The following is a 131427-nucleotide window of genomic DNA, read 5'->3' on the forward strand; positions in this document are numbered from 1 at the left end:
TTTACAAACTTAACAAAATTTAAGGTTTCTGGTATGTCTTTTTGTGCAGATGTTTATAAGTCGAGGTGTGAGTGACACAAGTCAAATGCAGTCTTAAAGCAGGGCCCAGATACCTATAACATAAATAGAGATTATTAACCGAGTGTGTTTCCATATCATTAATATCATACCTATAACATAATGAAGTGATATCATATATTGTATAGCAATCTTTAGAGGCTCATTGTGTCACCATTTGAACGTGATGGTTCAACATGCGGTAACCCGGTCACGTTTTCATATTTGCTTAAACCTTATTTCCCTGATCATTGCTTTTGTATCTCTATGCTTCATTGTGTCATCTAGTGAATATAGAAAAAAAATATTGCATGTTTTAGATGGATCTCAAAATCCCAACTCCTGTTCAGGAGTAGGTAAGTAAGGTCCTTCTGTAAGGGTAAGGGGGGTAACTGTGTGTGCTGGTGATTAGGTGCCTGCCTCTGAGGGTGTTGGTTCAAATTCCAGATGGGACTCAACCCAACAAAAGCAGTAGAATCTGTACTTTACTGAGAAAGTGTAATCCCAAATGTAACATATGTTACATTTGACCACTTTCTAAATGGCATTGTGTAATCATCGTCCAAGTGCCATTTTCATCGCTTTTTCATCAGGTACTGGAACAGTACAGCATACATGTACATAATGTGCGTGCATAATGGACAAATGATACTGACTTCTAAATATCTTGCTAAATATCAGTCCAAAATCTGAAATCATTTTCGCAGTTATATGATATGTATATGTTATAGTAGATACATGGTAGAAATTTAAATAACTTTAGTCGATTCATCATATACATGGAATGTTTTTAGTTTGAAATCGTTCAGAAACATTCTTACGTCAAAGCTTGATTGCATAGAAAAAAAAGAAAACACACATACATGCTTCAGACATCTTGCCACGGCGACTAAACTGACTTGCTGACTTTGTTGCTCGTGTGCCATCATGCTCCGAGGCCTTGATCGTCACTGTTTTTTCTGGTCCAGATAATTGTACTGCCTTCTCTAAACGGGATGGGTTGTTATGCTGTTACGTCGATGTGCTGGTGCACCGACGCCAAAAGGAAAACTTGGCGTTTACTTATAATGTGCATTTGCTGAGTAGATATTGCGTGACACTAGCGTGATTTGTTAGAAATCACTGCGGCAAATATAACAAATATATGTTGCTAGGTCATTTATGAGATGCCCTAGGATTGTCACTGGTGTGTCTGGTCCACATCTGATAATTTACTACCTTCTGTAAACGAGATGTGCTTTAATGCTGTTGTGTCGATGTGCCGGTGCATTGGCGCACGGAGGGAAATTTGGTGTTATATTCTAGCAAGTGCCATTTGCAGAGTAGATATAGTGTGTGACTAGTCACAGCGACAAATGTATGGTTTCTAGTTCATTTAAGAAATGCCAAAGTTTTCAAAAGCATATTCCACCGTGTTGTAAATTTTACATATTATAATTGTCAAACAATACACAATATTTCAGAACGAGTTTCAACGTTCATGTTGCAAACGGGGCTGGTTCACAGATTCAGCATCGTATACAAAATCACATAAACGAAAGCGTAGGGTAATAAGAATCTTATTTCTATTTACGACATATAATGTTTTAAATGAATGCAGAACACGAAGCAGTTTTCGTCAAGTAGTACTGACACGTACCTTAGTTTGACAAACAATGATGCTTGAACAGTGAAGAGCTTGACTCACAAATGATAGGAAATTAAGTAAAAATGCTTTAAATTCGATATATTGTATCTGTTAAAGGTCTTTTAAAACATGTTTTTGTACTCAATTTGTCTCTGAAGGTGATCCAGCATTTGGTAGCCCAAGCGATGTGGCTACGATAAGTAGCTCTGACGGGGATGTTGTTGTGGCTCCAACTGGGTTAGCTTCCAGCGGAATCTATGAAGATGTCCTGTACTACATCAATGGCAGAACAGATGACGAAAACTTGAACACAGTATATGCCATAAACGCCGATTCAGGGGAGGTAGTTGGAGGTATCAACATCACAGACGCAGTCAATATTGACTGGCAGGGTTTGGCTGTCCAAGCGTGCCCAGGGGCAATGAATGGGTCCTGTATATTTGTCCATGATGTTGAAAGTAATACAGTCTACATCGTACAAGAAGAATCTAATCCGGCTTCTTTCGTCAGCAAAACAGCTGATAAGACGATCATGTATACCTTCAAGTGAGTATTCAATGCGTTGACCATAGAACTTGTTTGTATTCTTGTAGATTCTTGACATCTCAATATTTCCTAGTTCATAAAATCTATGCTTCAAGATGTGTGCAACTGTATTGGTTATTTTACATATGATATTTGTCTGACAATATTCAATATTTTACAAGGGCTGAAGACCCAGCACCACGTAACAGCAGAAGCCTCTTCGTGGACTGTCAGGGTGGCATCTACTTTTTTAATGATGTTGATCAAGGACGTGGCGTGCGACTTTACCAAATTATTCAAAATGACACCTACACTGCAACCCCTAAACTTCAGCTCAACATCCCAACGGCAACGTTTGGTCCCACGGCTGCTAGTCTGTCTCATGACTGTTGTGAGCTGGTTGTGAAGACGGAAGATAAGATTTACTATTACCCCTGGGTCGACATGATGCCCCAAAAGGAACATGCACGTCTTCTGCCTGCTGCAATCAACCCGTATGGTCAATCCATTGCTTGGGCGGTGAACGGGAGTGGATTTTTTACAGCCTTGGAATCTACGCCTTTGACTCTTTCCTTCAGCCCAAGAAACAAGAATGTACCAGGTGGGAAAAATTAAATGTCCTTTATTTTATTACATAACAAAAATTGTTAATGGTCTCCAATATTATACTCACTGAAACACTTATCATAATCAAAACATCAGACCAACTCTGTGATTTGTTTGCAGAATTTATGTCCTAAAAATAACAAAAGGGGTTTAACAAAGGATCATTAAAATTTGACACAGTTCAGTTCATGTTTACTAGTTTGCGGGTTAGATTGCAATACATCGGTCCGCTTTTGAGCCAAACGGACTATAACACTGACTAAGTGTACAAATTAATACAGATCACTACAAAGGTCTTTCAGCAGCAATACAAGTTCAAGGACACTATAATATAAAAGCAGTGGTTATAGGAATAAAGACGGAGATATTGACCTCATTGCAACAGTGGTTAAGTTTCCAAATTAGGCCAAAGCTGAATATCCAGGTTAAGAATGATTTGTGTGATCTCCACACAATTGCTTGTCTTCTTGTAACTTGAGATGCAGTGTGACATGAAAAGCAAGCTCTACCTCCCGTATATGTGACTTAAAAACTTGGTCAATTATAGAATAACAATTGTTAATTACAGCACACAGCTTTGTTGTTTCTTGGTTTCAGAACCCGGGGATTCCGGTTAAGATATTAGTTTCAACTTTGAATTCTACACATAAGAATATAGTATTACAGAAAATTGCTTTGACAAATATTATGTTGTGTTTGCATCAATCAAAATGCCCTGTCCTAGAGAACATGTGTGAGTACTTAGATTAGTATATTATTACACGTGCCGATCTGATTACAACATTCAATTGTGTTGTGTCGATGTGCTGGTGCATTGGCGTCCGGTGGGAAATTTGGTGTTATATTCTAGCAAGTGCCATTTGCAGAGTAGATATAGTGTGTGACTAGTCACTGCGACAAACGTATGGTTTGTAGTTCATTTAAGAAACGCCAAAGTGTTTAAAAGCATATTCCACCGTGTAAATTTTACATATTATAATTGTACAATACACAATATTTCAGAAGGGAGGGTTACAACATTCTTGGTGCAAACGGGATTGGTCCCCTTTTTCCGGATCTGTGTCTTTATGCATATGAACCAGATATCTGCTTGGGTTGGCAAAATCAAAACAATGTAACATGTCGAAATACATGTTTAGGGATTTAGGCCGCTGCAGATGTATGGAGGAGAATTGCACGACATGGCAGATGAGATCATTACGACCGATGATGAGAATAACAGAAATGAAGCGCCAGATACTCCAAGTATATCAGAAGGAGTAACATTGTTCTTTACCGTGTCTGCCTGCCGAACCCCTTTGTTAATATACCTACGATATTAATACTTGGTGAACCACCACCTTTAATGATATGAATTGACATCCAAAGAAAAATTTACCAGCGCTTTTAGCATGCATGCGGGATGGACTATAGTGCTATATAAATACCCATATAATAATAATATACACCAGTGCGTTGTCATTCATACATTTATGATTACTCTTTCATGCTAACACTATACAACTACACCCCATTCCTGACAGTTATGGGTTTGGTGTTTTTCTGGGCATATCTGATGATCTTAAGTCACTCTACAGAACGACGGAGGGGCACACATGCGGTACATTCCTTTCTCTACTTTCTAGGATGCAAACATTTGCGTTATTACTCGTGCAGATTTAGTAAAATTATCTTTTTGTCACTGTTATTTTTTCTCTATTCACTATTCCCTTATGTTTTTTAAAATGTCTTTTGAACATTCTGGCCTTTCAGTGAAACCATGGAAATAATGACAGACACTGTGGGCGCAGTTCCTATTGAACATTGACAATGCTCTGAACATTATCAACTTTATTGATCCTAATCTATATATCATTCTAATCAGTTACACAAAGTGGCATTTCAAGGCTTGCAATATTACCCAAAAAAACCCCCCAAAACCCCAAACAAACAAAAAAACGTCATCAGATTATAATTGAATAGTAGTCCACTTCTTTCATGCTTTCAAAGACTACAAGTTTTCATCAAACGTTTGGACGAAGATTAGTCAATTGACGTGTGATACAGAATGTACGGTTTTTTGCGGATGACTGCTTTGAAATAAATTAAGCAAAGTTCAAGCACTGATTTTCATCAAATATCTAGTAAGATCGCATAGCGTATTAACTTAGAGGACATTTGTCAAGTGGCTCAGCTGATGAGAGCTTCCTATACAAGTTGTCTCCTTTGTCTCTTTGTGGCAATAAGAAGCATTTTGTGATGTATATCTGAGCCTGAACCATAGTTTTGTCAGTAATATGTCGTAGTGAAATCTCGTTTTATTATTATTAAAGATGTGATTCGTAAAATATTTACTTTGGTGGGTTGTTCAGGAAAACAGTATCGCTAAGGACGCCCGTATGTAATTTGGGAAGTCGCTTAATTGATTCCATAAAACTACTACCCCAACACCAGCATGGATGAATGATGGAAATATAAACCTGTAGCACATTTCTATCATTTTACATAAATGACTTGGTATTGTTGCAGAATCCGAATTCACCCTTGGTAAGGTGATTGGAGCCGTTGGCATGCCCCCATTTAGGGAACTAGCAGGTGTTGCTGCAAGCAGGAAGCATCCAGGCATCCTCTACATGATCTCGGACGAGACAACCACTGACGTCCTGGTTGTGCAGATGTGTGGGGTAAACAGTAAATGAGTGAGTGAGTTGCTTTTTACGCCGCTTTTAGCAATATTCCAGCAATATCACGGCGGGGGACACCAGAAATGGTATGAGGTATGTTATTTACTAGTACGTTTTTTAGATTACATCGTTTAACAGACAAACAATAATTTCATAGTCTAGTGATTATATGGTAATGTGTATTACGGCAGGTATTTTGTGTAACATAACAATTTTATTCAAACCTCGTGAAAAGTCAGAGAGCCTTTTCATAATCATAATAATATATGTGCTACAAAACCATTTATATAACAATAAGAAATTTTTTTCAATGAAAAACATACGGTTCTTGTAGATATGTGTAGATATTCAATGGTTGTCTGTTTTACAATTTTGAAAGATCAGAGCAGTTACATTAAATCTCTTGCAAACCTTCAGTGTTTCTATTTTGCCTATCAAAGGTCTTTATGCATAAGCAAAGAGAAACAGATGAGCAAGGAGAGAACATGGGAAATACCAAAAAGGGAAGTCCAGTCAGGGAAAGAGAGAAAGGTATACTGAATACTGAAACTGGGTCGACCAGTCTTTGTTATATCTATTTGATGACAGGCGGTAGCCAAGGAAATATCAAATGCCTTATGGACCAAAATGGACCACACTCCAAGCAGACATAGGATCAACTGGACCATGTAGGAGGTTTCGACATGAAGGGACACTTTTGTCATGCAGTCATGTGTTTACTGTATTGCCATTTTATGCATAGATCTTTATATGAAACATTCATTTCTAGTTTAGGTAGGGTACACGATGGAAGGGATTTGTCTATATGATAATTTGGAACGATTAAATCATCCATACTACTGAAACTTAAGTTAACCTTCAAGGTTTGATTTTGTGTAACAGAAGTTTGTATTTCCATTAGCAAAGCGAAACAGATTAGCAGGGAGAGTTTATGAGAAATACCAGAAGGGAAGCCCAGGTTAAGGCAGTAAAACGCAATAGCAAAAGCAGGATCGATGACAACCTGTCACGTTCCAAACATATACATACACTGTGTCAACGTACTTTTGAATAACATAGATTTCGTATTAACATTGGAATATAAGCAGTGAGGAACTGGACCTAAATATACTGAACGGCAAAAATAAACTTGCATCATATTACAATGACTGTAGTTAAAGAACTAAAATCAGCAAACGTTTCTGTTGAAGTATATTTAATAAATCGACAATTTCATTATATATTCACAAACTGAAAACTGGCGTACGACAGTGAAATATTGCACCATCGACACTTGGGGTATAAATATCCGCTGCTTACACTTTCATCACAATTCATTCAAACCCAGAAAGTGGTTCCAGTCACAACATTTGATATTAAATACCGTGTGTGGCCACCCGTGCCCCCAAACATGCATGAACTCTTCGTCGAACCGAAAACATCAAACATCTTATGATTGTCGGGAAGATGTTGTCGAGGTCTAACTCGCCAGATGTTCCAGAGATGCTCTATCGGTGACAAACATGCCGGTCACGGTAAGACGTCGTCATTGTTTACTTCAAGGAAGTCCTCGGGGCTGTTGCTGGCGGTAGGGTAGCTCTACAGGTAAAAGGATGTCAATAGTCATCCCTATAACATTGAGCATTGTGGTTTCCATCAATGACTACTAGTGGTCTCCATAGATTCCCCCCATGTCATGGCGCCACCTAAAACCGTAAGGATCGACTTCTAAAACACATGTTTGTACATTTACCTCTGCAAGGCTAAACACGCTGTCTGCCATCAGCCCAAACGAAGCAGACACTGCTTTCAGCCGTAAAGACCACGCGTTTCCAGTCCCGACGTTTCCATCGTCGTACTATATGGACCAATCGTAGTCTCATGCGTCGATGTCCAGCGGTCAATATCTGTCCTCTGAACGGTCTGCAATACCTGATACCTGCTGACCGGAATCGTCTGGTAACAGACAGTATGTTAATCCACCGACCAAACGCATGCGCTGCCGATGACGTCACTGGAGGGAAACAGTTACGGAGGTGCAACGTAAGCAGATACCCGTCTTCCTGTGATGTGGTGACCGTGGTTTCCCTGTTGGAGACCTGTCCAGTGTCCGGACAGTCTGCTCCACTGGCAGTGTCCAGCGGCAACACTGTAAAAGCCAAGGGTTCTTGCAACGTGGGTATGCCTTGCCTCTATATGTATCATTCTAATGGCTCACCCATGTTGTTCATGTAGTACATGCTACTGTACACACTATGTTTACCCTTTGGCACGTGCATTTCCACCGCTACTGAGTTCACGTGATTTCCATTTTTATAGAATTTTCTCAGGAACACATGCACAGTCCCGGCAAAACAAATCACGTACAGAAACATTGCGTTTTGCTATGTGTTTGTGGCTATTTGGGTTTAAATCAATACTTTTAATCCCTGTAATATTATTTTCAAATATGCAAGGTTTATAGCCGTTCGGTTTATGTAGTGACAAAGGGGTAAACTTTGTGGAGGCTATTCATGTCATGTGTTTTATCAATAATTAACATTGACACTACTCTTGTAAGCAGTATATCCCTTAAGTATGTAATGATCAAATTATAGTATGTGTACCCGTATGTTTTTCAGGGGAAAGCTATCTCAAGATACAGCAACATCGATGATAAAGTCTTCACCAATGTAGACTGGGAGGACATTGCTGTTGGACCAAGTTTCGAAGGGATGCCTGGCACGAGCAGCATCTACATTAATGATGGCGGTAGAGATGATGGTGGTCCTGAGAACATCATCCATATTATTCCCGAGACTGATGACCCCTATGTTGACATCGAATTTTATACGTGCCTGCATATACATTACAGGTATTGGAGAACATTGTACAAAAAGTGAGAAACGTGGTTAAACAGTTTCATAAATCATGTGAAAGATAACCGCATCAGAACGATATTGAGATGTACCGATCGATTAGATTGGAATCAGGAATACTCATATATTATGTCTGTACATGGTGACAGCACTGCCTTAGGTCCGGTGTCTTCTCGCACATGTTAGTTGAACCATACATGATATTCACTGTAAAACCATTTTTTGTTCTTGCTAATTCAAGCCTTGAGATAATTAGGGTACAACTATAGATCAAGGTATTTTGTGTTTGTCGTAAAAGGTGACAGGATGGTGGTTATCCTCTCTGGCAACCTGCCATTTTTCGCATGGATCCATGAGCTTATGGTCAATCAATGGTCCAAACGCTTCCATAATATGGTTGTTGGAATATCAAACAACAAAGAGTTTGAAGCACATGCGTTCCTCTGGTTTTCTCTGTAGTTTTAGATATTTTGAATGAATTTACATCACATGGGAATTCCTCTTTTTGGCAGCTATCTCGGAGGCTATTTCGAATCGCACGCTGTGATGGTAGGGTGCGATGGAGAAATCTACGTGTTTGATTATGCAAGCAACTTCGGTGATCCCGTCAATGTCTTCCGACTGATAAACATAAATGACCACGACTACGCTGCCGTTGTAATTGCTACTTTCCCAAATCCGTCGCTGTTACCTGGACCAAAAGCAGCTGACATCTCCCCATGTTGCGACGAGATTCTCGTGAAGTTCAGTGATGGCGTTTACAAATACAGTTTGGAAAACAACGACGTTGCACGTGCCTTCCTTAATGATGCGACCAGTTTACCCTACATCCCAGAGTTAAATGGGGCTTCAGTTGCCATCACCGCCGACTGCAACGCATACGTCACCACTGAAGACCAGGGAAGTACTTTCCCAGTTCCTCTGAAGAAGTACGAGAGGATTTCTTGCTGCAAGAATGAAACTGCCTACTAAATAATCAATAAAGCTGATGATCTGCTGGTAAAATCGTGTTATCACTTACTGTTTGTTCGGGATGAACCTTATTACATTCTGATTGAAGATAATCTGCTAGCCAACTCTGTCTCCCCGTGAAGGCATATTTAGAACCCATAAATGGCAACCAATAGTTTGTTGGAGTTCGGTTTAACGCTGTACACAACAATATTCCAGCTTTACGACGGCATCCTATAGTCCGTTTGTCTCCAAATGAGAACGACGAATTGCAAAATAATTCAAAATCGGGAATAGTGCCAAAACTGTAGATGGTAATGAATACCCTGTGCTCATCAGTATCTTTTCTTGTAACAGAAACCATTCTTCCGTGATATATTTGTGTGGTATATGCACAAAATTGACACCTGCTTCATTCGTTATGTAGCTGGAATACTGGTGAGTATGACTGTCACAACAAGCGAATCGTTTTCAACCGTTGCAATATATACGACATATTATACACAGTATCTATTTGTTCAATTGTCGGAAGCCTAATAAAATTGAACTAACTAGTCAAACACATTCAGTTATTTTGAGAGATGTGTTTTTGAAACCATGTCTATCTTTGACCGACTGAATCGACAGCTGGATACGACTTATCATACCCCCTGAAGATTGAACAATTTACCTAAAATCCTAAAGTCCACATGGAAGTCTATGGAATGCAGTCCTCTCCCAGAAGGACATGGGTGACACCTATCAATTTAACAACTAAATTATAGTTTTAACTATTCCATGAACATGGTTCATCTGTTTATATAGTCCGCCTTATACCGTATTTCCTCTAATAAGCGCCCTGGCGCTTATTTTTTCAACGGACCTCCATACCCGGCGCTTATTAGAAGCTCGGCGCTTATTAAAATACCCTAAGGAGTACATGAAGTTATGATTTGAGGGACCATTCCTTAATATATTTATTTTTAGACCAAGGGAGAATACATTTGCGAAAAAAAGCAAAGGTCTATACCCGGCGCTTATTAGAGGCCCGGCGCTTATTTCTTAAAGCACTGCTTTATCCCCGACGGTTATTAGAGGTCCGGCGCTTAATAGAGGAAATACGGTAGCTGGACTATTGCCGAGTGCGATGCTTCATCTCTTGCATTAATGGCCTCAACCTTACAATGACAGCCTCGCCCATATCTGGTTCACCCTTACAATGACAACCTCGCCCATATCTGGTTCACCCTTACAATGACAATCTCACCCCTATCTGGTCAGTAATACGTGGCAACTCGGAGGAATTGTATTGATTATATTGGATGACGAATAAGTGACGAGTTAAATCCACGTAGTGGTATGTATCGGCAGTGTATGAAATAAGGCCTGTCCAACCGCCCGAGACGGGCTAGATTTCTGCCGGACGGTCTAATTTTACAGCTTGCCAGCCCGATGGACGGGTGAAAACAAAGTTCAGATAACCTGTCCACTTGCACTGTCTAGTTAGTATTTAAGAAGGACTGGTTAAATCTCTGTTGGGTTGGTAAGGTTTTGAAGTTACCAGTCCAGATGTCCGGCTGGGTTTTTGGCTTATTTCATACACTGCTATCGGGTCTTGTCCTACCCGTCTTGTCGACATAAGGCTTCATGCGGGCTACATGCGTGCTCAATTTGCTAACACCCTCAGGCTGTCTGCTTATAACATTCATGCGGGCAATATTGTTGAACCACCATTTAATTAGTATACATAACTACATGTATCAGAAAATACGTAGCAACGTAGGATTTGGAAATTTGGAAATATTTACACCCCCAAATGAGAATATAATTATCAAAGATAAGACACGACAAACCTAAGTAACTTTACTCAAGCATACCCCTCAAGGCAGATAGGCAACTAGATAATCATTATCTTTCCAGACGAGTGAGCTTTTAACCAGTAACGAAACATTAAATAAACTCTTTCTCTCAAAAAAGTATAATGAGGGTTGAGAGTGCAATGTGAGACACAAAAATATTTTATTGCGAGTGCGCTAGAAATCCGAGTAGACAAGTAAAGTTTTTTCATCACTTGACCCAGACTTGCCTGAACATAACCCCAGAGTGGAAGTCTGTATGAGAAACGTGGTTCATGATTGCTGGTGTCATGGTGGCCCAAATGACTTGTTTGGTATCAGATGGCTTAGATTGACTGTTGACCTGCTGACTGGAACGATTGTGCTGAATGAAATGGTGACCTGAAGAAATCATCGATTAGTGTTGGTCCACATCAGATCGTCCCTCAACATCGACTCTCACCATCATCGATTAGTGTTGGTCCACATCAGATCGTTCCCTCAACATCGACTCTCACCATCATCGATTAGTGTTGGTCCACATCAGATCGTTCCCTCAACACCGACTCTCACCATCATCGATTAGTGTTGGTCCACACCAGATCGTTCCCTCAACATCGACTCTCAACATCATCGATTAGTGTTGGGCCACACCAGATAGTTCCCTCAACACCGACTCTCACCATCATCGATTAGTGTTGGGCCACACCTGATCGTTCCCCAACATCGACTCTCAACATCATTGATTAGTGTTGGGCCACATCAGATCGTTCCCCCAACATCGACTCTCAACATCAGCGATTAGTGTTGGTCCACATCAGATCGTTCCCTCAACATCGACTCTCAACATCATCGATTAGTGTTGGCCCACACCAGATCGTTCCCCCAACATCATCGATTAGTGCTGGGCCACACCAGATCGTTCCCTCAACATCGATTCTCAACATCATCGATTAGTGTTGGTCCACACGAGATCGTTCCCTCAACATCGACTCTCAACATCATCGATTAGTGTTGGTCCACACCTGATCGTTCCCCCAACATCGACTCTCAACATCGATTAGTGTTGGGCCACACTAGATCGTTCCCTCAACATCGACTCTCAACATCATCGATTAGTGTTGGTCCACATCAGATCGTTCCCTCAACATCGAATCTCAACATCATCGATTAGTGTTGGTCCACACCAGATCGTTCCCTCAACATCGACTCTCAACATCATCGATTAGTGTTGGTCCACATCAGATCGTTCCCTCAACATCGACTCTCAACATCATCGATTAGTGTTGGTCCACATCAGATGGTTCCCTCAACATCGACTCTCAACATCATCGATTAGTGTTGGGCCACATCAGATTGTTCCCCCAACATCAACTCTCATCAATGATTAGTGTTGGGCCACATCAGATCGTTCCCTCAACATCATCGATTAGCGTTGGTCCACATCAGATCGTTCCCTCAACATCGACTCTCAACATCATCGATTAGTGTTGGTCCACATCAGATCGTTCCCCAAACATCAACTCTCATCATCGATTAGTGTTGGTCCACATCAGATCGTTCCCTCAACATCGACTCTCAACATCATCGATTAGTGTTGGTCCACATCAGATCGTTCCCTCAACATCGACTCTCAACATCATTGATTAGTGTTGGTCCACATCACATCGTTCCCTCAACATCGACTCTCAACATCATCGGTTAGTGTTGGTCTACATCAGATTGTTCCCCCAACAAATACTCTCAACATCATTGATTAGTATTGGATGATATCAGATCAGACTTTTTTTCATAGAGGCTGATTGACTGATCTTTTGTGTGAAGGTATGAAATGGTTCAGACTGATTCTTGATCTGACTGTCCAGAGCATGATGACAGCAGATGATTCAAACTGTTGCCCTGGCCGTCTGATTCAGACTGACAGTTAAAATGGGTGCATAACTGATTATTCTAGTGTAAGTGCGTTTGTGTCTGTGAGGAGTGTTCCATTCTCAGTCAGTATTGTCAGTATGACATATATGTCCTCTGCTTGCTGGACTGTTTGCTGCAGCCTATGAACCTCCTTAGTCTGTCATACAGACCCTTAAGTAAATATATCCACGCAAGTCTAGAAAATGTGGCAAGTCAAGATTTCCACAGAAAATTAAGAAAGCCTCAGGGCTCCTTTCCAGTATATTTCATTTTTTTACTATGAACTTGTTCTTCTGTAAAATATGTTCATTTAAGAGACTAGTTGTTAGTCTAGAACCTCCTTTCAATTTAGCCTGTAGTGCTATAAGTATCTACTGCTATCTCACAGTGGTCCTGCGAGGGTGACTACTTTGAAGTGAGACTTACTGAAAGCTTTTACATTTGAATACTGAAACCTGCTTGGAAGTTGCGGTTCGATGATGCGGGTTTGAGCAAATGAGTCAGTTTAGTTTTACGCCACTTTTAGTAATATTCCGGCAATATCAGGGCGGAGGAGACCAGAAATGGGCTTCCCACATTGTACCCATGTGGGGAATTGAACCAGGTCTTTGGCATGATGAGCAAAATGCTTGAACCACTTGGCTATCAATATGCACATGTTGCCTTAGGCAGGTTAAAACATAACTTATTTCCTAAATGAAGTCCATGATGTATACCAAACAAGCAACTTCCCACATCATATAGTAACCCACTGTTTTCCTACTGAGCCACCTAAAGTGATTACAGATTGTTCAGTCTTACATGTCATGACTTCAGTGGTCTGATAGCTCCATGTTTTCATAGAATTTGTTTAAAACCGCGACTGCTGTATTTTTTTCACTAGAAAGTACATTATCTTTTTCTTTCTGGTATTTCTTGCATATAGATGGTTTATGAATTAGTTGAAACATCCATCAGTTCAGATTGAAAATTCAAAACCTATGGATACGGAAAAGCTCTTTGGAGTCTGGTCCTTGGAGGTTTTTTTCCTCCATGTTTCACTCACTCAACCAAAACATTCAAGGTTCAACTAAACCTTATTATTTCATGACCGGAACATCTATATATATGTGTTTATAGCAACACCAGATCCTTCAGATACATGGATTAAAACATTTAATTTTTCAAATATTTGCTGCAAATAATGAAAAACATGGCACAGTTGCAAACCTTTAACCTTTATTCACTAACCAATGACTTTCTTATACATTCCAAAACCCACTGAACATGTGAACGTGATACCACACTCTCAGTTTCAGAACTGGCCTTGGTGATCAAAGCTTGAAAAGGGGGAGATAACTCTTGTTTGTTCAAGCGCTTATTAGTCAACTCAAGAAGGTATTGTTCAAGATGATTGTGATCAATAACTGCTGCTCCTTCTCCTCTTGTGAGATTCATGTTGATCTTGTGAATTTTACCTTTAACTATATCAATATTGAGGTCAAGATCAACCTTTCCACCATCAATCACTTTAGTGTAGGACTTGATGATGGAGAATGGAGGTGTTTTTGCAAAAATAAAATCCCATTTCTTTAATTCTTTGATTTTTGTGGAAACACCTGGAAAATCTGCATCTGTGATTGTACTGATGTACTGTATTGAACACTTTCCCTGAAAGAAAATACAAGAACTTGAGAACAATGACTCAGAAACTATTTAGAATACAAAGTATAGGTAGGAGAGGAGGAGAATTATGTAGGGTTTTGTTTCTTAACACAGAAAGGTTTTACCCTGTAATTCATTTTTCATATAAACTTTAAGTTACAATTAATACATTAATTCTGCCTATGGGTAGACTTAGACTTCGGAGGGTAGACACAGACTGCTTGTGGGTAGACCCAGACTGACTGAGGGTAGACCCTGCTGTTTGTGGGTACACCCAGACTGCCTGAGGTAGACCCTGCTGTTTGTGGGTACACCCAGACTGCTTGTGGGTAGACCCTGCTGTTTGTGGGTACACCCTGCTGCCTGTGGGTAGACCCAGACTGCTTGTGGGTAGACCCAGACTACCTGTGGGTAAATTCAGACTGTTTGTTGGTAGACCCCTGTAGACCCTGCTGCCTAGACTGTTTTATGGGTAGACCCAGACTGTTTGTTGGTAGACCCTGCTGCCTGTGGGTAGACCCAGTCTACCTGTGGGTAGATGCAGACTACCTGTGGGTAGGCCCTGCTGTTTGTGGGTAGATCCAGACTACCTGTGGGTAGACCCAGACTGCCTGTGGGTAGACCCAGACTGCATGTGGGTAGATCCAGACTACCTGTGGGTAGACCCATATTGCCTGTTGGTAGACCCAGACTGCCTGTGGGTAGACCCGGACTGCTTGTGGGTAGATCCAGATTGCTTGTGAGTACACAAGAATAAAGCTTCAGTATGAACACTAGGGTTCTGATATCTTGGACAGAAACTGCTGATGTTATGTTATATTACCTGAGGTATGTTCTGATGGAGAAACTTGTCCCCAATACACTGTACGATTGAAGGGATGTCCATAGAGGGTGCTGACTCAACCATGTTGCGTACATTTGCAGGAACACTCTCTGTTGATTTGCTTTTTACACCAATCTGGTCCAAAACACAACATAAAGTATATTGAGCAGAAAATACACAATGCCATTTAGAAAGTGATCAAATGTAACATGTTATATTTGGGATTACACTTTCTTATCAAAGTACAGATTCTAGTACTCACGGAACCTTGTGTGCTGGCGATTAGGTGCCGGACTCTGAGGGTGTGGGTTCGAATCCCATATGGGATTCAACCCAAAACAAAGTACTAGAATCTGTACATTACTAAGAAAGTGTAATCCCAAATATTCTTCCCATCAAAAGTTTAAAACACTCACTATATGTCATGTATATATATATGGTTACACAGAATATTGATTTCTCCACTAACTTGGGTTAACCAACTGCAAACCTTATGCAGATGAATTGCATGAGGATCATGCATCAAATTGCTGAAAAGCTTGTGCAAATATCGTGCACGTGAACAGCTGCGGTTGGATGTGAAGTGCTGTTAAGAATTTGCCAATTTTCACTGATTTCTATCATTTATTGAACTCATGACAATAATCTTTTCAACGTTACAAATTTGTTTTACAATACATCAGTTCATGTGTAAACAGTACCTTTAAACAGTATGGAATATTTTGCAAAATTTAGTTTAGAACAGTTGACTGAAGTAAGTGGTGGCTATATTTACACTAGTGAGTTTGAACTTTTGATAGGAAGTATATAACATATGTTATATTGAGCAGGTCCTTTCCAACAACAGAACATGAACTGGATCTGGTATATTCCAGAGGCCAAGATAAGCTGCGTATCCGGGTAAAATATGCATAGAAAATTTCCAATTACGCATTGAAAAATAATTGTTGGGTACTAATTACGCATTAAAATGTTAGATACGCAAAAAGTTTAAAACTAAATGTGTACAAAATATATTTATAAAAATTGCTTGCGTAATGAAAAAGACATTGACTGCTATCAAGCTGTACTGTTAGTATAGGACTAGTGTTGTACTGTCAGTATAGGATGAGTGATTTTTTTATGAAATCATTTCCATTATATTTAAATTGGTTTTGATTAGGTATGACATAAGGCAGGACATACCTGCTCAGTAAACTTACTCAATGACATAATACTTAGGTGAGTAAAATGACTGAAATATGCACATATTTGAAAGTAGTGGGTAACGGGAAATATAATACCCACTCAACATTCATAATACCCACTCCAAATAAATACAGTGGGTACAGTACCCACATGAGCTAAATCTTATCTGGAGCTCTGTATTCAGCCCTCAACAACACATCTGACACCTGTTAGGCTGATATTTGGGATTACACTTTCTCCATAAAGTAGAGTTGCTTTTACTTGTTTGGGTGGAACACCTAATCACCAGCACACAAAATAAGTGATCTAACCCACAAACAGCCATGGCAGCTTCCACAAAAATGGAAGTCTGAGAAATGGTCGTCTTGACCATGTAAATTGTGTACCCCTCTGACAATTTCATTTCATTTCATTCTAATTGTTCATAATGTAACCGAATTCATGAAAAGCAGTAAATATTCTCTGTTTTGGGACTAGATTTTAACCCTATATGTTATAACCATTCAGGACAGAACTGATCCTGCATACCAACCATTGGTGACTGCAGCAAGGTAGTGAGTCGCTCCACGTCAACATCAACTAGGAGAGTAAAATGGTGGTACGTCCGATGGCCTCCCAACTTGGCTGCTGTACCAGACACCTGGAACATTATCTGACACTGATGAAAACAAACCTGGAAATATGCTTCACCAGTGTATTATTCCAAGAAAACTATGATGTATCAGACAGGGTGTTATCCCACAGATTACATACTTTACTGTGTTAGCTTGCTCACAGGGTAACCCTCATTTTGGTAATCTGTGAAAGGTTTTGACCTGTGACAGTCAGGTGCTTGTGGGTTTCGTCTAAGTGGTAAATGTGTGATATCTACAACACTCAAGGCTTTCCTCTCACATAACGATGACATATAACTTGAATAATGTTCAACAGCAGTGTAATCATTCACTCACTCTGATGATCAGAACAGAATGTCTGTGAGTCACGTGAGGTGATACAAACAACAGATCTTTCCAGCTGCCCTATGCATATCACTAAAGACATTTACCCCGTGAGCAGGATGAGGATGTGTCTTCTGGGATGACTCCACCCCCTGCTAAATTCTCCCAGTCAATATAGAGCATGTTCCGAGCTGTTACTAACAATGATAATGTAGCAGGGCGTAGAGTCATCCCACAGATGACATCCTTACCTTGTCAGCTTGCTGATGGGGTTTACCTCTTTGGTCATGTAGACAAGGCGCCCGACTTCAAATCAGAAGGTCTGTGGTTCGAATCCCAGCACGGGACTCGGACATTTCATGGCCGCTACATAGGCGCCCAACGTTGTGCTGAGCACGTTCATATTAAATTTGTGCAAAATAAGTCTCAGTAATCTGCTATGCCACTCGGGACGTGCCTTCTGTTGACGGGGGAGTAGCAGGGCATGGAGTCATCCCACAGATGACATCCTTACCTTGTCAGCTTGCTGACGGGGTTAACCTCTTTGGTCAGCACAGAACTCGGACATATTATAGCCGCTACAATAACAAAGCAGTTACCTTTACGGATACCAACACTGATTTTGCTCAAAATCTGACATAAATGTGCTCAGATCCACGGAGTACCCATGCAACAGACGTAAAAGTTCTGAGTCCTGTGATGGGATTCGAACCGCAGATCTGATCTGAGGTCAGATGGCCTGTCCACATGACCAAAGAAGTTAACCCTATCGCCAAATATAGAGTCAAAATTAATCAAACCTTTTCATTTACATAAGTTATGTAAGTATGGTAACCTCATACTGGGTTTGAACACTAACCTTAAAAAAGCCATCTAGAATTAGGTCCTCCCTGCAGTTGATTGTAAGGTCAACATCCCAATTGTGTGCTAGTGCCCTCTTGACTAACTCCAAGTTTTCTTTCCTGTTGTACCTCGGTCGACTCTTGATAAAGCTGACGTTGAGGTTCCCTTCATCATGATATACCGTTCCCCCACCACTCTTCCGCCGAGCCAGATCAACATTCTCTGCCAGGATTCTATCCACATTACACTCCATCCATGGATTCTGGTGCAGACCTACCACAACCGCAGGCCCATTACTCCACATCAACAAGTAGTTCTTATTTTCTAAATCTCCATTTTGATAAATCCAATCCTCCAAGGCAAGATTTTCAAAAATATTTTTTGATCTTGAAACATAAACCACATGTTCTGGAGCTGCTGTGGTGTACTGTTTTGGGTAATGTTCACTGATACGGGACAGTTCACGTTTATTTGCCTGAGTCCACTTTTTCAAAACAGAGCGTAGAAATAGTCCTGAGTGTTTACAACAAAATAACTTTTGGATCAACATTTCAATGAGACTGCCAACAGGATCCTTTGCAACTTTAACCTGAAACAAAAAGTTTACAATTGTTCAATCAGTTTGCAGTAAAAGCATTGCACTGTTGTGGATGCTTAAATTAAAACAAAATAATTATGCTACAGACGAGGGAAAATAAAAATTATCTTGGCTCGTAATTTACACTGGAATTATTTTGTTGAAAATAATTAGGATCCTAGTTCTCATTAATAACGTATCAAGTCTCGATACAAGATCCCAGCCTGGTCGAGCAGAGATAATATTTGCGACGAAAACTGGTGAATTATAAAATACTGGTCAGGACAACGTATGTTTCCCCATTGTTTGGTTATGGAAATAGTTATGGTACTTGGCCATAGCCTTAGAATGGCATCTTGTCAGCCAATGAGAATACAGAGCAACTTTCACAGCACACACTACTGACAAATAGCGAGTCTGATGCCGACATGCGTAATTGGACAAAATGGAAAACAATGAAAGCAACAAGTACTTCATGATTTGCCGTTGCATTCGGCAATGTTTCGGGTTGACTGCGTCATTTAGGGCTCCAAACCGAAAAGAACGTTATAGTGAAACATTTTCAAGATCATGTGAAATCTCTTATTGATTTTGAAAATATGGCCTATATCTCATGTATACCAGTCGAACTGCCCCAGCTACAAAATGCCCCAGCAAATTTGGTCATTCATTCTAATTTGTTCAAATTTATTTATAATAATTGAATATATGTTTTAAATGCATAGTTTTTGTCAATCTTATTATGATATTATGTTCTTTCATATAAAAGTTATTAGAAGTAATATTTCTGATAAATGTTTCATCAGTAAACTCATAACTATGTATATACTTATATATGAAGAACATAATATCAAAGTTGACAAAACTATGCATTTATGGCCTATATTTATTCATTTTAAATTAATTGGGGCTTTTTGACAACCCCAGTGGGGCAATTTGACCAAATTTGCTGGGTCATTTTGTAGCGGGGCAATTCCGACTGGCAATCGGACTTGATTTATTTTATGTTAAAATACCACTGACAGTAAGTTGTTACAGGGAATGATGGAGTATAAATGAATCTCAGGGGTACTTTTTCCATGAATTTGGATGATACTAAACATACAGTCACACCTGGATATACCGGCATGAGTTGCCAGAACGGATTTCCTCTCTCTATAATTCCCTTGATATAACCCCGAACTGGATATACTGCCACTGCCAAGCTTCTTGAGAACAAATGTTCCAATTCCCTGGATATAATGCCAAGTTTGATCACCAAATCCATTGCTTGTTGGTGTAATGCAACAGTTAATCCTTTTCTTTTGGAGACAGAATAAACCTCTTACTATCAAAACAGCTTTGTTTAAGCAAAAGGGAAGTTAATTGCTTTATTCATTGCCAAGTTGACTTGCTAATTGACTGTATAGACAGCAATCAGACGCCTAATCTACTCCTGAGTGATTATGTCACTGATTATGCCTATACATGTCCACCCTGGATATACTGCCACCCTGGATATACCACCACCCTGGATATACCGCCACCCTGGAAATACTGCCACCCTGGATATACCGCCAACCTGGATATACCGTCACCCTGGATATACCACCACCCTGGATATACCACCACCCTGGATATACTGCCACCCTGGATATACCGCCACCCTGGATATACCACCACCCTGGATAGCCACCCTGGATATACCACCACCCTGGATATACCGCCACCCTGGATATACCGCCACCCTGGATATACTGCCCAAATATGTCTGGACGGATGGTGTCGGTATATCCAGGTTTAACTGTACCTTATTTGCATTTCAAATACTCTCAAACGCTCCCTTATCAACTAGTACATTCCTCACAGTTGTTACCAGCAATATCTTGGCACCAGTATCATCCATTAGTATCTTCTTTGAAAGGCATAAGTTTAGAAGTTGGAGCAGTAAGGATAACAATATATGGATGAACAGCTTCTTTATTACAGTGAGAGAGATGTTATGCTCCTCTGTCCTCATTCGGTTCATCACTTGCTTGATAACGGTGTTAGAACCTACATCGAAATGTCACTCTCACTGTATTAAAGAAATTGTCCATCCATGTATTGATATCCTTCCTAACATCCAGTTTAGGCTGTGCTACTTTGTGGGATCCCCCAATGTAATAATTGTGATTAATGCTAATCAGCATAAAATTGAAAGAAGATGTAAGAACAGGTTCCAGCCCATGGATAGCAGGAGAGTTTTAACAAATACATCAGTCCACAAGTAATTTTTTTTGTATTAATATTGATTTTTTAGTTGGAGTTCTTGAGTCTGCAAGATGAACATTCAATACTTGAATCCTGGAAGTCACAAACATTGATTGTGCACAAGCAACTGGCTTTATGGCGTTGATTAACACACTGACAACCACCACAACAACATTTTCATATGTCGCAGAACTGACATGTCGTAGCAACTGACGCACTCCCTATTTCGATTCTTTTATGTGCGCTTCTTTGGATTTTGTTTTTAGGGGAGATCAGTCCAGCTCAAATTGTTAACCGTGCATCAAACTACAGGTACAACGGTTCCTTCTGGGAGTAAAAATAAACATATAAATAAATGTCTTTGACAAACACATGTCTGTTATACCTAGTGAACTACAAAATGACCTCAAATCCAAATATAGTTGGAACAACTTCGACCTGCTCGCAACCGCAATCCACGAAAGAGGTTAACTTGAAATTCGGAATATCTTTTGAGCAACGTTGTACTTATTTTAGATATTGTGCACTTAACAAATGCAAGTACGACATTCCATTGTGATCAATAAGTAGATGCTTTTTTCCTTTTAATTACACTGGTAATGACTGAGTCTACGTATTTTATCATTAGTAACAATGTCATCCTAATATTTCGCTTTTGAGTTCCACATTTACATTCATTCAAAATGGCAGCCTCCGTAAGTCCATACGAGGAGTGGTTGTCACAGAAATTGATTTCTTTGAACCCAGATGTGGATGGAGAAGTATTTGTAACCTATATTTCCGGAATCTTAGACACAGATACATCGAATGAAGAGAAGAAAGAGAGCTTGGAAGGAATAATTGCAGAAGTAGTGGTCAGTATAAAAATTCTGAGAATTTGTTCGGTTTTCGATCATTGAACATGATGCAAGTTTTGAAATAACTGTAACCCTACAGTTATTCCTGACCCCAGGAACCTATAAGGCCCTCAGGACCCGTGTTTCTCGCAGTAATATAATCAGTCAGACTAGATCTAGCATACCGTTAACGTTAACAGAGATTACATTGACTCTTCCAGCTGTACTCAGGTGGTACTACTGGTGTGTCTGGTCCAGACATGCAGACTTTTGTCTGACTTTCCTGAATCCAGAACAATCTCAATATCAGCTACATGACTCAGAGGTGGAAACGGGTAGACACCACTCACTATGTCCATCATGTCCACAGCTGTGCTTGATCACAGGGATTCATAAATTAAAATCTTTCAAGTATGTTCAAGTGTACGTTATGAAGTTTGATTAATTTCATCAAATTTTGGTCACCCAGGTGATTAGGTATGGATGGGTTATTCAAATTATGTGAATGAGTCTGCCAAAGTATGTTTGGTATGGATGATTTGATAGAGTCTATCCCTTGATTAACTCTTCATAATCTGATGGTAAGTTGTTGTTTCAGTGTTTCGTGGAAATGTATCATATGAACTATTTAAATAGTACAGTACAGTTATTTACAGTTTTTAATCCTTTACTGTATATTGGGTTCACTACTTGTGCTGTTTGTTATTCTTACTGTCCGCCTGGAGAGCGGAAGGTCGCGGGTTCGATCCCCGACCGCGTCATACCAAAAGACGTTAAACTATGGTACTTGTTGATCCCTGCGTGTGCTCTGCATTAATGGGTACAACAAGGACTGGTCGGCTCGGAGTCAGTATAATGTGTCTGAGTGGGGTATTCATGCTTCACTGCGGCATGGTATCTCAGTGGGCTAGCACTATAAAACCAGCTTAAGTTTGGGCTAGTACAAGCAGCCGCACATACACATACACACGCATGCACGTCGTCATATGAGCGAAATATTCTCAAGCACACCGTAAAACCCAATTTCACCTCACCTCACCTAATTCTTACTGTCTAGCCTCATCCAATTACATGCTACTCTTAATTAATTACCTGTTATTTATGTTAATCTCCTGCTTGTCACAACATACTATATATATCTGTCATCAGTAGGACTCCATGGTATTACCAGTATACCGCAATACGCTTTTCAAGCAATACATATTGTAATATGTTTTCTAAGAACCGGTATATTGAGTAAAGAACAAATATGAAGATTTTGTGATTATCTTTTTTGGTTTAAATTAAAATCGACACAGACTTTCATTCACAACAGATGTTTTACTTTATTATTCAATAACAAAACAGCATACCGTAAAACTATAAATACATAAAAAAGAAAATAGAACCTCTGACTATTAGTGCTGGTTTTGGCATACAACCTGCGATACGATACATCACGATGCTAAAATTTTAGTCACGACGATATATTGCCAAAGTATCATGCACTGAAGCTGTGATACGTTACGAATCCCGATATAAGGGTGACGATACGATACGTATCATGATACTTAAATATTTAATTCAAACACCTTCTATAAAACACCTGAATGTCAACACAAAACCATTTTAAAGTATTTCGACAAATTCCGCCAGCGCTTTTCAATGTTCATTCGGAAACGAGATAATTAAGTTTATAAACAGACTTTGGGAATGATAATAACATGTGAGCGCTATGTCGAACAAAGTTCTTGACCCAAGAATTTCCGAGAAAACGTTTACTTATGAAAGGAAAATAAGTAAGCAAATATTTTAATCATCCAACAAAAGGGAGTCTTTTTTCTTAACAGATATGTATCGTTGCCCATTTGCAGTATCGTATCGGGATATACGACAATGTAAAACTTTTTATCGAATCACTGTATCGGCAGCCCATGGATCGATGTATCGATGCGTATCGATGAATCGTCTCACCATTACTGACAATGCAACCTAAGTTTGAGATTGCTGTTATCAGAACCATGACATATATTTTAGGGACATTTGTTTACTTATAATGCAGGAAATTGGATCGACATGGGCAATTAGTGTCACCTACTGTGAAACACCCAAGTTCCCAATTTATCACAATGCGTATCGCAATACAGGTACCTGAATCGCAATATATTGCAGTAAAGTTTATTTGCCAATACACAGCCCCAGTCATCAGTCAGTTGTTCCATCATAACAGTGTGGGATTTCAACATAAAATGTCACTGTATGCAATAAACAAGAAGTTTTATCATTAAACATGTTAAAGCTGTACGCCTCATTATTTGCTCATTAGCATCTAGAATGCTTGGTTCCAAGAAACATGACAATGTGTCCTGACTTAATCAGGCATTTGCTATGTGTTTAAGTTATGTGTAGAACATTAAATATGTTAAACGGACAAAACTGGATCAGGGGTGGAAATAACCCATTGCCCGACGTCCGAGTCCAGTGTTTCTTTCTGTCGGGCAAGCAAATTTGTATATAACACTGTACCCGTGTCCACTTGACTTTCCAATGTTAATTATGTTGTTTATTTAAAAAATCAACCAGAAGACAGCCAGTATAGTGGAAAAATTATCAGGGCAAGTGATTTTACATGTGCCACTGTACCGAGTACACTAGCAATTTTAAAGTTATTTCCACCCCTGTGGATGTAATTACCCTTGTCTTCTCAATATTCAGATGCATCAATTTTGTATTTTGAACATCCTATATATCTTAAAATATTCCATTTTTGATTCACATTCAGCTGGGCACTTGTACACAAGCAGTTTAGGGGAGGCAACTAGTGCCTGACTATTTTGTTGTGTATGACTAAATCACTTGCTGAAAGGGAAAAACTGCTTTCCTCAAAATATAAAGATAACCTTTGAAGAAGCTATATTATTTTGTCACAACCTGCTTTGAGAATGCAGTTTTCTTTAATAAAGAAAAGGGTAAAAAACGTCAAATTTTGGAAGTAGTTTCTAGTAAACTTATTCTTGGAATGCTAGTCTTGTAATGTCTGAGACACGCTTAGAAGGACTTTGTTTGAAATCTGTCAACATGCAGTGAGATGTATTTCCAGAGTGAGGGTACGGAGGCTGTTTGTGAAGAACTGATTGGGAAATGGGAAGAAATTAATGGCCAGCAGAATTCAGGAGCAGACGGTAAATGTAAGTGTACAGGTCTGATGATACAATTTTCTCTGTGTACCTTGGTCAGAGCTATGTTATAGGATTATTTAGGTTGTTTGTGAGCTACATATAGCTGTAATAGTGGAAGATGCGAAACCAATCTTCAAACCTTTCTCCTATATGGAGAATCAAAACTGTCTCTCCAGCATTATGATGAAGTGAGATCTCTATCTCTACGTGAGACACAGGGTGGAAGCGCTGACCATACGAAATGTGGAGTTGCCCCAAAAGCAACTCCATTTCCTCGCTGGACAGTGAAAGAAGAACATGTGGCTCAAGAGTTATGGTAGGTTTTCCCTCGCATTTGCATTATTTTATAAGTATATCAGGTTTTGCCATTTGACAGAAGGATCTAGAAAGTTACAGATCTTTCTGTAATAGCTTGACACCCTGATGGATGTTGCTTTGGGGCAACTCCACATTTCGTATGGACAGCGCTTCCACCCTGTGTGAGAGGCCATAACTGGATGAGCATAATGAGATGGTCAGTCCCCAGACTTGGTTGATGCATATTAACATTGCCAAAATGTGTAAGTCGATGCTAATGCAAATCACTGGATTATTTGATCCAAAGTCAGTGATGTAAAGACTGCTGTCATGTAAATGTTCTTATATGTACAGCTCTTTTTGTTGTTGTCACAGAGATGTGTACATGTTTGTTTTCTTGTTTCTGATGACATTTAGGTAGCGTTGAAGATCAGCTCTCGGAAGATCTTGAGCACCCAGAAGTTGACTGTGACCAAAGGGAGAGAACTCACAGCAGAGGAGAAAGCGAGAAAGGCTGCTATACTGGCACAGTACAGCCAGGTGTCAGAAGGAAAGTATCCTTTCAAGTATAAACACTGTAGACTGGATTTGATGCATAATTGATCTGCGACCGCCTCCGTGGTGTAGTGGTTAGAGCGTCCGCCCGGAGAGCGGAAGGTCGCAGGTTCGATCCCCGACCGCGTCATACCAAAAGATGTTAAAATATGGTACTTGTTGGTCCCTGCCTGGTGCTCGGCATTAATGGGTACAACAAGGACTGGTCGGCTCGGAGTCAGTATAATGTGTCTGAGTGGGGTATTCATGCTTCACTGCGGCATGGTATCTCAGTGGGCTGGCACTATAAAACCAGCTTAAATCTGGGCTAGTACAAGCAGCCACACATACACACATGTACATCGTCATATGAGCGAAATATTCTCAAGCACGACGTTAAACCCAATTTCACCTCACCTCACCTCAGATTGATCTGTAACTGAAAACATGGTCAGTATTCTGCTGTGTTTCTTTTCATTTACCAGGTTAGTTTTATTTAGATGTTTACAGACATATTGATAATAAATCATCACATAAATTGCTGGAATATTGCTAACTGTGGCATCTAACTACAAACATCAAAATATGTTTATTACTCACCCATTGAAAATATCACTGTTTGATAACTCTACAATGTTATTACACGTATGAGACAATACTTTGTTGCCTGGAACTATTTTCCTGACCACTACCTAGCGATGACTCGGACTCGGATGACGACCCTGGGGGAGCTACAGGTGATGCTGACTGTATCCTTGCACTGGTTTCGCATGGGCTCAAACTTTTGGTTTTTGTTATTTTTTATTAATATTTCTAATTTCTGGGACCCTGTTGTATTGCTGTACAGTCGAGCCCCGTTTACACGGACTCCGAAATTCCGGAAATCCCACCTTTTGCACAAGCTTTTCGTGAAACGAAACTTTTCTTCTTTAAATGTACTCACAAACTCCATGCTTCCGGACACGGATGATGATTTTTCAATCCATTCCCCTTTACTTCCACTGAGAGTTGACCCGATTACCCGGAAGGCTTACTTACTGACAGGAAGGCGTATGAGTTACTACTTACCGGACAACTGATTATTGTGCATACGCTGTGACATGTTACCTAACATTGTTTCCACATGATGGCTGTGTGCTTGTAGAACCATAGAGCCAGAGTTTCTTTTACCATCCTACTTTTGTCATTAATCATGATAAGCCATTCTTGGTTTATGAATATGCTGTGAAATTATGAATGTGGATACAGACTTATTCCAAATGAAAAATACCCGTGAAGATCCGGGTTAGAATATTGATCTTCAGTAACCCATGCTTGTCATAAAAGGCGACTATCGGGATCGGGTGGTCAGGCTCACTGACTTGGTTGACACATGTCATAGGTTCCCAATTATGCAGATCGATGCTCATGCTGTTGATCACTGGATTGTCTGATCCAGACTTGATTATTTACAGACCGCCACCATACAGCTGAAATATTGCTGAGTGCGGCGTTAAACAACAAACCAACCAAATGAAAAAAAGCCAGATAACCACACTCTCCCACACCAGTTTGGTAGAGCAGGTGTTCTGATTAACTGTTCTTTAAGAACTAACACCATGTAAACATTTGTCAGTGACACATAAATTGTTAATCATCATGGTAAGAGATGACTGGTGTAGACATTCTTGCTATTGTTTCTGTATTGAATTCCTAGACAATATGGTGGTTAAACTTTTCACATATTCACAACATGGTCATACACTTAAGATTCTCTCTTGATAACACCTACTGATGTTGGTGGAATATTGTCAAAAGTAACCCCAAACTCCAACTCACTTACTCTTTGTCTGAGCTATGGCCCTTGACAGCCGCAGACCTGATGTGCCGGAACACCAACAAGGCAGACGTGGACAAAACAGAGCGTGAGAAGCGAGATAAAGCTAAGAAGGAATCGGACGAGAAGCGAGAGAAGGACAAGCAGGACCGCGAGGCCCAGAAGGCTAAGGCCCAAGATAGGAAGGACACGGAGAAGAAGCGCACTCAAAAGGGGGAGAGGAGGCGGTAACGCTGGCTGGCTTTAGGGAATTCCATATTTTTGTACGCATCATCTGACTTGGATTATGCATATGAAAGAACACGTTTCAAGATCAATGGAACATCTGAATAAGACTGCAGTTGTTACCATAGTAACAGACAAATAGTCCTGAAGCTGCAAAAAATTAAATCCATGTGTTCTAGGGCAATGACTTTTGAAATGCTAATAACTCATATGTCTATATCGATCTATTTTTCTGAAGTGTGAAAACATGCTGCCCTTGGTGCTGATTTGATATTGGTCTGAGAGTAAGAATGAATTGCAATCATGCTGGACATTGTTGCCATGGTTACTGATGAACTGTTTCATGAGAACCATGCAGGAATGGTATTAAATGTAATGATAAGTCAAATACTTAAGAAGTCATTTTAGTATGTGTATTTTGAATGATTTTGACCAAGGTGTGACAACTTTAATCTGACTGATTCCTCTCGGTGTTTACCATCAAGAGCAAGGTCTGAGTGTGCCAAAGACATATTGCTCAGGTTGTGGAATAGCATTTTAATTTCGCATGAAAAGTTTAACAACTCTTGCTGGTCACACATCCCTGACATGATTAAGTGACCAAATATTTCTTGCCTTCAAAGAAAGGAGAGTAATTTGTGGACTTGATTGCTTGCTATCTTGTATTCTGGGTTTTAGATATTGCCCAGTCAGCCTGTGCATGTCATTTGAAGAGATTAATACAATCTGTGTCACCTTATCCCAATTGCGTGGAATGTTACTTATACAATCACAGGATTGTCTGGTCCAGATTTGACTATTTATTGATGGTTTTCATTTAGCTGGAATATTACAGGCAAACAATCTGCACATGCAGACACATGTACACACATGCATGCATGCTCAAGCATGCACACAACAAACCACACACACACGGATATATTGGTTCCTGTCATCTGTAGATCGTGTATATTTAGGGCATGTGCTGATCAGTGCTATATAATTACCAATAACCATAATTAGATGGGCATTACAGTCTTGTGTGTTTTGGAGACAAATCTGAAGGGATGTGAAACATTGACAGATGTGGACAAAATAGTAAAATCATTTTCCCACATAGTGACATTCTGGCTGTCTTGACAGAATCGATTCACAAACCTGCTTCTGTGGCAGACAGAACAGGGCGCGTTGTTTAGCCGATACGCTGTGCAGCGCTGCGCTTCTATTGGCTGAACAACGCCTCGCTGCATGCATCGCAGCGCTTCGGCGTGCAGCGACTGAGAGAGGTGCTTCCTGCGTAAGCGAGAGACATTCAAAATGGCGTCACGGCATGTCATTCTGCAAGGTAACAGAGAAAACTTGTCTGCTCTTCTGTGACCAATAGGGACAAGTTTTTAATGTTGCGCATACAATTAAAAATCATTGCATGGAATATCTTCTACAGCTTCGTGTGCCAAAAGTGTGGCTAGTATCGGTGATGTGTTTATATTGGACGACGCCATATTGAATGAAGCGCTCACACAGCAGTCCGTTGCACGGGAAAGCAGGCAGCGTAGCGCAGCGAAGCTTGCAAACTTTTGCTGAACAACGCGCCCCAGAGTAGCAACAGTTAAGGTCAGGGTAGAGTCAGGCTGAATAGGATCACTGCAGCCGAGGTTGTGGTTCTGTCAGACTGAATAGGATCGCTGCAGCTGAGTTGGTTCTGTCAGACTGAATAGGATCACTGCAGCCGAGGTTGTGGTTCTGTCAGACTGAGCAGGATCACTGCAGCTGAGTTGGTTCTGTCAGACTGAACAGGATCTTTTTGTTGAATACTGTGTTTATTGTACGTTAGAGGTATTCATTACCTGCTTGGAAATGCACTGTTCTATTTACAGAAGACAAAGAACACCTGATGGTATGACAGGTTATCTGATGTGTTATGAAAATATTAGTTCTTTAACTTCTAGTAAATGTTGACCTTGCTCATTACAAAGAAACTTTCTTTTTGATCACTTTGTTAATTTATTTCCATTTCTCATGGTAAAGGGTCAAATGAATAATGCTCATGCTATGGTTATTAGATATTTTTCAATTTCTCAATTTTTCAGTTGTATATTATAAGAATATCTTTTTCAGTTTTTGCAGCCAGTATTTTCTTTTCATTAAACATTTATGCTTTCAAAAGAACGTCTCGTGTTTCCCCCATTTTCATTTCATTGTTGGCATTTGATATAGATGCCACGTGTCCCAGGTTTGGAAATTGTGATCACTCTGTCTCTCTACCTTGTTTCATTTTGGGTTATTATCACTGTAGAAAGATACTGCATCTGTAGAGAATGAGTGAGTGAAAAGGCATGTACACATGAGTTTTGAGGATGCATTATTGTTTTAAATGTGTGTGACCTTTATCACTCAAGTTATTTAAACTATCAGGGATAGATACAATGAGTATATTCAACTAGTTCTCAGCTCATTTAGGTTTGCATTCGGAGAGGAAAACCATTCTGGGTTTCCATTAGTCTTGGGACAAGTCTAACAGGCTGAATATAATGATCATGCTTGTCTTCAGTCATCTCACCCAATGAATGGACAATAGCAACAGAAGCACATCTACTTCAAAATGTTTATTTGCTGAAGTAATCTTCAAAAGTAACAGACTTATTAGATTGCTGGGAACATGCAGAGAATATGGTGTTGAGGAACATAAAGATGAAGGGTTTATTGGTGCCAGAAGGCATTTACTATGTACATGTTTGAAGGTCATCTCCATTTTGTTGATTTAATTTATTTTGACCTTAGTAATGATAAGTTTTGGATTTGGATTTGTTCCCAATACAAAACTTATCATTACTAAGGTCAAAATAATTATATTCCTCCATGAAACACCGGGCCAAGGTTGAACTCGAAGTGTATACTATCCATGCAATTCCTCCCATTGTTAATGATCGTAGTGCTCCGACTCTTGCATGTTTTTAGCCCCTTGGTTGGAATGGCTATCTTGCAATCCCTTATTCAATGTGTAATCCTCAACGGCAATTATATGTGGGACGTTTGAAATATTTACTGGATTGTTTGTGGTATGTGCATAAAGAATGTATAAAACATCATCCATGTTTTGTTTTTTCCTTAAGGAACTAGTTTCCTTTTGAGATTGGGTATTCAAATAAATAAAGTTGTGTTGGGCAGACCTTTATATACGCCCACTAAGAAAATTTATCATCCCAAACTGTGTTCTACAGGAAATATTGCTTGTGTGAGATTCTCTAAATATCTCCTAGCAGATATCGTTTTTTCGACAGTAGATTTTGTACAATGCCCTCATATCATCAAATTACATGACTCACAATACCATGACGTCCAAAAGCTGATGACGTCACAGTGCTATGATATCGCTGCACTACAAGTCTAATGGGAGTACCCTGTTCAGAGATGTACATTTTTCACTGAAAACTAATGAGTGATTTTTGATGATAAATAGAATCACACCCTCATGTCTTCTGATATCAAATATATAAATACACATTGATAAAATTTAAAATACCCCCAACAAGCCTCGGATATTTGTAACTTTATCAACTCGTGGTGATATATTTAATATCAAAAGACGCTCGGGTGATCTGGGGCGGTGGGGTAGCCTAGTGGTTAAAGCGTTCACTCTGCACGCGGAAGACCCTGGTTCTATTCCTCACATGGGTACAATGTGTGAAGCCCATTTCTGGTGTCCCCCGCCGCGATGTTGCTGGAATATTGCTAAAAGCGGCGTAAAACTGACCTCAATCACTCACAATATATTTCTATGATGAAACAGCCGAACGGCTACTATTTTGTGATGATGCATTTTTGTGACTGGAGTGTGATCTCGTTCACAATAAACAGGTTTGACCATTCAGCTCAGATATGGCAATTTAACTGATCATTTAAAATACAATATCGGGTTGGGGTTGGGTTCGAGCCTACTTACACCATGACCAACATTCAAGGATCCATAGCGCCTAAATGTTTAAAAACAACATTGTTTTGATATCTGTCAGTCAGTCAGTCTAGATTTCTGACGACGGTCTAAATTTACAGCAAGCCAGCCCGATGGTCTGGTAAAACTTTTAAATGTTCCATACATCTGAGTAAATGCACCATACATGTATTTGGTCTGGTTAAATCCATTTTGGGCTGGTAACATTTTGAAGTTACCAGCCCTGATGTCTGGTTGGATTTTTGGCTTATTTCACACAGTTATCTGTGTAAAATGATATTGAAGAATTCAGTGCTAACTGGCACCCATTTTCCCACCAGATAAAGAATACCCAATGTCCTAACCAAGGTCACCTCTTTGGTGATTCTGGTTATGAAATGCACATCTTGACTCATTTATGCAATTCTAACCACAATTTCAAATTGTCAAATTATGATCGTTAAATCATAAAGAAATCTCCATTTTTTTCTAAAATAATTTGACAGATCTAAATGAAGTGTTATTTGATTGGATGTTTGATAGAACCTCAAGAACGTGCAATAAATCAACAATTATTGTGTTCAATTTCTTTTATTCGGGGGGCGGTGGGGTAGCCTAATGGTTAAAGCGTGGGCTCGCCACGCCCGAAGACCCAGGTTCGAATCCCCACATGGTCACAATGTGTGAAGCCCATTTCTGGTGTCCCCCGCCGTGATGTTGCCGGAATATTGCTAAAAGCGGCGTAAAACCAAACTCAGTCGGTCGGTCTTTTATTCAGGGTACTGAAGAGGCCGCAGGCCTATATTTCAATACAAGTGTGTACAGTTACATGGTATTTAAAACAAATTTTCTACTGTTGAACCCATGATAGATGTACATTGATAGATTTTTAACAATTTGTAGATTTGTTGCTTTCAACAATAACCTTAATTTATATTCACAGTGATTGATGCGGTAAAATGGGGGTATATATAACATTCTTAAATTGTGAAAATGCGGACAGACTAATATAAAATGATACTCATCTTCTATCACCCCTAAATCACATAACATGCACAGTCTATTTTCTCGTGGAACATTATGATATCTGCCCTTTTCTATATTTAATTCATGGGATGTACATCTTAGTCGTGCAATTGCTGTCCCAAACTTTTTAATGTTAATATCAAGGAGGTAATGCTCTGCTATAAGATCTGATTTAAAGGTGCTATATAATGAGGTTTGGGGTGATAGAGCTAGCGAGGCAGTCCAGAGTTGCAAGTACATATCTTTTAACCTTTGTGTTACAGATTTAATGAAAACATTTGGGAAGCTAATACAATCAAGTTTAAAAGCATATCCGAATCCACATGTTTCAAGCATATTTCTCACATTTGTTACCCAATTTATTTTACTATTTCTATCATACATACACATCATATTGTAACATTTTTTGGGATAACGTGACTGCGGCATATTTACTGACCTTATCCAATATCTTAAAATGTGCTTATATGCTTCAATATATAAAGGGTAACGTCCACATTCTCCATAAACCATGCAATTAGCGAACAGTTTCATATCTATTTCATGACCACATTGGCACAAAACTCACGTTTGTTTTTACCGCATATCAGCTGCCATTATGACCCGGATGTTGAATATGTTACATATGTTGAATATGTTTTGGCCTCAGATAGCTTGAAGCATCGGAATCAGTCGTAGAGACGCTCAACCACTAAGCAGACTGCTTCAGGATGTCAGATACGGTTGATCGTCCAGTCTTCATATCAAACTTCTGCTCAGCAAGGGGTCGCTTAGCAGGTGGTGTACTCGTGACAAACATCTTGTGATGAAAACTCATGTCGGTTGTAAATATTTTATACAGCTCGCTCTACTGTTATTTCTTGATTAAATCGTCTCAATTAATTATCCTGTGTTCCTAATTAACAAGTGTGATGTTCACTGACGCTGGTGTCAAGCAGCCAGTAAGGCACACGCTAATTACCACTCACGTGTGATTGTTTGTATACGGTCGGATCATCCGACCGGCTGTGTTGATTGTCGGATTAACGAATGTTTTTTACAATGTATTTACAATAATCAGCTGCTAGATTGGTGTGTCGGAGTCGGAATGCGAGAATGTCGGATTAACGAGAGTAATTATCACTGTTTTAAATGGTTCCCTAATTTTTTGTCGGATTAACGTGATTGTCGGATTAATGAGTGTCGGATTAACGAGAGCTGACTGTACTGACCTTAACACCTAAAAATCTTGCATAAAGATGAACCCTTTCTAAAACATTAAAACCCAAACCTCTGAGCCATATAACAGAGTAGGTTTAATTTTGGAGTCAAATATTTTAAAGAATGTATTATAATTTACTTCACCAGCCTTCTTCAAATTATGAAATATTACCATAAGTATTTTCTTACCCTGTAGGGTTGCATTATTTACATGTATGTTCCATAATAAAGTTTTTGAAAAATATACACCTAAATATTTATAACCCTTGGCTACTTCTAAATAATGTCATTAAATGTCCATTTCTCAAACTTGGATAATTTTCCGCCACAACAATTATTGACTAAGCCACAGAAGAAATGAAACAGACCCGGAACTGCTGTCCATTAAACGAAAGTTTGATTAGTTGTTGTTTAACGCCACACTCAGCAATATTCCAGCTAAATGGCGGTGGTCTGAAAATAATCGAGTCTGGACCAGACAATCTAGTGATCAACAGCATGCGCAAAGATGTACACAATTGGGATACGATGAGGTGTCAACCAAGTCAGCGAGCCTGACCACCCAATCCCGTTAGTCTCCTCTTACGACAAGCATGGGTTACCGAAGACGAATTCTAGCCCGGATCTTCAGGAGTTTAAACGAGAGAAGTTAGGTTTACCAAAGAAGATACTTCGATAATAGGTGATACTTTCTCCTAAGCAGATGAAAGTATCTTCTACGTAGATAATGAAAGTGTTGGATACCGTGGTACTAATACACTTGCATAAATTGTTTTACACGCCACATCTGTCTTTTATTTGATCTTGTTTCAGCAAAAAAGGACACACTGAGTTGACACGTTTGCAATATTTTACAAAGCATTTTAATTACAACAAAAAACAATCAGGCACAACGTCTCTCCTCACGGACAACCGAGACTTTGAATTGTGATTCTATAATTACAACGGGCAGATACTTTCATCCCGTTTCCACAGCTGACGGTCTCATTACAAATGATTTGCTTTGAAGATTAAAATATATATGGCATTGGCCCTGGTGTCCGAACATAGTGTATTTCCACGATGTACAATTTGAAGTCCTTGGCAAAGATTATCCATTATGTTTCTGGTGTACTCTTAATATCACCGGTAAGAGATACTCTAAAACCTGAGACTCATTAACTCTAAAACCTTCCTGTCCTAATACTAATGTTACAATCTGTTCTAACTAGATGAACCATCAAATGCCATTAGACACTGGAGAGGTTGTAACGCCGTTCTAATGTTAAAAGTATCGAATAACACATTTAATACATCACAAATACCACCGTTCATGAAAGGTAATCAACGATATAAGAATCTATACCGAAACGTCACATCTTGATATAATAAAGAAGTTGTCATCCAAAAAGTATCATACCTTTCTTGTCATACATCAACTTAAAAAATGCCAATCACACACACTAGACTTTGCTCATGTTTATGACGGGTGCCACCGGTGGGGCAGGATATGCTCACCTTTTTGTGAACACTTGGTATCATCACTATTTCTTAGTGATCCATAAACCCATGCTCTGTCATCGTGTCGCATGGTGACAGTAGTTGAATTCATTGGTCGTGAAAAGAAAGAGAAAACAGAACATTTATTAGTCTTTTGTGTAAACATATGGTAGATAAAATAATAATACCTCACTGTTATAATGGCTTGTCTGAAGTTGTTGTGTGTTCAATATATTGTTTGTGTTACATGTTATTGCTGAACTGCCAAATGGGGTTGTCAGGCATAGCGGTAATACAAAAGATATTCTCAACTAGAATTGTATGTGTGTGTATGAAAAACAACAAAACACACATAACAAAAAACCCCAAGGTTCTATTCTGGGCTTCAGTGAGAGCACCTTGGAGGATCCCATGACATGTTTACCTGTTTCGCGGATGCCGATGTCTCAACGTTAAAACATGTTTTTCAGTTATTATTTTCATGTAGAGTGGCAAAACGGTGAAATATTAAGTTCGAGGCTGCATGCATTATCTGTGAAATCGTCTGATTTACCTTCACCAACTGTTAACACAAATCCCACGTGGGTACAATGTGTGAAGCCAATTTCTGGTGTCCCCCGCCGTGATATTGCTAAAAGCGGCGTAAAACCAAACTCAGTCAGTCAGTCAGTGTTAACACAAATATGATTCACGATATATCAAACTGGATGTCGAGACTAAGGGGCCGTTCATAATTAATGGCTTGGGGCTGATGATCATTTTAAGGGGGGGCACCCATATTGTTCTGGGGAGGTAGTGTGTGGTGGTGGGGAAAGGGTCATCAAATTTGTACACATGTACTGGGGGGCAGCATTTTGTACATATAAATATATAAAAATCATGGTTATAAAATTATGGGAGGGGGGAGTCATTGATTTTGTACATGACATGTAGGGGGTCACTTACTTTGTACATAAGTTATGGGGGGGAGGGGCATTCACATTGTACATGGTTCTTCATTAAAATAATCATCACCTGCCTAGCCATAAATTATGAAAGGTCCCTAATTAAGGTTAAGGCGGATACCAAGAGAGTGGGGATCAGCACCTTCAATACGTTGTTGTGTAACTGTGTGACGTTGTCTAGTGCGATAACGCAGGGCATTGCCCGGCATCTACTGATCGATATGAGAACTGTATGAGCGGATACTGACAACAGTTGATGCTGGAGACTGACCACAGAGCAGCATCACGACCACAGATAAGGGCTGGACGTGAGTATGGTCTCTGTTTCTTCATTTATATTGTTTGGATAATATACTCTGCATCATTACTGAAAGAGATATGTTGAGTGTCAAACACACCATCAAGCGTCACTGGGTCTGTATATGCTGACAATGTGATTCATTCAAGAACATGTTTATGCCTTTCAAAAGTGCGAGATTGGAAATGATTTAAAGGAGAATCCGAAACGCCTGAAAGCAACAAGTGGTTTCTTTGATTTAGAAGCTGGAGTCCTAGGATTATGAAAACATATGGATGAACATGGTCTTATTTCAGTAGTCTCCTATTGTAATAAGAATTGTTCATGCACATATGCTTATCATTATTGCTTTAGCCCTTACACGCTACAAGTAGGGAAAAAAGTTTCATTACAGATGCAACTAAACTGGAACCTTGGAATTTGAAAATTGAACCTTTTCTATACTTCTATCCCTATTCGCTGCATGGCACCCCAATAATGAGCACATGAGTGAGTTTGCTGATCTGAGTGATTTTAGATTTTAGAAGTTGGTGAGTAATAAGAAAGTAAGATAGTATCTGGACGACAGCTTTTGTATCTCGGTTATAACAGGGCCCGTCTGCTGAATGTGTGTGTGTGTTTTGGGGGAAGTGTGTGTTGGGGGAGTGTGTGTGTGTGTGTGTGTGTGTGTGTGTGGGGGGGTGGGGTTGGGGGGTTAGCCTAGTGGTTAAAGCGTTCGCTCGTCACACCGAAGACCCGGGTTCGATTTCCTACATGGGTACAATGTGTCAATTTCTGGTGTCCCCCGCCGTGATATTGCTGGAATAGTGTTAAAATCGGCGTAAAACCATACTTACTCACTAACTGTGGGAGGAGAGCCGGACATGATGCAGGTCTCAGAGGTTCATGACGTTGGGGAAACCACGAGCACGATACAGTGCTGACAAACTAAGAGTGAGTGAGTGAGTTTAGTTTTACGCCGCTTTTAGCAATATTCCAGCAATATCGCGGCGGGGACACCAGAAATGGGCTTCACTCATTGTACCCTGACAAACCAAGAAACCGGAATGCGAACAACCAATACACAGCTGCTTTAATGACTGGGCAACTTGTATTTCACATGTAGCCAAGGCAGCATTGCTCAACACTATATTTCCAAATATCGGATGAAGACAGTAACACTACATACCTGATTTGAAAAGGAGAGTCACCTGTTATTTTGACACAGAACATTGTGGCACAGCGGTCTTTGTTTATCTGATATCTAAACACCGTCAAACATGAAATTCCGTTTTGTGGAGAATCCATAATCCATAACGTATTGCTATACCAACATAGATGTTAATTGCACCTGGCGAATGGTACTAATGAAGAAAGGTGATACTCGACGGCATCATCACGGCCTTAATGAAACACCTAGGTTCAGATATAATGCGCCCAGGTGACACCTAGTGACAGTAAAGCTACGGTTGTGCGCTCTGTTCAGCTCCTCCTGGTTACTGCAAAAGGTCAACATCTTTAATGACCACGAGGACAAAGTTAGGATACCAGTAGCAACAAATAAGCCGTTGCAAACCTACGTACTTAGGCACCAACAATACATATACTCCCCATCAAAAGTCTGGACTCACCAGTGTAAATGTAGCCATTTACTAAAGTCAACTGTTCTAAAATAAATTTTGCAAAACTTTCCATAGTGTTTAAAGGTACTGTTTACACATGAACTGTTGTATTGTAAAACACATTTGTAACGTTGAAAAGATTATTGTCACGAGTTCAATAATGATGAAACTCAGTGAAAATTGACGAATTCGTTACAAAACTTTACACTAAAACGCAGCTGTTCACATGCATGATATTTGCACATGTTTTACAGAAATTTGATGCAATTCATCTGCATAAGGTTTTCATTTGGTTTTCCCAAGTTATTTATCTTCGATGTAACATACATATATACATAATATATAGTGAGAGCTTTAAGTGAGTCTAAACTTTTGATGGGTAGTATATATTAGTGGTCTGGAGACAAAACAGTTGGAACAGATCGCGTAAACGCACCATGCTTCGCGGCTCACCGTGCTCACGTGCTCTTGACCACGTGCTCTTGACCACGTAGAAAACGGTCTAATCGGTCAGTTGTGTACAGGTTATGCTTGGGTTAAGACCTAATTGAGTTTAGAAGTCAGTTGAGTTCAGGTTTCCCTTGAGTTCGGTTGTTTCTTGAGTTGGGTGACAGCTCGTCAAAATAGGATTTAGATAGACTGATATAAAGAATGTATTAGTGCATCGAAATAGATGTTCCATATAGCTAGCTGCTATAGAGCTAGATACTGTAGATAGTAGACTTACGCTGCAATAGAGCTAGATAGTGTAGATAATAGAATTTAAGGTATCACATTAAGTTTCTTGCCTCATTAGCATTTGTTATAAGAGATTGACGTTTAGTTCCCCATTTGTATTGTTTGAATTATTTCATCAGTTTAATCAAGAGAGTCACGTTTAGTTCCCCAAATAGCATATTTCGATACTTTAATTTTAGTTAGTTTAGTTTTCAATTCCACTGGGCAAAAATTAATGAGGGGCGTATTCAGTTCAATTCAAAAAGCAGATATTATTTATTAAAACTAATAGCCTAAACTTTAAAGAATAAAAGACAAATTGAAAATGCTTTTTTTCGTGACAGGCAGTGCACCTCCCAACAGTATAGTTACTTTTTCAAGCATATTTCTGGGACAATGTCTTTTGTTTGATGAATACTCTTCAACAAGTAGGGGATATTCGGAAATAACTTAAAATTCCAAACTTATAAGAGTAGTTTCCAGTAATACTTTAGTGACAATACCAAAATCAATGGAAACACATAACAGAGAGAAGTCAGGCAGGACGTACATGCCATTGCCGCCAGCAACCCTTTGATTGTTTTTATCTATTTGTCAAACATTCCCTCATCTGTCCCAATTACTTGCAACACCTTGCAATGTAGACGTCAGCCTATAACGTTAACGGCGTGATCACTGTGTCCATTATTGGCTGTGGTATCATGTGGATGTAATCAATGTAATCAAGTAAATCACACTGTATGGCGGGCAGAATCAATACAGCTGACTAAAATAATGTACCACATAGATTTATACACCTTCCTTGAAAGTGCCCAAACCAGGAATCACTCCTCCGAAACATGTCCTATGTACTATAGGATGTTGTTCTTGTTTGTGTTAGATTTTCCAGACATAAAGGTTCACGTATGGGGGCATTTGGGGATGATTATATTTTGGAACAAAAAGTTGTATGATTGATTGTATATGGATGCATAAAAGTGTTATTTCATTTACAATGTGTTATGAATGTCGTTCAATGGCAATGGTAACATTTTCAGAGATGCGCGCATGTTTATATTAACATTAATGTTACTCCTTCTAAGTTCGCAAATCTTTATTTTTTACACTCTCTGACAAAAGTTACCATGGGACCAGGCAAAAAGGTACGATCTTCAATGTACATTATCAGATATACGTTTCCGATCGATACGAGAGAAATAATATCAAGCTTGGAAACAGTGGCAATGTCTCTTTCTATGCACATGACCATCATTCACGCTTTCTGAATCATGTAAACATCGATAGTGATGACTGTGTCATTTGTTTCGCCTGGTTGTTAATATGTATATTACTATATGTTTTGTTTATATTAGACCTCATTGTCAGGATAGACATATTCTGACGTCTCTGAATACTCCACAAAGTAATGCTAAATGGTAACTTTAATTCGGGAAACGGTAACGTGGGGGACAGCGAAGAAAATGGCTGAGATATTTACAACTGGATGCTATGGGTATGACGTTTCTTTGGATCATAAACTGATTAAACAAAAGTCCTACAAAGGTATATGTCAGTGTTCGTACTGCTAATGTTTATCCCCACAGGCATGAACTAAAATGTAAAACTGCAATTTTGAAAAGAGAACTGTGTGGTAACGCATTATACATATGGGATTACACCTTCTTAGTACAGAACAGATTCTAGTACTTGTGTTGGGTTGAATCCCATCCGGGATTCGAAATCACACTCTCAGAGTCAGGCACCTAATCGCCAGCACACAAAGTCAGCCATCTACCACACTCAACCACCGCGGCTTCCACAAAAATGGAAGTCGGAAAACTGGTTGTCTAGACCACGGGCTTTGTGTACTCCTCTGATAAGTATAAATTGGCACGGCTCTCACGTCCGAAAGCTATGACTACACAATGCCATTTAGAAGGTGTCAAATGTAACGCATGTTATATATTGGGATTACACTTTCTCAGTACAGATTGTAGTGCTATTGTTGTGTTGAGTCCCATCCGGGATTCGAACGTCAGTCTCAGAGTCAGGCACTCAACCCGACAAAAGTAGTGATGACAAATCTCTAGAATCTGTACTTAACTGAGAAAGTGTAATCCCAAATGTAACATGCGTTACAATTGGCCACTTTCTAAATGACATTGTGTATTCATAACTGTGTTGGGACGGTGGGTAGCTCAGTCACGCCGAAGACGAAGGTTCAGTTCCCCACATGGGTACCTGTAACCCATTCATGCACCAACACCGAATCCTCACAGAGAAGACATACCTGGGATACCAGGGATATATCCCTGCCCCCGAACCCCTGGAAAACTAGCATTGATGTATAAAGACAACCATGCAGTACCGGCGAGCCTACCTGGATAAGTCCAAACGGAGAGGGGCGGTGGGGTAGCCTAGTGGTTAAAGCGTTCGCTCGTCACGCCGAAGACCCGGGTTCGATTCCCCACATGGGTACAATGTGTGAAACCCATGTCTGGTGTCCCCCGCCGTGATATTGCTGGAATGTTGCTAAAAGCGGGTTAAATCTAAACTCGCTCGCTCACTCGTAAGTATGTTGTACTTTTAAACAATTTGTATATGTTATTCTTTCCAAATATTTTACTTGAAATATTTTACCCCCACCCCACCCCACCCCACCCCCAATATAAATGGACAAGTAAGGAAAGAAAATAATAAGAAAATTATTTAACAATTACAAAAACAAGAAGAATTGTCTGGATGCTGTTTTTTACATGCTGTTTCTAACGATATACTTTAACCAAAGGTTATAAAGCTATGCTATGGGTTCTATGCTAATCCTAAGAATGGTAAGGCTCTTGGAAGCGGTTCTTGCAGAGTGTTTAAGTGCATCAATGAAACCTTAGTTCCATATTGAACGATTTTGTTTTATCGGGTAATGCACATATGCAATTTGCCCGAAAGGTGAACAACTAGGTCTGAAGGGGGCGTAAACGAGCAAAATAGCAAAGGAAGGTATCCGTATGTCACCGTAATAAGAGATTTGATCATTAGAAACAGGAAATATGGCTAGAGAAAGGGACATTCATCTGTAGCATATACTTATATACTTCCAGCCCTTTTGGGCTGTCATTAATTTACGACAGCTTTTCAGCTTGTTAACAGCAAAGGTTGTCACATGTTTCTAACAGAACATCATACGATAACTAAGAGTATGCATCCAAGTGCGAAGTCACAGAGGGAAGAATCAGATGAATTTTAATCGTTGATTTCTTTCTGTATCCGCAGGTTGTTTGTGTGCAAGATTGAACGAGTTGAAGTGACCATGTTTAACCCGTATATCAGTCTAAACCAATGTGCTCTTTAATATCTCTCAAGAAGGGAATTACGTTTGTAGTGTATATACTCTATCCCAGTGTAGAGGAGATGTGAAGCTGTATCCCACTGAGGTTATGGATATTAATATTTCCTGTATATTTATGTCTCTATGCAAGGTCTCTCAGTGCATGTTTCATCACGATATTCTATAAGAAATCTACAATCACGTTGAGAAAGCCGACACTCGGCCAAGACATAATACTCATATCGTGATGCTAGAGCACAAGAATATAGCAATTATGTATCTGACATGATGTATGTATGTATGTGTATGTGTGTGTATGTATGTGTGTGTGTATGTATGTTTGTGTGTGTATGTATGTGTGTGTGTATGTGTGTGTGTGTGTGTGTATGTATGTGTGTGTGTGTGTGTGTATGTGTGTGTATGTATGTATGCATGCATGTATGTATGTGTGTGTATGTGTTTGTGTATGTGTGTGTGTGTATGTATGTATGCATATAAGTGTGTGTCAGCGTGTGTGAATGTTTGCATGTGCGTGAGTGTGCGTGTATGTGCGTGTGTGTCCATGTAGTTAAGCAGTGTTAGCGAGGCAAAGTCACGTGCTCATTCACGCATGTTTCTAAACAGGTGCCGCCATGGACCAGTTGAGGAAGAAGAAAACGTCGACGGTCGTCTTTAGTTCTCGTCTTCGGAAAAATGAAAGAGTACAGGACGATTCCCGCACTATCTCTGAGCAACTCCATCTAACTGGACATCGGTCGTTATCACACAAAAACCCTTCACACACACGTCAAAGAGACATGAGCCAATTACGTCTCGAAACAAACGCGTCTTGTATCCGACTTCCACCTATAAACCCTAACAAGGACAATCTCATTACCTCAGGTAACTCACTAAGCCCGCGTCTTAGCTGCTCGCCACACAAGCAACAAGGTGGCAGGAAGTATAGCTCCAGACCGGAAGTTCACGGCGAAACCAGTAGCGGAAGCACCACAGTAGTGCAACAAACCACCCGACGGACTGAAAACGTCGACGTTATACTTAGCAGTTACCTTGGACCTGTGTTGAGCTCTGGGAATGTTCACTACACACGTATCCTTCCTCCAATTGGCGAAACGTATAAAATCCGGGCTAAAAATTACTATCCCATGTTTGACCAGAAGCGCGGTCATTCGGACGACGGTGAGTTCAGTACATTTTATGACGGAGAGATGTGGATGGAAGATATCTTTCAGAAAATGAGAAGAATATTTATCTCCCAAGATAACGTTTTGAGAACATTTCTTTGCTCAGTAAGCTGTTATCGAAGGGGCGCCACTTGTTGCGAACTTGATACTGGCAATGGAAATATTGGTGTCGTAGAGTTCATGCGCCAAAAACTTATGAACGAAGTTCTGTGTATGTATTATTTGTGATTATAGACTTGTGTGGCCGGGGAGGATCATTTAACTGAACTTCCGGCCAAAAGAGGTATAAACTTGACTCCCAAAATAGAAAATGTTATGAAACCGTTCCTTGCCTGAAAACAGTCACCGACACACTGCAAATCTCATGCCCAAACTGTGACCCATAACTATGATGCTCCGATGAAATATGTATCCATCGAATAGTGCTTTCTTCTTGTTCTTGTTTTAATCGTATAAATACAATACTTAAATATTGAATATTGCGGTGTTCCTTAACTGTTTCGGATATTGAGTACAGGTTTATACTGTTATAAGTACCACTGTCACTTCTTATGGAGAAATAAATACATTTTAGAGGCGACCTGTGGTAAACATGTGTCTATAAAGTTATTTTAGGGGGTAGGGTAGGTTTCTCTTATTGTTTTCTACCCATTTTGGTTCATGTTTCACACGTTAGCCATACAAATCGGCAATAAAGGATCATGCTGTTGGGTTCAGATCCCACAGCGTAAAGTGCTGATCGTGTGTTTAGTTTTGGTCAAGACTCACCTACGTACAGACCGGTCATGGCAGTCTGTCCCTGTGACTACAACTTGACCATCTCCTTCATATTAAGCTCTCAGTGGAGAAGCGGCCTCGGGTGGCCCAGTTGCCCGAGGCGCCAATTTCGCAATGCTGTGTATTATCCCTCAAGAAACATATGATTGCGGGTTCGAATTTTACTTAGTACCGGATCATGCTACTTATTTAAAGAACACCGAAGTTGTTCAAGTCTGAGACCTGCATCACCCTAGGCTTCCTCGTGAATTCACCCGTGAAGATCCGGGTTAGAATTGATCTTCAGTAACCCATGCTTGTCGAAAGAGGCGACTAACGGGATCTGGTGGTCAGGTTCGATGACTTGGTTGACACATATCATCGGTTCCCAATTGCGTAGATCGATTCTCTTGCTGTTGATCACTGGATTGTCTAGTCCAGGCTCGAATATTTACAGACCGCCTCCATATAGCTGGAATATTGCTGAGTGCGGCGTTATACTAAACTCACTCACTCACTAGTTCGCACAGAACATGTTGCTTTGTAACAGAACACCGATGTGGTTAAAGTCTGAAACTTACGTCACGTTAGGCTTCCTCCTGAATTAAACTGACACGTCTTAAACATACAAAGTGTTCAAATCGGTGTTCATCTTGAGTCACTCACTCACTCAAAGCAGAGGTAATTCCACAACTCGTTTACATGTTAAATATGTGTAACTGAAATTTGTAGTAACAATGTTCTAGAGCAACGACATATCGTGGATGTTGTCTTACTTCCATGTCGCAGAATGCTCACACTATCGACCACTAGTTTATCAGGTCATTGTAAGTACAAAAGCTTTCGATAATAACATTTTAAATACAAACTGTGTGGGAAACTCGTCAAGGCATGCACAATATTCTTAATGTTTTATTTCTTACAAAATGAATACAGATATATGTAAATGCACTGAAAACACCGTTGCGTGTTTTAATTAGGAAATAAAATTTGGTTCAGTATGTTACAATAGACAATCAGCACACAAACGAGACGCACACAGTTACGCCCTGATATTCCGGACGGTGTCATCTCCAGTTGGAGTGAGTGAGTGAGTTGGGTTTTACGCCGCTTTTAGCAATATTCCAGCAATATCACGGCGGGGGACACCATAAATGGGCTTCACACATTGTGCCCATGTGGGGATTCGAACCCGGGTCGTCAGCGTGACGAGCCTACGCTTAAACCATTAGGCTACCCCAACGCCCCTTCCAGTTGGAACGTCCAAATATCAAATGTGCGGTATAATAACTACGATCACCTTGGGAACGGGTTCGGCTATCACTCAGATCTTTCAACCATGTCATAATTTATAATTCATTAGAATCGCATACATACCACGCCACATATTGCCACAAGCACACATATAAACATTCTCATAATCACGTGTATTTCACTGTATCCGGCGCAGCAATATGTACTTTCAACTGGTCGTGTTTTTTCTCATTGCCAATATATCCGTGGTTCCCAATATGTCCGTGGTTCCTGAAACACTGAATATAGGTACATGCTCGACAAGAGCGAGGGAGTATGGTTTTACGCCGCCATCGCAATATTCCTGCATAATCACGGCGACGGACAGCAGAAAGTATTCTTCACACATTGTACCCATGCGAGAATCGAACCTGGGTCTGTGGCGTGACGAGCGAACGCTTGAACCACTAGGTTACCCCATCGCACCCGTCGTGGCCTTGACATCATCAGGTGGATTTATTGAAGCAACAGTCGACGATACCACCGGCCTTTGATAGACATTCGCTGTGATAATATTACCATCCTGACAGCGTTTGTACACGAAGATCGCTGGATCCCTTAATTAGAACTGGGCGGTAATCTTGGCAGACTGTTAATTGTACGTGTCCCTCGGGCGGACGTCATATCCTTTCCAATACTCTGTCATCCCAATCTGGCCAATACATGTCTCTCATTCTCACACAGTACTGTCTCAGGTTGGTATATTGTTCTGGAAAGAAAGCAGTGTGTTATTAGTGTCGTTCCTTTGTGCTGGAAACAGTCAGGAAGTGGTGGCATTGGAGTAAAATGGTTCTCTCGGCGCTCTGACCACGCAGGACTTTTTACAAAACCCGTCTAATATGAACTATTCGGGTTTCGCCGTGATAAAACTCCGATGCTACTAGAGGCGGTGTACAACAATATTTGCTCACTGTTGTCAGAACAGAGTTTCTTATTTATGACCGCTTCTATCGGTAAGGGGGCGAGGGGGTTGGAAGGGGAATATCGAGATGTTCGTACGCTCGATGCGCACGAGATTGATTTGAATTTACAAGTTCGCGTGTTGCTCAATAAGAGTCGTGTCGGCCTTTTCAGCCTTTCCAAATGAAGTAAATACACACCATAAGTTGTTCGAGATCTCTTGCATATATATATACATACGGGGTTCTAAAATATAGGTTACTAAATATTCGGCAAAAAAATTGTTTCAACCACATGTTTTCGACAACATTAGGTATGTCTTTATAGAGGGAGGGCTATACTTTTTTATCGTAAGTGTTAATTTTACAGCGGATTCGGTGGTAACGAATGCTATACAGGTAAGATTACATTATAGAGTTTGCGCGCCCTGTCATGCCGTGTGTGGTAATTACCGTTAACTGCCCTCTCTCCCTCTGATCCAGGCATATGCCACACAACCTGGGCCAGTATCCCGAACACCGCACAGTCTTCCTGGCACGGGCTGTCTCCCAGGAGGAACTTTCTATCACCTGTAACACATGCAGATAGTGAGTGACTTCGCCACCCTTTTAGCGAACACCTGCTGTCATTACACATTTTCATGATCCGTTGATATGAAATTGGGGATAGTAAAAAATGTGCATTCTATTGATTGAGTGAGTGGGTGGGTGGGCGGGTGTGATGGTTTTGCGTGAGTGAGTGAGTTAGCAAGTCATACAGTCACACATTCAGTCATTCAGTGATATCTAACACTCTCTCACCCATGTGACGACAAGTCAACATGTGAGTGAGTGAGTGAGTGAGTTCATTGGTGGGTGGGTGGGTGGGTGAGTGAGTGAGTTAGCCAGTCACACATTCACACAGTCAGTCACTCAGTGACATCTAACACTCTCTCACCCTTGTGAGTGAATGAGTAAGTGAGTGAGTGACGTCTAACGCTCTCGCCCATGTGACGACAAGTCAACATCATGTGAATTAGGGACTTCTAACAGTGCAGTCGTTTTTCGAGACATCTAACTAGTATGTCTCCGATTATGTTGGGATATGGTAACTTCTACGACTATAAATGAATAATGGTACAACACAGACCGCATACCTGCATATATTGACTCACCTATGAAGTCTGACAGAGCCTTCAGGTCCCCATCTGCAATATGCGTCACTTCCGTCTCGGAGTGCCTTCCTATCCCATGATGCCATGCACTGGTCAACGCCTTCCGCATTAATATCTTCTTAACCAGCCAGTTTAGCCCAAGCCGAGAGAATATAGCCTTGTTTCTATCGTACACACATCTTGAAAGACCAATATACCTGGAACAAGATGATAATTCGTGTAATGCTGTAGCCGTACGTATTACATACATCCTCGCAAAAAGGAAACAGAAAGGTATATTTCGACACCTTTCCAAACTTGTCTAAATGCGGATGTCCATTTCTTTAGGAATAAAACGTATTTCTTTGCTTGTTGGCGGTCTTTACATAAAGTAAGGACCCTACTTGATAAGTAATGCAGAGTGATTCTGCCGTATTCGATCAAAATTTTTTCAGATGAACTGAAGTTTGCTTGGGCCGCCATTTTTACACGATTCATTGGAATTTGGGAGACAGTCCTATCCATTGGCGTATGGTTGTGTCATGCATCTTCATACTACAGACTGACATCAGTGTGACTACATGACACTGCATGTCAAATATAGTGACGATCATCCTCTCCTTCTGTCTCCCAGACATTAAACGTCTCCACCGGGACTGTCTTGTAATTTAACCGTAGCTGCAGTGTATGAAATAAGGCCCGTCCGACCGCCCGAGACGGGCTAGATTTCTGACGGACGGTCTAAATTTACAGCTAGCGAGCCCGATGGTCTGGTAAAATGTTTAGATGTTCCATACATCTGATTCAATTTACCATATTTGGTCTGGTTAAATCCATTTGGAATTTGGGAATCGTAATGTATCTGATGTCAGGCTGGATTTTTGGCATATGTCAAACACTGGTAGCTGTACAGTGATTTAACTGCATCTGTCTTCTAATCTAACTACGATTATCATGCAAAATAACCGCAATCGTAATGTATCTTAATTTGGTTTAGAACACTGAAGATAATCAATTTATCAATCAGTAAATGATGCTTATTGAAACACACTAACAGAATACACTGTAAACCAACCAGTAGATGTCTTCCTCTGCCAGCTTCCGGAACGCTCTGCCTATGGCTCTTTCTGATGGGTTATACTTGGAGTTGAGATCCACACTAAACCTGGCATTAAGGTATTCTATGCAGAATTCTGAGTCCGGGACTTGCTCCCCGTTGTATTCAATCCAAGGTGTTTTCCCTTTGCTGGACATTTTTCTGTCGAAAAGATTCTGAAACAGAACGTTAATGAATTGGTTAGTGGACAACATCATGATCACATGAAACAGAGCATTTAGAACAACCAGTTTATTGTTTGTTGCTATCGAACCGATCATAGTGAGATATAATATTTGAGCTAGCGTCATCTTCTTAAAAATGGACTTAGGGTTGGGGCTTGGTCGTTCAGGTAGGGTTATAGTTTGTGCGTGCTCGTTTGGTTGGGATGGGGAGAGGAGAAGTATCTAAAGTATCACCAAAGAAATAAGATACATTCTGTGGTGGAAAAGGGTTCAGTGTATTCTTGACGTTACTTTTAGCAATATTCCTACAATATCACGGCGGGGGACACCAAGGGGTTTCACACATTGTACTCGTGTGGACAATCGAATCCGTGCCGGCATGACGAGCGAACGCTTGAACCACTAGGCTACCCCACCGCCCCTAGACATGCAGAACCTTCTTACCTTGTATGGTATGCTGGACATCCGGAGATACGTCTCGAGTTTGAGGCTACCCCACAGACCCTAGACATGCAGAACCTTCTTACCTTGTATGGTATGCTGGACATCCGGAGATACGTCTCGAGTTTGAGGACGAAGGGGCTGATACTGGGGACGTGGACGCCCTTCCCCAACTGGTGCAGCATCACGGTATCCCGGGGGTGGGGCTCCGCATGCCTGGCGGATATTGAATATAGATACAGTCAGTATGTCTTACATCCCGTACCATCCTGTAAAACTTTGTAAGCTAATATTATAGGACTGTCCGTAGTAGTTACGTCCATTTTATTTACATACTTATTTATTCGTTCGTTCGTTCGTTCATTCATTCATTTATGTCTCCTTTTTTTGTTCAAATCACAGTTTCACAAATCTGGAATTCACATATTAAGTGACTCAGATTGTTATTTCCAATTGTGTGTATATAGCCTTGGAAATGTAAGACATAACGAAGCCACACGGAGGTCGGTCGGCAGTCTCTCAGTCCATGTTCATCACGATATCCTATAAAGAAATCTGCAATCACGTGAGAAAGACGACACTCGGCCAAGACATAATACTGATATCGTGATGCTAGATCACAAGAATATAGCAATTATGTATCTGACATATTGATGTTTTACATAAGATGCTGTCCACCTACGTGGATATTCTTGCTGTGTGTGCGTGCGTGTGTGCGTGTGTTTGCGTGTTTCAGAATGGTATTGTTCAGTTAGCGTTCCTTCTGTTTCAGTAAAATCCAATAATTTATCAAAGTTACGCTTCCATTTGACAGCCAGTTTATATCAAAAGTTACTGCAGTTTGGAATATACAGTTGTAAACAGACCTCCAATCTAAGCCATGTTGATACGAAAGTAATTGCGGTTGCTGAATCGTACACTTTGTCACGCCAAGACACGGGTTCTTACGCAACGTGTAAAGTCCGCCTACGTCTCCTCCATCGTAATATTGCTTAATGGGGCGTAAATATTCTTTCACTCACACACCCACGCGATTACTACACCTACATATGTCAAGCAACGTTGAACATATTCGGTTATGTTCAGAGCACAACTGGTTTAGCATTCATAATCTATATCTATCACCTTCATATACGGGAAAAACAGGTGAAACGGTTTCAAAATCACGACATCAGAAAATCCTACATGTATAAAATTATCCTGAAGTTTGATTTTTAATACGCCCACAAATCTCTAACACATCAACACGTGGATATAATTCATATCCCACGACGTCGCTTACAGCACACAGGAGAAACCTGCTGACCCAAAGGTCATGCAGCGTGCACACCAAGGGTTCGTCGTACCGGAAGTATTTAGGGTGCAGATACCGCAATTTCCACGTGGCGTTTTACTATTGGCTTTGTTCACTGGGCGGTGACGTTTTCTTATATAAATATTTTCACGTGGTATTTAGCTATTGATAGTGTTCAGTCAGCGATAAATGTGATTTTTTTCACATTGTCGATAGTGATTACCTTTCGACATGCAACTGTGTTCATGGTAGAAGGAAGGATAACAATATGTTCATGTGTTCATGATCACAAAGTGGTGTTTATCTTTTGTAACGTAAATATGTTGTAGGATGAGAATGAGAATATTGTTTCAGTACACTAAATGAACTGTGCAATAAAGCACGGGAGGTATTTTGTAAAGAAAGAAGGGGAGGAGCGGGGGACTTGCATAATCACCTAATACGCTTGACCTCGCTAACTCCTATCTTCGTTCTTAAATAACCTAGTGTATTTCAGACCTTGAAGTCAATGGGTTTTACGTTTGAGAAATGTCTACGTTCTTAAAGAAGCTTGGATCTTTGTAGTTAGCTATGTGTGACCTTAGAAACACTGTTCCGTGACTGATGCGGTGGGATAGCCGCAGACCCGAGTTCGATTCCCCAATCGATGGGTACAATGTGTGAAGCCTGTTTCTTGTGTCTCCTGGCGTGATATTGCTGGAATATTGCTAAGAGCGGCGTAAATCTAACTCACTCACACTCTTCCGTGACAAGTCGATAGGATTGGCAGCGACAAGGCGAATCAAATAAGCCGCGAAGACGAAGTATTTTTAATAACATTATGATTGCACAACTATAGCGGATATCGACATCAGCGTATATCGACATCAGTAGAATACGTCACCGTTTGAGTGAGTGAGTGAGTGAGTGAATTGGGTTTAACGCCGCTTTGAACAGTATCCCAGTTACATCATAGTCGGAACATAAGCTGGCCTCAGGTGTTTATGAATATGCTGAAACCAGAACGTAAGGGTATGGTGCTTACAAACCTAGAAGCTGGAATTCGAACCTACAGTTATAGGGTCCTGGCGTGCACAAGGGCGGCAACTCTGCACACAGAATTGCGACCAGAGGGTCCCATGTCCTATGTCTCAACGAGGGGCAGTGGGGTAGTCTAGTGGTTAAAGCGTTGGCTCGTCACGCCGAAGACCCGGGTTCGATTCCCCACATGTGTTAAGCCCATTTCTGGTGTCCCCCCGCCGTGATATTGCTGGCATATTGCTAAAAGCAGCGTAAAACTAAACTCAGTCAGTCAGTATGTCTCAACGTGAAATGTTGATGTCGTCATAAGGGTTCCCTGTCATTCAAAGGTTTACTGTTATGTCCAGTATGGTATGTCTTCCCGTAGCAACATGGGATGGAGTCAGCAGCATGCAGCTTCCAAATCACACTTAGTAGGGAATGTGCAGCTTTAAAACCCATGTTTGTCAGGAATATGTGCGCTTCAAAATCTTGTCAGGAATATGCAATCTCCAAACAAATAATAAGGAGTCCTTAATCTAGTTACATTGCCGTTGTTATTTTGAGTTTGGTGTAAGTATAAGCACTGGACCCTGTGTGATACTATTAGATGGTCTATGAATATTCATCGATGACAAAGCCCCGCTAAGCTTCAGCTGCCTGTGCTGTCCCACCTAGAAACTGCACAATGCACAAACGTTGTCGCGGTACTAAGGAAGTGTGTCCTACTTGTCGATATGAACCGTAGAATGTTCCCCAACTGACAAACACTTTAGTATGGAATCCTGGAAGGGACATTGTCGCGTTGTCGCATTGTCGCGTTGTCGCCCTCTCAAATACAAGCAAAATGGGGCAAAATTAACCAAAACGCGACATTGCGACAACGCGACATTTCGCCCATTTGTCGCATTGTCGCGATGTCGCGTGTCGCGTTTTGAATAATATTTTTTTATTCCTCCAAAGGGCGACGCGACAATGCGACAACGCGACATTTTGATGAAATGTGGCGTTGTCGCATTGTCGCGTGTCGCGTTTTAGTCAATTTTTAGGCTTCTTTTTACACATCTTAGATAGGGTGACACGCGACAACGCGACATATTTTGACCTTGAAAATTGTCGCTTTGTCGCGTGTCGCCCTTTGGAGGAATAGAAAAATATTATTCAAAACGCCAAACGCGACAATGCGACAAATGAGCGAAATGTCGCGTTGTCGCGTTTTGGTTTATTTTGCCTCATTTTATTTGTTTTTGAGAGGGCGACAATGTCCCTTCTCGGATTCCATACTATAGGGCAAAGTACGCGCCGACGAAATGCACAGATATGTTTTGTTGAACAGGTTATTGAAAACGCAACATTTCATGTTTACTCTTAACCCTGTTTCCGATTGTACTGTAAACTTGTCAAGCCGTTTTGGCTAAGATTTATGTATGGAAGACTCGTATAGCTATTAGTTCTAATCAACCCACAAGCTGTAGTATTAACATAATGGAATATGCTATTATGCTTAATGCAATAATGTTATAATGTGTACAAAAGTAAAGCAAGCGAGCAATTAAGCAATCATGACGATAATGGCCTCCACCAATCGCCCCAAATATCCAGCTTTTGTCTTGTGCGTGTAATCAGGGTCGTCACGCAGCGTCAGCACGTTGACTTAGAGACCCTCGTGTCTTTGCGAGGATTAAAGATTTTTAAAAATATTGTTTTTGAGATGACCCCCGACACAAAATACTTCATAGTACAACATATCATGATGTATTGTACTGCGGAACATTTGGAGTCGGAGGTCATCTCAAATTTTTACATATATTTTTAAACAAATTTAATCCTCGCAGAGACACGAGGGCCTGTGAGTGACTTTGCATCGGGTTCACACAGACGGTGCCAACATAGGGCTCTTTGGTGAATGTCGGTGATGGTGATTGTGATGACGTGTTGACATGATGCCGACATTGGTTACATTGTTACACCCCGACTACATTACAAGTTGCGTTAGATGAAGACGACACCAGATGTCCCGGTTAATTCTGGCACATCAGTTTAAACACTTGAACACCTGGTTACAACAGTACAGGTGAGAGTGACTTGACTTTTATAGCGTTGTTTGTAATATTCTAGAACTATCGTGGCGGAGGACTGCAGAAATGGACTTCCCACATTGAACAAATGTGGAGAATCGAACAAGGTCAATACAGGGTGTAACCAAAAATTAAGCTGGTACAGGCGAGGCTACGGTAGCGCGTTCAAGACACCAGCTTTTTAAACAGGCTGAGGATTTTTTGGTTTTTATCAAATCTCAACCAATGATTGGCCAAACCTAACCAGGGTTAGCCTGGTTCACATCCTGTCGTAGGCATCACACCATCTCATCCCACACATGTTCTGTTGGAGAGATGACGAGTAACAGCGGGCTATGGCGGAAAGCAGTGTTATGCAGCCTCAAAAAGTATGTTATAACAATGTGGGTGGGCATTGTCCATTGCAACGTGGCGTTCCGGCTCTGCATTTGCACAAAGAGTAGAAACATTGTTGTTCTCCCACGTGCTGTATAGCCCTGATGTAAATTCCAAAGGGATCTGGTGTTTCGATGCTCATCAACTTCTTCTTTTAGCATACCTATGGCGCGTAGACATTTATTTTCAGCACGCTATGGTATTGCGGAAGAGTTATTTACAGTTGGACAGAAGTGTTTTATGAGCATCAGTCTGACAGCTAAACATTCATTCCTTGCGGCTCACAGTCGAAAACAAAAACCAAAAACACAGTATCATGCTCCCATGAGATGGTGCCTCCATGCCTATGCTCTGAAAGATGCATTATTTGACTTTAGATTAAATATAATAATACATATCTATTGAGCCTTATAAAAAATACATATTCATTTATCGGTTAGTATAGATGTAAGTGTGTAACGTGTGTCAAAGGTCTAAGTACACATTTAATGACATAATGATAGCCCAAAAGAACAATTGTCAAAATGCCATTTTCAGATCTGCCCACACTGCATGCTTAAGGACAACACTTCAGGACTAATTCATGTATCTTGAAGGACTTGCGGTTCCAGAGAAGAGACAAATGAATATCTACGTTTCAATGCATTCTTCTAGCCGTGTGTTCCCAACTTCCCATAACCCAGAATCAGACTGACTGACTGAGTTTAGTTTTACGCCGCTTTTAGCAATATTCCAGCAATATCACGGCGGGGGACACCAGAAATGGGCTTAACACATTGTGCCCATGTGGGGAATCGAACCCGGGTCTTCGGCGTGACGAACCAACGCTTTAACTACTAGGCTACCCCACTGCCCCCAGAATCAGAAGGTCTACCCCATTTATAATAATATTTTCCACAATTTAAAGATTACTGTTATCTGCAATATGCCTTTCCGGATATGGCCTGTACCCTTTGCAGCAATATATCCTGGTTCCCACCAGTTGTCAAGTAATGTGTAAGTTTACATTGTTCTTCAACAGAAGCATGTGTTTCAAGTGTTTGAGCATATGGTCCAATTTCAAGTGGTTATAATGGAAATATTTAAATAAAAAATGTCAAACATCCTCTTACATAATGGTTTGATGTGTATGATTTATCCAAGGCATTAAGAGGTGGACAGTATTACAACAGAAGGATCTAAACATTACCAGATGCAGTATGTTATCCGAACATCCCAGCTTCCAGCACGTGGTTCCTGTACAAAACAGGTGCGTGTGATTATGTATGCAACAACGCCCGAGCAGAGTCCTTCCCTGGCCTTAAGAAGGGTCATTTATACACGCAGAATACAAAATATCAAATGAGCAAATGTTTTCCATGTTTCACAATGTATTCAGCATGCCCTCCTGGGGTCGGCTTGTTTAACGAATTGCACCCTCCTTGTGATATAACTGAAGTGCATAATGGTTGTTAAGAACACGATTGATGTGTACATATGCCTCAGAAAACGATCGACCGACACTCCTTTAAAAACTTTTTTAAGGAAGTTTTGTTTCGAAATCTCCATAAACAGGTAATGGCACCGTTTTGTAATAATGATGGATGCAAGATTGCAGTAATGCTGTTTCAGACTAAGCAAATGACTCACACATGGTCTGTGTTGTGGAAATGTTAACTTAACTTTCCTCTCTGTCAGCCTCTTATCACTACACTCAACTCGATGATGTACGGAATGACCTTGCGCACAGTGAACCGTTACGAAAGTATTGGAATGCAATGTAGTCGTTCAGCGTTAGATAACTCAGTAAAACAGCATAACTGAACCTTTCTGTACTCTTTTGGATTTTGTATTTCTTGGATGAATTACCATAAATATAAATATATATATATTGTATGCTTTATTCATTTATTTGTATTATTTCATATTTGTAAAAACAACTTCAGCTTGTTGGGACTATTTAGAAAGTGAAATAATGTTCTTTAGATGACAATGGACAGTGTTAAGACTACGTCAAGACAGAATGTAAATCAGTGGTTGATAGCAAGAGCACCGACTTAAGACATCGGGGTATGCTGGCACACCATGAGCCACTTCACACGCTGCAAGCTTCTGATACAGATGGTGCGACAATGGCTGCGTGGATTATGATAACGTATGCTTAATATCCTTAATGGGATGGGCATCAAGAACCGAATCCTTACAGAGAAGACATTCGTGGAATACCAGGGACATATCCCGGCCCCTGAACCCCTGGAAGACGTATGTATGTATTAAAGGTCTTCCAGGGAGACAACCAGGGCGACCCTACCTGGATTGGTCCAAACGGAGAGAGGCGGTGGGGTGGCCTTATGGTTAAGCGTTCGTTCGACACGTCGAAGACCTGGGTTCGATTCCCAACATGGGTACAATGTGTGAAACCCATTTCTGGTGTCCCCTGCCGTGATATTGCAGGAATGTTGCTAAAAGCGATGTAAAACCACACTCACTCACTCACTCCAAACGGACAGGCAATTGTGGCGTTAGAAGGAAAAACATATTCTGTCCCGTACTTCCCACGGGAAGAAAAGTATAACATGCCGGTGACGATTTCGGCTCCAGAATCCACACGAAGAGGCAGGCGTGTGCTACGAGGGTTCTATTCTGATTCCTAAATCCCACAGAGAGACAAATATAGGGTCCATGGGCACTGCTCTAACCTCCTCGTTAGTCCTCACAGGGAGACAAGAATGGGTACCAGGGCTTATTCCTATTTCTTATTCGTCCAAACATGGGGTCCGAAGGATCTTTTCCCCAATTCCTCAAAGTAAGACAGATACTGGGTACAAGGGTTCCATTCCGAATATTTTTTCCGATAGAAAAACATGGGATGGTTGAACGGGCCGACCAGTCGCTGTGGTCGGCCAACTGGCTTACAGAGTTGCGTCCCTTGCACACGCCAGAAATCTATGATCGTTGGTGCGTTTATGCTTCTACGTTGTCAGCACCATACGCGTGCTTGTGTGTTTCACCAAAATGGAAAACTGTTGAGACCTGGGCTTTCCTCCCCCATCAAAGTGACTCATCGTCAGAAACCTTGAATACTGTTCAATGCGTCGTTTAATTATTACACATTCACACTTCTGTGGTGTTTAATCAGAAAATATCAGGAACTTCTCTCCCCGGGAGAAGTTATAGGTGCAATATACCTTGAGCCATTGATCACCTTGGTGGGTTCTCTCACTTGTTGATTAGTCATGTGTGAATGTACACACTCAGTGTGGTATGTTAATCACTAATGGCCCGTTACAGCTGATTGATAATGTATACGTGACCTGTCCTAGCCATGAAGATTTGTTCCTGTGCGGGGCAACGACTACACGATTGTTTGTGTATAACCCCTACAGAGATGATTAGATTCTTATTGAAACATTAAATCAGAATATACGTCTACAAAAGGGCGCAGCTCGTCGTAGACAACAGGGTCGCTGTACAATCGAGTTTCAGGGTCTTAATCGATCACCAGAAAAATATTGATAGTGGTTACAGGTGATCGGACAAGGTGGCATTGTTAATTATGCGTCATTTTACCCATACGACATTATGCGTCAATCACTGGATTGTCTGGTACTGCTGGAATATAGCTGAGAGCGACATCGTGCTCCCCCTGATTTGTGATGATATATTTTAGCATGGGTGAAATATATGCAGATACGATTTTGAGTGATTCAAGCAACCTATTATCATTGATAGGTTATTCGAATGTGACTTTTAAGAACTGTCTCTTTAGGAACAGCCTCTGTCAGGTGACGTTTAGGAACAGTTATTGTCAGGTCACGTTTTTAACCAGTTATTTACATGTCACGTTTAGTTAGGGAAGGGACAGTTATTGTCAGGTCACGTTTTTAACCAGTTATTTACATGTCACGTTTAGGGACAGTTACTGTCAGGTCAGGTCAGGTCCAGTCAGTTATTGTCAGGTCACGTTTTTAACCAGTTATTTACATGTCACGTTTAGTTAGGGAAGGGACAGTTATTGTCAGGTCACGTTTTTAACCAGTTATTTACATGTCACGTTTAGGGACAGTTACTGTCAGGTCACGTTTTTAACCAGTTATTTACATGTCACGTTTAGTTAGGGAAGGGACAGTTATTGTCAGGTCACGTTTTTAACCAGTTATTTACATGTCACGTTTAGGGACAGTTATTGTCAGGTCACGTTTTTAACCAGTTATTTACATGTCACGTTTAGTTAGGGAAGGGACAGTTATTGTCAGGTCACGTTTTTAACCAGTTATTTACATGTCACGTTTAGGGACAGTTACTGTCAGTCACGTTTTTAACCAGTTATTTACATGTCGTTTTTAACCAGTTATTTACATGTCACGTTTTTAACCAGTTAGGTCACGTTTAGGGACAGTTATTGTCAGGTCACGTTTTTAACCAGTTATTTACATGTCACGTTTAGTTAGGGAAGGGACAGTTATTGTCAGGTCACGTTTTTAACCAGTTATTTACATGTCACGTTTAGGGACAGTTATTGTCAGGTCACGTTTTTAACCAGTTATTTACATGTCACGTTTAGGGACAGTTATTGTCAGGTCACGTTTTTAACCAGTTATTTACATGTCACGTTTACGAAGAGTTACTGTCAGGTCACGTTTCTAACCAGATATTTACATACTAGTATGTCACGTTTAGGAACAGTTACTCTCAAGTTACGTTTAAGACCGATTATTCCCATGTCACGTTTCATAGTACTGATTAGAATAGAGATCACCACAGAAAAGGTGTCATTATCTCCATGAGAAATGTTCATAAATGCTGACATCACATGTGCTGTTATCTTTTTCCTCGTAACTTGAACAGTTAGGGAGGAAGGACGAATACCACTGACCAAGTCATGTTTCCCTACTGCTAATATAATAATGTGCATAGTACAAGGAGGACATTATTTACAACATCAATATAAAATATCTTCTGTACATTTACTAAACACAGATTTGGATTGTGTTTGAACCAGGTGAAAGGGTGAGTTGTTGTGTGGAAACTCCGAATTAGCATTACTCCATCAATACAATACAATCATTTTAGCAATATCACAGTTGTTGATACTGAGAGCCTGTTACAAACAGTGTACACATTTTGAGAGTCAACCTGGTGTGGTGAGCAAACGCTTGAATTATTTGCACAAAATGACACAGTTCTGCTTTTTCCAATAACAAAGTTAGAAACATTAATAGACATATCGTGGCTGAGGTGGTGTGGAGAAATGTAACACATACCTGATGTTTCATAAAATCATAAAATGGGGGTCAGGAAAACACGATACAGACATCCTCCCTTAGCCATAGTACAGCAGAACCGTCTCCGTTGTGTAGTGGTTAGAGCGTCGGCCCGGAGAGTTCGCGGTCGCGGGTTCGATCCCAAGCCGCGTCATACCAAAAGACGTTAAAATATGGCACTTGTTGGTCCCTACTTAATGAGTACAGAGACCATATCTATTATATGGTCTCTGATAGGTATAACAAGGACTGGTCGGCTCGGAGTCAGTATGATATGTCTGAGTGAGGTATTCATGCTTAACTGCGGCATGGCATCTCAGTGAGCTAGCACTGTAAAACCAACTTAAGTCTGGCTAGTACAATCAGCCACACATACACACGCATGCACGTCGTCATGTGAGCGAAATTTGCTAAGTAAAACGTTAAACCCCACTTCACCTTACATAGTACAACAGGTGATTTATTATGCTCGGGTTTAAACACTGCTCCCGAAGCCTGCCACAATCAAAGTAATAGAAACCGCAACAAGAGATTTCTGAAGATTACTAAGGAAGAACCATCGACTATTCAACAATGTCAGGTGAAAAGGGATATTTACCTGGTCTTTGCTCGTCGTAAATACCACAGCAGAACGGTGACGGTGACAACGCCGGTGGCGATGTACATAGATACACAGCTCTCCTCAGCCATGGTGCTCGGTCCACACACGTGCACTGCGGTTTTACACCTGTTTCACAAGCGCTTGCTTTATATCAGCTGAACCGATTAATAACCACTCGATATTGACACGCCCACATTTTTGTCCATCATTGAAACTCCTTAAAGTGTCGTCACTATTCGATGTGGCGCTCTCACGAGGAAGACCAGGCCTATTCACCCCACGTTCAGAGAAACACTTAGGTTATTGTGTACACAGAGATTGAACGATTCTCTCACCCCTCACGATTGACTCGTCTACCTGGTGTTGCCTTAGGGCTTAACGCTGTGAATTAACGTAGATCGGGCTAAGAGGATTTGTGTGGGTAGGTAGGGTGGTGTACGACAGTTGGATAAAGGTGACACATGTTTTGGCCAATCACTTAATTGAATTAGGTGACGTCACACCAAGCTTCGTTTGACAGTGAGCTATGTATTAACTTTCTCTAACCAATGAATACACACCGTTTCTTCCGCTCAAGAGTCAAATATTATTTTAGGAGTCCAACATCAGTTACCTCCCCTTTCTATGACCGTTAAATGGACATTCACTATAAATTGTTTTCTTTGCTGGCGGGGAAGCAGTTTAGCTTCTCCAAATACACGTGTATGAAAGGCGGGAGTGGTTCACATAGCGGCGTTATTAGGGCGGGTAACATCTGCGCCAGTTACGGGTAGAAGGGTATATAGAGGCTGAAAGAAATCTAACTTGAATGAAAACACCCTTCTTAGGTCGTGCATACGGTGCTGCCACTGATAAGATAACGAGGCCCTTAACACGAGTAAAGAGCAGCCTTTTAAAATGAAATTTAATATATTGACAGTTGCACTGTCGCTAAGGTGTATATCACAGTTACGTGGGGGAAGTAGGAGCGGGAGTTATTCTGCACTTCCAGAATCCGGAACCCCGCTTTCCGAGCCATTCCGTTCACCAACGTATATATAACTATAATATATAAGCGTCATATTATACAACTCTGACTAAAAGTTTGGAAGATTTTCTTGTCTTGTCTTTTCATACACAATACAACGGAGGTCAGAGAATCCCACCAGTTTCGGCCACAGACTTCAGTAAGTTGTGTCGACTATCTAGTAGCCTACTCTAGATGTTGATTTGTATGTGTGAACATTTGCTGGACTGAATTCCTTAGGAACGGTACAGAAATTATGAGGTTTCGGGGCTTATTGTCAGTAGCTCGGAAATGGATTGACTGGACAGGTTGAGTGTCCTAAGCAAACTTGAACTCTTGTTTAATTTGATTATGTCTTTTTTACCATCGCTCATTCCTTCAACCTTGTGTAATAAGTAATCTGTGGCTGGGTAAATGTGTGTTAAAACGTATTGGTTTAATAAAAACTGGGTAAGAAACCCAAATGCAAAGGCACTTGTATACTATGTTTGAAATGTAAACAAGCACAGGAAGATGCACATTTATTCATTTTCCATGAAGATTTTCTGAGGTGACCATCAGCAGAGATTTATGCAAAAGTATATTTTTCTATTTTTAAAACAAAATCAAACAAAGCATTAAACCATGTGTATTCTGTGAGTGCTGACTAAGCGACAGCGCATTTATTGTTTGGATACAAGAACACAATTTTATAAATTCATCCGAGGGGTATAGTTTCTGTTATACCTCAGTTCTGTGACATGTTTGTCTGACGTATATATTTATCTACCGTTGGGGAAACAGTCTTTGATTATCTGTTTGATTGGCATTATAGAAGTTGGTGAATAACAATGCTACTTGAAGGATGACGATTTCTTATACCGTTATCGAGTCGTTGTCATAGGCTCTGTAACCTGTGTCTGATGTAGCTGAAATACCTAAATGATAAAACTGATTGCCAGGGAGTTGAGATTGATAATGCGATGTGCCGTTGAGATTGACATCCAATGATCGAGGGAAACAATACCAGCGCCTTGAGCATGCACTAGTGCGTGGATATGTGCGCTATATACATATCCTATAATAATAATAATTTTAATAAAAAAAATATTTTGCTGATTTCAAATTAATTCAGCCTTTGGTAACAGATATGTCTACAGTCCAATACGGTTCGCGATACATGACATAGGCGGATCCAGAGGGGGGGTGCAGGGGTGCGCACCCCCTCTTTTGTCCTGAAAGTTTATTAAATGACCATTGAAACTCGGGTGAAAGTGAAGTGTGCACCCCACCTTTCTCAAAAAGCTGTATCCGCCCCTGCATGAAGTCTCTTTCAGTTATGATATTTTATAATGGCTACTTTCATTCAGTAGGTGACGACAAAAACGAATTGTTCAGAAACTTCACTATGGTGACCCTGACAGAGGGATCAAATGATAAAGCCAAAAGTTGACATCAGTCAGTAACATTTGAGAGTTGATTTCTCTTCAAACCTAGTGACCTTAGTGCCACTTCATGGAAGACTGCATTCGTTGACGAGTCACGAGACAGTTATAGTTATAGAGTTGTTTCGCAAAGACTATAGTGCAGAGGTAACGTAGCGTACGGTCGTCAATTGTGTCTCTCGACAGCGGAATGTGACGTCATAATACACGGAAGCTTTCTCCGATTCAAATTACATGCATCATGCTTTCAGACCCATTGACAGTCGTTACCATATTCCTAAATTATAGGGGTAGAGTGAGTCAGCCCTTTTCTGTCATATCGTGTAGTCACTACACACAGGGTCAGTGAAGCGGACAAGAGACTACAATATGTCACCAGTGTCATTGGAGTGATTACTCTCAGTGATCTGTAAACTTCCACAACGGTCCCCAATACCTTGCCAAGTCTGCCCCACAGTCCCTGAACCATATTATTTACCCCCTCTGCCCACCCCTTACTGTAATGCAACAGCCTTAAATGAAGCAAGTCTACATTTTCCTCTGGTTCACTATGGCTGGGTCTCAAGTTACATGAAGCTGATTGTTTCTCCTAAAATATATTTTTCAGAGATAAATATCAATTTATACTTGACGTATCTTTGCAACTTGGGGGAAATATTTAATACTGTGGTGTTACGTCTCGTACCAGACTATATGTAGAAAGGATGCTTCATGTACAAGTAGTGATACTTGATTTCTGTAGCGTAACCATCAAACTCTGCGGGAGCCTCTTCATCAACCGATTATGTTCATAGTTATTGGGAGGTTTCAGAAACTCTTTGCCCTTCTCTTCTTTGAAGATTTGAATGGTACAAGTGTTTAAATGGACTGGAGATTTAACACAGACTAATTGTATTATTTAAAAAACTTATTGCTACATTTCAAGTTATGTCTTCTTGTTTATTTGTTCCTCACACAGGCTCTGTTAAACGTCTGTTATCCCTTTTGAATGTTGAGATGTGCAGCAGATTGAAAGGATCAGTTTTAAGTGTGCTGTTGTAAGAACTGTGGCTGGACTTATGATCAGCTTTGGTGTGCGAGAGTACGATGTATAAATGTGCTTTAGTATTTATGCTTTCATTAATAGAAGCAAAGAAACACATATTTTGCGTTTCCTACACACACTTGACTGACATACAGTAAACACAATTTCACATTTGTAAGGTAAACAGTTTTTATCTTTTTACTTTACCAACCTAAGTTTCCAGACAGGAGTATAATTCGTTTATAAATATTTACCACATACATGTATATATATCGAACAAACAGATGAGGTTGAAGACGAAAGTCAACGTGGATTTGATCAGGAAGCCTATACTTTCAAATATATGAACGTTCACACATATTTGTGTTGTACGGCGTTCATGTTAAAACCAGGCGTGTCACACATTAATTTGCAACCTGGAGTGACAGCAACAATGGGAGAGCGCTGAGATATATTGCATGAGTCTGGAGTGTGCTACTGTGTGCAGATGATTGTAGACGGTCTCCGGTGAGCTCTCTCAAATGTCGCGTGCTTATGTCACGATGTTGACATGTGCACTGCAGGCTGCTACGGAGATGTGGTCGTCGTGTGTCACATTCCTCCGTATATAGCAGCATATTTCGTCACGCATATCGCCATGTTTGGTTATAGTGTACATGTATCACACTCTGCCAAGCCCATACAACATATAGTCACATGTTGCTTAAGTAATAACTGGACGCTACCACCATAGCACGATCATATATTTCTAACTGTTCACTCCAAAAACATCTGCATGACGATGTTGATGAAGGAGAAATTAGTGCAAATACAAATTCATACTCGCTCTGCTTACATTCTACCAGAAGATGGGCTCTGCACGCCGAAGGCCGGTTCGATTCCCCACATGGATACAATGTGTGAAGCCCATTTGGTGTCCCTGCCGTGATTTTGCTGGAGTATTGCTAAATGCGGCATAAAAACATACTCACTCCACCTCTAGATTATTGTTATGTAAACAATCGAACCTTGGCCTGACAACCAGTGGTTGATAATATGAGCATCATGTACTTGATACTATTTATGTGACTACAAGCTGTTTTAACACGTACAACACGGAAGAGACGTTATTCCATTCATTGCTATCTACCGTCTGTGATTCCCCGTATAAAGTTTCCACCATATCTGTGGATTATCAAAGCGATGATGATATTGGAAACTAGATAAGATTTAAAAACGTTATTAAACATTCTTTAACTAGTCGACACATACGCTGAGGCTGGAGTAACTTATCTGTGAATTACAATCAGGAAAGTGGCAGGACATAATCTGACCTTAGGTCATCACAATGGAGTCGCCAGTCACGGAATTGACATAATTTGTTTGTGTGTTTAACGACGCATTCAGCAATGTTCTAGCTATATGGCGGCGGTCTGCAAATAATCGAGATAATCCAGTAATCAGCATCATGAGCATCGATCTTCAGAACTGGGATACGATGACATATGACATGTCATCGAGTATGACCACCCGATCCCGTTAGTCGGCTCTTACGATAAGCATGGGTTACTGAAGACCAATTCCAACAGGGTCTTCACGGGTAGTTCAAATGACATATGTTTGGTACTTCTACATCAAATTGATATTACGGAACTAAATTGCGTCCTTTGAGCTAACAAGACACCCATGACAATGGATTCGAATCCCGATTTGCTCCAGTTATGTTTCTAGTCTTGTCAGCACCATAAAAGTGCTCGTGGATTTCACCAAAGTGGTAATTTAAACATTTGAGACTTGCATCAGTTTGGCCTCAGTTCCCGCATTAGGCTGACACGGCGTCAGCTATCTTATTTCAAAGTCGTCATACAACTCAAAGCGACATTAATCAGATCCCATTCAGACAGTGAAAGACTTTAATAATTCTCATACACGTGATACCTGTTCAGATGATGCTATAAATTACCTACAGAGCGGAAAAGCTTCAGGAGAAGATGGAATACCACCGGAGTTCCTGAACTGTTCCAGTGACGTGCTCATATATTATCTTCATGTTTTACTTAATAAAATATTTGAATGTGGAAACTTTCCTACAGCTTGGAATATAGGTATGATTGTTCCACTCCATAAGTCAGGAGATAAGTCATACCCTAACAATTACCGGGGGGATTTCTATATTGAACGTTATGGGGAAAATATTTGGAAACAGTCTTAGAAAAACATTTGAGGGCTTGGATAGAACTGAACGGCTTAATATCCGAAGCCCAAGCTGGCTTTAGGTCTAGTTACTCTACCACCGACAATATATTCACCCTGCAAGCATTGATCTCTAATTATTTTTTTTGTGCAAACCACTTGGTAGGTTTTTCTGTGTATTTATTGACTTTAAAAATGCCTTTGACTATGTCGACAGAAACCAGTTTCTGTCAGTTTCAAACAGGGTTGTCATGGGAAAATGTTTAATGTACTTGAGAATATGTATGCATTAGTTAAATCATGTGTGAGATCAAACTAAAAAAGAACGAGTATCAACAAGTGTTCGACAAGGCTGTGTTCTTAGTCCTATACTTTCCACCTTTTTCATAAATGAGCTTTTGACTGAAATGTATGATAAATGTGATCACGGTATATTTTTTACACGGAATATTTATGATATACACGTAATGCTACTTTTGTTTTCCGATGATGTTACAATGTTCTCTTATACTGTTTCAGGGTTGCAAAAGCAATTAAAAGTGTTCCAATCTTTCTGTGAAAGATGTGGATTTCATGTCAATTTAGACAAAACCAATGTTATTGTATTCAGAAATGGAGGCATTGTTGCTAAACGTGAAAGCTGGGTTCCAAAATCTAAAATTTTTACCATATTATAAGTATTTAGGTATTCTATTTTCATCAGCAAAAGCATGTCAAACGCTTGCAGCTCAAGCTTCACGTGCAATGATGCCTCTGTTCACATTATTTCGAAAACATAGTTGCATATCCTTTCCTGAAGCTTGTAAAACATTTGATAGCAACGTTTCACCAATTTTACTGTGTGGGTCTGAATTATGGGGGCAAGATACTTTGAAGTTATAGCAAAATTTCACACACATAATAAAACGTTTCTTACAGGTTGGCAAATTCGCATCCAAAGAGGATATACTTGGTGAAACAGGGCGCCACACGATGTTTGTTTTAACACAGATAAGGCTTATAAAATACTGGATAAAACACTGCATATGAATTGCTCTAGATATCCATACCAATGCTATATAATGTTAAAAAAATTAGATGATGCTGAAAAGCAAAACTGGGTGTCAAATCTCAGAAATTTGCTGTTTCACACATAGGTTTTACCCACGTTTGGTTATCACAAAGTGTGGGTGATTCTATCTTGTTTACAACTATATTCAAACAACGGTTGAAAGATATTGATTGCCAAAATTGGCATAGTTTTATATCATCTTCGCACTATTTAAGTAATTATAGCAGCATTAAGTCTTTGTTGCAGCCTGAAATATATTTAATGTGTCTCTCGGATAGGTCTTTGCTAACAGCCTTATGTTAATTTAGAATAGGCTTCATGATTTTAATATTAATAACCTACGTAAAACGTATCATGACCTGAGATTAAAATATCTCCCAAGTCTATCTAATATTAATCACTATTCAGTGAAACTCTTGTGTAATATATTACATACAAATAATGAGGATACTTTACGAGCACTCGCCATTTTTCTTAAAAATGTATTTCTATTGAGATGTAAATGGAAATAGAAATATTGCTGTATTGTTCACCACGTGACATGTGTTCTATTAAATACAATTGTATTCTAGGCTGTGAGGCCGAAATACAGAATACATGTAAATACATATCATATCATATCAGTCAGTCATTGTTAATCATTGTGGAAAGAATGGAGTGTATAAATGTCTATTTCACAATATGATATTGTCATTACATTTACAGTCATTGATATAATTTTGATAACACTTATATGAAATGACATGCGTTTCCCCAATAAGATACACTTTTGATTAACGTTTGTTAATCTTGCATGTGAAAAATAAACATATAAGCTAATGAGATCTACGTATGAAATGAGTCTGTGTTGAAGACAAGTTTGATAAGCCTTGAAGCTCTGTAGTTTCAGGCCCCTGAAAAGATCGTGTCTATTTCACGTTGCCTCTGTTTACAATGTATCTCAGACCATGTGCATATGTTGATGAGCTTGGTGTCTCGTAAATCCACTTCCTAAACTAAAGCGGAATCCCGACTTCTTGTCTGACCTACTTGCTTTGTTTACTTAAAGGATTAAGTGTGTTTGAGTTCGAGCCTCTGGGTAAACAGGCTGGGTTCCACACTTCCAGACCTTCCTGTGTACTTGATCGTTGTGGGCCTTTGATTGGTGAGTGTTGATGCGGAGGATAAACACTAGCCAGATTTGCTTTGTTAATCAAAGACGAAGGTTTCACGAATTGTATACATGTATATGATAATTAATTAGGTCTTCTTTATTTATGAGAATACAAGCCACGCTATCCAGTCATGTGAGAGATAAATGAGCATGTACTTCCACCACAATGTATATTACTTTATAGTTTTTTTTTGTTTTTTTAAATTTTTTTTATTGGTTCCCAAGATTACAATATTGCAGATATACCAAGCCGTGATACGTACGGCTTAAAGTAATATGCATAATTCATTAAAAGCTAATGTACATGATGTACAGGTGAGATATTTTGTATTAATATATTGGCATGCATAATTCATTAAATAGATCTAATATTTCAAGAAACAGTGAGTCATCTAATATTTTAAAGTCGTTTATGAATGCAATTATTGCCTTAATGCATTAAAAAGTAACGTCAGTAATGTAAGCTTTGGAAATATAACTGTACCAAATGGATATATGTAGATTGGTTTGGAAAGGTGAAATTCCCTGCTTAATCTTCAGGTTTTCGGAAGTAACTTCATGGGGCCTAAATCATTTCAGAAACGGTAAAATATTTTAAATCTTGTGAATGCAATCCGTGCCTTAATGTAACTAACTCAACGTGTAATATATGTAGCTTTGGAAACTCTGTACAAATATATGTAGATTGAAGTTGACAGGTTTTCGACAAAACGTCAACAGAACATGTCTGATAGATTTCAAGCTTACGTAAACGTCGCTTTCGTTTTTTAGTTTAAGATAACACTTTCAGTCGACCAAAATAGGTCTTAATCCTTCTAAATCCATTCCGAAAAATATAATATGAATATGGGATTTTGTCCCTTTTTGAATATTTTAACGTTCCTTGTTTATAAAGGTCTACATGGCACTATATTTGATGCATGTGTCCGAGGAATCTCTTGTCTATACGCGCCCAAACAGAGACTTAAGGTAGACTATTTAAAGAGTAATTGTTTACTTGACAAAGGAGAGCTTTAACACTGAGGAGATCCCTTGCGGCAATGTGTATCTGTCATCAGCGATAAAGATGTAAGATATGCACATCTGTCATGTGGCTCACCATCCTGATTGCGGGAGCTGTGTAGAGGCTGTCCTATATTATACCAACATATAATAATAACCTTACACGGCATTTGACCTAAAACAGGATATGGTTGAATTAAATCTGGTAATAATCATGTCTAGACAAGCCAATCCTGTGTTTGACATCATGAGCTTCAGTGATTATAAGGCTGACAACCCTATTCATTAGTCCCGTCTTAAAACAAGCATAGGTTGCTAGGAGCATATGTTCTTTCCCGGAATCACCATGTTTAATGTGGGGCGGTGGGGTAGCCTAGTGGTTAAAGTGTTGGCTTGTCACGCCGAAGATCCGGGTTCGATTCCCCATATGGGTACAATGTGTGAAGCCCATTTCTGGTTTCCCCAGCCGTGATGTTGCTGGAATATTGCTAAAAGCAGCGTAAAACCACACTCACTCATTCACTCACTCATGTTTTATGTCTAATCACTGATGACGCATGGCATCTGGTTTCAAATTGTGAGTTTAAAGATGTTTTACTCGAAAGTTAACTTTCAGTGACTGTCCAGTCTTCTGACAGATAGAAAAAGACGTTCTTCAACACCATAATCAATTACAGACATTTGACAATGAAAACATGTAGCCATACAGACAATACTATTTATTGTACTATCACTATAAGCCACTGATTATGGAAGTAATACGTAAAGGTGTATGTGAGTCTGATATGTCTTGGCAGCGAATTCGAGAAGACATGAGGATATATCTGTTTCATGTCTCACAGCAGCCTTTTACACAACGTCTCTGCAAATTCTGAAACCAAGCAACAAGAAGTTTGAAAAACGATTCTTGAATCCGCTTTGATTGGTTGGTTGTTTAACGCCACACTCAGCAATATTCCAACTGTATGGCGGCGGTCTGTAAATAATCAAGTCTGCACCTGACAATCCAGTGATCAACAGAATGAGCATTGGTCTAATCAACTTGGATACGATGACATGGGTGGATCAACCATGTCAGTGAACCTGACCACCCGATCACTTCTTAAGACAATCATGGTTGCTGAAGATAAATTCTAAACCGGATCTTCAAAGGCGAATCCTATGAATTCTATGAAAGTGAGAGAGCATGTGAATTGCAGGCATGTGATAAGCGAATAAATATTCTGAGTATGTCCTCATCGGCATATATCCTGTTTATTTGAAATGACAAATGAATATATTACACTGCATTATCATTACTACATGCATCAACTGAATATATCAATGTATATTTTAATCATTATATTCATCAACTGAGTGTAATAGTATCATTTCCTATCCATATAGACAACAGCTGAATGTATTACTATATGTTAATTAAATGTTCAACAACCGAATGTGCTATTATTCATTCTAGTCAGTATATTCAACAACTGAACGTATCCCTATACATTTTAATCAGTATATTTAACAACGGAATTTACTATTATTCATTTTAATCAGCAACTGAGTTTATTACTATCAATTTGAATCTCTATGTTCTAATGTTCTCTACACTGTAAATCGAGTAGATATAAAAGCATCGTACCTTCATATTTTATTTTGTTTCCGGGGTGTATCGTGACCTCGCTCAGTCCCATGTCAACTTCCTTCTCCGTCAGCCTTTCTCCCACCATCATCACCACCTGCTTCAGCATGTCCACGTCAATCAACCCATCCTTGTGGGTGTCCAGCACCTCCAGGGCCTCCTTCAGGTGCCGCAACTCCTGCTCCATCGCGCCCACACGTTTCGACATCAACACGGCATATTCGTCAAACTCGATATAGCCACTGTCTGCGGGAAAACGTCATAATCAACTTCAACACTTATCTTCTGTAGTCCCGCTTTATCCATTACACATACGATTATAATACCTTATCTGTGTCTCTCTCTCTCTCTCTCTCTCTCTCTCTCTCTCTCCCCCAAAATACGGTTCATCGGAAATTAAAATGGATACCCCACCGAGACACAGTATACTACGACTGCTCTCTCTATCTCTCTCCCTATCTCTCATATCACCCACTCTCTATCTATCTATCTGTCCATTTATCTGTTTATCTATCTATCTGAGTATCTGTCTGTCTGTCTGACCGACTGTCTGTCTATCTGTGTGTGTGTGAGTGTGTCTGAAATGTACTCTGACGAATATGTTATGCATGAATTTAGCTGTCTTAATTGTGTTAGATCTGTAAATTAAAATACTGAGGCTTATGGTTCCTTTAGGAACTACAAAAGTCTGTATGCCAATAGTTTGACGAGTTTGCGAATTGGAAAATGTTCAAAAGCATATGGGAACACGTTCTATTTGTACTCTTCATATGGTCTTCTGTGGTTCAGCTTGTTATAGTAGGGGAGGTAAGTCTTACTGTCTCGGTCCACTTCTTTAATCATTGCTTCAGCGTCCTGAATCGTTGGGTTCATTCCCAGTAGGCGAGAAGCTCTCAGCAGCTCGTGGGAGGAAATGCGCCCATCTCCATTTTCATCGATAAGGGAAAACGATTTCCTGATCTCTGTCAACATGAACATGGAACAAATACATTCATCTCCATGCTGAACATCTATCAAATACTTCATGAAAAGTTACTCCGGGTACATGTGACATGCACAATGATCTACACACGACCTAGCAGTTCTTCGGGGTACATGTGACATGCACAATGATCTAGACACGACCTAGCAGTTCTTCGGGGTACATGTGACATTCACAATGACCTACACACGACCTAGCAGTTCTTTCGGGGTACATGTCACATACACAATGATCTAGACACGACCTAGCAGTTCTTCGGGATACATGTGACATTCACAATGACCTACACACGACCTAGCAGTTCTTCGGGGTACATGTGACATGCACAATGATCTACACACGACCTAGCAGTTCTTCGGGGTACATGTCACATACACAATGACCTACACACAACCTAGCAGTTATTCAGAGTACATGTGACATACACAATGATCTAGACTCGACCTAGCAGTTCTTCGGGGTACATGTGGCATGCACAATGACCTACACACGACCTAGCAGTTCTTCGGGGTACATGTCACATACACAATGATACCTGGACCCGATCCAGTAGTGTGAGATGGAATGGACCCGGCTGTTACTTCTCGAACGTAACTGTATCGGATCAACCAGACAGGTAGTCTGTGACCTTGTGAAATTAATACTTGGGCTACATGAAACACGTATTCCATATTTTCTATCTCGTTATGGTGATCTTGAGATGACATCACAGCTTTCGTCAGATTAAGAATACATTCAGCTACAATGTAACAATGATAAGCACAGCTCAATTGTGACTTTGTGTTGTAACAGCAGGTGACAAACCCTTAATCTGTTCCGGGGACATATCATCCATCGTGCCTGAAATAAAACATAAAGTCTGCTGGTAGTTACATCCGTACGGGATAATATTAATGTGTGATTCATTTATCGATGCAGTAAGAGTAACATTTGAAGAAAGGTAACATGTTATTACAAGACGTCTGCTCCTCCTCTGCTCATCTCCCTAGATAAATTAGTTTGGTCTGATACAAGCGATGGCAAACAGTCATTTTGTCAGTTTGTTTCTAAAAATTGTCCAATCAGCAATTAATCCCCCTTATTCACAACGCAGTATAGTAGACAGACATGTAGTCTACGAAAAGGAAAATTTGGCACACGTCACTGTTTATTATATACTGAGAGTAACAAATAAAGGAACACAGGAAAATTCAAGCGTTCTTTGAACGTTCCACCACCAGTTTTGAATAGCGTTGTGGGAGGAAATCTGAGAATAAATAAAGGAACACTGCCATGAAGTAGTGTTCCCTTCTTTGTTTCCTCAGTATTTAGAAATGAAAGAATATATAATTTATATTTATTGCGCATTTGGGGATGAAAAACATTAACTATCTGAACCATTCCAGACAATATAACGTTTGATGATACAGTCATCGTGTTCAATAAGAAACAAATACACATATTATATATATTCTGCAAAGTGTACTACATACGTGAACCAGTACGTGAATCCCAGTACCTTGTCGTGCAGCACAGAGTATTCCTTCAGCAGTTCTATGACAGGCAAACAGCCTACAGAGCACTATAGCAGGACTATGCAAATGTCGGCGTGTCCCTGGTCACAATAGGTGAAACTGTCGGAATCCTGCAATCCGATTACTACTCCTAAATCCATCTACCCAGACAAAGATTAGAGTATTATTGGCCCTACCAAGGAACAGTATATAGTGGAAATCTTAAGTAGAATATGATCCCTTGTATGATCGGGGGAATAAATCCAATGTGTTGTGATACAAAATATAAGTTACGACTACTTTATGTAGATGCGGCACCTGAGGTAAAGCGTGACGTCTCCAGAAATTGTAACGTCAGCTGACGTGAACTGAATGTTACTGGGCTCCAGGGCCCCGTTTCACAAAACTCTCGTAAGCCTAAGATCTCGTAACTTTTATAGTAGCATTCGTACCTCCTATACTGTAACATATGAGGTACGAATGCTACGAGAAAAGCTACGAGATCTTAGGCTTACGAGAGCTTTGTGAAACGGTGCCCAGGTTGTAACGTAAGCTAACGTGAACTGAATGTTACAGGGCTCCACGTTGTAACGTAAGCTAACGTGAACAGAATGTAACTGGGCTCCAGGTTGTAACATAAGCTGACGTGAACTGAATATAACTGGGCTCCAGGTTGTAACGTAAGCTAACGTGAACAGAATGTAACTGGGCTCCAGGTTGTAACGTAAGCTAACGTGAACTGAATGTAACTGGGCTCCACGTTGTAACGTAAGCTAACGTGAACTGAATGTAACTGGGCTCCAGGTTGTAACGTAAGCTAACGTGAACTGAATGTTACTGGGCTCCAGATTTGTAACGTAAGCTCACGTGAACTGAATATAACTGGGCTCCAGGTTGTAACGTAAGCTAACGTCAACAGAATGTAACTGAGCTCCAGGTTGTAACGTAGGCTAACGTGAACTGAATGTAACTGGGCTCCAGGTTGTAACGTAAGCTAACGTGAACTGAATGTAACTGGGCTCCAGGTTGTAACGTAAGCTGACGTGAACTGAATGTTACTGGGCTCCACGTTGTAACGTAAGCTAACGTGAACAGAATATAACTGGGCTCCAGGTTGTAACGTAAGCTAACGTGAACTGAATGTTACTGGGCTCCACGTTGTAACGTAAGCTTACGTCAACTGAATGTTACTGGGCTCCACGTTGTAACGTAAGCTAACGTCAACTGAATGTTACTGGGCTCCACGTTGTAACGTAAGCTGACGTGAACTGAATGTTACTGGGCTCCAGGTTGTAACGGAAGCTAACGTGAACTGAATGTTACTGGGCTCCAGGTTGTAACGTAAGCTAACGTGAACAGATTGTAACTGGGCTCCAGGTTGAAACGTAAGCTAACGTGAACTGAATGTAACTGGGCTCCAGGTTGTAACGTAAGCTAACGTGAACTGAATGTTACAGGGCTCCAGATTTGTAACGTAAGCTAACGTGAACTGAATATAACTGGGCTCCAGGTTGTAACGTAAACTAACGTCAACAGAATGTAACTGGGCTCCACGTTGTAACGTAGGCTAACGTGAACTGAATGTAACTGGGCTCCAGGTTGTAACGTAAGCTGACGTGAACTGAATGTTACTGGGCTCCAGGTTGTAACGTAAGCTAACGTGAACTGAATGTTACTGGGCTCCACGTTGTAACGTAAGCTGACGTCAACAGAATGTTACTGGGCTCCACGTTGTAACGTAAGCTAACGTGAACTGAATGTAACTGGGCTCCAGGTTGTAACGTAGGCTAACGTGAACTGAATGTAACTGGGCTCCAGGTTGTAACGTAAGCTAACGTCAACTGAATGTTACTGGGCTCCACGTTGTAACGTAAGCTGACGTCAACTGAATGTTACTGGGCTCCAGGTTGTAACGTAAGCTAACGTGAACTGAATGTTACTGGGCTCCAGGTTGTAACGTAAGCTAACGTGAACTGAATGTTACTGGGCTCCACGTTGTAACGTAAGCTGACGTCAACTGAATATTACTGGGCTCCACGTTGTAACGTAAGCTAACGTGAACTGAATGTAACTGGGCTCCACGTTGTAACGTAAGCTGACGTCAACAGAATGTTACTGGGCTCCAGGTTGTAACGTAAGCTAACGTGAACTTAATGTTACTGGGCTCCAGGTTGTAACGTAAGCTGACGTCAACAGAATGTAACTGGGCTCCAGGTTGTAACGTAAGCTAACGTGAACTGAATGTTACTCGGCTCCAGGTTGTAACGTAAGCTAACGTGGACAGAATGTTACTGGGCTCCAGGTTGTAACGTAAGCTAACGTGAACTTAATGTTACTGGGATCCAGGTTGTAACGTAAGCTAACGTGGACAGAATGTTACTGGGCTCCAGGTTGTAACGTAAGCTAACGTGAACTGAATGTTACTGGGCTCCAGGAACTTTTCTAACTTTCTGGGAAGAGACTTTTGAACTTTTAGCTCCGAGCTTAAGGTGCATGAAGTGCATCATGCACCTCGCTATAACAGTGTCAAATGTGAGACACAGTGTCCTTGGGAAGACCGGGTCGTGACTCCGGGAACACGTGACGTAAACAGTGACCTAGCCTTGGCCCGTTTTTTATTTATTCCTCGGAGGTGTAGCATGTACATACAATGCACATCGTACACAAGCAATGCAACATTCAGCAGCGTGAAACCCTGGTTCAACTGCAAGTTTGGTGTTTGGTTACACACGGCTTTAAACAGCAGGGCGCCGGGGAAGCCTAGTGGTGAAAGCGTTCGCGTCCACACGCCGAAGGCCCGGGTTCTATTCTCCACATGGGTGCAATGTGTGAAGCCCATTTCTGGTGTACCCCGTTGTGATATTGCTGCAATATTGCTAAAAGCGGCGTAAAACTAAATTCACTCACTCACTGACTCACTTTTAACAACTCGTCATAGTGTTTCAGTTATATCACTGAATGCCGACCTGATGTGTGATGAACACCCGATGCAGGTCTCACACGTCTACAACAGTAAAGTGAGCTGACACACTGACGAATTATCAGGGGTATTCTGGGATTCGAAACACACCCAGCTGATTTCGGACATATGCCAGCATATCATTAAGAACATATCACAGCACACTGTGACTTTATTGGACGGTCAATAAAGAGCATGAGGTCTTTCCAGTGTTTCACACTTGCCCGTTCCTGTTCCATGCCTTTCAATAGGTGTCCACATGATAAACGACAATGGTATACTGACTTCCACTACCCTAAATGTCTCAACATTACTATATTCCATAATGCCATGCTCATATCCTTAAACAGACGTTGATTATTAAATAATGTGAAAAAAATGCTGTGGATCTGGGGCTCCTTTCACGTTAACCTTAACCTTAACTCCGATTCTTTAACGCTGCACGTGGGTTACCTTAGTGACTTACGATCACCTTAGTGCTTTGTGAAAGGAGGCCCTGGTTTGAATAAAAAATACTCTCTTTACTTATAGGTAATGTATGTACTTTCACGCAGTAGTCGTAATTTACCCATTGTATGAATGACTTTTCTAGTCAATCAATCATTGGATTGTCTGGTTTGTTTACAGACTGCCGTCTCATGGCAGGAGTAACACTGCACGGCGTCAGGCAAATATTACATTCATTTTAGGACATTTCGTGAATGGCAAGTGCTGAGGGGTAGGGCAGGATATACGTTCGCATTGGGTACCAGGGGTTGCAAAAGAGTGTGCGATACAGATTGGATCAATACTCACCTTAGGACAGTGTTCTGTGTACCCCACGGCGTATCTGCATAATGTGGGAGAAAAACCCGAAGTCATGCATTTGTCAAACTCTGACCACGCAGGTGACACTCACAAGCACGGGTATGATGCTGGTAAACCAAGGTACATAATGTGGGCGAAACGAGATTCGAACCTACATGCACTGGATGACGTCGACCCAAAGGGATGCAACTCTGCAAGCATGATGAGGCGCCTTACAGGGCACATGTTCAAAAGAAAATGGATGCCATGTTGCGAAACAAAATAACACGATACGAAGGCATAGGTATTTATTTAAGAACAGGAGCAGTTCTATCTCACACGTATCGCGCTGGTTGACGTGTTTCCCCACGTGATTTGTAGAGAATAGGATAGCGTGGTCGAGGGGGTACACGGTAACGCAACCGGTTACGTGGGACGTATCCAGGTGGCGGGGACGACGATTTCGCACACGCTGAAATAGCATCATACCGCTTCAGCTTCGGTGGTTGATCATTACTAAACGTGTAGTAGCTGTTACTGTCTGGTGCTATGGCGACGGAGAATCCATTTGTCTCAGCCACGTAGGGGAGGCGAGTGACATTGACGTTTGTAATTGCGGTGGGAAAGTCGTTGTCTTTGACGGGGAACAACAAGACGCCGTCGCTGTTCTTCACGAGGATGAAGCTGTTGTCAGGAGCGACGTCGAGACTCTCAGGACCGCTCTGGGAGGACTGATGGGGGAAGGAGCCAATTTCAACAGGCAGGAGGGTTTGAGGGTCTGTGTTAACAAGCTGATACATCGTCACAGTCTCCTCGTACGTATCCTGGTAGTTGGTAATGAAGATGCGGCCGCTGCTGGTCACTGCGAGAGCATGACTCACGCCCACCGGCCTGAGGGAAGACAGCGTTAAATACTCATCAGTGGTAAAACTACCTTGAAAGGAGTTCTTATAAATATATACCCCAACAATACTTATAAATAGAAATCTCAACAATAATAGTCTATTTATGAAATCATTACCTGTAAAACAACTGTTGATATCTTTACGAAATCAATGACACAAACAGTTGGCTCAAAGTTTTGGTCGGTTCACAAAGTTTATACAAAGGTATATACAATAATGTTGTTTTCGGTAGGTCAAAGCTAGGGAAGGAAAGCCCAAAGTAATGCACATCTCTGAAGTTTACTGCGTTGGTGTAACAACCGACGGTGATGAGTGAGGAGTGAGTGAGTGAGTGAGTGAGGAGTGAGTGGGTGGGTGGTGGGGGTGGTGGTGGGTGGTGAGGGGGTGGGTGGGTGAGTGGTGAGTGAGTGAGTGAGGAGTGAGTGAGTGAGTGAGTGAGTGAGTGAGTGAGTGAGTGAGTGAGTGAGTGAGTGAGTGAGTGAGTGAGTGAGTGAGTGAGTGAGTGAGTGAGTGAGTGAGTGAGTGAGTGAGTGAGTGAGTGAGTGAGTGAGTGAGTGAGTGAGTGAGTGAGTGAGTGAGTGAGTGATGCACATCTCTGAAGTTTACCACGTTGGTGTAGCAACCGACGGTGATGACAGACTAGTGAGTGAGTGAGTGAGTGAGTATGGCTTTACGCTGCTTCCAGCAATATCCCAGCAATATCACGGCAGGGGACACCAGAAATGGGCTTCACACATTGCACCCACGTGGGGAATCGAACCCGGGTCTCCTTGGTGACGAACACACCATAGTTAATGGATCTGGCAATTAAACAATGAACCGGGATTTGAATCCACGCCCACAGGGTAGTGATGAGCCACCTGATTGATGCATGGCATCGTATCCAACCAATTAACGTCTCTTGATTGATTGGTCAATATTATTTTCTGACCGTCGCATAGCTCTACTGCAACAGAGTGCAACGACCAACAAACATATTACAAATGACTTCTAGGTGGTGTTCATGAAATAGCACCACTCTACAGGTGCATTATAGTGATAGAACTAGTCCCATGTGTGTGTTGCATCTTATATACAGTGTTATGTAATATACAGAGGGACAGGACGTGTAAACTCACCGGGATTAACGGGATTCTAACGCATGATCAGGGCAATCCGACAACACCTGGTGTCATCTTTAATTATCAGTCATTATAATTGTCACCTTAAGATTACGTTTTGTCTGAATCCAAATAGGCTATTCTCTTGAGTTGACGTTTCATATTATTGTTAGACGAAACGTACGCGTTGAACAATATTATCTCAACGTAAAGCATATAGAAGCAGGGACTTTTAGCTTACTTTTAAGGACACGTCATCACAATGTTTCACTGTAGGTGCATGTACTGTAAACTATAACCACAAATAGCTTCTCAGTTTCTGGCGCGGCTTAAGCCAACATTCACTCTCTACATCTTACATGTTGTAAACGAATATGTTATCTGCGCTGACGTCGATGACTTGGCTGACTCTGATGTTGTCAGGTTCTGGTACCATGATGATGGTTCGAGCTGGACCGCCATTAGCTTCCCCTGCAGAAGAAGCCATATCAGCCAATGAAAACATATCCATTAGATCACTCTTGCTAGAACGATCTCTTATTTTGGGTGGCATTTATGTACACTTGGAGTTAATAAATCCATGTTTTATTTTACACTCAGAAATATGTGAACAGAGGCGTCCGTATCCTATGAGCTGAGGACTATCAAAATTTATATACACAAAGTCAAAAGTAATGCTCCACGTAAATTCACGTGGTACGTTGTGGTCCTCCATAGGATTAACACTGCAGTACAGTTAGTACTTAGGACGGTGGTATATTGTTGCTGACGTATCACCATCTGGATCTATGGGTATGTACAGTTTGGTTTGGGTATATATTAAAACTACATGGTCATTGGGCCAATTGGCATGGGGTTCCGGACAAGAACTGCATTTTATCTTTTATCAAGTGAGTCGAGAGCATACATACATTTATTTTATTTTGGAGTCGACAAAGGTCACTTATAGTACAACAATGACGTTTAAAGAACTATAGGTAATAATAACAGTTAAAAACGTTTGAATCATCAAACGTTGATACAATTATTTCTTTTAGTTAAGTGACGATCTTTTATACTGAAATAAGTTACAGAGTGGGCTGGGGGGACGAAATCTCATCATTCTGTTATATTTCACATTTGGAAATTCTTGGTCGGCGAGTCTGTACAACAAATAACATAAAGCCCAACATGGAACCCGAAGATCATCATCACTGTACCTAGGGTGATGCTAAGAACGCAGCATCCCAACATGGAGCCCGGAGATCATCATCACTGTACCTAGGGTGATGCTGGTAACGCAGCATCCCAGCATGGAACCCGGAGATCATCATCACGGTACCTAGGGTGATGCTGGTAACGCAGCATCCCAACATGGAACCCGAGGATCATCATCACGGTACCTAGGGTGATGCTAAGAACGCAGCATCCCAACATGGAACCCGGAGATCATCATCAAGGTACCTAGGGTGATGCTGGTAACGCAGCATCCCAACATGGAGCCCGGAGATCATCATCACGGTACCTAGGGTGATGCTGGTAACGCAGCATCCCAACATGGAACCCGGAGATCATCATCACTGTACCTAGGGTGATGCTGGTAACGCAGCATCCCAACATGGAACCCGGAGATCATCATCACTGTACCTAGGGTGATGCTGGTAACGCAGCATCCCAACATGGAACCCGGAGATCATCATCAAGGTACCTAGGGTGATGCTAAGAACGCAGCATCCCAACATGGAACCCGGAGATCATCATCACGGTACTTAGGGTGATGCTAAGAACGCAGCATCCCAACATGGCGGCAGGTAAGATCCTTGGCGATTATTTCCCACGAATTAGCAGTCTTCCACATGTATACGATCAAAATAATTTAGCACACTGATAAACTCTGTTGGTGTGAATATATTGAATGCACTGAATTTGCTTATTGATGCCTATGTATTGAAGAATAAACATGTTTAAAATCGCGCGAGGATGTCGGTAACCCAAAGTCTGGATGTCGGTAACGTGCAATGAATGATGTTGGTAATTCATACTGTCCTTCTTTAGACGGTAAACAGAAATTGTCGATGTATGTTAAAATACAAAGGAGATACTAATATCAGTTCTTATGTTTTACACGAATGCGTACTGCTGCCACATTAACATTATGAGCGACCTTTTCTGTGAGCAGGAGAGTTGTTGCTTGTCTTGAAGCAGGGTGTGTTTAATCACACCATTTATGTAGCGTTTCATTGGACTTGAACGGTGTTAGATGTGTGTGCCCATTGTCCATTACTCCGAGAGCTTTTTCTCTGTCCCTCCTCAAATCGGACATTTGACATGTTAATTTTTTTTAAGTTTAAAACTAAAATATGTCTTGTTACGAATACTAAATATCGTACATTGGATAACCCACCTCCGTCCAAAATGTAGATGTAGTTCTGTCCCCCTGACGTCCTTGGCCCCACTGCGATATCCTGCCAGTCCGTGTTCGTGGCGGAGAATAACAAAATCACGCTGACGACGTAACCATTGGAAGTCTGGAAAACAGTGATGAACGTTTGTCCCGTGGTACCAGAGTTGATGGCATAGATGTACCCGGGGTGGTCTTTGCTGAAAGCTATTCCCGTGACATCGCCATGGGAAGGACTGTTGATTTGCCCAACAACCTTGCCGAAGTTGAATCGTGCAGCTGAAAGACAATCAAGTCAAGGTGAGATTAAGGTAAGGTCAATCAGTGACTGACTGAGCTGAGTTTTACGCCGCTTTTAGCAATATTCATAGCGACATCATGGCGGGGACACCTGAAATGGACTTCACACTTGTCTGTAATTATGTAACAACGTGCAGCCACAAACACCAAGGACAGCATCACTGTTGGATCTCATACCCTGGATTTTCTTATCAAGACGAACATTTTATAGACGAACCACGAGAGACATCAGCGGCAACTCGGTCACTGAAGCGAAGAACAGGGATATCTTCCTCGGTGGAGGTATAGTAGCCGCATGTATCAGTAGCCCAAGCGATACTAGTTCCACTAGGGTCAGGCACCGAGGGGAGGAGACTCGCGGCGTCGGTCAAGGCCGCCTTTACGTCGTTGTTTGCCACATGGAAGTGGTAGACGGTGTCGTGGAAGAGGACGAGGAGTTCCTCTCCGCTCGGGGACAGGTCAGCGCCATCCGGACCTGCAGGAAATCCAGTATTAAATGTTTACATGTAAACCTAACAAACACTGTCCAACATGTCCACCATGCTGCAATAATGTTCATGCATTCAGTGGTATCTGTAGGCATTTGAAAATGTTGAAAATTTATAAGCTCCGTTCAGGGGCACCAGTGTCATTTTGATGGGAGAGTGAAAGTTACGTGTTATTTTATGTCTGAGTGAGTTTCTGTGTCGGTGATCATGAGTATTGGGTAACCGGTTCTGCATGGAGGGTGACTATTGTTTATTGCTAATGTGCGGGTGACCATGAGTATTGGGTACCCGTTTGCTGCACTGAGGGTGACTATTGTTTACTGCTAATGTGCAGGTGATCTTGAGATCGGGTTCCCGTTGCTGCATGGAGGGTGACTATTGTTTATTGCTAATGTGCGGGTGACCATGAATATTGGATAACCTTTGCTGGATGGAAGGGTGACTATTGTTTATTGCTATTGTGTAGGTAACCGTGAGTATTGGGTACCCGTTGCTGGATGGAAGGGTGACTATTGTTTATTGCCATTGTGTAGGTAACCGTGAGTATTGGGTACCCGTTGCTGGATGGAGGGTGACTATTGTTTATTGCTATTGTGTAGGTGACCATGAGTATTGGGTACCCGTTGCTGGATGGAAGGGTGACTGTTGTTTATTGCTATTGTGTAGGTGACCATGAGTATTGGGTACCCGTTGCTGGATGGAAGGGTGACTATTGTTTATTGCTATTGTGTAGGTGACCATGAGTATTGGGTACCCGTTGCTGGATGGAAGGGTGACTATTGTTTATTGCTATTGTGTAGGTGACCATGAATATTGGGTACCCGTTGCTGGATGGAAGGGTGACTATTGTTTATTGCTATTGTGTCGGTGACCATGAATATTGGGTACCCGTTGCTGGATGGAAGGGTGACTATTGTTTATTGCTATTGTGTAGGTGATCATGAGCATTGGGTACTCATTGCTGGGTGGAAGGGTGATTGTTGTGTTTTGTTAATGTGAGATAAACACCTGGTATCTGGGCTCTTTGATGGTGTGTAATTGTGTCATTTTTTTATGTGGGCGCCGATTACTTATTTTGGTAGAGAATGAGGAAACCTGTTGTCTGTCGTTCATATGCGGGTTACGAAGGTTACTTGTGTTGGTTTGCGGGAGGGTATTTTATTATTTTGTTTAAAAATATCGTTGGCATTGGTTACCTGTGTTGGTGGAAGGGAGGGTGACTACTGTCTCTCTTTGGGTTCCCCATGTACCATCGTTATTGATGAGTTTGTACAGACCAATGTTTACCCCTCGGGGCTCACGGCTGAAGAAGTACATATTGGCGTCTGAATCAACAAACAACGTCTCCGTGCAGCAGTCGCCATTGTTCCAGCCGCTGTATGTAAAAGGGTACATGTTGGTTTCATGGTCTTATTATATTGAAAGACAATATTTATTTTACAGTTTTGTTAATCTTTCAGAAAGAAGAGCTCTCGCTGGAAGAATAATATGTGTTCGTAAATACTTCACAAATAATTCCATCCCCCATCTGTTCCTCCATATTCAGGCCTGTCCTTGTCGGATGCTGACCTGATGACACCCCAAGGTTTGAAACCTCAACTCGTATGTTTGGCAGAAGACATCAGAGACCTTGTTTCATGGTGAGGTGAGGTGAAATAGGGTTTAACGTCGTGCTTGAGAATATTTCCCTCATATGACGTATGTGTATGTGTATGTGCGTCTGCTTGTACTAGCCCAGACTGGTTTTATAGTGCTAGCTCACTGAGATACCATGCCGCAGTGAAGCATGAATACCCTACTCAGACACATTATGCTGACTCGAGCCGACCAGTCCTTGTTGTGCCCATTAATGCCGAGCACCAGGCAGGGACCAACAAGTACCATATTTTAACATCTTTTGGTATGACGCGGTCGGGGATCGAACCCGCGACCTTCCGCTCTCCGGGCGAACGCTCTAACCACTACACCACGGAGGCGGTCTTGTTTCATGGAATGAAGTGAAGCGTGCTATAGCGGCATCAGCATAGAAGGTCCCATGTTTGTTTCGAAAGTTACGGGAACACACCCAGCTCATCACAAACAACATGCAGACTACACCATCTAATCAAAACATCATACACCGAACACCGTGCTCATCAAACCAGTCTCGACCAGTGATCGAGTTCAACTAGTGGTGCAACGAACGTATACTTCAGATTCAACAATATCAGTTATAACACCCTCTCTTGGCAATGCAGCTAGCTATTGTCATACTGGTCAGATCGTTTAGAGAATCGAGAGAAAGCAATGGGTGAAACAGCGCCAGCTCACCTTCCTATTATATTTTTGGGTGTCTACGTTTCAAAACTATTGAGGTATAATCCTCCATGCTCTTTCTCCGGCAATATCCAAAAGCATCAACCGACGTTTGCTCAAAACCTGTTTGATCACGACAGGCATACAACATCCAAAGACAATGTGGAGGTTCCAAATAATTTTACAGTAAATTATTACTTTTCCTTGTGATGGAGGCGACTGGGGCAGGAGGCTAAGCTTACCCTTTCGTAAACATCCAATATCATCACTGATAGTGATTCACGAATATATGCGTAAATAATTATATTGGTATGATCTAATGAATATGGACAAGATTTGGACGCTTTTAGTGAGAAGAAACTGTCTTCCTAAAAATAGTGCTTCCAACCATATTCTTTGTGTTTTCTCCATATGAAATCTTGCATACATGATGACCTACCCGAGATGACACATTAATTGTTTGTGGCCACTGCCTTTTTTGCATATATATTTCGAACTTTTCTAACAAACGCCTTTTCTGTTGTTGCCTTTGTTAGACAGGTACTTAAGGTATTATAGGTGAATAGCTTATTGAGGTTAATCTTACGTTTCGTTAGTAGTGACCCTGACCTTCAAACTCCACCAAACATCCGCAAAAGTATTCCCTTTGAAACAAGTGTTCCTTTCAGTACTGTTCGTATGTCAAGTACATTCAGTATTCAGACAATCAGCTGATTGCTAACGCCCTATTTCTAACAAGTGCAATGACAACATGATAGAATGAGTGAGTGAGTTTAGTTTTACTCCGCACTCAGCAATATTCCAGCTATATGGCGGCGGTCTGTAAATAATCGAATCTGGACAAGACAATCCAGTGATCAACAGCATGAGCATCGATCTGCGCAATTGGGAACCGATGACATGTGTGAACCAAGTCAGCGAGCCTGACCACCCGATCCCGTTAGTCGCCTCTTACGACAAGCATGGGTTACTCGAGGCTCATTCTAACCCGGACCTTCACGGGTCACAACATGGTAGAAGGGTTCAAACGTCATTGTACTTCACTGTGCAGGATCCAAGAAAATGCTCTGAAAGGTTGTAAAATTAAGTCCAGTCCAGTGAATGCTGAGGAAAAGGATCAGGCAGGACGGCTGTATTTGTAACTAACACAAGCGGCTGTTTGAGATGATCGACCATCTTATTCGCGTAGTTCAAATAGTTGCAGAAAATATACATGAAACAGAAATAAATAAAATTGGTGCTTCTTACTTAAAATCAATCATCATGTCAGTCGTGACCGACTGCATCCCAGTGATGGCAGCTGGTTCCTGTACTATGTAGATGATGTTGGCTGGAGGAATGGTACTATCGCCAGCGTCCATGATGTACAGACATGTCGTCGAAGTATTAAAGACGCAGTTTCCGACTGCAGCGTCTTCCCAGTCGACGTTGATGGCATTGGAAATGGTTATGTTCCCGACAACTTGTCCCTCGAGGTTCAACACTCTGACAACATTCACTGTTGCCACGTCAGAGACGGCGTATATGAAACCAACATGCCTTCTGCTGGCGGCGAGACCGGAAATACTACCTCCGGAAGTGACATCATCAACTTTAGTGGGAAACCCAAATTTGTTAACACCGTCTGAAAACAGAATATAATGTTTATGTGCCAGTGAAATCAGTTTATTGAAATCAGGTTTTGTGACAGTTTTCATTCATTAATTGCTGCTGCAATAACCATAGAGCAGAAACAGTACATGCCGGTACAAAAATAATAAAATATGGAACATTGTTTGTAACCGCTGCACAGATATTGAAGTGTGTGTCCATAGGAAAGTGTATATAATCGTACGATAGTTACATGCATGCATTGTGAACTAATAGAATTTACAACACCGAGAGAGTTAAAAATTCAATTGGACTAGGAGTCGTTTCATTATTTTGATTATGTAATGATTTGTGAATATATAACTACGCATTAATAGATTGATTTTAAGTTGGCGATACATGACGTTATGACTTCGTAGCAATAAGGGCAGGGGCCCATGTACAGTATAGTACAAAATGGCAGTACAACAAGCGGTAAACAGTCCAGTTAAGGTGCAGTTAGCATACAATTGTTGAAGAGGGTATAGATAGAATACCTTTGATATATTTAGCACATAATGACAAGATGTCAATGTTAAAAGTTTGTAGTAAAGTGTGTGTGTGTATCTTAAAATATCTTAAATCGGGTTTACGGACATAAAAAGTGATTAGCATTAATTTGTGCAAATAGTTTTATACACAGAGAACATAGATTTCTGATTGGCCAACATTGGGCATAGTCAACCCACTAAGTCGACCTGCCTGCCTATATATGGTGGCTGATTAGGGCCATCGCTTTCTCGCCTTAAAATTCGGATGCGAGAAAGCGAGAAAGCCATATCACGAGACGAGAAAGCGATAACACAAGACGAGAAAGGGATAACACGAGACGAGAAATCGATAGCACGAGACGAGAAAACGACAACGCGAGACGAGAAATCGATAACACGAGACCAGAAATCGATAGCACGAGACGAGAAAGCTTTAACGCGAGACGAGAAATCGATAACACATGACGAGAAAGCGATAGCATGAGACGAGAAAGCGATAACGCGAGAGAATTATAAGGCGAGAAAGCGATGGCCCTAATCAGCCACCATCCCTATACGAGTACCGAAAACAATGGCACGGTGCTACGAACATATTTAAGGTCATTTGGATAAGGAATAATCGGTTGTTGAACAATGCACAAATGCATAATATAAGCATGATCTTCAAAACATATTCCTGGGTTGTGATGAGTTGCACAAACGCCATGTCTCTAAAGGGAAGTAACTCTTTTCGCACTGAAACTTACCTTTTGCCTAACTGAACGACAACGGGATATGATCGAGTATATCGTTTTGTGCATATGAATATTCCACCGAAAGGACAGATATCTGTGTATAGTGAAAAATTGGTTACAGTGTCACCAGAATCTCGGCCTTGGTACGTGCAAGGACCGTCTGACAAAATTCCGTACATCACGAATGACACTTGAAACTTAAACTATTAAGACGGATTAATAACTGTTAAACGAGATCATCCTAATCTTACCAGAAGCAGAGCACGCTGCCATCTTGTCTTCCTGATCGTCATCACAATGTTTATCCGTTGTTTTTCTGAACAGATACTTCTGACCTGAAACTGATTTCAAAGTTGATTAAAACGTACTCATAGTACGAGGGACCGACCGTGTGATTTCCCTATTATATGTCTTAAACTTATTTTCACTACTGTCTGACCAGCACGTAACAAGAGATGACCAAGAGATGAACTATGTCCAGACAGCCTTGTCTATGTTGAACCTTTGTTCACGACACTGGAAATATTCCCTTATTTCACAACACTCACTCACTCACTCACCTTCTCACTCACTCACTCACTCACATGTGATATTATGGAAACCGCAACGGCTCCAATGGAAAGAGGTATCGGGTACCTTGTCATTGGACAGTTCAACTATAACGCTATTAGATAATCGATAACGGCTTCTGAATTTACATATGAGCAATATAAGTCACAGATGACTAATGTTTTTAGTTATAACATTGGGGATATGGAAATACAAAGCAATGCTATGCGTTTCTTTCGTAATACTGAAATTACATTAAAATTATGAAAACACGAGAACATATAAAACAGAGGAGTAACCTTATTTCACTCCCAGACAGCCCGGACACTTGTTAACTTCAGTGATCGTTTAAACCGATATTTATATCGAGTGAAGCACAATTCTTCTGTATCGAATGAAGTAAGTGTTAGTACGTTTGTCCTCTGTGTTCAGGAAACAAATATTCTAGCGAATCGATAATATAAATTGTAAAACATTTCACCACTATCCAGGGGCGTATTTGTGGTATTAAGTGGACGGAAAATCCGGATCTTTCCTAGTGGTCGTCTATATTTTTAATTTGTATGCCTACTGTTACCGTAATAGCTCATCATAAATGACACATCAACCAACTAAACTGTTTCAGCAGAACAGATATGCTTGTCTTTTGTCGAGTTTTAAATCAATCAGCTATAACACACATGGTCATATTCGCTCCAGATTCCTGAGAAAACAAGGCAGTAAACCGTTTTAGGCCGCATATTTCGTCGCCAAGCGCCAGATAAAATTAGAAGCTGAAATCGGTCACTCCTAATATCAATCCGATCCAGATAAGTCGACTCTTGGGATTAGTTCTGCCCTGTGGTCAAAACGGGTAACCTTTCTCAAAGATCTGCCTGAATTAATGGGATGAGGACAGCTTTAGAACTGACATTTGGAAACACTATAAGGAGCGTTCCACTACCATGGTATGAAGCACTTTCTGTATTTCCAATACAAGTGGGTGTTCGATCAGTTCCCTGAATTAGACACATTTCGATAACTTAAACGAAAAAACCTAAAACAACAACAAATAAACAGCTATAGAAAACTTTGTACATATGACGCCCTTTGCAATTGATCAAGAGGTTTCCAGTTTCCCGGGCTCCATATTTTCATTTAGTTTGTTATACCCAGGCCCCGCCTTTTGCGTATCAACGTATAAAACCACAAGCTGAAAAGAATGCAACAGGTATCATCTTTGAAAATGAAAGTTGATAAGGTACTCACTGTAGGCTGCGGATACCAGTAAGAGGGAAGCAGTCACCATCAACTGTCTAAGTGCCATCTTCCTTCCAAGGTGTGTCACCATAACTGACGTACTTGGACTCGTTACTAGCTCAGGGGGAATAATTAGTTTTGTCTACCTGGGGCATTTGTAATGACACTTCCATTCTCCTTCTTTGTCATTTACTTCTATATACCTATATCGTTATCTGCATCTTGATCTCTTGGGCTGATGTATGATGTTTATATTCACCTGCACATATAATCAGGAACTGTTCTTGCAGAAGAACCCTATTGTCCAAACAGTCAACGACCGTAATTGCACTACGATAATTGTGTAGGAGTCAATATTCGGGAACAGAAAATCGAAAAGCGGCTAAGGAACCCGTTAGGCATTCTCGGGTGTATAATATTCACCGCTGCAGAGTTGTCTGGCGACCAGCTAATACCCGCAATCGCTCCAGAACATCCCTTGTTGTCACACTCCTGTTATAACTGGTCTCCAATCATCACATTACCAACAGGTAGATACTAATGTTTGAATTTGTAATGAAAGCATATCACAAGAAAGATGAAAAAGAAAACTATTTTGACAACGCAAAATAGAAACCACAAAACAAAACTCAACGTCAGTTTTCAGTTGATATCAATGATGTCATTTTAGGTGATGAAAACTTACAGTTTGACCAGACGACCATCTTAGTCTGTGTTATCATATCTGTATACCATGATGGCGGTGGGGTAGCCTAGTGGTTAAAACGTTCGCTCGTCACGCTGAAGACCCGGGTTCGACTCCCCACATGGTTACAATGTGTGAAGCCCATTTCTGGTGTCCCCCGCCGTGATATTTCTGGAATATTGATAAAAGCGGCGTAACACCATACTCACTCACTCACTGTATAACGTGATGATCACAACAAAGGTGTTACGAAAGAAACGCTGCTCTGCGTGAAGTCATCGTGAACCGACATGCGCCAGCAGTAGACAGAGAAAGACTTCTGTCCGCTATCCAGGTTGGACACACGGTAACTGGTCACCATCGATGAGTAGGTAATTATACATATATTGGAGTCGCCCCTGTTTATTTTTCTCTCGCGTGTGAAAAAACGTGAGGAAAGTGCATGATATGAAGAAAGGTTCAAAAAAACATTCCGGAAGAGTGCAAATTTCAAATGCTGATGTACACAGCCACAGGCGAAACATAAAATGATTGGATTGTCTGCTGGGTTCATTGAAGCAACACTGAAGATAACATTCTAAGATTTATAGAATATTTCGCAAGGGTGTACTAAGTATGGAAACAAAAAATAAGCTACCAGGGATGTATGGCTTTATGAGGTACAGAGTCTCTGACATGCAGTGTTAATAGCGCTTGTGAAACAGCTGCAGAGGGCAGTAAGATCTTATCGACAACAAATAAAACAAAATATTCATGTTTTTTTATGAATATTAGACGGATCGATTTTAGTTGCATTTATGGGACATGCGCAAAGACTTTAAGTAGTACGATACATTTAAAGGTATAGTGAAAGCATTTAACGTATTTAAAGGCGAACAAGAACGTTTTTTAGGGATTGACAACTTCTGTATTTTTATTTTTTTTTTTATTTTTTTTTTATTATTTGCTGTTGAATACATGAACTCAAAAACTGTACAACAGTATGAGATATCTTGGTACACAAGCTGTGATGGGTTCGAGATACCCATGATCACCTCAATGAACACACACTGAGCAAAGAAGGACCTTCAAGGATAGTTGCATGGTAACCATGGTAGCATGATATATATATATATTTTATTTTAATGTATAGGTATGAAAAAAATAAAAATAAAATAAAATAAATAAATAAGTAAATAAATAAATAAATAATTTCTGTATTGTTTATGCTATTATGAAAAGTTAGACAATATTCAGCAGTTTCAGGTGATTCGTCCAAATGACCTCATTGATAAACTGAATCTGGTGGGAACTGTGGACGCACCAGCAACCTCTTAACTTGATCACTCGGTTCTAAGTTGGTATGTTGAACTTGTATATGGTATGACGTCACAGAAGCCAATGACGATACTCAACCGAACATCTTACTAAATGCTGACAGCTCAGAGTTACAGATGGCAGAAATGTATGATAAACTTCCTACAAGGCGTATCGTGGTGAGCTCATTTAGAAATAATAGACGGGTGAAGAAACCACGGTGGAATGAAGACCTTACTGGCAAATGGAATGTCACCTGCGCTGCTGAACGCGAGTGGTGTAAGTGTAAAGGGCATCGGAGGAGGGAACGCAAGAGTTTTTGTGTTCGGAAACGTCAGGTGATTGACCGTGGTGTGAAGATAGCCATGCGTCAACATGTGCGAGATACACTTGCAAGACTGGAGGAGATGTGTGACAGTGGTACAGCGGTACCAGCGACTTCTGTGTTTGAGAATATTTCGCTCATATGGACGGAAATAGGCCACATCGGTATAGCGAATGAGAGGAAGAAGAGAATCCCAATTTAAGTGAAGCGAGAGGATGGAACAATTTCCTATGATACGAAGACTGTGTTAAAGACGTGGGAGACAGCTTACTTCAGTCTTTTAAATTGTAAGGATGACACCGAGAGTGACTTTAGCAGCTAATGACGCCATCAACACGGATGACATCATGGATGTTAGCACCCTGAACGCGGCTATCACTTTGGAAGAGGTACAACGTGCACTGATACAGGCCAAGCATGGAAAGGCTACGGGATGTGACGACATTCCGGCGGAAGTGTTAAAGAACGACACGTGTCTTCATTTCCTCCACAAACTCTTTAACCTCTGTTTCAGATTGGATAATACGTCTCTGGGGTGGAATAAAGGGATAATCAATCCTAGCCCTAAATCTTCGACGGACGATCCACGTGACCCTATGTCATACATGGGAATAACTCCGACATCCTCTTCCTACAAGCTCTACTGCAGTGTACTTAATAACAGGCTGACTAACCACGTGGAACCCTCCGGACGAGCAGAACGCTGACGAGCAGAACGGTTTCAGGAAAAAGAGGTCTACCATTGAGCAAATCTACACGTTAACTGTCATCGTTGAAACCAGGAAAAGTATGGGAAAGCAAACCTTTGCCGCTTTTATAGATTTCAGAAAAGCCCCTGATTGCACTGACAGGAAACAAACCTATGTGGAGCAAGCTTTGTGATTTCGGTATAACAGGGTATATGTTAAATGCTCTTACTTCCTTATATGAGTCAGTGCGATACTGTGTTAGGCTGAATGACTACAGAGTGGTTCGATGTTAACTGTGGTCTAAGACAAGGATGTCTCCTATCTCCCTTGATGTTCAATATATTCATCAACGACTTGATACAACGTGTAAATTAGCTGGGCCTTGGGGTTGATGTGGAGAACCAAACTGTAAGCGTTTTAGCCCTACACTGATGATATCGTGTTGTTGGCTAACAATGAAAGTGATCTGAACGTTATGCTACAGTGTCTAGACAGTTGGTGTACCAGCAACAAGATGACTGTTAACCCACGGAAATCGAAAGTAGTACATTTTAGAAGACAGAGTGTACCTAGAACTACTAGTACCTTTATGTGTGGAGCGGCAGTGCTGGAGGTCTTCAAGTCTTACAAACATCTCGGTCTCCTGTTAACGGAGTTCCTTGACTGCAACAGGATAGGCAGAGCTGCAGCTAACTCAGTCAGTCGGGCACTCGGACTCCTTATCTCGAAGTACAAGCACAGACCATCTATTATATGGTCTCTGGTACAAGCTACTGGGAGGAATGGAATACAAAACCTTCACGAAATTATAAGACAGTATGGTTTAGTCCATATGGAGCTCCTATGGAGCAGCAATCTGGGGTCCATATGCTTTACCTGCCGTGAATGCCATACAGAATCGGGCCATGAGATTCTTCATCGGACTATACAAATACGCGCCTAACTTATCAGTAGCGGGAGATATGGGCTGGACTCCACCTTGTGTCCGACAGTGGGATATAGTCACCAAGTTCTACAACCGCCTCCGACACATCTCAAAAGACCGACTTTTTTCTAAAGTATTTCGCTGGGCAAATGAGAAAGCTGTGAGTAATAAGACCAACTGGAATAAGAGAGTGCACACTTAGCTGACTAGCATTGGACTACCCCATTTTATACCTCTAAGTAACACTTTCTATGGACAGTTCATATCAGGAGGGATCAACGCTAAAAACATGGAGAGCTTCTTAGAAGATTGGAGGAAAAAATGTCAAGGCAAACAAGCAAATCCAGTAACGGTGGCAATAAACTGCGTTTTATCTTACTTTTAAATCGTCTCTCACCCCTGAAGCTTTCGTAACAGACAAATTAGTAATTACCCAGGAATGACAGAAAAGCTATCGGAGAGTTTCAATGTGGAGTTGACCCACTGCGGATAGAAACAGGGAGATACACCAACACACCCATCATTGAGAGGACATGTTTTAACTGCACAGACTCAGTTGAAGATGAAAGACCCATTTTATTATACTGCCCTTTATATACATCTTATCGGTTAGACCTTTTTAGACGTTGTAATCATGTGTGCAATACGTTTAGCAATTTTACGGATGTACAGAAACTGGTTTTTATAATGTCAAATCCAAATATTGTTCATTTTACTGCCAAAACGTGCAAACTGCTGCTGAAAAAACGTAATCTTGTATTGTTTAACAATCAACGTTACACAACTCAACCCAACAACCAACAGAGATCAAGGTTATTACATCAAAAACTTGATAAGGAGCCTGAGAACAAGGTGTACCTGTGTCTTGGACGCACGAGGAGAGTACAGAAGATATTGAATGGCCTTCATGTTGTCATTGTTTCGGGAGTTGGTCTATAAAACTGATGTTTGCTAGTGCTGTTTGAACTTTTTGTCTGTACGTCACATTAAACATCATGATCACACACTTTGTTCTACTATTTCCTAGAAACTTTTATTTACTCGTGCTGTATATCATGTGGTATATATCATTCCTTTTATTAATGACGCCTAGTATATTATAGTCTGTTTGGGTCAAACTGATACCGATGAATCACAATATAACTCCAAATCGGTTCATGTCCAAACGTTCATTTGAACGCAGCATGTAATGCAAACATCAGACCAAGTCTGGAGAAAATTTTAATAACATTTGTCTCCAAAATATAAAAAAACTTACTTAACAAAATATCATCATTTTGTTTTGATTTTCCGTGTGACGTTTTACGAGGGTAAAGAAACAGAAACGAAATTGGAATTAGATTGTGATTCATCGGTATCATTTTGACCCAAACAGACTGTAGTCAATAAAAGTGGTAAGATTTTAGCATCCAGGATATGGTTTGACTGGAGGACACGTCATGAAGACATATAGCTTGTCAACAACGGACTGTTGAACTTCATTCTCCACGAGGACGATATGCTGTTGACCAGAGAGGAGGCGTGATATCACCAGGAGTTGTTGCCAAGGTTGGAGTATTAGTCATTGTAGGCTGACGAGTCGGACAGTGGAACTATAAGGACTGCTAACGGCAGTAGCCTGGGATGATGTATATGAACTGTGGGTTCGGGGAACGGGGTATTCTCGGGACGTGGACACCCTGTGTCGTGTAAAAACAAAGTCCAAGAAATGTGTTCACTTCGTGCGTATTGGTTACTGAGCTAACTAACGCCAGACAATAGACAAAGTTTGCGATTACAAGACTTCGGGGAATACTAACTTGTGAAATTTTAAGGAAACAAAACAAGTTTGTCGTTTTACAATTTTAATAAAAGCTATTGTCAGCGACTGTTTACTCACTAGTGCGTATAATGGCGTCCTCCAAGTGTATCTCTAAAAACGATCGTGCTGAAAAATAGCATTCGGAATGATTCGAGTACAAACGTTTTCGAGGTACAAGTTCAAACGGTATGTGCGAATGTTAACTTTCGAGATTTCGTAAGCTGTGTTCTGATTGGTCAGTTCAAAAGGTTAGCTGACTCTACCTTCTACTGGAGTTTGTTAGACTTAGTATACCAGTGTAACGAATAATATTGTGTCTTAAGTTGACTTAGACTGTACAAACATTTTAAGTTATAATTGTACAACTGTGCCGATGAGTAGTGGTGTTTAGATCAGTAATTGAGGGACTGTGTCCAGGTAAATAAGTGTGCATCATGGTTTGAGTATATCTCAGTGAGGATTGAAAAGCCTGGGTATGTGCGTTTCAGTTGCATGTGAGAGACATGAGATTTGATAACTATATCACCATTTTGTATGGAATGAATGTGTATGGTAGCGTGTTTTGCATTTTATATTTGGGGGATGGTTCAATAAACATTTGGAACCTAATCTCTTTGTTTTAATGACAGTAGGTTTTTGCAAAATTTTAATTGGAACAATTTCAACACTTCCGTAGGGTCTAGGTATCAACATTTTAAATGTCATGTGTGGGGTTGAATATGACAGTCATAACGACCATATCCATCCCCTATAGTAGTTTGGCTGGATGGTTGCATGCAGCAATTTCCCAGCTATACCACTGCTGTTTGTAATTGAGTCTCAACAACTGGTATCTGTGCTTATGTGACAGTCCTTTAAGAGTTGAAGGTCGTTTTCAGCAGACCTTTTGTATGTTCACTGAAGGGAATGACCCAGTTATTATGTGGCTGTACAAACATTTATAACTGTCGGGACTATGGACGTCTATAACTGTGTTAGTCTGGAGATAGAAAAAAGAATGATTAATGAATTTAAAATATGACTCAGAATAATAATATACAAGATATATTTGAAAAAACAACTATCTAAGACCTTGTCACCAAAACACCTAGGCAGCACCAAACTATTTAACTTTTGGGATCAACAATGATTTTGTTATAAAATTATATTTTATTCATCTCAGAATACACATAAGTATTTATGTCATATTAAAAGCATGTTGCTCAGAAAGTAACGGTAGGAGGTAATTTGTAAATCTAATATATTGTATCATGTGTTGTAGCCCTAATAATTCTCAAGATCAAGGTGAAGTTACGTGTTTCCTGTGCTTGAAATGTAGACTTAACTTTCAGCAAAGTCTGAGAGAGCAATGTTTACTGCATGATTCCTAACAAGAAATAGATGATGCAGGTCTTGTAACAGTATCTCTGCTGCTGATACTGATATGTACACTGATAATTGTGTTTGGAGATTATGACCTTTTTGTGCTGTTGGGCCAAATATATTGTGCTATACTGTCTTGACACAGCAAGACCCTATTTAGCCCAGGACTTGTAACATTATCTCTCTGGATGAGATAACAAGTCTTGTCGCATGGTTCTGCACAACAACTGCATGTACACTGACAGGACATTATCACATGTTTTCCTTCTGTTGAATAAGTGGTCAGATATATAATGCTGTTCAACCATGACACAGCAAACCCTATTTAGCCCAGGACTTGTAACATTATCTCTCTGGATGAGGTAACAAGTCTTGTCGCATGGTTCTGCACAACAACTGCATGTACACTGACAGGACATTATCACATGTTTTTCGTTCTGTTGAATAAGTGGGTCAGATATATAATGCTGTTCAACCATGACACAGCAAAATCTATTTACCCTATGTACTTTATATACACAAGACTGCAGGTAAACAATTGCTTGTGGTATTACTCCAGAATATATACTTCTCATCAAAAGTTTAGACTTACTAGTGTAAGTATATTTACTTACTTCAGGCAACTGTTCTGAACTGAACTTTGCAAAATATGCCATACTGTTTAAAGGTACTGTTTACACATGAACTGATGTATTGTAAAAAAAATTGTCATAATTCAGTAAATGATGAAAATCAGTGAATTTTTAACAAACCTCACATGCACGAGTTTTGCACATGCTTTTCAGCAGTTTGATGCATGATCCTCGTGCAATTCAGCTACATAAAGTTTGCAGTTAGTGGAGAAATCAATCTTCGACTGACTGACTGAGTGTTAGTTTTACGCCGCTTTTAGCAATATTCCAGCAATATCACGGCGGGGGACACCAGAAATGGGCTTCACACATTGTGCCCATGTGGGGAATCAAACCCGGGTCTTCGGCGTGACGAGCCAACGCTTTAACCACTAGGCTACCCCACCGCCCCTCAACCTTCGATGTAACCATATATATATATATACATAACATATAGTGAGTGTTGGAAGTGAGCCTAAACTTTTGAAGAGAAGTATATGAAAAGGAAAATTAAACAGACAAATATGTGACCTGGGCATTCCACTCCCATCTTAAACAACATCCAATCTACCAATCTAGTGCATTATTATCTCTAATGAACAAAACATAGTACTCTTTTAATCTATTTTAAAGTATGACATAAAACAATGCTGAGTCTCATTTGATTACCGTCTACACGGCTGGTACTATGTATTTAACGTTAGCTAAGATTCTCACCAGGTGTTACCTGCATACTGGTTCTGTAAATGTAGTGAAAAGTGAACACAGATACTTTAAAATTTTATTTTATCATTCTCTTCTTTCAAAGATCACAAACATGATACTGACTTCATATATATTCTGATATGCACAAAATATTTTGGTCGGGTAAGCGTATACGATATTTCTCTTTCAAATGACCTCATAATGTAAGTTCTAATTCTGATCTTGCTCAGCACGAGGACAAAATGTGTCTCCGGGGGCCCACACCTAGGCAACTGGGAACCTGTCGGAGTCTAGGTCAGAACTGTCCGAGATGGCTACCTTCTCTTCATAAATCGGCAGCTTCTCCTTGGAAATTTCAATCAGATCTTGGTACGAACAGCCTCTTTTGCAGCTCCTTGTTCAATCAATCGTTACATTTCGTACTGATTAGGCGACAGGCCTATAGCACATATACACATATGATGGGGAATGACATAAATAAATATATTTACATTGCAGTGATAAAACATTTGTTCTATACATTGTGAATTAAGTCTTATGGTTAACGATTGAATGATTGATATATGAGTCATTCTTAAAAGATGCAGCTTTTTCCCTTATCAGGATTAAAACCAAAACCATCAAATTTTATGAACTTGGTAAAAATCTGAATTCTCCCTCAATGCCAATGTTTAATCTTACTTGGGAATTTTTTATTACAAACAGAAGGACCAAATAATTTGTACTACTTGTACATACAACTAAATGTGCTCTTGTCAATTTCCGTTGTATTGCAATATATGTGTTCTGTTTTTAATGACAGCGGCCAGAAATGAAAATTGACCAAGTTGTATCTCAATGTAATGTGGGAATGGGGGCAATATTTTTGTACGAGGCACTCATGGGGGATTAAAACATACTATCACCCTCTGGTTCACCGTTATTTACATCTCCCCTTTGTACATGTTCCACATTAGAATAGTTAGCAAGAAACTTTTGCCTCTACAAAATGGATAAGGTTTTCCGGCATTAGAGACCCGTGAAGATCCGGGGTAGAATAGGTCTTCAGCAACCCATGTGCTTGCCATAAAAGGCGACTATGCTTGTTGTAAGAGGCGACTAACGGGATCGGGTGGTCAGGCTCGCTAACTTGGTTGACACATGTCATCGGTTCCCAATTGCGCAGATCGATGCTCATGCTGTTGATCACTGGATTGTCTTGTCCAGACTCGATTATTTACAGACCGCCGCAATATAGCTGGAATATTGTTAAGTGCGGCGTAAAACTAAACTCACTCACTCACTCACTCCGGCATTAGAACTTGGTTGATTGCCAGGTCTTCTTCACTATTAGTTTATGTAGTAATACTAAACTTTTCAGCATGCAGTGTTATCATGCTGTGCGTGTTGTGAACATATAAACATTTTCCTAGAAATACCAATGTCTATTTTGCCAAACACATTTGCACTGAATGAACGCTGGTAACAACATGCGGCAAACGGAAGTCGCACAAAAAAATCCATTCCTTGTCTGTCATTCAATTTTAGTGAAAAACCCCCAAAATAGGTTGCCTTTATCTGAAATCCCAGACATGTCCCAGACGAATCTCGGAGACATATTGAATAGTGGTGACCTTGCACTGTCCGAAGAATGTCAGTAGCGCTCATAACATGCATAACATATTTTCATCACAGATACTGCATTAGAAGCCAGTACTGAGCTTTCTTCTGTTTGTGGATAATGAAAAGCAACAATACTGATGGCTCAGTGTGCTTGACAACATTCGCTGAAGTGTCAAGATCAAAATCCTCTTCCCCACAGACACAGCAACTTCACGGACCATATGCAATGCAAGGCTCCAGAGAAGGGCCGTATCGGAGTATGTACGGATATGAAATAAGCACGATACGGTAGGAAATAATTTAGGAAACGTAGCAGATACGCACCACAGCAATGGTGTACGGTCTTAGAATCATTTACAGACGTATTTATCTGAAAAGGTATTGCTTTATTGACCTGTTTACACAAGAGTAGCAATGTTGTGGTGCATATATGAAATGAAACATAAGATTACTGATACTCCATTAAATTCCATTCAGTACTCTAAATGTACTCTTATTGTTTTCCAGTACTCCGATATTGAAAAAATAAGGAGTACGTACTCCTGGTCATGAAAAATTATCTGGAGCCCTGCAATGGTTTGGGTGTGTTCTAGCATCAGGTTTAGAAACCATTCTCGGGCAGTATTTTTTCAAAGCTGATCTTTACTTAGACAACAGATAGTAACAACAATATTTCATCGTTTTCGTAATTACCTTTGTTTTTGACAGTATACATTGTTTCAGTGCTTGACCATTCTTCTTGCCCAAAAGTAAGTATTTGTACAAAACAACAAATGGAGGATTCTGAATAATGGCCAAGAAACAAAAAGGGGTGAACCGATGAACATTATTTTTAGAATAACGTCATTCTTTTCATGAATCAAAGACATCCCGTTTATTTAAAAAACATCCTGGTCATAATATTCCATTTACAGAATCAAACTATTCAATATCTAATCTGACAACAAACAAGTTGTAGGGAAGTATGTGCTTAGAGTCCTGCGGCGTGTATCACAGCGCTATATATGTGGTTTTATACCATTGTGCTTTGCAGATTAAGATGAAAATGCAGCAGAGAAGGTTCGGGTGATCGTGGCACAGTCAGGCTGGTAAGGCTCGCCGCCCAGTGGAACCCACCAAGAACTTTCCGGAGAATATGTAGACTCCCCAACACTGCAGCCTTCTGCATTACCCAGAGTGTCCGAAGGGCTGTGCTCCCGGTGAAGATTCCGGGCACTCTCCTGGTCTGGTGTCCTCCCAAAAGTTACACGTCCCAAAGGTTACATATGTTATATTTGGGATTACACTTTCTTAGTAAAGTACAGATTCTAGTACTTTTGGGGGTTGAGTCGCATCCGGGATTCGAACCCACTCCCGGATGGGACTCAACCCAAAAAAGTACTAGAATCCTTGTACTTTATTGAGAAAGTGTAACCCCAAATATAACATATGTTACATTTGACCACTTTCTAAAATGGCATTGTGTATTTCCCAAAAGTTAGACGCGTTAAAACAACAAAGGTTATGGTTGGTTGCACTGAGGTTCACTACACTGTTACCTTCGTTAATTAATGGACTAGTCCAAATGTACTAATCCAAACACAAAGAGAAGAGATTATGGATAATGACAATGACTTTATTTAATATTTTGTTTTATGATGGAAAAACAATGTTAGGTGGGAAGTAACTACATTAGGTTTATGTAAACTCAAAAACAAACAATCAATAATCCTGGTTTGATCAAAATGAACATCGTAAAAACAAGCATGCAAAATCTATAATATTGTTTTGATCAAAGTGAACATCGTAAAAACAAGCATGCAAAATCTATAATATTGTTTTGATCAAAATGAACATCGTAAAAACAAGCATGCAAAATCTATAATATTGTTTTGATCAAAAATGAACATCGTAAAACAAATGCAAAATCTATAATATTGTTTTGATCAAAATGAACATCGTAAAAACAAGCATGCAAAATCTATAATATTGTTTTGATCAAAATGAACATCGTAAAAACAAGCATGCAAAATCTATAATATTGTTTTGATCAAAATGAACATCGTAAAAACAAGCATGCAAAATCTATAATATTGTTTTGATCAAAATGAACATCGTAAAAACAAGCATGCAAAATCTATAATATTGTTTTGATCAAAATGAACATCGTAAAAACAAGCATGCAAAATCTATAATATTGTTTTGATCAAAATGAACATCGCATGCAAAATCATCGTAAAACAAGCATGCAAAATCTATAATATTGTTTTGATCAAAATGAACATCGTAAAACAAGCATAAATCTATAATTTGTTTTGATCAAAATGAACATCGTAAAAACAAGCATGCAAAATCTATAATATTGTTTTGATCAAAGTGAACATCGTAAAAACAAGCATGCAAAATCTATAATATTGTTTTGATCAAAATGAACATCGTAAAAACAAGCATGCAAAATCTATAATATTGTTTTGATCAAAATGAACATCGTAAAAACAAGCATGCAAAATCTATAATATTGTTTTGATCAAAATGAACATCGTAAAAACAAGCATGCAAAATCAATAATATTGTTTTGATCAAAGTGAACATCGTAAAAACAAGCATGCAAAATCTATAATATTGTTTTGATCAAAATGAACATCGTAAAAACAGGCATGCAAAATCTATAATATTGTTTTGATCAAAATGAACATCGTAAAAACAAGCATGCAAAATCTATAATATTGTTTTGATCAAAATGAACATCGTAAAAACAAGCATGCAAAATCTATAATATTGTTTTGATCAAAATGAACATCGTAAAAACAAGCATGCAAAATCTATAATATTGTTTTGATCAAAGTGAACATCGTAAAAACAAGCATGCAAAATCTCTGTTCCTAGTAAGAATATTTCTGTGTTTCTTAGTTAAATATTTGTCTGGCCCTAAAAGTCTTTTAAATTGTCTATACGGCTTATACCTTGAACTTTCTTCAATTGTACTATTCCATGACTGTATATACATGTCAACTGCAATTTGTTTAAACATTTGAAGAAACTAGGATTCATTACCAACACCTTGAAATAACCAGACATAACCAAATCCATACGAAAACAATAAATTACACACAGATGAAACATAGTTATTATAACCACAAATATCGTAATACATTAGCATATCATAAGCTTTTTTGGAATTCTTTGTTGATGCATATTTACAAGCTTAAGCCAGTATTTTATGAAACGCCGTTGTGCATTTATATCCATTGGGTAACGTCCACATTCACCATAAACAATTCCATTTGGTGTTTGGCGACCAACATTTAAGAACTTCTTACATGCAGTTAAATGTATTAATACCCCATACTTCGGCACCATTCAAAAGGATTGGTTAAAATTTGGGTATCAAATGTTTTGAAAAATACAGAAAAGTCAACATTATCTAATCTATATACGTGGTGTAGTACTTCTAGAAGTGTCCTTTTACCCCGAGATGATAAATCTAATATACATTTATTGAATTTACAAGAAGATAAAAGTGGGATGTCTAGATATCTATATTAATCAACTTTAAAAAACACGTTCACCTTTATAAAACCATTTCTTATTCTCGCTAAGGGTCCACCTTTTCTAAAAACAACAACTTGAGTTTTCTCTAGATAACTGTCAACATTAGTATTCTAGTCAAAGTATTTCTATACAAATGTGAGAACATCTCGTCAGTGTATAGGACAGGTTCATTATATCAGTGGGTAAGACTAGGTTGTAATCACAGCCACGCCAGATTGACTTGTCGGACAATTGGTCTGTGCCAAGAGATCAGGAGGTAAACCAAGGGCACTGAGAACAATGGGGAGTCTGACGACAGTGTACTTTGGATGCAAGCAAGACATTTCGAAGGCGAAGGTCACATAAACCCTAGTGGGTACAAATGCATAAATCACTAACTGGCATCGTTATAAATGAAACCCCGTCATTAAAACTACTCATTTCGACCTTTAATTGACTTAAATCGACCTTTTTGACAACAGTGCACAATTCTCACCCGCGAACGAAATTTCAACCAATCAGAGCGGCGCGTCTCTGTGACGTCATATGAGGAATAGCTTTGAGGGCCGATGCAGAATTCATCTACATTTTAGGGGTTAAATTATCTTGTTTACAGGCTTGTATAAACCTGAAATCGTGACAATTGTTGTTGAAAATGAACGCTATATGTTCTCACAATCTACTGTCATTTAATTTTGTCTCCTGTTTTGCCTAATTTTCGAGTTACAACTTGTTTTCATAGACGATTCTGTCAAAATCGATTGGTGTCGTTAGGCCCTATTTGTATAATGACTGATCTAAATTGATCCCATTTCTGTGTTTTTACCTCGATATTTAATCATGTCATTTAAAAATCTGTTTGTATTCTCAAAACAGTGTCGGCCCATAAGTTTTCACATGCAATACAGCAATTAATACTCCTTTGTTGTAACCCCATGTTATGTGGTATAAACCTACACGTTATTTGTCATCATTCACTTGATGGTCAGTTAATGAATTTATAACAGGTATAATTAGTGGTAACACACTTAGATTACCCGACAAAGGTTCCCATTTGGCATTTCTTGTGTCTGGAGTAAATATTCAACATTATAAACATCGATCAAAGGATTAACCGATAACACGCTGATTGATTAATTACTTTTATCTTACACAGCGGAATTGTCAAAAGGTAGTGTTTATGTATGTAGATTTACTAATCTATACTGAATACACTCTGTCGTGTCGGTGTCTGCGTAAAAACAACGTCCTTCTTTCAAAGGATTAACCGCCAATACATTGATTGATTGCCCATTATTGGCTATTATTAACTAAATTACTGTTTTTAAAGAAAGGCGGACATTATGCAATTAGTTGCCAGGTGTGCTATCTTGGGTGACCAATGAGACTATACACCAATACCTGAAAAGATTGATAACTTTTTCATATATTAAACTGTTAAAAGACACATCATTTGGAACAGTTTTGTGGATATTGATGGATACATTCCTCGAACAAGGTAATGGCCTGATATTGTTCCTATAACTTTAATCTGTTTTAATTTTAATATTTGCATTTTGTTTTGATTCATTTGTCGTAGCATTCAACAGAATCATTGTTTTCGCCGTGAAGTGTAATGAGACAGACAACATACACTAGGGTGTGTGTGCGGAATTATGATTCACATTGGCAAACTATAAAATGTCTAGATATTACAGTTCTGTTATAAATTCACTATAAGTATCAGCAGATCGTCTGCTTTTATTTAGTTTCAAAATGCATACAAGTATGATCAAAACTAATTAGGATTATAAGACCAAATATAAAGACGCACATTGACTAGTATCTACATACTGGTGAGTGGACATTAACCATGTGAATGTAGCAAGAAATTTATCGCGCAGTATTTTAACTTCGACCCCACCTCGCTTCTGTGGAAGAAATCGTTATAAGTTATGCAAAAATCCGTTTGGTCATGCAAAATCCGTTTTAGGTTATGATTCCAATACATATTTAACAAAACAAACTATAATCTCATTAATTCTAACAGACGTTACTATTTTCAAAAATGGCGGCGCCCTGTCGGGAACATCCGCCAGTCTGAGGATAAATGCTATTTAGATTTGTTTTCACCGAGTTACAAAATCAAAACTACTTTCTACTGGTAGTAAAATATTTATTTTATTGATGGCCAATAGGATTTTGCATGACATAGCCTATAACATAACAATTTCTCCAGGCAGCGAGGTGGGTGTCAATATAATACTACTTACAATATTATTGTTACTTCGACCACAACCTCACTTCCGAGGAAGAAATCGTTATGTTACAAGTTGTGTCATGGAAAATCTTTATGGTCATCAATCATATACATATTTTACTACAACTAGTAAGTAGTTTTGATTCTTTAACTTCCGTGAAGCGATCTGAACACAAGTAAGATATCGTTTCAGGCTTCCACAACGCTCGCTTCGCACTCACAAACATAACCCATTTAGCACGAACTGCGGGGTCCTGTGGAAATCTGTGCATGGTGACACCATCGCCCGACCCCTAGGAGCAATTGACGACAAAGCAACAATTCGGCATGTCGTCGTTGATGTCGAGAAATCATCAAAATGATGAGCATGCTACACATTTTCTATACAACTAACTGAAAATCGTTCCTCATATGACGTCACTTCCAGTTCGCTGTGGCGACAGTTACGTAACCTGTCTGAGGTTTCGTTGGCGGGCGAGAGGGAAGCAGGCGACTTTTTGGCCACTTTTAATCGCTCGGTATTAATTAACCACAAGTTTTTAAAGAATAAATTTGGTGTTCCGCATAAGACTAACCACAAATCTTTCATATGTAATAGTTAAAAGAGTAACAAAAAACAAAGTTTAGTGGTTCTTTAACAAACAAGAGGAAAGTCCGGTCACGTGATATGCAAATTAGCCTGTGGCAGTGGTGTTATGCTAAGTCATCACTGCGGCAGAGTGTGAATGTATTGTACTGTGAAGCATTTCGAGTCGGGGGTCATCTAAAAAAAACAAATTTAATTGTTAATCTTCGCAAAGACACGAGGGCCTGTGCCACTGGGCGGTAGTCATTAATGATTTGAGGTTTTGAATTTTTGGGAACGGGGATTATATGTGCGGTTTTCCAAATTGTTGGTATATGATGGGCGTCGATAGACATCTGAAACACCACTCTACATATTTTCCGCACAACTGTGTGCCTTCTATGCCAAGAAAATAGAAGGATATAATTAAATCGACATTTTCGTTCGGCTGTTTACATGGCATACAGTATGCAGTCGTCCAGATGGCTTTAACTGACACCAATAGTCACACACGACCTTGACAAACATAGGATTCGTGATCAAAACATGTCATTCCCGTGTCAGCTCCAGTACGATAAACAATAGCGAAATAGACCGAGTTTAGCCGAGCGCGGTTTTAAGCAGGCATTCGTGATGTTAAGCAGGCTACGGAAAGGGGCGAGTGAGGACGAAATAAATTTCCACGTGTCACGTGATTACATCAAAACACAACAGATCCATAGTGTGCAACGCGTTTGATCGTCTCGGCTGACAGCAATCAAGATGGTGAGAGCATGGTTTATGGACAGTTCTGACGCTGATCAACGTCTACCCCACATGCTGGAACCTCCGCAGTTTGTCGACTTAGATACGCTGAGAGGTGTGTCCGGTGTGGAATACTTCCAGGTAAGGCCATGCTGACCTGAGAATGAACCCGCTATCGTCGAATATCCAGCGTGTCGTATTTTTATAAACTGGATAATCGAGGATGCCTTTAACAGGTTCTTCCCATTACCCTCGTCTTATTCCCAATGTTCGAGTCCCCAAGCTGCTGGTTTGTGGCATTTTCAAACAATACTTAAATTGCTTTTAGGAGATACTTTGTTTTTTGCAGAGGAAAGGGTTTTAAATCTTTAAAACGATCAATATTCCCAAACGATTTGAAAAGTACATGCAATTATCCATATGTAACAAGGCATTGGTTTAATTCTGATAATTAAAACTAGGATGCCATGCTTAAGCTATATACGTAAAAACAGAGACCATATGTCTCTGGTTAAAATTTGGGTATCAAATGTTTTGAAAATTACAGAAAAGTCAACATTATCTAATCTATATACGTGGTGTAGTACTTCTAGAAGTGTCCTTTTACCCCGAGATGATAAATCTAATATACATTTATTGAATTTACAAGAAGATAAAAATGGGATGTCTAGATATCTATATTAATCAACTTTTAAAACACGTTCACCTTTATAAAACCATTTCTTATTCTCGCTAAGGGTCCACCTTTTATAAAAACAACAACTTGAGTTTTCTCTAGATAACTGTCAACATTAGTATTCTAGTCAAAGTATTTCTATACAAATGTGAGAACATCTCGTCAGTGTATAGGACAGGTTCATTATATCAGTGGGTAAGACTAGGTTGTAATCACAGCCACGCCAGATTGACTTGTCGGACAATTGGTCTGTGCCAAGAGATCAGGAGGTAAACCAAGGGCACTGAGAACAATGGGGAGTCTGACGACAGTGGTGTTATGCTAAGTCATCACTGCGGCAGAGTGTGAATGTATTGTACTGTGAAGCATTTCGAGTCGGGGGTCATCTAAAAAAAACAAATTTAATTGTTAATCTTCGCAAAGACACGAGGGCCTGTGCCACTGGGCGGTAGTCATTAATGATTTGAGGTTTTGAATTTTTGGGAACGGGGATTATATGTGCGGTTTTCCAAATTGTTGGTATATGATGGGCGTCGATAGACATCTGAAACACCACTCTACATATTTTCCGCACAACTGTGTGCCTTCTATGCCAAGAAAATAGAAGGATATAATTAAATCGACATTTTCGTTCGGCTGTTTACATGGCATACAGTATGCAGTCGTCCAGATGGCTTTAACTGACACCAATAGTCACACACGACCTTGACAAACATAGGATTCGTGATCAAAACATGTCATTCCCGTGTCAGCTCCAGTACGATAAACAATAGCGAAATAGACCGAGTTTAGCCGAGCGCGGTTTTAAGCAGGCATTCGTGATGTTAAGCAGGCTACGGAAAGGGGCGAGTGAGGACGAAATAAATTTCCACGTGTCACGTGATTACATCAAAACGCAACAGATCCATAGTGTGCAACGCGTTTGATCGTCTCGGCTGACAGCAATCAAGATGGTGAGAGCATGGTTTATGGACAGTTCTGACGCTGATCAACGTCTGCCCCACATGCTGGAACCTCCGCAGTTTGTCGACTTAGATACGCTGAGAGGTGTGTCTGGTGTGGAATACTTCCAGGTAAGGCCATGCTGACCTGAGAATGAACCCGCTATCGTCGAATATCCAGCGTGTCGTATTTTTATAAACTGGATAATCGAGGATGCCTTTAACAGGGTCTTCCCATTACCCTCGTCTTATTCCCTATGTTAGAGTCCCCAAGCTGCTGGTTTGTGGCATTTTCAAACAATACTTAAATTGCTTTTAGGAGATACTTTGTTTTTTGCAGAGGAAAGGGTTTTAAATCTTTTAAAACGATCAATATTCCCCAAACGATTTGAAAAGTACATGCAATTATCCATATGTAACAAGGCATTGGTTTAATTCTGATAATTAAAACTAGGATGCCATGCTTAAGCTATATACGTAAAAACAGAGACCATATGTCTCTGCTAAAAAATATATTGTCAAGTCACTGTAACACCACTTTAGACGATACGTTGATATATCTAGTACACTAAATGTCCCAATTTCACCTGACAATATTTGATCTGTGAGTAACAGTAGAACATTGTCTAACTACAAGAAGTGGTTGAGATGAGATGGCCAATTGTTTAAGACTCATGCAGTGTTTGCAAAAATTCATGAGTTTACACTTAATTCATTAGGATGTTTTGAGTCCATTAAATTCTGTGACATTGTCTTAAAGGACTGTATATATCAAATTTTGTATCATAAAATATTCTATCCATGTCTCACCACCCTCTTCCTCCACCCCATGACTATGCCAATCTACAGATTTATTCGCAACTTCGGTTTTCCTGTGTCATATCTCCATACAGTTATGATGTAGGTAACCAGAACGTTTTCACTATAAAAGCCTTGTTTCAGGAGTGACCACCTCCAACTCCATCTCACACCACTAACTTAGTGAGGGATAATTTCAGCTTATAAATTTAAATGTAATGGGTTCCTGAACACTCAATGTATTTGATAGACCTCAAATCTAATATAGACCACCCCCGTGGTGTAGTGGTTAGAGGTAACCAGAACGTTTTCACTATAAAAGCCTTGTTTTAGGAGTGACAACTCCATCTCACACCACTAACTTTCACTATAAAAAATGCCTTGTTTCTAGGAGTGACCACCACTCCTTGTTTCTCCATCTCCATCACACCACTAACTTAGTGAGGGATAATTTCAGCTTATAAATTTAAATGTAATGGGTTCCTGAACACTCAATGTATTTGATAGACCTCAAATCTAATATAGACCACCCCCGTGGTGTAGTGGTTAGAGGTAACCAGAACGTTTTCACTATAAAAGCCTTGTTTCAGGAGTGACCACCTCCAACTCCATCTCACACCACTAACTTAGTGAGGGATAATTTCAGCTTATGAATTTAAATGTAATGGGTTCCTGAACACTCAATGTATTTGATAGAACTCAAATCTAATATAGACCACCCCCGTGGTGTAGTGGTTAGAGGTAACCAGAACGTTTTATAAAAGCACTATAAACAGCCTTGTTTTCAGGAGTGACCTGACCTCCAACTCCATCTCACACCACTAACTTCTCAGTGAGGGATAATTTCAGCTTATAAATTTAAATGTAATGGGTTCCTGAACACTCAATGTATTTGATAGAACTCAAATCTAATATAGACCACCCCCGTGGTGTAGTGGTTAGAGGTAACCAGAACGTTTTCACTATAAAAGCCTTGTTTCAGGAGTGACCACCTCCAACTCCATCTCACACCACTAACTTAGTGAGGGATAATTTCAGCTTATAAATTTAAATGTAATGGGTTCCTGAACACTCAATGTATTTGATAGCCCTCAAATCTAATATAGACCTCCTCCGTGGTGTAGTGGTTAGAGCGTCCGCCCGGAGAGCGGAGGGTCGCGGGTTCGATCCCCGACCGCGTCATACCAAAAGACGTTAAAATATGGCACTTGTTGGTCCCTGCCTGGCTCTTGACATTAATGGGTACAACAAGGACTGGTCGGCTTGGAGTCAGTATAATCTGTCCGAGTGGGGTATTCATGCTTCACTGCAGCATGGTATCTCAGTGGGCTAGCACTATAAAACCAGCTTCAGTCTGGGCTTGTACAAGCAGCCACACCTACACATACACATGCATGCACGTTGTCATATGAGCGAAATATTCTCCAGCTTGACGTTAAACCCAATTTCACCTCACCTCACCTCAAATCTAATACTGAGTTAATGAAAAGATATCTCTAAGAGTGCATTAATAGTGGAAGAAGTTCACATGCTACAAGGCATTCCAGTTAAATTGTATTTGAGACAGGAAAGCTGATTCTAGTACTGATATAACGGCTCCTGTTTCAATCATGGAGATACTGTCATATGATTGGACATTTTGACCTACCCAAATATTGAGCTTTGTCTAACCTGCCGGTTCATTTTGGCTTAGGTCTCGCTATTACATTTATTTTCACCCAATATACTGGTAGACAAAAAAATCTAGCTAGAGACTGTTGATAATGTATGGCTTGGAGGCATCAAATACATGTACTAGGGGTGAGTCAGCAGTTTTGTACTTGACATGTTGGGGAAGGGGGTGGGGTGTCACTTTCTTTGTACATAGATTTTAGGGGGGTCATTCACATTTTACATGCTTCTCCATAAAAATCATCATCACCCCCCAGCCATAAATTATGAATAGTCTCTGATATGTCTTGTTTTAAACTCATGTTTAGGTATACTAATAATATGCTTGTAATCATAATGCAGTCTTATTGCTTATTCATTTAGTTATATACTAAATCATATGATGCCATGTGTTATTATACAACTGTTTCCTAAAGATACTGGGCAGTGGGGTAGCCTAGTGGTTTAAGCGTTTGCTCATCACGCCGAAGACCCGGGTTCGATTCCCCACATGGGTACAATGTGTGAAGCCCATTTCTGGTGTCCCCGCCTCGATATAGCTGGAATATTGTTAAAAGCGGCGTAAAACTGAACTCACTCACTCACTCACTCACTCATAAAGATACTCATGCCTTCTACCACATGGGTACAATGTGTGAAGCCCATTTCTGGTGTCCCCAGCTGTGATATTGTTGGATTATATTGCTAAAAGCGGCGTAAAGCTAAACTCACTTGCTCACTCATGCCTTCTATATATGTGCCATACCGTGGAAACGTGATTCAACATAACATTACAGAGACAAGAGAAACATATGTTGTGAACAGTACTTACAAATTAAGTGCATAATGGGTGGGGGAGGAGGCGGAGAAATGACACAGCAAAATACGGGTCGCCAGATTATTTCACAGGTATATGTTCAGGGTGGGGCAGGAATATAAAGAATGGCAGGGTTTTGCCAATTTAAATTAAAACATTTCAACACTTTTGTAGGGTTTGGTTATCATTTTATAGATAGCAACCGCATTAGGATATCATGTTGGGCTGACTTAGTGAATATGACAGTCATAACGTCCATATCCAACCCATCGCCTATAGTAGTTTGTTTGGTTGTTGAGTAGTATACACAATGGGGCTACGGGACCAGGTCCCTCCCAAGGGCTCAATTTACAAATTGAGCCCTTGAGGAGTCCCTAATCCCGTAGCCCCATTGTGTATACTACTACTGAGGTGCATGCAAAATTTGATGAAAATCGGTTGAATAGTTTCTGAAATATTGACTTTTAAGTGAGCATGGGGTCGGTCTGGAAAAGGCAAAATGTCCAACTTTTTGTCGTAATTAAGTCTTAATTAATCTAATGAAGTCATCGAGAGTGTTCCCAATGCCGTTTTGCTACAGCGTAACCATCTGCCGAGATGCATGCAAAATTTCACGAAAATCAGTCAAATACATATACAAACGCAGTCGCTTCACATGGCCTACCGTATTACAAGTCGATCCCGGACGCAAGTTCATGGGAGCCGTGTCACAGTTGCTGGCCAAGCACAAAGTCCAAGTGAGACGAGGTATAGAGGGAGCTCACCGTAGCCAAGCCATCGTTGAGAGATTCAATCGCACCCTAGCCGAACGCCTGTTCTCGCACCAATACTTGCAGGATTTAATGGATCCCGGAAACAGAAACATGGGATGGGTCTTACACTTACCGCGAGTTGTGGATGCCATCAACAACGAAGTCACCAGACTCGTGGGCAAGAGACCCGTCGAAGCCATGAAATCTGTCGAATCGTCGTCGGCAGCAGCAGCATGTCGCGATAAAACAGAGTAAATATTACCGGACCGGGTCAGCGTTAGGTACTTGTACCAGCTGGGAGAATACGAGGGAGACAGCAGAAAACGTGCCACCGATCCGATATGGTCCATGAAATCGTACAACGTAGACCTTGTCGACATCAAAGACGGAGAACCGAACTTGTACTACTTGAATGACGAGAGCATTCGTCAGAGAGGAGTTGATGATTGTACCTCACGACACAGTCCCTTACACATCACCCACCGTGTGATGATAGTTTCTTGTCATGATTTTTTTTATCAGTCTTGCATGCCTAGTTTTCTACTTAATGTAGCCAGCCAGCCAGCCAGCCACCCGCACACCAAGCTGAGAGAGACACACGCACTGCGACTCGTCAACCCACATCGCTCGGAGGAGCAACCACCCCTGAGGCGATCCGAGCCTTTTTCCCGACCGATCCCATGCTCACTTGAAAGTCAATATTTCAGAAACTATTCGACTGATTTTCATCAAATTTTGCATGCACCTCAGTAGTAGTATACACAATGGGGCTATGGGATTAGGGACTTCCCAAGGGCAATTTTTAATTTGAGCCCTTGGGGGGGACCTGGTCCCGTAGCCCCAATTGTTGTCAATGCTGCACTCAGCAAATTTCTAGCTATATTAGGGCTGTGTGCAATTAATTGAATCTCAGTAGTTTTAGTTTAAACATATTTTATTGACAATATGAAAAGGATTGGGGACAGGTTCTTTCAACTTATAAAACCCCTCTCCAAAGATATTTACAATAACTAATTACATCACAAGCAATTATTAGAAACAGAGACAGAGAAAGATTGACAATTCGGGAAATGTTATAATACAAAAGGTGTATAGGGAGAAGACTACTGGAATCGTTTAGATTTGCATATATATTGATGTACATGTTTTAATATAATTTCATTTTTATGATTTGTCAGATCTGCAATGCCGTTTAAAATAACGATAATGTAATCACAGAATTACTACCACATACATCTTGAATATCTTTAAGCATGATCTTTCTATGTTCATTGTGTAAAGAACATTCTAAGAAATGGTGATGAGCATTTGTGCATGGGTTTCCACATCCGCAGGATGGATCAGTGATTAACGCTACTCTGTACAGATCGTAACTTAATCTGCTAGCTTCATTACGTGGTTGAGTATGTAATAGGTTAACTTTTCTAATACTGTAAGAAAAGTACAGTGGAGCTGAGTTATATGATGTTAAAAATATAATTGTTTTTATTATGCTCGATTTAAACTTTGATAGTGAAGTACAATTGTAGTACAAGTCTCAGTAAGCCAATCTAGTGATTGATATGGGGATTGATCAGCACAGTTGGGATACATTGACATTTGTCAACCAAGTACATCAAATTGACCACTTACAACAAGCATGGGTTGCTGAAGTAGGGGTGGAAGTAACTTTAAAATTGCTAGTGTACTCCGGTACAGTGGCACATGTAAAATCACTTGCCCTGATCATGTTTCCTCTATACTGGCCGTTTTCTTGTTGATTTTTTAAAATAAACAACATAATTAACAGTGGAAAGTCAACTGGACACCGGTACATTGTGATATACAAATTTGTTTGCCCGACAGAAAAAAACACTGGACTCGGACGTCGGGGAATGGGTTATTTCCACCCGTGAAGACCTGTTGTAACCCTGATATTCATTATGAGGTAACCCTAATAAGAAACGACCAGTCCCTTGAAAGGAGATGAGTAAAGGCTGCTAAAGTTTGTTTTTTTTGGTTTTTTTTCTATTTTTAAATTTTTTTTTTTGTAATTTAAATATTATTTCTGAAATAAGGCTGCTAAAGTTGAGAAAGGAAGGCGGTTGAGTGTCTCAATACAAACATGCTTTGGGGTTTGTTCCATTGTCCAATAGACTAAGAAGTGCCCATGGGCGAGCCCTTTGACAGTTTGCTGAATGTTGTTTTTTAGCGGACCTGTTTCATGTCCACTGAAGCGGATGACCCAGCTACCATGTACACGTACTTAAAACACTGTAACACACTGTTGGGACTATTGACATCTAAAACTGTGTTAGTGGTAAGATAGAAGAAAAAATAATGAATAGATAATTTTAGAATATGACTGAGATATTCTGTTATCATGGTTATAGAAAAAGCAATTGCTCCCCATGAAGGACATTATCATGCTTCACTGAAGATCTGTGTCGAGCCCTGTATTTTCAACATGTGTGAGAGGTAGTACCGTGACCTGAGACCTGGTTTATTATATCCTTCAACCAAGGTTTATATCCTTTGACGTATGTTAGTTACTCTCACCAATGCTTGTTACCAGGGATTGTCTTGTCTCATTCAGATCAAAAGTGTGGGTTGGTGATCAGGTGCATGTCAAGGGAGATTTATCAGTGACCTTTGGTCATCCTAACTTCCTCCATACTGAGAACTGTTCTGGACAGCAACACCACTCTTCACTCATGGACAGATAGCTTAAAAACACATTCAGAGCTAGAGAACTTTTGGGCCATTGAGCATTGTAAGGTTGTGTAATCGCATGTGTTCATCTCAAATGGGTATCCTAATTTTCCTTTGAGTAACTAAATAAATTGTACCCACCTCACTCAAACTCAATTGGGTATTTTGCCAATTTCCATTAATTGTAAAAACATAATAAAGTTTAAATGTTGGTTTTCGTGTTTGTTATTTATATTTGATCAGTAATATGAGAAACGATAAGAAAGACTGCAAGTTGCAAAGTTCATGGGCTGAAATAGAGCCTCTCAATATACCTTAGTTATTTTATCTGTGCACGGTGTAAACAATATTTTCTTCCTCGGATCCCCACAATTTATAGTTAAAATTTCCAATATTATGTGCAGGCCTTAACCATGGTAACTACAAACATTCATCTGTTTCATTACAAACATCCTCATCAGGGATTGGAAGGGAAGTGAATCTTCTTTGAGATGATTTGAGTGAAGGGACTTAAACGTTTAACATTAAAGTTATAACAAAGATCATTGATGTTGAGCCTCATTATGTTTGCTGTATATGCTATATTTATTCAACAAAATATACAAAGGTAACCAATAAGTTGTTTTCTTATTGTTTATTTCAACAGCTCCCATGTTCAGAAACAGAGTAAACAAGAATTCATGGGCATAGTCTCACATTGCTTGTCGTGTTTTCAGATTGATGCAGACGATCATGAGAAGAACAAAGAGCTGCAAAAGATGCGTGACGACAGAGGATATTCGTATTACGATATGATTGAAATCACCAAGGAGAAGCTGCCGAATTATGAACAGAAGGTAGACATCTCCAACAGTTCTAACCTAGACTCCCCAGGGGTTCCCTGTTGCCTCATCGAGCTAGGTGTGGGATCCGGGAGACGGATTTGGTCCTTGGGTCCAACATTGCCAATGGCTTGTACTGTAGTCATTTGAGCAAGATCACAAATACAAATTTCAATTGAAAGAGAAATATCATATATGCTTACCAGACCAAGATATTTTGTCCATATCAGAAAATATATGTACCGGGTAGTCAGTATCATGTCTACTGACAGTGTGATAAATTCAAAACTTATAAAACTTATCCTATCTCACGTCTTGTACTCTCTCTCTTATGATCCACAGTTGAGTGGAAAATTGACTGTAAACAAAGTTTTGGGTCTCTCTTGAACCCTCGCCCCAACACATCCCTTCTGCTCCCGATCCTGGATAGCCTGGCGACCTCTGAGAAGCGTTCAACCCGTCCTCTGATTGATCATGTGATCCGTTTGTGTAGTTATTCTCTTTCTTGTCGCACTAGGGTGCTGACATGCTGTAGTTTGTAAACTGTGGCAAATAAACTGACTTAAATAACCTTTAACATTATTATTATTTTTATTATAGGATATTTATATAGCGCTGAAATAACCTTTAACATCATGGGGAAAGAAGATTCAACGTCAAGGAAAAGCAGGTTTGCGTGGACTGCAAGAATTAAGACCTTCATCTTGAACCTACACGCATCCTGCATAGACTGCATTGGTCTTTAGTGTTTGAAGGATAAAGAAAGAAAGAATTTGAGACGACTATTTCATCCTGCGGATGCTTCCAGTAGTTTGCCGAACCCACCACTCGCCAAACCCACCACTCGCTGAAGCCTCATGATTTGTCGAACCAGCTAGATTCAGCTATCCCTCCAGATGGGACCAAACATCAGATTTCGACTCGTTCGGTGATCTCATCTATTTCAGCAAACCTCCCGTATGCGAACCAACCACCTTTGATTGTTACGGCTCGGACTTCGGCTGCACCATCGCCCAGATCTTATGACCTACCTGCCAATTCCAGACCCACGTTTTATGAACATGTTAGAGTTAGACTCAGCTACTGGATTTCATCACGACTTGTGGTCGTTCCAGCCAGGATCGGCGATCCCTCTTACTGTGACGATCCCTCATGAATCTTTGAAAGTCAAAGATCATCGAATCAATGCATCATCCCTTTAGCACTGACGCAGAAGATTACACTGCAACAGTGGCGGAGTTGCGGGGCTAACTCAGCCCAAGCCCTCACGACCAGAGGTCAACTAAAACTATGTTTGATCCAGAGGATTCTACGACCATTGAGATGATCTTTCTACCTTCGTTGCTCCATCAACACCTTCAATGGTGGCTCGGCGAATCAAATGTCTGAGGAGGAGTTTACCTGATGCCATTCATCCCCACTCATTGCCTGTTCGTAGATGCATCACTTCAAAGATCAACATTCGACGAACAGTCACTTCACATAAACGAACAGGACTTCAAGGCAGACATCCTAGCCATAACACATTGGGCAAAGGATCTTTTATCGACCAATCTTCTCTTACGATCAGACAACCCAGTGGTGATCAATCATCTGGGTTCAACAAGTTCGTCGCACCTCCAAGGTTGGGCGATCCAGTTCTTCCAACTGACTGACTCCCTGGCAATCCCAGCAAGAGCCAGTCACATACCGGGAGTGAAGAACATCATCACCAACTCAATGTCTCCAGCAGATTGGCACGCATATGAAGACTGGTCATTTTCTCTGTGTTGCGCAATCCTATTTGCGCTACAGTTTGCCTGTGCTTGTATAAACTAAATAAAGATGTATGGAACCCCAATATTCATTTTCGTTCTACTACCCTTGGGCTGAGATCTACCTCACCTGACTTCACGCCAGGGCATTGCAGTACAGTCGCTGTTGAGCAACTTCATCATAGACTAGGGGTGTGTGGTGGGGTAGCCTAATGGTTAAAGCGTTGGCTCGTCACGACAAAGACCCGGGTTCGAATCCCCACATGGGCACAATGTGTGAAGCCCATTTCTGGTGTCCCCCACTGTGATGTTGCTGGAATATTGCTAAAAGCGCAGTAAAACCAAACTCAGTCAGTCAGTCATAGACTAGGAGGACAGTCTTGTACTACAATGCAGAGGTGATGGACACTCACTGACCTCTACTCTTCAAGCAATGAATACCGAATTCCAGTGGATTTCAATGTGTTCAAATCTTAAGATGCTGGACACATCCTTGATGTAGTTTAAGCAAAGGAGCGAAGATCATTTGATGTTGTTTGGAACTGAGCATTAAAACAGTTTTAGTGTGACGGAGCCATTTTCCCTTTTTGTGTCTGTGGGGATGGTGTTTAAAGCAGTGGTTGTCCAGATTACAGTCACAAGACTTTAATTTACTGGGGCTTTCTGGAAATCGGAGTGAGGTGGGGAAACCTGATTAGCTCAGCATTTGTCTGGTGGCAAATGTGGCAAATATACAGCGGAAAACCACATCTACTCGAGAGCGCCCACTCCCTGGGAGTTTTTGTGCTGAGTAAGCCAAGTGGTTTTTAAAAGCAACCTATCACAAGTAATGGAGTTATGCAGTCAATCAGGGGATTTCACTTATGACAGGCATCCTTGTTTATCATCATCACATCACCAGAGTTGTCATCCACTTGAAGACAGGATAATCTGTGGCCAACTGTCCTACCTTGGGATAAGTGAGATAGGATAAGTTTAAAAATTCAAATTTTTTACTATAAATTGTATATTAAATAAACTTATCCTATCACACATGATAGATTCCCGCCCAACCAAGCCTGCTGCACAGATTATGACTATTGCTCCAAGGCAAGAATGACTATGCAAAGGGATCACATGATCAATCAGAAGACGATCTGCATGTTTCTCAGAGGCTGCCAGGCTGTCCAGGAACGGAGCTGTCGGAGTGAAGGGTTGAAGAGAGGCCCAAAACTTTGTTTACAGTTCTTTTCCACTTAACTGTCGATCATAAGAGAGAGAGTATGACATGAGATGAGATAAGTATTTTAAATATATAATTTATAGTTAAAATTTTCAATTTTAACGTTTCTGTGTTCATATTTTCACTAAATGTACAGAACCAGTATGCTGTTTGTCACATCAGATTACCTTTTTGTTCTTTTTGAAATAGATAAAGGCATTCTTTGAGGAACATCTTCACTCAGATGAAGAAATTCGCTTCATCCTTGATGGCAGTGGTTACTTCGATGTTCGTGACAAGAACGACAAGTGGATAAGAATCGAGTGTGTGAAGGGAGACCTCATCATCTTGCCAGCTGGGATCTACCACAGATTCACCTTGGACACCAAGGTAACACCTGGTGTCAGTCTTAGCTAATGTTAACATGTTTGTGAACAGTGCAGACGCTACTCAGCATCTTTTAATGCCATGCATACATTAAAATAAATTAAAAGAATACTAATTTTTACGCCTAAGAGATAATGATCCATTAGATCGGATATTGGTTAAGATGGGAGTGGACTGGCCAGGTCACACATTTGTCTGTCTGTTTTTCCTTTTCATATAATCAGAGTAATACCACAAGCAATTGTCTACCTGCAGTAGGTGTTTAACTTTTTCAAGTTCTGCGGTAAACAGATTTTGCTGTGTCATGGTGGAACAGCATTATATATCTGACCCAGTTATTCAACAGAATGAAAAACGTTTGTTGTGCAGAACCATGCGACAACACTTGTTACCTCATCTAGAGAGATAAAGTTACAAGTCCGGACGTAAATAGGTTTTGCTGTGTCAAGACAGCAGAGCATAATATATTTGACACAACAGTAAAATAGTCCGGAGGTAAATAGGTTTTGCTGTGTCATGACAGTAGAGCATAATATATTTGACACAACAGTAAAAAAGTCTGGAGGTAAATAGGTCTTGCTGTGTCATGACAGTAGAGCATAATATATTTGACACAACAGTAAAATAGTCAGGAGGTAAATAGGTCTTGCTGTGTCATGACAGTAGAGCATAATATATTTGACACAACAGTAAAAAAGTCTGGAGGTAAATAGGTCTTGCTGTGTCATGACAGTAGAGCATAATATATTTGACACAACAGTAAAATAGTCTGGAGGTAAATAGGTCTTGCTGTGTCATGACAGTAGAGCATAATATATTTGACACAACAGTAAAATAGTCCGGAGGTAAATAGGTCTTGCTGTGTCATGACAGTAGAGCATAATATATTTGACACAACAGTAAAATAGTCCAGAGGTATATAGGTTTTGCTGTGTCAAGACAGTAGAGCATAATATATTTGACACAACAGTAAAAAAGTCCGGAGGTAAATAGGTCTTGCTGTGTCATGACAGTAGAGCATAATATATTTGACACAACAGTAAAATAGTCCGGAGGTAAATAGGTCTTGCTGTGTCATGACAGTATGGCATAATATATTTGACACAACAGTAAAAAAGTCCGGAGGTAAATAGGTCTTGCTGTGTCATGACAGTAGAGCATAATATATTTGACACAACAGTAAAATAGTCCGGAGGTAAATAGGTCTTGCTGTGTCATGACAGTAGAGCATAATATATTTGACACAACAGTAAAATAGTCCGGAGGTAAATAGGTCTTGCTGTGTCATGACAGTAGAGCATAATATATTTGACACAACAGTAAAAAAGTCGGGAGGTAAATAGGTCTTGCTGTGTCATGACAGTAGAGCATAATATATTTGACACAACAGTAAAATAGTCCGGAGGTAAATAGGTCTTGCTGTGTCATGACAGTAGAGCATAATATATTTGACACAACAATAAAATAGTCCGGAGGTATATAGGTCTTGCTGTGTCATGACAGTATGGCATAATATATTTGACACAACAGTTCAAAAAGGTCATAATCTCCAAACACAAATATCAGTGTACATGAGAAGCAGCATAAATACTGTTACAAGACCTACATCAATATATACTGTTACAAGACCTACATCAATATATACTGTTACAAGACCTACATCAATATATACTGTTACAAGACCTACATCAATATATACTGTTACAAGACCTACATCAATATATACTGTTACAAGACCTACATCAATATATACTGTTACAAGACCTACATCAATATATACTGTTACAAGACCTACATCAATATATACTGTTACAAGACCTACATCATCTGTGTCTTGTTATGAATCTATAGTAAACATTGCTCTCTCAGACTTTGCTGGCAGTTGACACCGATTATGAGATTAGAAATAGTATCATTTTGTGTGCTGAAAGTTAAGTCTACGTTTCAAGTACAGAAAATACTTCACCTTGCTCTTAGATACAAATAACCTCATAGCTTTACTTTCTGAGTAACATGCTTTTGATATGACATGCATCCTCATGTGTATTCTGAGATGAATTACATATAATTTTATAAAAAATCATTATTGATCCCAAAAGTTATATAGTTTGATGCTGCATAGGTTGTTTTGGTGACAAAGTATTCGATAGTTGTTTTTCAAATAAATCTTGTATATTATTATGTACATGAAGGGCGATAGATTGTCATTGATCCATGCAATAACAGCTGGAAAGAATGAACTATGTTGGAGAGCAGTGAGAATCGTGTATCAACGTTGGTCTGTTCCTAAACCTATTCACCAAGCATTTAGAAATGCTTGCCTCCGTCTACTGAACCATGGGTTCATTTCCCATGTTCGCCCCTGTTGTTTCTAGATTTAACAGCAACATACCAAAACTTCTGGGTTTCAAAAAAGTCCTGAATGTACAGATTTATTTCCCAAATGAACAAATTCTAGACACAAATACTGTTCAAAGTGGCATTAAACCAAATTCACTCATTATTTATCTATTAGGGATAGCACGATACATCAACGTTTTTTCTAAGATGATACAATTATCGATACATTCAAAACTATTGATGTTTAGTTTTGAAAGTATCGGTTTAACTATATTTATGTATCATTTACATTTTGCAGTTGTATCATGCTTTTTGATGTTACGAGTTATAAATTATTATTTTTCATGCACAAAGATGAGAAATTAGAACTTTTTAATCTCTGAGAATAAAAAATGTTGATCTTTTCATGGACAATTGTAAAATATGAAATATTAATATTCAAAATGTAACTTTATTTACGCATAATAATGCCACAAAAATAGGTATCGTGATACGTATCGAATTGTGACATGGGTATCGTGATACATATCGATTCATGAAACTTATGTATCGTGGTATCCCTATTGTCAATGTATTAAACATTTAGATACTTATATTCCACCCAGTGACTGATGTTTTACAAAGCCCTTTATTCATCTGGGAATTGAATATGTATTTCTTCAATTTACAAATTTTGGAACTTATGTGATAAAATTCATTAGGCTAGACCAATTCTATTTCTTGTTTTACGGATCCGCCGGTCATATATTTTCAAGAATAAGAAAAGAGAAAAAATTAATCTTCCTCGCTACAAAAATAGAATCCTATTGTTTTTATTGGCCAAAAATTGAAAGTTACAAAAAAGAAAATTTTTGGATTGTTTTTTTTTGCCCCATATACACTTCATAAATTGCCAAAAGTAAAACACTTTTAGTAGTTAGAAGGAACATTACTTTGACTGGTGATTTTAATTTTAATTTTTTTTCCCTCCTGCCTTAGGTTTTCTGAGGACAAAAATCTGTAAAACAAGAAATAAAATTGGTCTGGCCTTACTTGGTAATTTAATCTTTCCAGAACTACATCAAGGCGTTGAGACTGTTTGTTGGTGAGCCGGTGTGGACTCCCATCAACAGACCAGCAGATGAGCATCCTGCAAGACTCAACTATGTGAACACCGTGATGGCTCAGTGAACTGGATCTGGACATCTATAGACACTGCTCATTTTGTAACCAAGAATCATATATATCCACGCCTTTCTAGATTTCTATGCACAGAGGTTTGCTGGAAGAATCGGTAATGGACTGACATTATGGCAAAATATTCTCCAATGAATAAAAAGGTTTTAGTCATAATCTCACACTGAATGTACACAGCATTTGAGCTGTGATAGCTGTCATTCATTGGCTATTTGGGTATCTCTCAACCAATCATTTTCTTGTTCATAGTTCCACTGATTATCAGGCACTAAAAACAATGGTATTGGTTTTTGGTGATGTGTGATAAATCTGGTAATATGTTGGTTGAATTTGTCATAATAGTCTTTTTAGAATTCCTCGTGCAGGCAGCTACTTGGTTGTGTTTGTTGTAGTAATCAGGTTTTATATAGTCATAGTGTTGTCCTTTTGACAGCAATGTACATGGATGATCATTTTATTGAATATTACTACTAATCATCCAGAATATGATGGTCAACAAGTGTCTAAGTGCAGAATTCTCTCCCTATAGATGTGTTTATTAATCAACACACAATTATGTTTTAGCCAGTATGTGTTAACCCAGTGTGCCTTTTAAGAAAATTATGTCAAATTCAATGTTTACATTCCTGCAATATAAATGCCTTAATATAAACAATTAACTCATGGTGGCTGAGTGGGTTAGATCTCTGACATTGTTTGGTGATGTTTAGGCGCCTGACTCTAACAGTGTGGGTTTGAATCCCGGATGGGACGCAACCTAATGAAAGTTCTAGCCTCTGTACTTTACTGGGAAAGTGTAATTCCAAAGTATAACGTTACGTTGACCACATTCGAAATGGCATTGTGTATTTATTATATATATATTGTTCTTTACAGCAAGCAGCTGGGAGCTTCACTATTGTCTAGCTTTCCGTCAGCATGTTATGGATTTTAGTAGCTGGTAGCAGTATGAAGACATGAATGCCCAAAAGATTCGAGCAGGAAAGATGCTTTCATTTATTGGAAATACATAACGAGGGCAATATTTTTAGTACAAGAAACTAATTTGAATATTAACTTAAGATCTGGAGATCAGTTCAAATGTTTTGATGTCAGTTATCTTCTGTAAGGATTTGGATGGGAGGGTGGGCAGGTGTGGAAGTTTTCCATCTCATAATCTAAAGTGATCTGGGTTGTAACAGTTTCAGCCTTCAGATTACATCTCTATCTGTCATGCTCTGAATATAAACTGTATCACTACAGCAGTTCAAAACCTAGAAAGGTTGCGCCAGTTCTAAAACCCATTTCAGTGTACTGGTGTTCTATTTTTGTATTGGTACAATGTTGTGAAAGGTTTTTCAAAATGGAATCACAGAAACCAACATTTTGTGGTATTGGCTTATACAGAACTTTTTTAACTGATCATGCTAAATGACCTTGAACATTTGAATTGTCCGATTCTGTTCATGAAATATGAACTTACAAAGCAATGTAGTCATTACATTTCTAAGACCTTTCATAACTTGTCAATATCATGGCCAGGATGCTTTTGAAATAAAAGGGTAGTTTCTTTGAAAACGTTTTTTTGATTGATGAAAATGGAGGACATTATTCTGAATGTAATATTCCCCACTTTGTGTCTTGACCATTACTCAGAAACCCCCATTTGTAATTTGCCCACAAAGAACGGGGATAGAATTGGTCTTCAGCAACCCATACGTGTCATAAAAGGCAATTAATGGGATCGGGTTGTCAGGCTCACTGACTTAGTTGACATGTGTCATCGTATCCCATTTGTGTAGATCGATGCTCATGTTGATGTTAATTACTGAATTGTCTGGTCCAGACTCGATAATTTACAGACAGCCACCATATACTGTGTATGATATAGCTGGAACATTGATGAGTGCAGCGTTAAGTCAAGTGATGACATAAGTTGTTTTTTCTCCCGGATCCATCCTTCCTCATCTTTCATGTTCCTGTAGAGCTGCTGCTGCTTACGATCCTCTTCCACCCGAGATCGTCTCTGCTCAACAAGTGTTTTCAGTTCCTTATAAGCCGATTCCAACATAAGCATTCGTTTTTCGACCACATCAGGGTCACAGAATTCCCACAAGTCCTCTTCAGTAAAACGAGAGGCTGAACAGTTCACAGTTTCCACCTCCTCTGCCACTACATGGATGTCTGCTTCCAATAGGCATTGCTGCTGCACGAGATCCTCCACCTCCATCAGGTGCCAACCATCACCCTCAGATGTAAGCCAGGCTGTGGTCCCTTCCACCCAGTCCAGGTGGCACAGCATCTCCTGGAAGATCTTGTGTAGGGTCAGTGTCAACTCCAAATTCATGCGACGAGTGTGAAGAAGCTCTAGCAGGTAATTCCATAGTCTAAGCTCTTCATCAGTGTCAATGTCATAGTAGTCCACTAGTTCCATTTCTGATATTGCAGCAGTCACTGCCTGTAAACGCTCCTCATCGGCATAGACATCGGTTATGCATGGTTCATGGTCAAATCTAGCAACAAGTCGCTCCAGTTCCTTTATTCTGATCAACTCCTCCCTCACTGCATGCACCGATGGTAACTCGGAAGCGGACCTCCTGGCAGTTCTCTCATTCACCATCTCGCTAATGTTGCCCATCTCATAGCGCTGCACACTAGTATCTCCCGCACCACTCTTCGGGCGGACATCAAGTGGTGTTGCTTTATCTCGATCTGGAGTGGTTGTCACTCCCCAGTGACCATCCTCCACTCGAATGGGTGTTATAGGCTCCAGCTTCAACTCTTGGTGTCCCCAACATGGCATATTATCTCTCATAAACATGTCCTCTCTCACCTCCATGGAAGCACTATGTGAGGCCGTGTCATATGGCCCACCCCTAAGGTGTCCTCCCGGTGTCCTGACCGGCATCCCAAAGTTGTCCATTCGGCCTAACACCCTATCCAGCCTGTCTTCGGATTTTTTGTCCATCTCCGCCACTGTCCACAATATTTTTGAGGCATTATCCTCATCTCGAGCGGCACTCCTCTTGTGCACTTCTTTCATAGTCTGTAGCATTCCTTGTGCACTCCTCTGGTTTGCTCCCTCTAGGTCCCGTATCATTTTCTGCGCACTCTCCTCATTTCTAGCAGCACTCTTTTGGCTTATTCCCACCAGGGTGCGCATCATTTTTTGCGCACTCTCCTCGTCTCTAGCAGCACTCTTTTTGCTTATTTCCACCAAGGTGTGCATCATCTGGCTCATCAAATGCATGAGCTCATCCATTGGCACTCTCGTGTCCCGTTCGGGACCGTCAGTCCCCGCTTGGCCTTCCTCTGGGGTGTCACTCTCGCCTCCGGAGTCGCCACCCTGAGTCGAACCCTCGACATTGAGCGCACTGGCCACCTCGTGGCTTTCCCCATGATCATTTGGCGGTGGGGCCACTCCCTTCAATGACCCATTGAATGTAAATGAGAGTAATGACATAGCGTCCTCGTCCATACGGAACTCCTCCATATTCTCCACCTCTTCCCTGGTGATGTTATATCCCTGGCTCCTAATTGACATGAGCCTATCCACCTGGTCTCTGGAGAGCCCAATATGTTTTAACTCTGTGGGGTTCACAAAGTTCACGTGTACCACTTTGGCAGCCATGATGAAAAGTCAACGCACAGAACGGTCCCCTCACCGTGAAGTGTCTCCGATATGTGTCGCTATTCTCCCTCTAGTAGAGATCGGGGATAGCAGAGTCCAAATCCCTCCCGAGTAGCGGTCAGAATGCTAGGCAAATGCCACTATCCCACCGAGTAGCGGTTGAGATTAGGAATCAATGTCACTATCCCACCGAGTAGCGGTTGAGCTTATGGATCAATGTCACTATCCCACCGAGTAGCGGTTGAGATTAGGGTATCAGTGTCACTATCCCACCGAGTAGCGGTTGAGATTAGGTATCAATGTCACTATCCCACCGAGCGGTTGAGATTAGCGGTTGAGATTAGCGTTGAGATTAGGTATCAGTGTCACTATCCCACCGAGTAGCGGTTGGGCTTATGGGTAAATGTCACTATCCCACCGAGTAGCGGTTGAGATTAGGTATCAATGTCACTATCCCACCGAGTAGCGGTTGGGCTTATGGGTAAGTGTCACTATCCCACCGAGTAGCGGTTGAGATTAGGTATCAATGTCACTATCCCACCGTACTAGTACTGGTGGAGGGGGTGTTGAGCCATTTATCCCCAATCACAGTGATACCCCTTTCCTAGCAACAACAGATGCGTTATATAATATATATGTTCAGTTCCATACATGCATGCCTACTCACAAAGTTCACTGACATCTATCCTACTTGGAAGTTATAAGTTCCACATCACTTACCGTGACTTTTCTCCCAAGAAAAATTCCATGAATAGTCCTCCATAGAAATACACAATCCATGAATCATCTCACACACGAATATATCCATGAATAAACACAGTCTGCGGCAAAGTACTCCCTGAACTTGTTGCGCGAAGGACGGTGTTTTGCCGCAGACTGTGTTTATTCATGGATATATGTCCCAGATGATTCATGGATTGTCATGGAGGACTATTCATGGAATTTTTCTTGGGAGAAAAGTCACGGTAAGAATTTCCCCTTCAAAGTAGGATAGATGTCAGTGAACCCTCAGGCGGCACTTTACCGGGCGCAACATTTCAGACTAATTAGCGCTGCTGGGGTTCCCTAACCCTTACCCTAACCCTAAGGATCGTAAAGGGTGCCCCCAGGATCGAAAGACCCTAAATAAGTTCTATCTACGCTATGCGATCTCGCCCGCACTGCAACCCCACCACAGTGCCGAGCTGAGAGCTGGGTGAGCAGTAAGTCCCCCCTCCCCCGTGCCCAAGTGCTCCCCACGCGGGTAACCTAAACTACCCTAAAAAGCTCCACTAAGCTACTTTTAGAACGGTAACTATTCCTCCCCTCTCCGATATAGGTACGGAGATACTAGAAAACCCTTATAACTATACTATAACCCACTGAAATTCTGTTACACCCACTTTGGGTGGAAGACCATGTGGTCTCCCAAGCGCGGGAAAACAGAACAGTGGCGAGCGATGCCCCGAGCGAGAAAATGGGATTCCTCGCTCGGAATCTTTGTTCACAGCGCCACTGTAGTGATCACCGTCTCCACTACGATACTAGATCACCGTGGAGTAAGCCGTGCAAGTATTAGCGCCCAAATCTACGGTTTTAGGGTAGACCCTTGAAACAGGCAATTCATACTTACAAAATGGCTTCCACGAACTCGCTGTGGCGATCGGCTGTCTCCGGCACTTTCCGTCGGGTCCCCCAACTTCCGGCTGACAGCTCCGATCACCACAAAGGCTTAAATTTAAGCGTTCTTCAGACTCAGGGCATCTTCGATAATCTCCAGGGTATATATTATACGATCACTCCCCACTATACCCTGGATGCATCCACAGCTTGGCACGATAATTATATTACCTCCCTTTGCTGGCTCCGCATTCTGGCAGTAGCCAATTAGCTAAGCCGCGGTTACATCCGAGCTTGCCAGTGTCAACAAAGATAGCGGTCGTAGTTGCCAAGGTTTGTTTGCAGTGCCACTCAGATTTTTGGGGAAATCATACAGACAAATTGACAGATCTGAAACTTTAAAAATATATGTGAAAGATCTCCTCCTACCTCTTTCAGAGTACCTCTGCATCAATTGTGCAGATGGAATGAAGTATCCTTGGTCACGGTTGATGGTAGGCTTGTGGCGTTTGATGTGAATGGCTTCTGTGAGCTTGCGTTTAGTGAAGTCCGTTTGGTTGTTGGCGAGAATGGTGATGTCGGACCACTCTATTTGATGATTGGGGTTGGCTTTGATGTGGTCAGAGATAGCTGATTTGGTGTCGGAATTAGCAACAGATTCCAGCCCCCATCAAGATATCCATTCCCTACATTGGTAAACCATCACACCAAATCAGCCGACTCCTGAAACAACAGGCAGGAATAGACACTACCTTCTCAGCGTCCTCCAGCCTCAACAACCTCCTCCATGCCAACGGAAGAAAACAACCCACCGTCAACAACAACAACCCGAAATGTGTTATTTACAAAATAGACTGTGATTGTGGACAATGCTACATAGGTGAAACATCCCGACCCATCAACACCTCGAGTCAAAGAACATCGCACCTCTGTTGCTAATTCCGACACCGGCAATCCACTAATAGGTTAGATAATTTAAGAAGCGAAAGTGAGTTGTGATTGGTTCGCTCAACTTCCCAGCGTAGCCAGCAAAGGGAGGTAATAAAATCATCTGGCCAAGCCATGGATGCATCCAGGGTATAGTGGTGAGTGATCGTAACGTATACCCCGGAGATTATTGAGGATGGGCTCAGGGGTGAATACAAGAACTTAACACCAAAATTATCTCCATCACCCTCAAATAAAAAAGGCAATGTTCTCCTTAAAAGGTTTGGTCACTACGGAATAAACTGACTTTAAAAATAGCATGGCCATTGTGAAAAGGGACAGGTTTTTACCATACGGTATTGTAAACAAAGTATGATTATGTCTACATATTGGCTTCAATACAACTTATACCTCATTGATATAAGTTAGATATGATCTCTAAATATATTGAGCACCTAATATACTTGAAAAATATACTGGTTTACAAATTATTTAAATTTCAACACATCTGAGAAACTTGGTAACCATGGGGACTGGCCAGATTTAGACAACATACCGCTGCATTTCACAAACAGAAGTGAAGTTAATCATGTACATTTTCAATATTCATTTTCACTATCCCTTCATCCTTCTGCAAAGTATAATTATGAAAATTTGAAAACAAGTTAATCACTGTCTGTATCCTTGGTGTAGCTCTGTATGATCTCTCGGTTCGCACATCCGTCACGTTGACACATGTCAGTACACACAAGTCCAGCTTTCTTGCATGAACATTTGGCAGATCACATGCCCTTTTTGTGCATCCACAATGGACACTGTGCAGCACTGACTGAGGAGCTATAGACATAGTTGTCCACTTGATGTTAACTTCTGAATCATACAATGTCCAGCCATGTCCAACCGGAGAGGGTCTTGGCGCCTGCAGCATGCGTGAGCGGTAGATGTAAGCCTGGTAGTTAGCACGTTGCATGTGTAACCACAAACTGTCGCTGTTTGGTGGTATCTCCAGTGCAACCAAATCTGAAACAGTTGTACCTCACATCATTAACACTGACACATCCTGTCCACCCATACAGTTTGCAGACAAACTTCGTCAGGTATTGCTGCAGTTCTCGAGATAATGACAGATCTTTGCCTAATTCTGTGAAGGCATGTTCAAATGTCACATCTTTCATCATCAACTTCAGAGGTTTTACTTTTCCCTTTACTTTGAAAGCACTAACACTGTCACATCCTGCGAAAGGGTGAATGCCAATGAGTGCTTTTGAAGTTGTATTTCCTGGTGTCTTGCTGATTTCCCGAACATCTATTGATCTTGTGTTGTTTCCAAGTGAAAGAAATAATATCAATCAGCATCTCAAGATGGTGGAAGCCCATGTAGCAAGCACAACATTTGTGTCTACTGTCCGAATAATGATATCGGTTTCTGGAGGACTGGACTGAGAGACATGGCAAGCATGCAAGAAGATCCTGGTATCTGCTTCTTCCTGGTTTGACTGATCATGAAGGTCTGCAATATCTTCAAAATGAAAGTGTGTCCTCAGTTCGGTACAGCTTATAGCATCTGGCTCCATAAGTGGCATACATCTCTATGTCAGAAAACATTTGAGCCTGGTAACCTTTCCATTCATCCACAACAAACTTGAGCAATCCCTCTTTGTTGCTGCCACAAGCAAGACATTTCTTCATTTGTATTGGCATCTTTTGTTCAGATCTGTTTATGTATATTCAAGTTTCACCATGTGCTGATCGATCGTGTCTCTCATACCCTTTTGTTGAAATATCAGGATATCTGTTTCGATCAGAGTCAACCCTTTTAGCACACTTCTTTGCCAGAGAAACTATCTGTTGTAGTAAGGCACCTAATATACTAGAACAGATAGAAACTATCTGTTGTAGTAAGGCACCTAATATACTAGAATAGAAATAGGCCCATCTCAGCTGTGTTGACATTTAAATAATTTGTAAACCAGTATATTTTTCAACTATATGATGTGTTCAATATAGAATGTTCTAATATACTAGAACAGATAGAAACTGTCTGTTGTAGTAAGGAAAGTGCAAACCCACCAAAAGTTTAATATACTCTTGATAAGTATTCAGAAACTTGCCCACAGCACCAGTCTGGATTGCCATCAAGACCCTTGTTTCAAAGTCAACCTGTACATTCTGCATAATCATCAGTGCTTCTGGATATTTCGTCTCTGATAGCTGACCAATGTAGTCCTGCATTTTTAGACATTGCAGAGCCTCACAGATGAGTTTGTTGGTGCAAAGACTCCGGTTGTAGTGATGACCACTAAGAACACCTGCAATGGATCCTTCTGCCACAACACCTGCCACAATACCTGCCACAATACCTGACTCAATTACGATATCCATCAATCCTGCATCTTTGAAACGCTTTCCAACAGCACCTAGGAATGCCATGGCTGTGTACAATTCGCCAAGCCTTAGGATAATCTGATCTCTGAACTCTGTTGGACCTTGCCATCGTATCTCCTGGGCTTTGGCATAAATAGCTTGATCCATGACAAGAACAATTGATGGAAGGTTCAAGGCACTGGCAATATCTAGACCCTTCTCAAGAATTGCATAAACTGTTGATTTGTCAGTTGGACTTGCATCAATTATGGGCAAATAACCAATTTTGGTGATGGGATGTGAATCCTTGTGCAGCACTTGGTTCCAACCAGTCCACACTGACAGTAATGCATCTGTCTGAAACCTAAATACATATTCAAATAAACTGCCTAACACAGAGTCATACTAGCAATGAGAAGATTTATAATTATGTTCTTATAAGCATTCACTGAAAGAATTATCTTTTAAAAAGTTCATACATTTCTTTTATAAAATTAACGTGTAGAGTAACAAACAGAAAAAAATGTTTTTGAATACTAACCTGGCAGAACTTGGCAAAGATATAAGCTCTGTCACTCACAATGGACTCATTTTGTACATCAGATTTCCTGTTGAGTTCCAGATTCTCCCCTGAAATGATTATTTGTACCTACAATGATTTATGATCTTTTTAAAAATTAAATCGAGTAATTGTACATTGTAGACAAATTAAATGACATTCTTAGCAAAACCGCTATAGAAATTTCATTTTTAAAATAAATATATAGTTACATACTTGAAAACAGAACAATTTCTAAGTTGTATAATACATTGCTTGTAGACAAGTCATGTTATATACTGCATAAAATATCAGAACTGAATGATAAAATTATGACACTGAACCTTGAAACTGAATTGGTCCTCTTCGTTTCTGACCC

At 40.3% G+C, this 131427-nt stretch overlaps 6 protein-coding genes across 8 annotated transcripts; 2 read left to right on the forward strand and 4 right to left on the reverse strand.

Moving 5' to 3' along the window:
* Positions 1 to 14192: 14192 nt before the first annotated feature.
* On the reverse strand, positions 14193 to 21700 carry LOC124291342 (lipoyltransferase 1, mitochondrial-like). 2 transcript variants are annotated; one of them, XM_046728323.1, is made up of 5 exons: positions 21622 to 21700; positions 18444 to 19016; positions 17179 to 17286; positions 15459 to 15593; positions 14193 to 14641 (listed from the first exon to the last, which is right to left on the reverse strand). In XM_046728323.1, exons 2-5 carry the CDS (start codon positions 18975 to 18977, stop codon positions 14210 to 14212), a joined length of 1209 nt encoding a protein of 402 aa, XP_046584279.1. In that variant the 5' UTR covers positions 18978 to 19016; positions 21622 to 21700; the 3' UTR covers positions 14193 to 14209. The 2 variants fall into 2 exon arrangements, with proteins under 2 accessions (XP_046584279.1, XP_046584278.1); XM_046728322.1 differs by having other exon boundaries at positions 21642 to 21690.
* Positions 21701 to 21912: 212 nt separating this feature from the next.
* LOC124291343 (coiled-coil domain-containing protein 43-like) lies at positions 21913 to 28841 on the forward strand. The gene is given in 6 exon segments (XM_046728324.1): positions 21913 to 22090; positions 25152 to 25239; positions 25945 to 25986; positions 25988 to 26081; positions 26758 to 26810; positions 27918 to 28841. Coding segments are annotated over 6 exon segments (639 nt in total). The 5' UTR covers positions 21913 to 21919; the 3' UTR covers positions 28109 to 28841.
* Positions 28842 to 45417: 16576 nt separating this feature from the next.
* LOC124291341 (failed axon connections homolog) lies at positions 45418 to 60539 on the reverse strand. Its single transcript, XM_046728320.1, has 6 exons — positions 60156 to 60539; positions 49655 to 49784; positions 48922 to 49118; positions 47868 to 48064; positions 47167 to 47283; positions 45418 to 46523 (listed from the first exon to the last, which is right to left on the reverse strand). The coding sequence occupies exons 1-6, from the start codon at positions 60245 to 60247 to the stop codon at positions 46435 to 46437; spliced, it is 822 nt and encodes a 273-aa protein (XP_046584276.1). The 5' UTR covers positions 60248 to 60539; the 3' UTR covers positions 45418 to 46434.
* A 9155-nt stretch (positions 60540 to 69694) lies between these two features.
* On the reverse strand, positions 69695 to 71793 carry LOC124291357 (neo-calmodulin-like). Its single transcript, XM_046728339.1, has 4 exons — positions 71693 to 71793; positions 71436 to 71579; positions 70618 to 70863; positions 69695 to 69861 (listed from the first exon to the last, which is right to left on the reverse strand). The coding sequence occupies exons 1-4, from the start codon at positions 71769 to 71771 to the stop codon at positions 69827 to 69829; spliced, it is 504 nt and encodes a 167-aa protein (XP_046584295.1). The 5' UTR covers positions 71772 to 71793; the 3' UTR covers positions 69695 to 69826.
* Positions 71794 to 77172: 5379 nt separating this feature from the next.
* On the reverse strand, positions 77173 to 87432 carry LOC124291289. The gene is made up of 7 exons (XM_046728264.1): positions 87411 to 87432; positions 85554 to 85929; positions 83207 to 83385; positions 81740 to 81997; positions 81226 to 81501; positions 79202 to 79313; positions 77173 to 77728 (listed from the first exon to the last, which is right to left on the reverse strand). Exons 1-7 carry the CDS (start codon positions 87430 to 87432, stop codon positions 77173 to 77175), a joined length of 1779 nt encoding a protein of 592 aa, XP_046584220.1.
* An 18504-nt stretch (positions 87433 to 105936) lies between these two features.
* LOC124291286 (1,2-dihydroxy-3-keto-5-methylthiopentene dioxygenase-like) lies at positions 105937 to 123567 on the forward strand. 2 transcript variants are annotated; one of them, XM_046728259.1, is made up of 4 exons: positions 105937 to 106147; positions 115048 to 115167; positions 118318 to 118497; positions 121888 to 123567. In XM_046728259.1, exons 1-4 carry the CDS (start codon positions 106025 to 106027, stop codon positions 122002 to 122004), a joined length of 540 nt encoding a protein of 179 aa, XP_046584215.1. In that variant the 5' UTR covers positions 105937 to 106024; the 3' UTR covers positions 122005 to 123567. The 2 variants fall into 2 exon arrangements, with proteins under 2 accessions (XP_046584215.1, XP_046584216.1); XM_046728260.1 differs by lacking the exon at positions 105937 to 106147 and adding an exon at positions 107560 to 107755.
* The last annotated feature ends 7860 nt before the right edge of the window (positions 123568 to 131427 follow it).

This window comes from Haliotis rubra, unplaced genomic scaffold, assembly GCF_003918875.1.
Source record: "Haliotis rubra isolate DU_JTF1 unplaced genomic scaffold, ASM391887v1 Scf49, whole genome shotgun sequence".
Lineage (NCBI taxonomy): Eukaryota > Metazoa > Mollusca > Gastropoda > Lepetellida > Haliotidae > Haliotis > Haliotis rubra.

Bases quoted from the DNA above. Each gene is read 5' to 3' on its own strand.
- LOC124291342 (XM_046728323.1), bottom strand. From the start codon at position 18,977: ATGTTGATCCAAAAGTTATTTTGTTGTAAACACTCAGGACTATTTCTA. The intron at 17,287-18,443 runs GTTAGTGTTCAA...ATAATGTTCCAG, and splicing joins TTCTAGATGGCTTTTTTAAG to GTGTCTGGTACAGCAGCCAA. The intron at 14,642-15,458 runs GTAATATAACAT...ATTTTCTTTCAG, and splicing joins TCCATCAGAACATACCTCAG to GGAAAGTGTTCAATACAGTA.
- LOC124291341 (XM_046728320.1), bottom strand. From the start codon at position 60,247: ATGGCTGAGGAGAGCTGTGTATCTATGTACATCGCCACCGGCGTTGTC. The intron at 49,119-49,654 runs GTAAGAAGGTTC...GTTCTGTTTCAG, and splicing joins TGTCCAGCATACCATACAAG to AATCTTTTCGACAGAAAAAT. The intron at 48,065-48,921 runs GTTGGTTTACAG...ATCTTGTTCCAG, and splicing joins GCAGAGGAAGACATCTACTG to GTATATTGGTCTTTCAAGAT.
- LOC124291357 (XM_046728339.1), bottom strand. From the start codon at position 71,771: ATGTCACATGTACCCCGAAGAACTGCTAGGTCGTGTCTAGATCATTGT. The intron at 70,864-71,435 runs GTAAGACTTACC...GTTTTCCCGCAG, and splicing joins TAAAGAAGTGGACCGAGACA to ACAGTGGCTATATCGAGTTT. The intron at 69,862-70,617 runs GTACGATGCTTT...GCTTGGTTTCAG, and splicing joins AAACAAAATAAAATATGAAG to AATTTGCAGAGACGTTGTGT.
- LOC124291289 (XM_046728264.1), bottom strand. From the start codon at position 87,432: ATGGCAGCGTGCTCTGCTTCTG. The intron at 83,386-85,553 runs GTAAGAAGCACC...TTTTACATACAG, and splicing joins GACATGATGATTGATTTTAA to CGGCTGGAACAATGGCGACT. The intron at 79,314-81,225 runs GTGGGTTATCCA...CTTCTTCTGCAG, and splicing joins CATCTACATTTTGGACGGAG to GGGAAGCTAATGGCGGTCCA.
- LOC124291286 (XM_046728259.1), top strand. From the start codon at position 106,025: ATGGTGAGAGCATGGTTTATGGACAGTTCTGACGCTGATCAACGTCTA. The intron at 106,148-115,047 runs GTAAGGCCATGC...TCGTGTTTTCAG, and splicing joins CCGGTGTGGAATACTTCCAG to ATTGATGCAGACGATCATGA. The intron at 118,498-121,887 runs GTAACACCTGGT...TAATCTTTCCAG, and splicing joins GATTCACCTTGGACACCAAG to AACTACATCAAGGCGTTGAG.